General features: G+C 45.3%; 1 protein-coding gene across 1 annotated transcript; it reads right to left on the bottom strand.

Annotated features, from left to right (window-relative positions):
• Nucleotides 1–37,336: 37,336 nt before the first annotated feature.
• Nucleotides 37,337–143,801, bottom strand: FTSHI1 (FtsH extracellular protease family). The gene is made up of 17 exons (XM_086817697.1): nucleotides 143,545–143,801; nucleotides 113,444–113,532; nucleotides 112,576–113,359; nucleotides 112,385–112,469; nucleotides 109,310–109,768; nucleotides 109,175–109,228; nucleotides 109,008–109,073; nucleotides 83,799–83,894; nucleotides 83,577–83,705; nucleotides 76,424–76,476; nucleotides 76,144–76,336; nucleotides 75,788–75,902; nucleotides 75,254–75,528; nucleotides 75,029–75,112; nucleotides 74,814–74,926; nucleotides 74,365–74,614; nucleotides 37,337–37,779 (listed from the first exon to the last, which is right to left on the bottom strand). Exons 1-17 carry the CDS (start codon nucleotides 143,655–143,657, stop codon nucleotides 37,552–37,554), a joined length of 3,186 nt encoding a protein of 1,061 aa, XP_086673823.1. The 5' UTR covers nucleotides 143,658–143,801; the 3' UTR covers nucleotides 37,337–37,551.
• Nucleotides 143,802–144,179: the final 378 nt, after the last annotated feature.

Genomic DNA, 144,179 nt, shown 5'->3' with positions numbered 1-144,179 from the left:
TCCACTAGAGTAATGATCCACCAAACACTTCTTAGCCTGCTAAATAGGCTGAATGCTTAGAGAACATGTTGGATGATCGTAGATGGATCCTAGCACAAACTAGATTCTATTGGATTGCAGTTGGACAAATTTGACTTTGGCATGGAATGTCATTTTTGTCTTCTCTTGCCTACTATAATTCCATGCCTTTTATGAACCGTGATGAATGAAAAAGAAAACACCATGCCAGTGCTAGAGAAGACATCATGCTAGTGCTAAAGAAAAACTTTTTTCCTAGCTAGTGAGAAAAAAGACAAGTTGGAGTACAATCGGATTTCCCTATTCAAAATCTCATTATTATTCATTTTTTATAATTAAAAACCTATAAATTTTATCAGTTTTCATAAAGAGTAAATTCAATCATTTTTTTAAATTTTAACCGATGTAAAATACACTTAAGGACAATTGTTTTCTAGCACGGCACCATGGTCATAGGGTTCCACCACATGGGGAGGAGGTCTGCCTTATTGCCTGTCCACATCATGGTTGGAGTATAATTGAGCACTAGATTGAGATGTTTGGTATAGCAGCATGAGTAGACCATCAAAATCATCGGATTGTTAGTTCACACAGTAGCCATCCTACACATTATGCATATCAAAACCGTCATGCCTCTTTAATTTTCTATCTCCTCCATGAAAGCAATAAAAAATGAGAAATTAACGCTATAAAATTTAACTAAAGATTGGAAGTCTCAAGACTATGGCTGTAAAATATGTTGGCGCTTTTGGGGCCAACATAGAGTAGAGCACATAGGAATTTCAAAACAAGAGAGGAAGAGGCCAAGAAAAGATTGTTACTTTTTCTTGAGCAAAAAGATAATTACACATGCGTGAGATTTAAAGGGAAGATGAAAAGAGTGGGTGCATTCACATGGATGGCCAAAACCAAATGAATGGGTGCAAGCAGAAATCGACATTGGCACGTTCACATGGGTGCATTCACATGAATGGGTGCAAGCAAAAATTGACATTGGCACGTTCACATGGGTGGCCATACGTGCATGAATGGGTGTGAGAGTAGAAATGGGCATCAACACTTTAAATTGATTTTGTGTTGACAAAAGGTTGGATCGATGCCTTTCATGTCCGTGTAGCTCCATGTAAACACATCCTTGCAAGAAATTAGTAGATCATATAACTTCTACTTCAATTTTTGATTTAATACTATCCAAGGCATGTGCTGATCCCCTTCTAGGAAGTTGAGTCCTTATCATGCAACGATTAGATTGACAGGTTGATTTTCCCCTTTGGCACTATTGACACTCATAATTTTTTCTTGCCTCTATGGATCTTGCCATGCCCTAAGCCATGGCCTTCCCAAAATCATAGGGTGTGCCCCATCTACTTCCTGAAGGATTATGAAGACCAGTAGAAAGTAACAATCTTCCACACTTATGTGTTCCTCTCGTGAACAATTTTGGTTGGCCTAACTCTCCTTTGATCCGCCATCTTCACTAGGAAGGGTTTTGGTTGGATGTCTTTAATTCCCTAGTTATTCTTCCATTGGGCATGGCAGCTCCATTGGAGTAGCAATGGGCACTTCTCTGATCCATCCAAAGGTGGAGCAAGGGGGTACTGGTGGCTTTGTCCATCTCCACCACCAATAAGAGTGTGTGTGTGTGTGTGTGTGTGTGTGTGTGAGAGAGAGAGAGAGAGAGAGAGAGAGAGAGAGAGAGAGAGAGAAGATGGCAAGGGGAAGAAGCAAGAGAAAAACCAGAGGAGGAGGAGTAAAAAGCAAGAAGAGATGAGACAAAGAGGGGAGCAAGCAAAAGCAATGGAAAAGCAAGAAGAGATGAGACAAAGAGGGGAGCAAGCAAAAGCAATGGAAAAGCAACAAATAGAAGAAGTAGAGAAAAGAAGAGCCAAAGGTAAGAACACAACTAGAGAAGGGGAAGTAAAAGAAGGCAAGAAGAAGATGACCCAAAAGAAGAGTCAAAGTTAAGAAAGCAACTGGAGAAGGTGAAGTAAAAGAAGGTAAGGAGAAGACGATTTAAAAGAAGGAGGCACAAAATTACAAAAAGTAACCAAAGAAGAGGGGACCAAAAGAGAAGATATTGGTATGAAGCCAAATGCAACCAAAACAATAGAAGAAGGGATGCATAGAAACAAAAGAAGAAAAACAGATAGCAAGCCCACAGAGTCCAAATTTTGCTTAATGCTTATAGTTACAAGTGAGGAACCAAACCGAACCACGAATTGGCCTCCTGGCCTGCTGGGGTTTAAGAATAGCTTCCAAAGTCTCTTCATCCTCTTATGGAGGATGAATTGAATCCTCAGCATGCCATGGACCAAGGACTTGTCATAGACCACATTTCAACTCACAACACTAGATGGCATGAAACTGTAAAAACTCCGATGGACCAATCCATACTAAATCACACAATACATAGGATTTGACACATTTGAACTCACTACACATGATGGTGTGGATTTGCTGACCAAGACAACGAATAGATTTAGAATGAAGCCATAATTTGGAAGGCTTTTTAGGTTAAGGGTAGGGAGGAGTGGCTTTTAGGTTAAGGGTAGGGAGGAGTGGCTACAACCCTCAATCATTTGATTATCCAAACATAGTCGATGGTACGTGATCCATGCTCACATGCACTTTTTGCACTCTTATTGTTGGAGTGTAAATATTCTATCTGTGTGTGCACACGTCTACTAGAGTTTCTCCACATGCCAATCAAACATAATTATTTTGCATGCATTGTCTAATAGTCAATTTTCTTTCTTAGGTTGGGGGATAACTGCTTTTTTCACATTTTTTTCTATTGCACAAACATTAGATTACTGCATACATTTACTACACTATCATTCACAATATATCACAATCTCCAAGTGCACTACTACACACATTTACTGTGCTATCAAGACACCCTTTCAATTTTGTTGATATTGAGATCTTGAGATGTACATGATAAAGTACATGGTGAAGCTATGGCTATGGTGATGATGAAGCTTTCAATAAGTATTTGAGGATCCATTTGGGGTAACTTGTAACTTGGACTTCCTATGTCGATTCTTATGTTGAGGTCCTCCTTGCTTGGTCGGTTAAGGTGGTATGGATTGAGATATCTTGGGAACCCATTTCAAGGTAGATTTGGTTTGCCACTTTATAACTCGTCGTATCTGTTCATTCTTTTAATATGTAGGTATTTGCTGTGTGGACGTAGAAGAATTGAGGGTTTTTTGAATAGTGGACATTGAAGTGGAGGGGGTTTCCATAGATTTTGTGGATGTTGAATCTTCCTCCTCGTGTTGGCAACCCTCGATATAATAGTGAGAGGTGGCAAGGGTTTATGAGTAGATTGTTCAGTTGTGGTTTCACCCATAGAGACACACCCTGTCAACTAGTCAATCATAGATCTTGCAACTTTCATCCATGTGAAACCAAGCATTACCAATTCAGGTAATATTCTTGCAAGCATAACTAGAAAGTCTACCACTAGGTATTTGTTGTCATCATAGTATGTCTCTATTTGTAGTAGTCCAAGAACCTTGGTATTCCTACCATAGATACCTTTCACCTTTAAAGAGGTATCTACGTGTTGGGGTTTTCCCAACTGGTTCCATGCATTGAAGTAAATTAGATTGCGACTAGCCCTCGTAAAGTAATGCATTATAAATCACTTTACCATAAGGGCTAGGCAATTGATTGGATGTTTGTAGAGGTGCTATGTGATCCTCTGTGTCTCCTTCAACCTCTGCAACAAAGGCTTGTGCGGATCCCATAATAGCTTCTCGACGTTGTTAAAGTTTCACATCGTCTTTCCCTTGCCTCCTCTTAGGCTTGGGTCTTTTTTTAAGTGGCCCTTTACTTAGTGGCTTTCTTGTCATGAAAGCATGTAAGGATTCTTTGGTAAGAGGTTCATAGTATTTTTTAAACCTACTACCATTACGGAAACCAGCAGTTTCAACTCCGTCAAGAGTCTTAACATGTATAGTACTTTGTGGAGTAACTTCACAAACCCTAAACGATTCCTTTCCAGTATACTTAAGCCTTTTCTTTTCATTGTGGACCCCATACATAAGCACAAGATCTCTTACCTTGATCTCCTTGTCCTTGAGATTTTGGTCAAACCACTTCTTTCTTTAGTTCTTTTCGGTCAGCATGTTTTGCACTACAATTTGTCTTTCCTCTATAAGTTGTTCTAAAACAAATAACCGATCAGCCAATTCATTACCATCAAGCTTTTCACTTACAGCTATCCTTAAGAAGCTAGGGATCATGAACTCACAAGGCATTACTGCCTCAAGTCCATACACCATCTTAAATGGCATGCAACCAATTGTAGCTTTGTATGATGTGCGATAGGCCCATAAAGCTGCTATGAGCTTAGACTCCAGTTAGCGCATCGAGCCTCAATAGTATTTGTCAACATCTAAAAAAGAACCTTGTTAGTGCTCTTTTCTTGGCTATTTACCTGTGGATAATATGGCGTTGACTTACGGTAAGCAATCATGAACGTGTTGAGATTTTTTACTACATCATTGATTAAATGCTTACCTTGATCACTCACTAGCTCAAACGCACATCCAAAGCGGGTAATGATGTTCTCATAGAGAAAATTAGCAGTCACCATGGCATCTAATTTTTGTGAAGCTTTTGCTTCAGCCCATTTGTTTACATAATTTGTGGCAACAAAGATGAAGCGTTCTTGTGTGCCACGTGTAGCAGGACTAATAGGGCCAATGAAATCTAAGCCCAATTTTTCAAAAGGTTGGTTGACTCTGATAGGATGCAGTCATTATGTCTTTCTTCTATGGCTTTGCACAACATTGGCACTCTTCACATCTCTTGACAAATAGTGCACAATTTTTGAAGAGCATGGGCCACCAATACCCCAATTGAAGTATTTTTCTTGCTTTGTAACGTCACATGTGAAATGTCCACCAACTACCCCTTGGTGTGCTTGTTCGATGATGTATAAGTATTCATCCTCCTTGGGGCAACGTATCAATATGTCATCCTTACCTCACGTATAAAGAGTTCCAGCACCAATAAGTTGGTAAGGTGCACTCTCTTTTAGCAACCTTCTTGTTAAGTCTTTCCTTAGTTCCTTTCCTTCTAGAAAACCAATAGCTACAAAGTTAATGATTTTCTCACTCCATTCTAGAATAGCGTCAACCTTGAATAATTTAGCATCTGGTAACTCGTCATCAACCCCAATTGGTGCTTTACAATTAGGTATGCGCAGGATAGATGATCTACCATGACATGTTTCTTGCCAGGTCTCACAACCACTGTAAAATCGAAGTCATGTTTCTAGCTAGGTCTCACAACCACTGTAAAATTGAAATCAAGAAGAATTAACAAACCACCTTGTGATCCTTCCCGTGGAGCATGGTTTGTCCACCAAATACAACAAGGCTTGATGGTCAACATAGAAAACAAATTTGTTAGCAAGAAGGTAATGTCGAAATATCTTTATAGCATAAACCATTACTAACCCTTCATGCTCAGTGGTGGTGTAATTGATTTCGGCTTCATCTAGTTGCCAACTTGCAAAACTTATAGGATAGTCCAATTTGTGCTCCCTTGGCGCCGTTCTAGGACACATCCAATTGCAAAATTAGAGGCATTAATGTGTACATGAAAGATGAGATCCCAGTTAGGTGTTCGCGCAAGATTGGAGCACTAGCCAAGGCTTGCTCTTCAGAGCATCATAAGCTTGTTGACACACCTTGGTCCATATAAATACAATCAATATCTTGTACAAAGAACGAGCTATTTAAGCAATAAACTGACGGTAGTAGCCGACATGGTCCATGAATCTCTGGACTCCCTTATAGTTTGTTGGTGGGGGTAATTCCAAGATGACCTTGATTTTTCTCTCATTAGTGGAAATCCCATTTTTGGACACTATATGCCTAAGAATAACTATGTGTTACACCAAAATTGGCATTTGTACGGGTTTAAGGATATGCGATAAAATTGACACCTTTCAAATACCTTTTTTAAGCACACTAGGTGCTCATTCCAAGATGAATGAATGCAAAAATCATCCAAGAAAGCTTCGAGAAAATTTCTTAAGAAGTCCTTAAAAGAAATATTCATAATTCTTTGGAACGTGGCTGGTGCATTGGTTTGGCTGAATGGTATAACTCTATAAGCATGCTCAGTGACAAAGGCTGTTTTGCTTGGTCCTCAGGTGTGATCGAAATTTGATTATAGCATGAGTCTCCATCAAAAAAGCTATAAGCCTCCTTGCCCACAACTTGTTCGAGCACATGTTCTGAGTATGGCAAGGGGTAGTGATCCCTAAGCGAAGTAGCATTCACTTTCTTGAGATCAATACACACTCTAAGTTTTCCATTCTTCTTTGGCACAACCCTAATGGGTGAGACCCATTCTGAGTGTTCAATCTCATAGATGAATCCACACTCAATGAGTTTATAGATCTCTTCCTTAACAATGCTTGCATATTTGGTATTCATTAGATAGGGTCGTTGTTGCACTGGTTTAGCTTCGGAAACCATGGGGATGGTGTGTTGTACCACCTCTGTGGGAACTCCCTTCATATCATGGTATGTCCATGCAAAACAATCCCTATACTCCTTAAGGAGAGTTACAAGTTCAACCTCCTTGGCCTTATTTAAGTCCTTAGTGATGTAAACAGTCTTAGCATCTTCTCGTGGTTCAGCGAAGTCTACTTCCTTGACCTAGGCCCGTCATAGACTCCTCCACTCTCACTTTGTGGGGTTATATTTAGCATTATGAAACACTAACTTACATTTCCTTATGGTGTATGACTTATAATGCTCAGGTGCTGGGTGCAAATCAAGCTCATTTTCCTTTTCGTCGTCAATTGCTTTAGCTACAGCCTTAGCCTCTCATTCTTTCTGTGCGAGTTTACAATTTTGTTTCCTTCTAGCTGAGTGACTCAATTTTGGTTCATTAGAGACTTCCACCTTAGCTATATTGATTGGGGCTGTTCTACAATACTTGACCTTTTGTAACTCCTTTCCCCAATTGTCTATAAACTTTCGATGTAAGTCAATTGCACGCATGTATTGGAGCCATTGGGCAATATTTGTTCTTTCTTGCAATATTTTATGACGATTCATTGCATAATGTTTACGTCTCTACCATCTTCAAAGATTCTCCTTGGCACCTTGACAAACTTCATTCCTTTCCTCAGATTGGGAATCCATATCAAATTCAACGCTACTCCTTGCAGTTTCTTTGGATGTTGTGGGCTCTATTTTTCTTGTGTGGTGATTGAGGAGTTGGTGTCACTTTCAGCCTTTGTTTTAGACCCCTCACCACTATTGGTGCTTGAGCTTGAGTCATCCCATGCAATGTGTGAAGAAAACTCGGGTACAGTGTAATTGCACCTTCAAAATTAACATTTAATGGTATAAATAGCTTTAAATTTTGGGAGGTGATAGAACAAAAACCTTAAAGTTTTAAAAAATTCTTTATTAATAATTTTTGAGATTTGTGGGTGAAGGTTTTGTAAGTTTTGGGAAAATATTTTTTTTTGAGCACTAATCCCATGTGGACTCAAGTTCACTGTAACCAATCCCCTCAGGTACCAGAAGGTAGAGCATGAATCATTCATAGGGGCACGACCTTAGGGAGGTCCTCACCATCATGTGCAGCCCGTGTAGATCCTCTAGCTCCCCAGCTACTATCAATTTCCACCATCATATGTATCCAATTTAGATCATCTTCAAACTCAATAGCTCTTTTTAAAGCATCTTTGTAGGGTGGGTCCTTCCCTACATCGGTCTCTTCTTTGCAAGTATAGTAGTATTGCAAAGGGGGTGAATGGCTAGTAGTATCAGATCTCTAGATGAATAGTCTACCACTACCCATTGGATGTACGTGACCAGTCACAAGGTCTACTCTAAGGATTGAGCCATCAAATTGTAGGTAGACATGGTTTTTGGACCAATCATGGACCATTTTACCTAAGATCATTTTATAAGAATCGGGTTACTTGGAAAAGTCCATCACATTTTCCACTTGTTTTCCCTTTTTGAAAGCACTTATTTTGGGGACTCTTGGCCTACTGGCTATTGCTATTGTTGCTTCTGCTGTTGTTGTTGTTGTGGCTCCCTGTCTCTGCATCATCATCTTCTTCTAGGTCATGAATCTCCTGTTGTGGTTTACAAGACATCTACTCTTGAATTTCTATTAGGGCTTGCAGTGCTTGATCCTAGACCTTACTGAGTCTGGCCTTTGCTGTTTTTTTAATTGCTACTTTGGCATCTAGTGGAAGGCACATAACCTCTTCTTCTTCCTGGTTCTTCTTCCAAAGCTGTTGTGCTGTCTAGCACTTCATCCTTCAGTCCTTGGATGGCATTGGCCCCCAGACCTTTGCTGGATTTTTTGCTTCCGCTAATTCTACTCGGAGCCCGTCCTCCTAAACTTGGAGTAGGTGCTTTTCATTGATGAGGGCTCTGATCTTCCCTTCACTTAGCTCTTTTTGCTGCACTAGGGCCTTTTCCAATGTAGTGATCTTCTTCTGCATCTCCTCATTTTGTTGTGCCATCATCTATGATTTGTTCTCTAAAACTTTGGCTTTAGCTGTGGCATTCATTAGCATCCCATGTTTATGGTTTAGGGCACACATCTGATTGATGGTGCTATGGGCTTTCGTCTCTCATAATCCTCCATCGAAGAGAGAGCATGTGAGAGGATGTTCTGGGCCACATACATTAGCCCTCTGTTCATGTGCAACTGCTAGCTAGGGAGTTAAACCTCTAGCTCTATAGGTAGCTTGAAGCTGTGGCTTGGGCCTTCCTGCACCTTATGTGGTAGAGTCGCCACCCAAGGCCAAAGTTCTTCTGGTATGACAATTTTTGTTCTTGTAGGCAGCTTCCTCTTTTGAGCTGTTTCTTCCCTCTTTTTTTGCTGTTCTCCTTCTCTCCTCTTTTTCTCTTCTTCCTTCTTCCTTCTCTTTTCTTCTTCCTCCTTTTTCTTTTCGTCTTCTTTTAGCTGCTGCTTCTTTTTAGCTTTCGCAGAAGTGGCTTCTTGTTTCTGTCTCTCCTCCAACTCCCTTTTTCTTTCTTCCCCTGCTTTCTGTTTCTTGACCACTTCCAGGTCAGGCAACATCTCTTCATCTATTCTGTGTTTTCTCTTTTTGCTAGCTTTTTGGGCAATCTTTTGCCATTTCTCTTCATCATCCATATCATCTTCAAACGAACCGAAAGTCACTTTGGCAGCTTTTGAGGATCCTCTAGCTTCCATGTGTTGCTGTTTGGCATAAGCGTCTCTTGTTCGGAGATCCATCGACCTGGTAGCCTAAGCAATTGCCCTTAGATGTGCATGCATTACTGTTGGTTGTTTCTCCTTAGCCCATGTGGCTACCCTTTTTGCTAGATTTGTAGGGCCTTAGGGTCTTGTTGATCTTTGGCATGGCACTGTCTTCTGAGAGAGTGCTGCAGATGGGTGAGAAAGTTGTGAGCAAGAGGGTAGATTGTGAATGTGTGTGTTTAGACTCCTTGTGCCCTTTTTTGCGATGTTTTCTCCTTTTCGCTTCCTTTTTTGGGGTGGTGTCGTTTATGGCTTCTAATTTCGATATGATGTGACCCTTGATTCATATCATGCCCGCCGTCTTGGCTTAATGGCATTAAAGCATCCGTGCCGTCTTCCTATCTTACCGTTGCAAGTGGAGTTTTCATGATGTGACACTTGTCCTCCATGTGGTTGCTTATGTTGACATCGTGGCTTTTTGAGTTGTTAACTTGAATCGAGCTAGCATACACTTGGTTACTTGATTTTTTATTGACCTGGATTTGATTGGTTGCAGAGATTTGAGCTTTTGTAGAGACTGGCCACCCTTCTATGGCTTTGTTGTTTTTTGAATTTTCCGCATCCACCTCCACTAGTGAGATCATGCCATAGCATATGCTTTAGATCGGCTCTTGGTCCTCTGCTTCTCCTTCTTGTATTTTCTTATCCTGAAGCCATTTAGTGTCGTTGGAAAAGGTGTTTCATTTAAGTTTTCTAAGGTAAAGGCATTTTGGTTGATTGGGTCTTTTACTATGAATGGTCCTATCCACCAGATTTCAAACTTTCCGAGTGAAATCCTAGCTTGGAATTGCAGACCAATACAAGGTCTCCTTTCTTGAAAATCATGTGCTTGAGATGCATGCCAGTCTAAGCCTCTCTTCTCCCCTACACTATTTCCTCTTGTAGAGAGCTGATTTGCCTTCCTTCCTCTAAGGCTAGGAGTTCCTGTATTCTATGCTCCTGGGATTCTTCCATTGGTAGCTTCTCTTGGATGGTCACTTTCAGACTGGGCACCATAAATTCCATAGGCATTACTACTTCCAATCCATAAACCAGATTGAATGGTGTTTTCCTAGTTGAGACTTTGTAGGATGTGCGAAATTCCCATAGGGCAACATCTAGCTTCTGGTCCGTGTTGGCATTTATAATTTTCTTTTGAATTTTGGTCAAAACTTTATTGGTAGATTCCACCTAGCCGTTGCACTGTGGGTAATAGTGTGAGGACTTCTTGTGATTGATCAGGTATCTCTTCATCATCCCTTTCATTACATTGTTCATGAAATACATACCCTAGTCACTAACTATTTCCACTGGCAACCCATGCCTAGCAATGATGTCCTTGAAGAGGAACTTCACCACCTCTTCTGCGGAGTTTCTCTTTATAGCTTTAACTTCCGGCCACTTGGTGAAATAGTCCATAGCTACAATGATGTACTCACATCAGCTACCTTTTGTGGGTGGCTTGATTAGTCCAACAAAATCCAATCCCAACTTCATGAATGGAGATAGTAGAGCAGTATAGGTGATATAGGCTATCTGAATCTTCGGGTTGACCCATCCACCACTGAACAAACATCACATTGCTTTGAATCACTGTTGGCCACCATAGGCCTGCTTGCAAAATTTTTTGGGCTATTATTTCTCGCCCATGTGTCCTCCCGTGATACCACAGTGTGCTTCTCTTAACACTGCTTTTGTTGTTCATGATCCGGGACACATCTGTGTAGGATCTGGTCTATGCCTCTTTTGTAGAGCTGCCCAGTAATCATGGTGAAATTTTTGCTTCTTAGGAAAATTCTCTTCTTCCAGTCAGCAGCGTATCCTTTCGAAAAAGTCCCATCTTTCAGAAACTGCATCATATCGTAATACCAATTTTCATCTACTTTATCTACTGGTGCTGCTACTATGAATAAGTTGGTATCTGGGAGTTGATTGTCTACACCATCCCAAAAAGGTTCTTCGAAATCCAATCTAGACAAAAAGTCTACCACTGCATTTACTTTTCTGAGTGTGCTAGATGGTGAACTCAAATTCTTGAAGTAGAAGCATCCATCTTGCCATTTTTCCCACCAAAGAAGCCTTGTTCACTAGATAAATGAGGGCTTAATGGTCCACATGGAAGAGAAATTTGTTTCCCAAGAGATAGTGTCGAAACTTATTTATGGCATAGATCATTAAAAGGGTTTCATGCTCTGCTGAACTGTAGTTCCTTTCCGCCCTTGTGACTTTGCTAGCATAATGGATGGATTACGTATATCCTTTTTGCTTTTCCTACATCAGTGCACTGCCCACTGCTTTGTCTGACATATCTACATACACATGGAACATTAGATTCCATTTCGGATTGATCATCATTGGTGTAGATGACACCCTTTAGCCATTGAAATGCATTCTAACACTCCGGACTCCATTCATATTTTGCATCCTTCTTAGTGAGTGAATACAATGGATAAGCTACATGTGCTAGATATTTCAAAAATCTAGCATGCCACTTCACCTTACCAAGGAACCTTCCAGTTGCTTAATGTTATGAGGAGCAGACATTTTGGATATGGCCTCTGCTTTAGCTGGATCTATAGCCAATCCTTGGGCTGACACAATGTGTCTTAACAGTGTTCCTGATTTTACTACAAAAGCACACTTGGCCGGATTTAACTTCAGCCTTGTATGTCTGCATCTTTGTAGACATAGCCTCGAATGATGGATGTGTTTTGCCTTGTCTCTAGACACACTGAAATCATCCACAAAAAGCCTTCATGAAATTTGTCAGGTAGTCATAGAAAATCTCCTGCACAATTCTTTGGAAGGTAGCAGGTGCATTTTTTAAGCCAAACATCATGACGGTTGCCACACAAAGACACCCCATTCAGTGTGATGAAGACAGTCTTCTCCCTATCTTCTAGATCTATCTTACCCCCACTAAAACCATCCAAAAAGAGTACATCTCCTTTCTGGCTACCTCATCCAGAAAGGAGTCTGTGAATGGAAGTGGAAAGGTTTTTGAGTTAGTTGTTGTGACATTCAGCATGTGATAGTCCACAGAGATTCTGATTTTCATGTTCTTTTTGGGAACCACTTTACAATCGGGGATATCGAGGCAGTTTTTTCCACTGGCATGATGAAACCCACCCTCAGTAGTCTATCAATTTCCTCTTTGACTTGCTTTGCATAGTTTGGGTTCATTCTGTAGTACCTCTATTATCTGATAGGTAGTTGATGTTGTACTAGAAGAATTTAGGGTTGATGCTCTCCATGTCTTCATATGACCAAGAAAAGACATCTTATTCCTTTAGCAAGTACACCACCTCCTTTTTGAATTCTTCTTCTAGTTTCCAGATTGATCTTCACCTACTTTACTTCTTTTCCATCCCCTAGATTTACCTCGTATAGTTTGTCCGGGCTTACTTTTGTGGCATTGTTTTCTTGGTTCTCCTTTTGCTTTTGCACCCAATCTCGGATCTCCTAGATCTCTTTTTCTTGCTCCAGATTTTGGGCCCATTTAATTTATTTTGAGGCTTTCTTCTACAATGTTTTGCTCAGTTTTGAGCCCTCTATTTTTGCAAAATCTGCTTCTTTTTCTTCATTTGTTTGCCTGCTACTTTCGTGTCTTCACCCTTTGCTTCTACATAATTCCCTATTACTTCATCTACATGTAACATGTACGTGGACACTAGGTCTGGGTGTTTGTGGAGTATTCTATTCTCTTTATCATTATCAAAGCCTTCTGACATGTTGAATGTTTCAGTATGAACGGGCCTCTAAGCAGGTTTTACTGATCCCCTTACATTGAAAAGATCAACATGAACTTTTCGCTTTCCCTTTCTGATGGTGATTCTATTCCTGTCCCCCAGTCCTGCTTTACCTTGCCGTGTCTCAACCAGGGCCTTCCCAATATCACCACCTGGTAAGACCCAGTGTGGTTTTCATGGTAATAACCACTAAGTTGACCTTGAAGTCAACTTGTTTGATTTTCATTGAGATATTTTTTATGATTCCTTTAGGTACCACCATCCTGTTATCCGCCATTCTAATGTTGAACGGAATGGGCACCCACTTGAGACCCAATCCCAATGCAGTTTCCTCAGTGATGACATTCACTCCGAATCCTCCATCTAGCACTGCATCATGGATGAGTATGGTGTTCAGTTGAATTGTGACTTTGGCCACTTCATCATCTCTAGATGCTGCGAGTTCTTCAACTTGCATATTGCTGCATTCTGGGGTTTGTTCTTCAATTGAGTGCTTGAGTTCCTTGCTCAGCCCTTTAATGTGCCTGCCATCAGGATTTTGGCCTTGAATCTTGGACATAAGTGGACATAAGTCCAACACTTGTCTCAACCAAACCTGTCTATCTAGCAGCATTGACACTATATTGGTTTGCAACCAGTCAACATTCTTTTGACCTTCCTCCAAGCATTCCTCATTGAGGTGCTTTGCGTGCTTGCTTCCGCTTGTTTTTGGAAGATCTGCAATGATTTCACGTGAGCCATCCTCTTTTTGTTTACCTTGCATTTTTCCCAGTTCACAACTGCCTTCTTGTGGGCTTTGGGAGAGTCTTAATTATGTATCGGAGTTATTACTACACCAGATTCATTGGCTATAGCCCTTGTGACTGTGCCAAAGACAACCTCTATCTGTATGTCATCTGCCTGCATCATGTTGGCACTTGGTAAATTTTCTTTAAGTTGCATCAAATTTGCTTGCCTTTATTCATCATGCTTTTTCTTCATGGCACATTCCGCTTTAGTGTGTCCAGGCTGTTAACAATAGTAGCATATGAAGGTTGTAGAACCAATGGCTCGTCCTTGGCCTCTTCTTCCTGAATAATTTCCACGGCCTCTATTTCCATATCTTCCCATTCCTGGGGGTTTTCTTTCCCCACTCCTTCCATGCTGTTCACCATAGGAGCTCTATTTTTCATGTTGTACCTGCAGTTCCATGTCCTATGATTGTACCCATTACAAATGGCACAAGTTGGTGGCACAGTGCATTCCTCCTTGAGGTGACCTTTGCATTTGCATTGGGAACAGAACACCTTTTTACGAAAATCTGAGCCTTTACTCTTTTTTATTTCTTGCATATTTCTTCTAGAGGAACAAAGACCATTGAACGTCACTCAATATCAAAGTCATCTACAAGCTTGTCATTTTCCCCACACAAGGATCTTCCACACGGTTACGAGGATGCAATCAATATCAGGAAGGGGAGAATGTTAACCCACTCCTAGGGTTAACAAGAGCTACTACCATTATCTTACATCAAGGAGTCAAGGTAGATACACCAAAAGGTCATACATTCAAGATATAAAGCAATGGTGTCCAAATCTATAACTTAGATAGGCGCCCGTAATGGTGTAATGGAGTATTTATGGCGATTCCCGCTTCAAGAGCGTGTATTAGTAAGTTGGGATGAAGCCCAAGTAATGTACTTCATGGATATATTATGAGAGTAGTCATTGTAATAGCATTCGACCTATTATGAGCCTAAAGTTCCCAGTCGGCCACCACTAAGCGTAAACACTTATGGACATGTATATAAGTGAATATCTCTCATAATACAAGGATACTCTCCCATTGTGCAACAGAGTCTTTCTCTTGTTAATCTCCCTCCCTAATGCATGCTAGTGAGTGTGTGTGAGTGAAGTGAGATGAGAGGAGCGACGAGTACCCATAGTGCAATGCGACAGTGTGACAACGTCGCGGGAGGCACGGTGAAATTTCTTCTCTAAGGAGTTGTAGAGCTCGGAGACCTCAAGGGTTACGAGCTTGGCCATTGGAAAGATCCTCGACAATTGCCGTTTACCAAGTAATCTCTTGTTGGATGTGTTTAAGGGGGGTTAGGGTGACCCATAACAATGATTCCTCCTTCACTTCCTCTAGCAATGAGAAGGCAATGAGAGGATAAATTTCGTCTCCCATTGAGTCCTCCTTCACTACCTCTAGTAATAAGGAGGTAGTGAAGGAGGCAGTCACCTCAAGAAAATTGGTTCTGTAGGTAGAGACTACTTGTTTCATTCGCTATTTCTCCATGGTATTCTCCATGGGATACTCTTTGAAATATTTGTGTAATCAATGGGCTTCTTTGCTTTGGGATGTACTGGTTTGAGTGGGAGATCTCTCACTATCTTTATAAGTGAGATAGTGTTGGAACTCTCTTCCAAACCACTTTCCATTGTAATAACAACCTTGCGCTTCTTGATCCTATGCTACGTTTTCGTGTACTTGTTGAGGTCTTCTTCTTTTAGACTTCTAGTTCTAATTTCTAAGTTTTCATGTACTCGTTGAGGTCTTCTTCTTTTAGACTTCTAGTTCTTAGGGCTACAAGAACCTTCGGTTATTACACGTCGGGCTCTTTGAATGCTTGCTTTTTGAAGTTAAAGCTTGAGCTTTTTGCTTATTTGTAACCTTGGATATTCCTTGGCTACTACCACCCTCGTCTTAGCTTAGAGCCTTGTGATGGCGTTGAGGGGGACTAAATGTATAAGTCCTTACTACCTGTAATGCTGAATAAGGTAAGGCTCATTGATGTGGTTGTTGTTGATGCTTTTTCTAATGAGGTGACTTTGTTGGGACAATCCTTGTAATAATGATTGGATCTACACTTGTAGCATGTGCATCCATAAGAAATGGTGTTGGGATTTGGTGCAAGATTTGGAGCACTTAGATCACTTGGGGGATTCAGTCCAAGGTCCTCATAAGGACAATCCACAATATGGTGTGTGTCTTGCATTGAAAGTATTGCATCAATGGCCTACGTACCATATTGTTGAGGTCTCTTGCTCTTTTTTGTACCTTGGCTTCAAAGTGAGAGACATAGTCTATGGCTGGAGCCTATTCAAGATACCCATAAGGCTAAGGATACATTATGCGATTGTTCTTGTGTAACCCTTGGGTATGAGGTAGTCCCTATCATTGGCCCTATCCTTTACCGTGTCATTGGCCCTTTACCATTCTGTGTTTTTCCTATTCCTTATATCCAAACAGAGAGGAATTGAAACTTGGTTTCATGGTGAAGATGCTTGCATAATGGGCTCTTATGCATGGGATTAATGCTTGCACTGTGTGCAAGCATTAATGGGCTCTTATACATGGGATTAATGCTTGCAATGTGTTCTTGCTATTGGGTGTTTTATGGAATGTGCGCCGCTAATGGTACAGCAAAAGAGACATGTCGCGATTGCAATGATTGTGGTTGTTGGGCTACTTTCCCATGGCCGATTTAGGGGAAACCCAACTCAAGGTCGATGCTAAAATTTTGAAACATTATGGCCTCTGAACTCTTCTTGAGGAAGCAAACCTCGAGGTTCCTAGTCCTTGCTCTCACACCTTCACTAGAATTTCCCCCAAAGATAGGGCAATTTAATGCCCTCTTTACAAAGTTAATGATGTTGTTTACTGAGCAAGTTGGTGAATTTGGAGCTCGAAGGATCATGGCAGCTTCGATTTCCATGGGTTCCATTGTTCCTCTGCTCATGCCTGCATTTAATGGGCTTATTTCTTTCCAAAGCTCCTTGCTTGAGGTAGATTTAAAGCAGTCTTTCCTTCTTAATAGTGGAGCACTGTGTTGAAGGCTAGTCTTTTGTTGCTAGGACTAAAGGCTCAGTGGATTTTAAGGTGTGGTTAAATTATCATTTCCAACATTTAGTCCAGATCAAGTTCACATCTCCCTATGAATCGATCTTTAATTATTCCTAAGGTATGCTTGATTTGAATCAAACACTTTGTGCTCTCCTCAAGCTACCAAAAATAAATGTTTTTTTCTTTAAGGTTGAGTCTTAGTTATTTGAACCCCTCTTTTTTTTTACTAGGCTTATGTATGTAGGTTCATATTCATGTCTTTGGGTCACGTCTGTGGGCTCACACTTCTAGACTCATGTCTAGTGGAATCATTTTTGTGTATGAAATAGACTTATGCAAGTCTAGTGAGCTAGACTCAACACGTATGGTAGACTCACGACTTGTGGACCTCACACCAATTGGCTCACGTTGTAAGATTCCTCCCCAGCCTCTCCAGATGTCCAGTTTCTTCCCCTGTAATCAATCCCCTTTTCAGAATAATAAAAGATCTTCTTTCTACCTGTTTTGGCCTAGAGAGGGAAAATATTCTAGAGAGAGGTAACTCAGTTTTTAGATATCTTTGGATGAAAAAATATTTTTTCTTATTAAACTAAATTCTTCAAAAACAGAAGTTTCAAAAGAATTTCCTAAGATGCATTAGAAATAAATTATAATCTACTCAAAAGACCTTAACCTAAGGGTTTAGATTTTCTAAAAATTTTGGATTAAGGTTTTGAGAGACCAATAAGATTAATCCAAATGTAGGGAGGAGATAAATTAAAAAATTAAAGAAAAATCTCCCAAAAATGAGTAAATACTGACATAAGATGAAGAGTGGACTAAGGACCAAAGAAAATAGTTAAAAAACTATTTTTTGACACCTCTCAGAGTGGGGATTCCCTCTCATGAAGGAGGCACCTTTTTTCTCATCATTACTCTCCATTTTAAATCAATAAAATGAGATATTTCATCTCTCCTCTCTCCTATTTCAAGTCTAGTTCCAAAAAGTAAGCTGAACTGACCCAAAAATGGTCAAAAATTGACCAAAATGATCTGGAAAGTTCTAGAATCAGTTTGCTTGGTTTGAGACTCACTTTTTCCTATAAATAGAAGCCTCCCCCCTTGTAAAAGCTTAATAGTGTTTATGCACTATTACTCTACTCCTTCTTCCGAGAGCCAATTACATTGAATTCACTTGATAATTCAATTGTTTTTTACTAAATCCTCTTAAAAAGAATTGGTGGCCATTCTTGATTCAAACAAGAGTAGAACCCTCAATCCCTCGAGCCAAAGGAAAGCTCACAAAACTCCATGTAAGCTAAAAATTCTACTTTTTAATTTCTAATCTATGGTTTTCTGTTTTCTTTTTAGTTGATTAAAGTGAATCTTGATGTTATGCCTTCATGAAAAGGCTACCCCCTTCTCTTCCTTAAGAATTCAGTCCTTCTTTATCCTAAAATGAGTAACAAATAAATTGATTTAAACTTTTCTTATTGTTTAATCTCTAGAAAATGAAAATTGAGTAGATTAGAGTACTTTAATTCAAATTGAGATTAATTTTAAAGTGATATTAGAATGTAAAAATTGAGAAATGGTCAACCATACAAAGGAGGTTATGGCAAAATTTTCTTGAATTTTGTGAAAAATAAAGTTTATTTTTATGTTATGCTAAAAGAGTAATCCCCACCGTTTGTGCATTCTAAAGAAATATTTTTATTTACTCCATGTACATATTCACCTATGATTATGCATGGATATCATTGATATTAATTATTGAAATTAATTTCTATGCATAGAAAGATGCATATTGATTTTTTTTAAATAAAAGTGTTGTTTCCATTGAGTTTAAATTCTATGCATAGAAAGATGTATTTTAGTTTTTTTTATTATAAAAGTGTTGTTTCCATTAAATTTAAATTCTATGCATAGAAAGATGCATATTAGAATTTTTTTATTATAAAAGTGTTATTTCCATTGAATTTAAATTCAATGCATAGAAAGATACATATTGATTTTTTTAAATATAAAAGTATTATTTTCATTGAATTTAAATTTTATACATAAAAAGATGCATATTAGAATATTTTTTTAAAATTATAAAAGTTTTATTTTCATTGAATTTGATTTCTATGCATGGAAATATGCATAATATAAATTGTTTTATTATAAAAGTGTTATTTTCATTGAATTTAATTTCTATGCATGAAAAAATACATAATAATAAAAATTTTATTATAAAAGTGTTATTTTTATTGAATTTAATTTCTATGCATGGAAAGATGCATAATAGAAATTATTTTATTATAAAAGTGTTATTTTCATTGAATTTAATTTCTATGCATGGAAAGATACATAATAGAAATTTTTTATTATAAAAGTGTTATTTTCATTGAATTTAATTTCTATACATAAAAAGATGTATAAAGAAATTCTTTTTATTTTAAAAGTGTTATTCCTATTAAATTGATTTTATGCATAAAAGGATTTTATTTTATATAAAAGTGTTATTTCCATCGAAGTTGGATTTTATGCATAAATAGATGCATAAAGAAATTTTTATATCAAAATTAGATTCTCTTTAATTCTATGTTTAATTTCTATGAATATTTGATAAATGAATAAGTAAATACTCTCAGAGGAAAATTTCTATCGTTTCATATTCACTCGGATTGTAAAGAGAAAATTCAAAAAATCTATCGAAGTCAGAATTTCAGATAAACGATTAATTTATTCCTTATCAGAATTCGTAATTAATTTAGAAATCAGTTAAGTGAATATTCAATGAATGAAATTTAGTAAAATAGTAATTGAAATATCACCCCCTTTTCGAGAAAGATAGTTCAGGAAAAATCTTATCATATCAGACTCGAACCCTGAATCAGACTATGAGCAAGACCAAACTCTTCGCGTCAGTTTCGAGGAAAGAAGATGTGAAAATACACTCTAATCTCCCGCCAAACCTAAAACTAAGTTTGAGACACTTTGAATTGATCTGTGGATCAAGTTACAGAATTCAAGGAATTCTATTATTGGAATTCAGAATTATGATCAGAAGTTTTAGGGATACTGATTTAAGATATACTCATTGTATTCAAAATAAAATCAAACTAAAAACTTGCATAGAAACCCTGTTTTCTTAAAGGACTATCTTACACCAGAATGCTGGAGGGAGCATTTAGTATATGTATTTTTTTAAGAGAAGTTCGGTTACAAATCGGTTACAACAGCTGGCGGCGAGGGGAGTGTTCAAAGGACAGCTCACACAGCAAAGCCTGCCCATGTCTTGATGAGCCTCAGTACGGTTAAAATGGTGTGCTTCCGATACGATGGACGAGGGCCGACGAAGCGGTCTGAGTGAAGTGCCAAGACACCTAAGGAGAATCCTGGAGGGTTCTGACCAGGCGATACATGGGCTCGCGGTGCCTAGGACACCCATGCGTATGTCGTGGAAGATTTGTATGATGGACTAATGATTATTGTAATCTGTTACACTGGATCTTGTTGTTGACCAGCTGGTCTCAACGGAGAGTCCAGAGTGATAGTGTTTTTTTTAGAAACAAGGATTGGATGAAAATTTTGAGTTATGACATCTGTAAAACCAATAATTGTTTGTCAATGGATTGTTTTATAAATTAAATTTTAAAGGGAGTGTGCGCATATCTATATTCAAAAAAGAAAAAGTTAAGAAAGGCATTCAATTATGGGTGGGTGAGTAATTGTCTGGTTCTACCAATTCCAGTGGTTGGGCGATGGCTAACCCATGGGCCGGATGGGGTTAGGCTAGAATCAGTAGAGTTTTAATAATGAAATTGATTAATAGGAATACGCTTAGAACTCGAGTAGTTAAATAAAAGCCTAAAGACTTCTTAAATGAATAGATCAATGGCTGTTAGGAAAAAAGCGTTGATTTCTTCAAGTTAAGTCTGTAATAGTTTTCCTTCTATTTGGTTTAATCGGGTGAAGGTTAGTTTAGTCTCTTGACCCCGTTATAAAATTCGTTAAGGAAATAAAAAAGGTGGAAATGTTCTCGTTTTTCGAGCAAGGAAAATTTTTCCGGTTTCGGTTTCAGAATGACCACCAGATTAGTCTCGTGTCCGGACATTCGAGGGCGAGGCCCCAAGTGGGAAACCCTACCCCACGCAAGAGAAAGTTACTTCCGCTGCTATCAATTGGGAATCCGGTGCACGGAGGGGGCAGTGGGATCTCACAGCAGAGCTGGTATCAAAGCGCTATTGTAAACTTATGAAGCAGCAGAAATTGCCTAAAGTTTTAAAGTAAATGTGCGAAAAAAATGTTTTCACTTGCTAAGATTATGTTTGAGATGAAGTCATAAATTGAAAACTCATAAATTGAATTGGATTTTTAGATGGATACCCCAAATCTATCTAACATTCCTGGACTTTCCCAAAGTCAGGATATGATCGCCTTTGCCTTCAAACATCTCATCAACTCTGCTACAACCTAAGAAAGCAGAGTGAGGCTTGCTCGTCACTTTGAGGATCTATACTTCCCTGATCCAGTAGAGCGACATCAGCACATGTGGTTCTCTGGAGGGCGATGTATTAACGTCAATACCAATCAGCTTTAAGACTCAGGTAGAATATCTCTCTAGCCATGATCTCGATAAGGCTAGGAGTGGTTCATTATGTCCAACTCTTTAATCATTCGTCCCAGAATTTTAGAAATTCTTGCCGAATTTTTAGACTTCTGAGTTGCTTTATTCCTAAAAGTAGAATTTCAGCATCTTTATCAGTGATGGATCGTGTATATCATAGCATGTCTCCATCACACTATCGCCTTTTTATGCGTACGCGATTGAGGGAGTGACTTTTGGAGCGCCGAGACGCTCTATGTATATATCAAATACTTCTGATAATAAATGAGGTTTTGCAAAAGATTCCAAATTGTTTTCGTGGTTGTGAATATTGGTTAATAAAATTATTAGAGTGAATCTTCTTTTTAAGAATTATGACAGAATAATTATTATTTAAGAAATAAATCTCAAAAAAAAGTTATAAATCTGATGACGAAGTTAAGTTGACAAAAATCTCGTTTTATCAAAATCATGAGGCGCGCAGCCCATGCTAGGCAGCCGGATCCTCTTACCGATGATGAAGAGTTAGATCCGGACGTTCGTAAAGCCCTGCACCGATCCCAACGTGGTACATTCAAGGATGAAGGGGAACAGTTAGGAGAAACAGTGGAAAAATGGATTGAGGCAATGGAAGAGTACTTTGATGTAACTGGTTATAATGAGAGGAGCAAGAAGGCTCTCGCTAGATTAAAAATTGTGGAAACGGCCAGGGTCACATGGAGGAACCATTACGAGACAAACCATCTTGACCGAAATACCCAAACCTGGTCAGATCTTAAAGCTTACCTCAGAGAGAGGTTCTGTCCTTCGGGCTTCCTGGAAACCAAAATGAATGAGTTCTTGGAGTTGAAGCAAGACAGCCGGACAATTAAAGAATACCATCAGGCATTTGCCCTTCTCCTCAAATATTCTCCACTTTTTGATGAGAAGAGCAGCTCATGGGCAGATTCATTCGAGGAATGAATGAGCCATTGGACACTTTAGTGAAAAATGCCAAACCAGCGAAAGCTGTCAGAATGGCAAAGGACTTTGCCAACGCATTTGTTGTCAAGGTCCCGCCAAAGCCTGCACCCTCAAACTTTAAAAGATTCCAAACCCCGGGAAGTGCTTCAAACTTTCCTCCCCCAAAGAGGCAACAAGGCCCCAATCAGAATCAAGATGCTGGTAGATTCAGAAGTGAAGGAAGACCCTTCCCTCAGAACACTTTCTCAGGAGCCCCACCTTTTTTTAGGACTCAGAGAGGGATGAGCTTAGAAGTGAGAACATATGTTTTGGATGTCAGGGTTTCGGTCACCAGCTTAAAGACTGCCCGACTCTTGCCATGTCAAGAGGACAGGGAAGTCAAGGACCTAGAATACAGAGACCAGCCCCTTCCTATCAATCATATCAGGGTCCCGTCTCATCAAAATCAGAGCAATCAGCCGTCTGCCTCTGTACAGAGTAATCTCAGAACTCCCTCCCAAAACTAGGGTAACCAAAAAGAGAGAGTTCCGCCCCAGTCTGCAGAGCAGCTAGAGCAGCTATGATAGTAGAAGTAGTGGAAGTGGAAAGAGACCAGATTTATGTCGCAATTGAAAACCAAGGGCCAAATCGTCAATTCTCTGTCATCCATACTCCAACTGAGTATAAGGGTAAGTCATGCAAACTTTTGATTGATTCAGGCAGTACTCATTCATTTATTTCCCCTTGATGCTTACGTAAGCTAGTCTTAGAATAGAAATCAGGGAAACCTATACAAGTTGAATTGGCCAGATACTTTTCACTCACCATGAGACAGATCGTATTCAGTTTAATCTAGATGGGAACATAACTGACTGTCAGTTCAGAGTCCAACCTTTGGGAGTTTTCGACAGGATCCTTGGAATGGATTGGCTCCACAAAAATCAAGCCAGCATTCACTGTCATAATGGAACCATTTCCTTCCCTGACCTTCACGGAAACAAAGTTCAAGGAACCGAAATTTCAAGATCCCCAGAATTACTGAAAGGACTTAGAAAGAAGCAGCTCATTTATGTTGTCAAAATGAATCCAGTAGACACAAAGTTAAAGGCTAAAGAACTAGAATGGTTAAGTGAGTATGATGATTTATTCCCAGCAGAGCTAACAGAGATGCCTCCAATTCAAGAAGTACATCATGTGATAGAATTGACCCCCGGAGCTCTACCAGTAGCCCAGCGCACGTACAAAATGCCAATCCCTGAAGCCATTGAACTCAAGGAACAGCTTAGGCAGCAGCTATTAGAACAAGGGTTTGTAAGACCCAGTGTTTCACCTTGGGGAGCACCAGTTCTCTTTCAGAAAAAGAAAGATGGAACGCTAAGACTGTGTGTGGATTACAGAGGTCTCAATCAGCTAACAGTTAAGAATAAGTATCCTATTCCCAAAATTGATGAGCTTCTGGACAGGCTAAGTGGAGCCCAGATCTTCACAAAGATAGATCTCAAATTAGGCTATTATCAGATCGGGATTAATGAGCAAGATATCCCGAAGACAGCTATCAATACTCGATATGGGCACTATGAATTTACAATCATGCCGTTTGGATTGACAAATTCATGCAGGACGTTCTCAGAGAATACTTGGATGATTTTGTTCTTGTTTTCTTTGATGATATTCTGATTTACAATCATGCCGTTTGGATTGACAAATTCCCCAGCTACATTCAATCGCCTAATGCAGGACATTCTCAGAGAATACTTGGATGATTTTGTTCTTGTTTTCTTTGATGATATTCTGATTTACTCAAAGAATGCAGTTGACCATCATGAAGCTCATGTCTGAAAAGTTCTTGAGATTCTAAGGAAGTACCAACTCTTTGCAAAAAAGAGCAAATGCACCTTCTCTGTTGTCCATGTTGTGAATACTTGGGCTTTCTGGTATCCAAAGACAGAATTTCTCTAGATTTCGCAAAAGTCCAAGCAGTCATAGATTGGCCTGAACCAAAGACAGTGAAAGAAGTCAGGAGATTCTTGGGTTTAACTGGTTGGTATAAAATTTTTATACCTAAGTATGCTCTCATAACTTCCCCCCTAACTAGGGAAGTTACATCCATTAGACATCCTCCAGATGAAGTGGGAATGTATCAGTATGGATTTTATTACTGGACTACCTTCAGTGCAATCAGATTACAACTCCATCTTCGTGGTAGTTGATAGACTAACCAAAGTTGCCCATCTGATTCTAGTAAAAGAAACCTACATTGTAGTGGATGTGGCCAGAGTGTTCCTCAAGGGAAATCTTCAGATTGCATGGCCTACCCAGGAGAATAGTAAGTGATTGAGATCCCAAGTTCACGTCAAGATTCTGGACTACTGCATTTTTGGAAGCAGTAGGAACTTTCTTGGATCTTAGCATAGCTTACCACCCTGAGACCGATGGTCAAACAGAAAGGGTGAACCAAGTAATTGAAGATATACTTCGGTCATGCTGTGGCAGGAAACCCAAGAAGTGGCTAAGCTATCTGCACCTAGTCGAGTTTGCTTACAATGCCTCTTAACCGAAGCATCGGGATGAGCCCTTTCAAAGCTCTATATGGACAAGACTGCCTAACACCATTAACTTGGTCCGATCCATTGATTAGGGTCGAGATGTCCAGACAGATGCTTGACGACATGGAGCAGCAGATGCAGTCAATCTGCAAAGATTTAAGAGCTACCCATGATAGACAGAAGCAGTATGCAAATAAGAAGAGGCCAGACAGAAAATTCGAAGAAGCAGATATGGTCTTCATTTGAGTACGTCCCAAAAGAAGTTCTCTATCTCTCGTTGGGAAGTACAAGAAGTTATCCCCCAGATACTGTGGGCCATCTTTGATTACAAAGAAAGTAGGTGACTTAGCCTATGAACTTCTTCTGCCTCCTCAGCTCAAAGTACATATTGTATTTCATGTGAGCCTACTTAAGAAGTATGTACCGAGCCCGAATCATGTGCTTAATAATGAGCTCTTAACTTCTTCAACCCAAGGATTGATGGCACTCCAACTTAAAGAAATCCTTGATGTTCGAGAAAAAGTTCTCAAGAATAGAATTATGAGAGAATTATTAGTCAAATGAAAGTTCTATCCTTTTGAAGACGCCACTTGGGAGAAAGAAGCCGAATTGATGTGAGATTACCCCCAGTTTACGAGATAAGGACATCTCGCATTTTTCAAGTGGGAGAGAATGTAAGATTCATCTTTCCCAGTCCCTCAAGATGTCCAATTTGTTCCCCTGTAATCAATCCCTTTTTCAGAATAATAAGAGATCTTGTTTCTACCTGTTTTTGAATTGGTGGCCACTCTTGATCCAAACAAGAGTAGAACCCTCAATCCCTCTCAAGCCAAAGGAAAGCTCACAAAACTCCATGTAAGCTAAAAATTCTACTTTTTAATTTCTAACCTATGGTTTTCTGATTTCTTTATTTTTTTTAGTTGAATAAAGTGAATCTTGATGTTATGCCTTGATAAAAAGGCTATCCCCTTCTCTTCCTTAAGAATTCAGTCCTTCTTTATCCTAAAATGAGTAATAAATAAATTGATTTAAACTTTTCTTATTGTTTACTCTCTAGAAAGTGAAAATTGAGTAGATTAGAGTACTTTACTTCGAATTGAGATTAATTTTAAAGTGATATTAGAATATAAAAATTGAGAAATGGTCAACCATACAATCGTTTGTGCATTCTAAAAGAGTGTTGTTTCCATTGAATTTAAATTCTATGCATAAAAAGATGCATATTAGAATTTTTTTAATTATAAAAGTGTTATTTTCATTGAATTTAATTTCTATGCATGGAAAGATGCATAATAAAAAAAATTATTATAAAGTATTCTTTTCATTGAATTTAATTTCTATGCATGGAAAGATGCATAATAGAATTTTTTTATTATAAAAGTGTTATTTTCATTGAATTTAATTTCTATGCATGGAAAGATGCATAATAGAAAATTTTTTATTATAAAAGTGTTATTTTCATTGAATTCAATTTCTATACATAAAAAGATGCATAAAGAAATTCTTTTTATTTTAAAAGTGTTATTTTTATTAAATTGATTTTATGCACAAATAGATACATAAAAGGATTTTCTTTTATATAAAAGTGTTATTTCCATTAAAGTTAGATTTTATGCATAAAGAAATTTTTATATCAAAATTAGATTCTCTTTAATTCTATGTTTAATTTCCATGAATATTTGATAAATGAATAAGTAAATACTCTGAGAGGAAAATTTCTATCGTTTCATATTCACTCGGATTGTAAAGAGAAAAATCAAAAAATCTATCGAAGTTGAATTTTCAGATAAATGATTAATTTATTCCTCATCAAAATTCGTGATTAATTTAGAAATCAATTAAGTGAATATTCAATGAATAAAATTCAGTAAAATAGTAATTGAAATATCATCCCCTTTTCGAGAAAGATAGTTCAGGAAAAACCTTATCAGACTCAAACCCTGAATCAGACTATGACCAAGACCAAACTCTTCGTCGAGGAAAGAAGATGTCACCAGTTCAGAAAAATACACTCCAATCTCTCGCCAAACCTAAAACTAAGTTTGAGACCCTTTGAATTGATCTGTGGATCAAGTTATAGAATTCGAGGAATTCTGTTATATATTGAAATTTAGAATTATGATCAGAAGTTTTGGGGATACTGATTTAAGATATACTCATTGTATTCAAAAGAAAATCAAACTGAAAACTTACATAGAAACTCTCTTTTCTTAAAGGATTATCTTACGCCCAGAATGCTTAAGGGAGCATTTGGTATATGTGTTTTTCTAAGAGAAGTTCGGTTACAACAGCTTGCGGGGAGTGTTCAAAGGACAGCTCACGCGGCAAAGCCTGCTGAGGTCTTAACCAACCTCAGAACGGTTAAAATGGTGCGCTTCTGGTACGATGGACAAGGACCGACGAAGCGGTCCCTGAGTGAAGTGCCAGGACACCTAAGGAGGATCCTGGGGAGGGTTTTGATCAGGCGATGCATGGGCTCGCAGTGCCTAGGACACCCATACGTATGTCGTGGAAGATTTGTATGATGGACCAATGATTATTGTAATCTGTTACTGGATCTCGTTTGCTGACCAGTTGGTCTCAACGGAAAGTCCAAAAAGATACTATTTTTTTTAAGAAACAAGGATTGGATGGAAATTTTGAGTGGACCAAATCTTAGAAAAGAATTCTAAATATGAATCCTAACAAACCCTATTTTTTGTTCTTAAGATAAGGCTATTTTTCTCTCCCTGCATCCGTAAATCCTACTCTCTTTAGGCATGGGAGAAACCCTAAATAAATTAATTTTAACTCTTCTAAATTAACCTTTCTTTTCAATAATATAGACTTAGCTTAACCCCACTATTTTAAAGCATTTAAACCAATTTCTCTCTCTCAAAATTTTCTTTGACCTAAGGTTTCTCCCATAATTTATATCAACTTTCTCTCTTTAAAAAATTGCTTTGACCTAATATTTATCCCATAATTTAATTAAATGATAAATTCTCCTATGTTTAAGAATAAACTATCATAATATCTAATTTCTAAGGTTCAAGACAACAAAAGGGTTTCTTGATTTACTAAGATTCTACCAAGACCTCGACATTAATTTAAAAGCAAATGGGTAAAGGCTAGACCTTAGAGGTCTCTAGTCTTGAAAAATATGTAAAGATTATTAAATTATTTTACTAATTTAATAATGTGTACTAAATCTTTATACTCACTTGGTTTATACTCTTGACTCAGAGGTGGGCAAATATGTAAGGGATGTGCAATCTTCCCTAGTAGATGGTGCTTCTAAACGGGACGATATGAAGTCATCATCAATCACCTCAGAGAAAATGTTATAGTGACTATGATGAACCATGGAAGGCTAACTTTCGCCTCCCACTGAGAGTACTCCTTCAGTGATTCCACCTTCACTTCCTCTAGTAATGAGGAGGCAATGAGAGGCTAACTTTCGTCTCCCATTGAGTCCTCCTTCATTACCTCTAGTAATGAGGAGGTAGTGAAGGCGGCAGTGCCTTTGAAGGGAATGATATGAAGTCATCGCCAACAATCACCTCAAACAAAATGATGTGGACTATGATGATTCACGGAAGGCCAAATTTTACCTCCCATTGAGTCCTCCTTCATTGCCTCTAGCAATGCAAGGTCAGGTGAATTGGTTCTGAAGGTAGAGACTCCAAAACTATTTCTTTTTGTGGCCTTTTGAGAGTGGTCATAGGTTTGTTCAAGGTCTTTTCTCCAATCATAGAACTTGTGAGACTCTCCCAAGGTTCTATGATTGTCTCTAGAATAGGGTCTGAGGTACCCTTAAGCGGGCTCTAATTCAACTTGCACCTTACTTATAACCTCTTGTACTTGTTTCATTCACTATTTCTCCATGGGATGTTCTTTGAAATATTTGTGTAATCAATGGGCTTCTTTGAATTGGGATGTATTGGTTTGAGTGGGAGATCGCTGAATATAAGAATCAAGATGTCATTATGGAAACTAAGGTCAAATTGAAACCAAGGTCATTAATTTGTCTTTGTTAATGAGACAAAAGTAGGATGGAAAGGGAGCTTGCAAGGATGGGCTTCTCCAACATCCCCTGGCAAAACCAATCTAGCGCGTAGTGAAGGCTAGCATGTTGGGGTCATTTTAAATTGAGCACGAGCACCACGTTGGGTGCCATTCTTATGCAAAAAGATGAAAGAGGGTATATGAGACAAATCTACTACATTATCCATGTTCTACTTCCCATAGAAAGAAGTAAATTGAGATGGAGAAATTGGGATAAGTTCTAATCTTTGTGGTTGAAAAAACTTTGATCGTATCTTCTTCCTAAGCATTCCACATTCAAGACTATCCTATGAATTATGAAGCATATTAAGAAAAGGCTTATATTTTTTGATAAGTTTAATGAAACTTCAACAAGCTCATTTCTCTATTGTAGGAGACAAGGGGTACTATTGTAGATATTCGGCTTTCAAGGAGAATGAGAGTGAGAAGGAACATTTCCTTCATAGAGATTCCAAAGAACAATATTATGAGTGTGAGGGGATATACTTTCTTGCTCCACTACTACCAATTACATGATAAAATGGGTGTTACCATCAGAGAAGAGTGGAGAAGACCGTTGGGATTTTTTGTGGTTAACTCTCCAAGCTTGTGCAAGATGACCCTGGAGGTGAGGTTCGTCGTGAGTTTGCTACAAGAAGCGCTTGATTTCTCCTCTATGACATCTACAGAGCTTGTGTAGATAAGTTCGAAGCCAAGCATACTCAGTACGAAACGAATCATTGCAAACCATAAAAGAACAAAGGCAAAATGCAAGCTGTGGATTTGGCTATCATGTTACTAAAGCTTGTGTCACCCGCCGTCGACAAGCTTTAGTGCATGCCCATTGACACCAAAAGAAACTTGGTGTGATGGTCAAGGCTTCGCTTTGAGGAGCTCTAGGTCATGGGCGCTTTGATTGAAGGCTTTTTGAGGGCCATAAGCTCTCGTGTTCACTCATTAACTTTCATTTACGACATACATTTGTGCTTTAGGAAGTGAAGTAACTTTCAAAAGTTCCTCAGGTAAGCAAGCATGAACACACAATTATCTATTAAAACATTGGGCCTATTAGATCATAGGGATGGTTGCAAATAAGCTATATAGGGAAATTTGGATTGCATTGGCACTTTGTGGTCACACCCTCAAAACTTTAGTGCTGGCTATGCTTTTCTGATATCAACTTTCGAAGATTCTATTTTAAATGTGATGACTTGCTTCATCCAATCACATGGGGAACCATGGGGCAAGGTGGTGTTACAAAACTAGCACATAGCTCCTCTATCAAGGCATCCAAATAGATAAGTTATCACCTTTCCACTAGACCCTTGATGCCCCGACTTCAACCTTAGCAAACAGAATCATCCTCGTGGACATCATGCCTTTGACACATGGATTATGCCATCTCATCTTCCCAAAAACATGAAATTACCATAATATGCCTATTTCATTCAAATACCACCTTATTTGTGCGGCATGACATTAACGTTGGCATTGCTCAATCAACGCCTACTCACATAATTTGAGGGGCAAGTGAAGGCTAAGCATAAAAAGCTCTAGGTCATGCTGATGCCATAAAATTTCCATTATTACACCTCACTCATGTGCCCATCACATCACACTAGCCTTGTAAACCTTTGAATGTAGAGCACTAACATCAAGCTAGTTTGCCATCAAAATAGCTCAGCTTGCAATTCAAATTAGTACGCCTAGCCCTATGCTACATCATTGTATTGCGAGAATCGTTTCCAAAGCATCATAGCCTTGACCATGGTAAAAGCACTACGCCATTCCTTAACGACAATACCTCTTAACTATGTTTCTACGGAATTCTTCATTGTGTGCATGACATTGTGATGTTTGTCGAGTGCTCACCATATCTTCTAGACATATAATAGCTTTGGCTCTTCTCGAAGTGAATGGCTTCGCCCATTTATGGACCATAAATTTTTTTTAATGGAAACAAGATTCTTCTATAAGTTAACAGAAAACAACCTCAAAAGGCTAAATACAAACTCGCCTCCATGTACAGTGCCAGGATCAAAGAAAGAAGAAAGCGGCAAGCGACCGTTCTTGTATGAGACTACTATTTCATACAAGGGGTGGGGGAGGGAATAACCACACAAGCGGTCTGTAGTGCCAAGTGGGCTCACCACCACTATTTGTGAGAAAAGGACCACGTCGCCAGAGCCTCAAGAAGGCTTCCCGACGCTTCCACATATGGTCAAAACCATACTAAAGCTTTTTCCACTTGGCACAGAGGGTCTAAATGATGTCGAGCTTGATGCTACTAATGGACTCCACAAGCGGGTGTGTGTGCCTTCAATGGCTTCGTTGCATCTAGCTCTCTAGATGTGCCACGCGGCAATGCTACTACAAATCTCCCATCTTTGTCTCGAACCAAGAATCCAGTGACCAATAGATGGGGCTCAGACTAGCACAATCGTCGACATGCGAAGGTGAGAGACCTGAAGGGCTAAACCCCCACCACCCTCCTCATCAGAAGCCATGACAACCTCGACCTCAATGCCCCAACCGACAATGCCCATGTAATAGTACAAGAAGAGATCCTCTCCATAGTGAAGGTACGGAGAATCGGATGCCAAACCTGCTGAGCCTTCGAGCAATCCCAAAAGACAATGTCACTAAGACTCCTAGGGATGACCACATCTTGGACATGCTGTTGATCTACCTACAATGACCAACCACGTGCCAACTGCCAAACTCTTATGTGCCAGCAGCCACAAAAAGAGAGTGATCTTCCGAGGTCAAAAGCTATCTCAGAGCCTCTTCCAAAAATCTGAGAGCGCGAGCGATGAGAGGCCCTAGACTACCAGTATCTTGCTATCGAAGTGCCCTCCACCTCGGGTACCTGGATCCTACGGCCAAGCCGTGCGGTGTATGCAAAAAATGGGGTACCCGAACTCCCCTCCCTATCTGCAAGATCACACCAAGTCCGCTCCCCCGGGTCCCGCTGGAGACACATGATGGATCAGCTCTCCCAAATCCATAAACACCAGAGTCTCCCTGGCCTCCCTCTCGCCAGTGCCCATCATGTGCACGGAATCCAATCACCCTCACCCTCTGTAGCGTGCATCCCCTGAAGTCCTCCAAGGGGGCTTTGATCTCACTAATCTGCCACCATGAGATCTAATCGCATAAGTGAGCAAGACGGATATCCTAGCCATGAGGAAATCCTTCCATGGCTCGCCTCCTGGAAGAAGTCCTCTGTAACAATAAGCCTGCCCAGAAGGGCATAGCTCTGAATGGTGGGGTCAATGATGCCCAAGCCCCCTCTATGACGCAGCAGTATGATCTCTCTCCAAGCCACCTTTGCTCGAGCAAGCCTCACGTCGTTGCCAGCCCACAAAAAGTTGCAAATCAACTAATGAACCTAACCAATGCAAGCCCATGAGAAGGCCTAGCAAGAAGTATATACCACATATTGGCAAGAAGAACGTTATTCACGACCACCTTTAAGCCGACTAAGGAAAGTCTTGCTGAACTATTATAGCAGCTTTTTCCGGACACTCAGAAGACGAGGGACTACTTCCTACTCTAGGGAGATATCGATGCCTACCTGGCATCCAAGATAGCAGACTGGAGTGCCCCTCCGGATCCACCGGAAAGCCTCAACTTGACACCAAGTGGAGGTGGGCGGAGAGCTAATCCAAAATCCTTACTTGTGCCAGTTGATCTGCTCTCCTAATGCACGACAAAAAATCCCTATCACCTCTACAAATCTCTCAAGATGCCCCACATCTCCATAAGTATGTTGGTGTGTCATCTGCGAACTCTTAAGTCTAAGCGCTCCTATGCACGAATGGGGAGACGCAATCCCTCAAGCCCAATCTCCTGAGCTGAGAGAAAATTGCTCATGGCCTCGACAACAAATTGAAGAGATAAGGTGCTAGAGGGCAACCGAACGAGAAAGGAAAAATATGTCACCTCTAGCTCCCTGAATGAGAACCTCACTATGAGAGGCCGAGTAAACTCCGAAAACACCACGAATCCACTCCAAAAATCCCATCCTGCTCATTGTTCCCTCTACAAATCCCCAATCAACTCTATCACTCATCGGCTTTCTTAAAATCCAAAAGAAGCACAATGAGGTCCTGCTAGCACATCCTGGCCGAAGCTGTCACCTCCCAAAAAGTGAACATGTTGTCCAGAATGCTCCAATAATATGCGCTCCCCAGTGTGGCAAGGAAGAGATATGGCATGCGGTACTGCCTCCGACGAGGCTATGCATGTACAAAGAGATGGAATCCCGGTCGTTCAAGGAAGAACTGAAGCGGCAGTGGAGAAGGATTCCATCACTCTCCCTATGGCACCTCCTATCACCGGGAGAATAGGAACGGTCCCTGCTAGCGAGTCAAACTCAACTTGGTAGTAGCAAAATCCCAAAGGATGAATACCAATAATCTTGCCAAGTGCACCAAGGAGGCTAGCCTGTAAAACAGATCCCTAAGCTATCCGCGTTTCGAGCAACTACCAACAATCTTGCAGACCAAAGTGGAGACCTCAAAGGATGCGGTTGTCGAGGCGACCAGCTGGAGGTCTGCTTCTGAAAAGGAGAGGCAAGGGACATTGGCCTCAATCGAGGATGACAGAGCGGCTGCCATGGAGTCCTCGGCGTTCAAGACCAAAAGAGGCCGAAACTTGCCAGAATCAAGAGCTGCCCGATAACTAATAACCTACCCTGAGAAGCACTGAAGGGGGGGGAAGCGACGAAGAAGGAAAAAGAAAAAACAGTAAGTGACATTGGACGGGAGGAAAGAAGGCTGACAGGAGGGAAGGAAGGGGGAGGGGGGGGGGAAGGGGGGTGCTCGATGGCCAAGGACAGGAGGCGGGGGGGGCACAGGTAAGAGGAAAGAGAGGCTGAAGGGGCAAGGTGCAGACATAGGGGAGAAGGGAGAGGGGGGGCAGCAATAGCTCCATAGTCACCAAAAACGAGAAACGGAAACAGAAACGACACCCCCTCGAAAACAGAAACGACAACCGATGGGAAACAAAAACGGCACATATACTTGATAAATTAAATTATAGAACCAAAAACTATTACAAATTCAACAGCAAGATTTTCTCAAGTTTGCACAAAGGACACCTCAAGATCAAGTCAATTTCTTGTTGAATTTAGAATAGAAAGTACAATGCAAATACATCAGCCAAGTTTGGAACTCATGAGTAGACTCAAACTTGCGAGAGATGCACATCATCTGAGCCCAGATCATCATAATCTAGGAAGTCGTTGGAGCCGCAATCCCTTGCTTTGCCCAAACTAGCTATCGGGGTAGGCGGTAAGCTGGTCTGCTCCTCTGCCTCTAAAACTTTCTCATCCTCCTCTGACCAACGCTTCCAAGATTGGGGGTTCTCATTTCGCTCAAGAGGACGCAAATTGGCACTCACAAAAATTAGATCATTGGTCTTTTGAGTGCCAAGTCCGTTTCGCTTCTTTGAAGCGATATGGCTAAATGAGCTCCATAGTTGCTCCAAACAAGAGAACTGACCGCCTGGCTCAAAATCTTGATGGCCAATTGTTGCAACTCTGAAGTGTCTACCCCATAGTCCTCCCACCAAACATATGGATTAGTGGTGAAGCGATTCGCCAAAGCATTAGCTCTTCCAAACCTCCTCTTGCAAGCCCAGTAATTTGCCAATTGATCCTTGATAGTTCTCTCCTTTCTCTCCAAAATCATGTCCCATTCATCTGCCACCACTGAATATGTGTATTCATTGCATGTTTGAAATTGGGGATCGACCATACAACCTGCTGCATGCATAGGTGAATGGTACATATCCCATCTATCCTAGCATAGCTTTCTTAAAACCTAGTATTTATGTTCACTTGCTCGATGTGCTCCAACTTTTCCACCATCTTGTCCATCCCCTTGTAAATCCTTTCAATGCATGGCTGAAGTGAATCTGTCATCCTCAAGAAGTGGATGATTGGCTTTCCTAAAGCTACACCTGCTCCTACCAAAGAGGGTTCCCAATATTTGACGCACATGCCTTCCCTACAATAGTTCTAGACAATGCATGCCTCTCATACGCATCACTCACCATTAACTGCTTTACGGCACTAGAACACTTGTTAAGGGACTCCAATATGAGAAAAATAAATTCTTTATTCATACAGTAATAGTAGCAGTTTTGGCAATACAAGTTACAACATGCGACTTTCTACATGGGTTTATTGTCTTGATCCGTAAGACCAACAAGTGCCTCAACATCAACTAGGGCCACAGTAGGTGCTTCTACAAGCTCCAAGTTTCGCCATATGGGTGCTCGTCTTTGAGTGTGTCTTGGGACCACTTGCCATAGCAAGCAATCTTCATCATCCCAAAACCACATGGGAGGGCAGCGACATGCAAACTAAATAAAGAAAAAATAACATTAGTCAACCTAATCCTAGCCCTAATAGAAAGCATATACAAAGCCCTAATCTTAATAAAAATCTTAATGAAAGATTTTGCATAGTATCGAAAACTTATTGAATCTTTTTTTCCCTTCTCATCGAAGCTAAACCCTAACCCTAGATTCTACATAGAAAGCCTAATAAAGAGCTTTGATGGAAAGCTCGCGGAGTGTCATCAACAAGGCAAAGCACCCTTCTCTTGAAGTTATGGGACCATTTTGCTGAAAAATTTAATTTGAACAAAGCTAGCCCTAATCCGCTTTCAGTTCGATGCCAACTAAATGGCAGCCAAGCCTAATAGTCTTTATTTATCCCAAAGCACTTGAGTCCGAACGCTATTATTCATGTATCTGTTGAGCGAATAGGGATTTCAAGTCCTGAGCTCGAGCACCGCCTAAAGCTACTCTTCGGGGTCGAATCGATCGAATAATGCTTATTCCAGGTTCAACTTTTTTTGTGAGTCCCGAAGGGCAGATGAGTCCCTCCCCCAGGCTAATTACTTGGATCCTAACCAATGCACATTTAACTTGGCCATAAGGCCTGTTGTCGAGCCCTCTTAGAGATTGCCTCCTGCAATGTCAGGCTCTCTCGAAGAGGCAAAGGGCATCAATAATGAGCTCTCTCGATGTATTGTCGCTCAACCACGCACGAATGACAACCACAACGTCGCTCATAGAACGCCATTGGTGTGAACTATTCAATGCAACACAATAAGAAGAAGAGAGGGATTAATTGAAAAACAAGGTCCATATATTCTAAAAGAACTTGTTATATTTTTTAAAAAAGTGCAATTTAATTAAGATGCTTCCCATCGATTTTATATGGACTTGCTTCATTGGACATTTGAAAAATGTCAATGGTCATTTAAAAAAACAAGGTTCATTTACAAATTTTTAAAAAAGCACTTACTGTCTTGAGTGTGGAGGATGGAGCTGAGAAGTGAATGTGATTGCCTTGCTTGACTTCAACCTTGCTCCGCACGAGACGAGATAGAGAGGAGAGAGAGAGAGGGGGAGGGAGAGAGAGAGAGAGAGAGAGAAAGAGGCTTCTCCTTGAGCTTTGGGATTTGACTACCTGCTCTTGGAAGTTGTGTGCACACTGCAGTACAAAACAAACAAGTACAATAGGAACTTGCGTGCAAGTTCAGAAGAAACAAGAAAACATGCTGATGGAACGTACAACATGTTTTCTACCAATGTTACATTTCTGCAACGTTCTGAAATCAGGACGTTGGAACTTGGGGAAATAGTTTTTTGTTTCCAGCCGTTTCAATATTTTGTTTCTTTTTTTTTTTTGTCATTTAAAAAACGTTTTCTTTTCCAACGTAAACACAACTGCACGGGCAATCTCCCGTTTTATGCTGGGCACAGACAGGCTGGGCAGTGGCTGTTTTTTTTATCACACGACGTTTTTTTTTTTTTGGGTTATTTTGCCACATGGCAACACTTCACCCAAAAACGGCGTGCTTGGTGCCCGTTTCCTCCGTTTCTTGTGAGGCGCCCACGTGCGATGCATTCCCAGACCGTTTCCAACACTGTTGGCTGGAAAACGGCGTTACCCCGTTTCAGGGGGCCGTTTCCCCGTTTACTGTGACTATGAACAGCTCTCGCTTGCTCAAATTAATATGATTTATGTATGTTTATGGACCATAATTAAGAACACGTTTCCTAAATTTCGTTGTACATCAAACAATAAGGTTGTTGGCTATCATATGAAGGATAATAACTGAACAATCTGTCCTCTCACTAAGCTTCATGTGAAAGCATGGAACCAAACCCTTCAGCTTAACTATATTGATAGCTTGTATTTGTTGAGCTTTGAAGAAGAAGCCACACGTGCATGCCTTGATTCCAAAGAGTATGGCAGAGAATTTTCCTGTTTTTCGGGAGCTATTCTATCTGACACGGGGCATGATTGCATGGCTCATGGATGCTCGGCCACACCCCTTTTTATAGGGTGCGTACAAATAAGATGCAGACAAAATTTTCGCCGCTTAAAATTGCTCAACTATTTCGGCATACACCTCGCATTTACATGTCTTCTTGTTGAGAGTACTCCACTAACAGAAAAAATTCCCCTTTGCAGGGTTGAAACCCCACCTATACATAGTTTAATCTGAACTCTATACATGAGCCACCGCTTCCATACCAATGCCAAAGATGGACAGAGGCCAGAAAAATTCGACAACTAGCCATTTCGTTCTACCTTGAAAGTCTCCACGTTACTTTGAGGATCAATCTGTACACCCACCAAAAGCGTGCTCGGTGCTTCCAGCTCATTTGTAGCTTCCGAATAGCTTGGCAAAGCTGCTGGATCTACTTCCTCTTCGACCAGCTGGACAGAACTGCCCGCTGGATAGTTATCAAGTATAAGATCAAGCTCATAGCCATACAGTTCTTCTTTGTCCAAAATGACCTACAAATTGAAAAACAAAACTCGTCATATAGGTCGCTCAAAAGCAGCTTGAAATTTAAATTCAATGAAAAAACATAGATTGAAAAACTAGGTAAACTTTTCCGAGGAATTTGATCCACACTCTTGACAAAGCAGTGTCCTCAGCCCAAAGTTATGGACCCATTGTGAGAAGACTCTGAAAAGCCCCCAACAAACCTACCCTCCTAGACAACTAAAAAGAGGGCCCTGGCAAGGATAGACTTCAGGCATAGACAAGATGAACTAGGCTTTCCATCCACGGAAGAGATGGACCATAAATTGAAAGAAAATAGATATTTAAGCTTCAAGAGTGCCATGAGGTTGGCCATTCTGAGAAAAACTGTCTTCTGCTTCAAAAAGGCCAGAGACTTCCCTAGCTTCCAACAGCACCAGTGTGGTTATAGACGAGAGAGAGGAAGAAAAGTATGAGCGAAGCACCAAATACACAATGGTGCATGTCCGTCTCTGTATCTACCACCTCTGCAAAATTGGAGTCTTACCTCTGCTGAAATCTCCACCTCCAGAAGAACTCAATAGACTATAGGCATTCGTAGGAATTATCTGAAATGTTGTTCGTTTCATCACTGCCAGTGTAGGGTTGAAAGAACACCATATTTTGACCTTCCACCATCCACAGCACTTAAGCACCTCCTCCAGACAACCATTAGCGAGAGAAGATGTGATACTACCCAATCAATCGTCTGACAACTAAGATCCTTGGATCCCACCAGGCAGGTAGGGGGGAGAGAGATGATGACAGCAGAGGGAAAGAACATGGAATTAGCTTTACAAGGGTGGATTGACAAACGGGCATTGATTGTTGCACCATCAGTCAGAACACTGGACTTTGAGAAGGCATGCAACCTTGTTTATTGGGGTACCTTGGAGGGCACCTTGCTGCAGATAGTACCCTTCTGGATCTCGGCCCTTTACTCCTTGGCACATAGCCAGGTCCTCTCAATCAACAACAAGCACCCCCGAAGACATTTCCTATATCCCATTCAGTGAGCCAAGCCAGCCCCCCTGGCTTCTTTTCTCTTCCTCTTTATTACAGAGGTGATGCGTACCTTCTTGCACACGCATGACACAAGTCTTCAGGGCCTCAGCCTCCCCATCCACACTTTGGAGGAGCCTACCTTTCCCACACTGAAGGGATTCTACAGCGGTTTGCAGACACCATATAAGTGTTCTGCCTTGCTTCCGGCACTCGGATCAATTGGCACAAGTTGTGTGGTTTTTGGGTAAGGCCCTCCCCATCAATTGGGGAGCCATTTGATGCTTTTCAATGAATACCCAAAGGCGTGCCACCTTAGATGTCAGCTGGGCAGAGGCTTATCCATAATGTCTTATGGTCAGCCAGCAATGGCCACATAGTCAGGGCCAAGGTAGCCTGGCCAGTTATTGTCCCCACCCCTCCACAGACGGGGGGTTGGGCATCCTTGATCTCACAGTTTAACCATGGAAGGATTCCTCCTCGCCCACATCCTGGCCCACACCCCTCCCATGGTGGTTGTAGCCTCTTGGCACCATTGGCACCAGCTAGATCTTCTCAACAGCCCCAACCTGCGAACTTGACACCTCTTTTGAGGATAAGTTTACCACCAGCCTCTTCCATGCCTGGGGGACACTCCACTTGGCACCTCTTGCCAGAACAAGGAGCTGTGGACGGCTCTCCTAGAGCCAAAGTCCCCACGCCCGATCATCTGCCACCTCCAAAGTGGAGGGGTCGATGCTCCACCCGCGGTCATGGACACTCACTATCCTCACCCGCTAGAGGCAGGAGCAATAATCCTCGTTTGTGAGGTATGGGCTAGGTATTAGTTGGCTTTGGTCCTCAACCACTAAGGCCAAAGGGCGGGGGGGGGGGGGGGGGGGGGGGGGGGGGGTGTTGTCCTCTTGGATGCTGCTGAAAATCACTAGTGGGATGTCTCGTCTGGAGAAAGAACCCACCCACAAAAAATCAGGAGGCTAGGTCATGGGAATGTGTCACTGTTAGGTATTGGGGTTTAATCACAATGTTAAACAAGAGTGATTAGCAAGAGGGGGCAACTCAAAGATTAGGCACACTTCTCATTATGATAATGGTCCTTCTATAGGAGATCCCCCTTTACAAGGTGCATACACATGCTGCCGCCACATATGCCACATGTCAAACTCTGATGCCAAGTGTCCCTAATAGGTGTCACTTTGGCACCCATCATTGCTTACATAAGATCCAAGGCTGTTCCCACACAAAGAACTTACACACACTAGCGGTTGTTCACACACATTGGAACTACTTAATTTAAAGCCTAAACTTACATGCACTAGAGTGCTAGTTTACACAACCACATAGCACTTGTTTATTTCCACATTCGTCGCTATTAATATTTAACATTCCCCCCTCATAGTGATAATGTGGCTCGAAGCCCACTCATCATGGACTATGTTTGCTTTTTCATCTGGCTGTTGCTACTTGTCGTCAAAGATAGAACAGCAAAGTTTGCAGAGACTTAATCACCTTTCAGCTTTGCAAGTCTCTTTCGACACTCTTCGATGCACTGCCCTCGCTTGTGGCAGTAATGACACTTCTTCTTGGTGTCAACCTGTGACGAGCCCACCTTGCCTTTGGTGCTGGCAAGGCCAACGGTTGCCTGGGGTTTGCTCACAAAGGCTTGAGGCAAGGCTCGGGCTTGAGCAGCTCTTTGTGTCCCTAGAGAAGAACGCTTGGTCTCCTCTGCTTGCATCACCCCTGGATCTGTTCTTCCTTGTCTACTCCTCATGGAGAAGTAATTTGACCAACTCCTCAACGGATATAGGATTGCCTCCTCGAGAGATTTAGAGAAGTGTGCAAACTCTAATAGGACTCAAGGAAATAAGAATGGTGGTGACCAATTTCACTACCTCATCTATATTTAGACGTTCTTTTAGGTCTATTACCTTGGTAAGGTGTTCGGTGGTGGAATCACCCTGATTCATGGTTACATTATGAAGCTCCCGCATTAGGTACATGACTTCTACTTCATTACAAGACTAGAACATGGTCTCCAGGACCACCCAAGCAACCCTTGCACAGCTACACAATTGCAAGTGAGGAACATAGTAACAGGAAACGCCATTCCAACTCGTCTAGAACAAGGGAACGGTGTTTCCTATGCATAAGGAACGCCAGAACGACCTGCAACGAGTTGCGGTTTAGTCAGAGCAACTGTTGCCGTTTCGGGAACGACGCTACCGTTTCTAGAATGGCCGTTCCGTGTGACGGCTAGGAATGCAACGGCCGCCGGGTATTGTTTAAAGGTGCCTAATATACTACGCAAGGTACTAAAGTATCTTCAAATGGCACTTGGACAAAGATAACCCAAAAAAAAAGGCTACTTTGTGTGTATGCGCTCGCCACTGGCCGCCCCTCCCTAGGATTGAACAGAGCGTGTTGTAACTTGTCACTCGACCTCCCTCAAACTTGAAAGATCATAGGACCCAAGCTTGGAAGTTTACACTGTGCTCCTCTCGTACTTCCATCTTCTTCTCCTTCAACAATCATTCAATAGCACCTAGAGCTTCAGGCAGCAAGCAATCCAACAAGCAATCTACTTGGTCATGGTGGGAAGAGGTGGACAGTGATGACACATATGCAAGTGGACGTGCCAGGGAAGTGCACGTGTTGCAAGTATTGCAAGCAAGCAAAAACAGGAGGTGCCAATCGTGTGGAGCTCATTTGATGCATGAACCTAGCCATGATGTGGCTTTTTGCCAATCAGTTCCAGTAGAGAAAGAGTTACAAGAAAGGCTCAATGCACGAGTGTTTCGAGCTCCACCTCCAAGGACTGTGGCTGTAAATCCCTCTTTTTTTGCCTCTAGTGCATCTAGTGGTAGTTATGCAACACAGGCTGGGAGTACTAGCTCAACTCCGCGTAATCCTCTTGGGCCTTTTGTTCCCACGGCACCACCATCATGAGGTAGCCAAAGAACTATTCCTGGTTCATGGGATCCTCGAAAGTCTAGGTTTTTCTTTCATGATCACATTGCATTCAATGTGGCAAGATCACCAATTTCCAAGAGATGGTCTGTGCAATTGCTGGATTTGGACCCACATATTCTTCTCCATCATCAAAGACTTTGAGGACCACTTTGCTGAAAAAGGAGAAAGAGGCCATTGATGCAGCATCAGAGAATATTCATGTTGGGTGGAAGAGGAATGGGGTGTCTCTTATCACTGATGGCTGGAGTGATTCTCGCTCTCACACCATCCCTGCTATTGTGGCTTATTCATGAGGTGGTGTGCATTTCTTATCCTCACATGATGCATCTAAAACAAGGAAGAGCTCCGATGTGCTTGTGGAGGAGTGGGCAAATGATGTTGACATCATCGGTCCAAAAGATGTGATTCAAGTCATAAGAGATGGAGAAGCATCAAATTTGCTGGTGTGATCATCCCACCGCTTCGAAGCCATTGCTTGGAGACGTATAGTGACCACTGACAAGTGCTGCTTGAGCCTTGGACTCTGGAGACGGAGACTCTCAGCACTTAGCGAGCAATCAACAGCAAAGAGCTGATAAACAGTCACAGTCGGCAGGCTGCACTGTATCGGTTCCACATCGCAGGTACTAGAAAACAGTCATAGTCGGTCTAGGCTGGCCGTTGGCAGGCTCACAAGGTACGTCAGGCTTCAGCTGGTATGGTAGGCCCAGGCTGGCAGGTTCATCTCGTTGCCAGGCTCCAACAGGTGTGATGACGGGTCATAGGCCCACAGCAGTGCCTAGGTTGTTGCAGCCTGCAGGCGCTATAGCCAATTAGCCAAGAGCTTATGTAGTAGGGCTAAACGCCATCAACTCTTGCCCTCTCATTCCAAACGCAAAGAAGGCTGCTCTGACCGCATTCGCAGTTTCATTGGATGCACCCAAACCGGCGAGGCCACTAGCACCTATTACACGAGTTGTTTCTTCATCGGGCTTAGGAGGAGGTGGAGCCCCCTCTTCCACTCCTTCCAGGGCTTCTCATGTAGGGCCACAGTAGTTAGGGGGTTGTTTAAAACGGGTTTCCTAAAAGTTTCAAACGGGTTTCGTAAAATCAGCCCAAAGTTTCCTACAAGTTTCCTACCTACAGGTGTTTGCATGTCAAAATTTCAAATATATACTGAATAAAATATGTAAAAATAACACTAGATGCATAGAATACATGGAAACATCAATTTGAAGCCTACAGTCTTTGAATCACAAATAACAAAAACCATATAATCATCCATCATCAATGTCAAATGATCATGATTCATAGACCATGGTCCACTGTCCATGATCCATGATCCAATCATCCATCATTCCATGCCACAAAAAAAAAAAAACATAAATGACACTACATAAAAAACTTTATCAAAAGAGTCACACATACTTCGATGTTAGATTTGGGGCCAAAAAAATGTCAAAAAAGTTTCTTGAAAAAACGCGTTTCCTACAATAAAACGTTTCGTAAACGTGTCTAAGTTTCTTTCCTTGTAGAAAACGCGTTTCCTAACTACTATGTGTAGGGCCCTCTGCAGTTCCTTCTCATGCTCCCGTTCCATCAAAAAGGTAGGCCAACCTTGCAGGTACATGGCATCCAAGCATGAAGGCACAGGTAGATGCAGATGTTGCTCGTTTCTTTTACAATTGTGGCATATCTTTCAATGCCGCAAGATCTCCTTATTACAAGGAGATGGTTTAGGAGATTGCAAGGTTTGGTCCCACTTAGGAGCCACCAAGCTTTGAGGCTTTTTGGACCAAGCTTTTGAGGATGCGAAGGCATCCATTGAGCTAGCATTGGAGACTATCCAAGAGAGGTAGCAGAAGCATGGGGTCACTCTCATTGGAGATGGTTGGAGCGACACAAGATCTCGCTCCATCCAGGGTATCATTGCATACTCACGGAGTAAGTCATACTTTGTGAGTTCCATTGACAGCTCAAGAGGAGGGAAGACCGCAGAGAGACTTGTTGATATTTGGAGTGAGGCCATTGAGTATGTTGGGGCCTCAAATGCCTAGCAGTTTATTGAAGATGGGGAAAATGCTAATAGGGCAGCGGGAGTAATCATTGAGATGCGCTATCCCCACATGTTTTAGTCCATGCATTGCCCATTGTCTTAACAATCTCTTGAAGGACATTGGAAAATTGCCTTAATACTTGCCTATCATTGAGATGGGGAGAGAGGTGGTGACCTTCATCACATGCCTATCGCAAGAGTGGCTCCAAGGATCTATTGAAGTACTCCAACACACGCTTTGCCTATAACTTCTTGATGATGGAGCGGCTAGATGAGTGCAAGAATGCACTGAGGCAACTTGTGGTGAGTGATGAGTGCGTGCATTAGCAACAGTCCCACTCTACTGCAGGTACATGTTACTCTCAGACTATACTTGATGATAGCTTTTGGGAAGAAGTTCATCATGTGCTTGCTATTGTCTCACCTATCATTCACATGATAACACTTGTAAATGGTGATGACCCTTGCATTGGCAAGGTATATGAGGGACAGGATAAGATGGTGGAGCACATTAGGGAGATTGAGCCATATGCTGCCAGGTTTGAGGACCTAGCTATGTCAATCACAATGGGATACAAGAGATGCCTTTTATGATGTTTCTCTTATGTGATGTCTACAGGAGATGCCTTTTATGCTGCTTTTCTTGCAGCGGGATTGTTTCTACAGTGTTGACATTGTCACTTTCTCGCATGTGACGTTTACTGGGAGTGCCTTCTACACACTTGGTCGGTGTTGGATTGCCCTCATGGTTTTGACATGTCACATGTATATTATTCATTGTGGGATTATGCTATGCATCTTCACACTTGCCATACATGCCACTGATCATGGCATCGCTGAGAGTTTACCCATCCTCTCATAGCATTGGCTGATGCCCGCCCTGAGCCCCCACTTTTTCTCCTGATTTTCAACTTTCCCCCATTGCTGAATTTTTATTTTTATCGGCTCTACCATTGCTGATTTTTTCCTCATCGGACCCTTCATTGATGAGTTTACCTCTTGCAGCTTACATTGCATGTCTCACAGGTATGACTTCTGGATCTTGTTGCCTTTACGCATGCATATATCTCCTACATCTTCTTATGCTTATCATCTTCTTATCCTTATCACTGGTGCTTTGCTCTCTTGTTGTCATTGATGTGGATTACATGCAGTTCAATTTGGCATTTGGATGCTTACCTTGAGGGGGTATTATATTTACTTTCTTTACTGGAGGATTTTATAACACACCTACTCCTAATGCAACTTATACGATGCCTCTTGATTTGATGCAGTTGATGTCCACGTGACCTTTGACATGCATTTATGTACTCCTGTGCTCTAGCTTTAGCACTATGACATTGGGGTTTCTCATCTTCCACGTCATATAGTGCTTGCTTTTCCCATTGGCACTGCAGTTCATCTTTGCCATCGTGATCTCTCTTGATCACTCTTACTGTGGAGGATAGTGCAGGGCAGCATTCAAAACTTTATCACCTTGCTACCCGTTCACACCGTTCACTTGAGGGGGGTTTGTTGGTCATGTCCACCTGGCCACTCCCAGCTAGTTTAGGTGTGAACCAAGCTTACTCACGGGCACTTTTTTCCTGTGGCTGGACACAGGTTTTTTCCTCGTGTGAACACACTCTTGTGTGTTGGGCACTTAGCTCTAGGCTTTTTAGTACTCTCATATTGTCCTTTCATTTTCATCATCAGAGTACATCTTTTCCGTCTCTCACATTTCTCTGTGCTTGTGCTTGTGTGTGTACACGTGTGTGTGTGTGTGTGTGTGTGTGTGTGTGTGTGTGTGTGTGTGTGCGGGTTGTTAGAGGCGTCAGAGGCGTTTGGTATGAGGCGGGTATGGTACGCGCCTTGAAAGACTCGTATCTTTTAGAGACGTTAGAGGCGTGTTAGAGGCGTCTATATATATATATATATATATATATATATATATATATATATATATATATATATATATATATAATTAATTAATTAATGATAGATAGAGGGGGTATCACCTGGGTGTGTGTGAGAGGGGGAGAGAGTAAGTGTGAGAGAGAGTGAGAGAGTGTGTGTGAGAGGGGATGCCTTGAGCAAGGTTTATGTCATGGCCCTGTGAAAATGGAACAGCACAAGTGTGGGCATGGTGGTTGCTGAGTCAGAATATTGAATGATTCACATGGGGGGTGCCCGGACAGAGTTAATGATGTGTGGACATCCCTAGGTGTGAAGGGGGGAACTAGAACATTAGTATTTTAATGTTTTACTAAAGTTGCCCCTAGGCCTTAGTGGCCCCTAGGGAACTCTAATAATAATTAAAGTGGGGGGCCCTAGAATTATTATGGAGAGGGAGCAACTCCACTTTTGGAGTGTGTGCTTCTCTCTCCTCTCTCTCTCTCTCTCTCTCTAGCTTTTGGAGAAACGTGGAGCATACATGCTAGTTCTCATGCGTGGAAAAGCAAGCGGAGGAGGAGTCGACTGAAAGAAGGTGTGCTGCTGCTGTTTTCTCTATGCAAACCAGCCGTACAGTTCAGTACGGACAGGCTGCTGCAGGTACACGCTCTGTTGCTGGCTGCGCACAGGAGTTGCTGCGAGTATCTCCGCTGGAACAGGCTGCGCACAGGTTCTGGACAGGCTGCTGCAGATTCTGTTACAGGTACACCCGTACGGACAGGACAGAAACAGGCGGCGCTGGACAGTACTGCTGCTGGCGGCGCTGGACAGATCTGGTACAGGCTAGCTGCGCAGGTACAGTCGTGTCCAGATACTGGCTGCAGGCGGCGTATGCAAGGACAGCTTCTGGCACGTATTCCGAGGCAGTACAGACTGGTACAGTGCTGTTTTTCAGGACTGAACAGACAGGTACAGCACTGAGGTGGATACGAGGAGGAGGGTACAGACAAGTACATACACGTGTGAAGCAGGGTTGTGGAAACAAGTGCCTGCAAGTACAGATTGGTTTCGTTACTTCCTCCAGTGCAGATACACGGGCTGATTTTGGTAAGCTCCGCATCTGTTCATCTATCTCTCTTTCTACTGCTTTATGTCTGTTGCAGATTTGAGCTATGTGGCCCCTTGTGAGAGGAGGGGTATGGCAGATTGACAAGGGTGGAGACACAGGTTGAACAGTACATGTATGTAGGAGCTGAGATGTTGAATCATGTGCTTGAGTTATGCTAGATGTATGCTCATGGCTGCCCTGCTTAGTGGTCTTGGCTGATCAGAGGGAGGCACAGTGTGTTGCTTTGAGACACAGATCTGTGTGCGTGTTTCCTCTGTGCTAAGAGGTATTGTGGGCCGTCAGATTGGACATACAGGTGTAATCTCTTGGCTGATTTTGGTTGTACTCAACCTTTCATACTTTTTGGAATTGAATAAAGAAATACCGCAAGGCGCGCCAAGCTTTGGGGCCAACAGGTGTCGCTTTGTTTTCAGATTTGGGCACTCTAGCCCCAATCTTTTCTGTTTTCATATCTAGACTACAAGTGGACGGGTGACTGCTAGTCTACCGCACTCTGGTTTCTATCAGAGGCCGGTTTCAAGGTTCCGTTGCCGGGACCAATCATCAAGTTTCTGAAGGGAATCTTCCACAGGGTCATAGTGGTGCCATCCCACAGGAACCATCTTTTAGCCAGTTTCCGAACATGCAGCATGCTTATGGTGCAAACTCTCAGAGTTCCTTCTATGGACAGCCACCTATTCCTCAGCAGAATATGCATCTAGGTTATTTTGGTGGTGGCTCGGTGTTCCAATCTATGACTGGGGGTTATCCTCAGGGAGGCATGGGTATGCCAGGGCCTTTTGGAGCTAATTTTCAGCCTGGAATGCAGGGGAATATGTATGGTGGTATGCAGTCCGGTATGCAAGGAAATATGTTTGGGGGCATGCAACCTGGAATGCAAGGCAATATGTTTGGTGGTATGCAGCCAGGTATGCATAATGGAATGTTTGGAAACATGGCTGGAATGTATGGTATGCCTGGTATGGGAATGGGAAATGTTGACCCAATGATGGGTATGAATGTTGGGGGCAGCAATCTTGCGAAACCACTTCCATATGATAATCTAACGCCTATGGGAAAGGCGAAGGATTACAAGGAAGGAGGAGCTGCAGTGAAGTTTGATACATTCAGTGGGGCCAAAGATAAATTGAAAGCACTTACCTTTTTACAGCAGTTTGATGCTGCTTTTTCTGGAGGGAATTACACAGAGTCCTCTAAGGTGAGGAAAGCTGCCACTTTTCTCAAGGGCAATGCTTTGCAGTGGTGGTCTACTCTTCTTTTGCAGGGCATAGCACCCACTACATGGGTCCAATTTAAACAAGTTTTCTCTTCCGTATGGCTCACATCTACATTTGAGGTTGATGTTATGACCGCATGGCACAAATTGGATGCTTCAAAGTGTGATAATTTGGAGGATTATAACAAGAAGTTTTGGGAAGCTTTACTTCTAGTGACTTCTTATCGTGCAGTGCCTTTGTCTGAGCAGGTAGAGAAGTATTGTTGTGGGCTGCCCAAAGAGGTGCAAGATAATTGTATCAAGACAAGAGTAACGAATATGTCACAGATGATTGAAAATGCTATGACAGCGAATGCGTTACTCACTGGAAGATCATCTGGGTTTAAAGGCAGTAAGAACTTGAGCAAGAAAGCTGAAAAATCTGGGCATGCTTCTCGTGATGCAAAAGGGTCTTCAGAGACGAAGTATAAGAAGTTGCCAATGCCCAAGAGGACTTCTGAGGAAAGACGGGCTTTGAGAGATGCTCATAAGTGTTTTTACTGTACTAAAGAGGGGCATATGTCATTCAATTGTCCCAAAAGAAAGTCCCAAAAGGACTCTGACAATAAAGGAGAGCCCAAGTCAAAGAAACCAAAACCTTCTCTAGGCTTAGTTCCTGATCTTGTGGGGGAACAGCCAGGTGGTGAAGCAACAGAGTTGTGCAGGGCATGGGGCAAAGTGAGAGATCAGAATGCCTTGATCTTCTTTGACACAGGTGCTAGAGCCAACTTCATTTCACCTGATTTGGCTGGCCGATTGGGGATTCGCGCAGAGGAGATGGGGCCGTTACATGAGGCTAATATGGCTTGTCCAGGGTATGCAGAACCCGTTACTCCTATCATTGGGAAGCTTCGGCTTCATTTGCAGGGTTATGTGAACAGCGAAGAGTTCTTTATCATGCCACTTGATGGCTGTGATGTTTTGTTGGGGATGCCATGGTGCCACAGGGTACATGCGGTGGTGTATACTTACAATAGGAAAATCACTCTGACTCATAGAGGGAAAGAACATGTATTGGATGTAAAACTCAAAGGGGAATCTGTTCCTATTGTATCCTCTTCGGCGATTTCATCAGTAATGAAAAAGCATCTTTCCGCGTACTTGATTTATGTAAAGGATGCACAGGATGATGAGTCTAAGTCTAATTTGTCAATGTTAGATAAGGACAGGACTGATTTCTTATGTGGGTTTCAAGACTGTTTTTCCGAGTCATTGCCAGGAGAACTTCCTCCTGAGAGGCCAAAAGATCATGCCATAGATCTAATTCCTGGTAGTACTCCACCGAATAGACCGCCGTACTGTGTTAGTGCAGCCCAACAGGAAGAGATTATGAGTCATGTGCAGAGCTTCTAAATAAAGGGTTGATACAGCCTAGCTCATCACCCTTTTGCTCACATGTGCTCTTAGTGCAGAAGAAGGATGGTTCTTGGTGCATGTGTCTTGATTACAGGGCGCTGAACAAGAATACCATCAAGAATCGATTCCCCATGCCGAGGATCGATGACATTTTGGATCGCTTACAGGGCTCCACAATCTTTAGTCGTATTGACTTGAAAAGCGGGTATCATCAGATACGCATTAGACCCGAGGATGTGCATAAGACAGCATTCCGAACCACGTTTGGGTTATATGAGTTTTTGGTTATGCCCTTTGGTTTGACAAATGCGCCTGCCACATTTAACAGAATGATGGACAGGATTTTCAGGCCTCATAGAGAGTTTTTAAGCACATTCTTTGATGATATGATTGTGCATTCACAAACTGAGGAAGAGCATAGAAGGCATTTGGCCATTGTGTTTTCAGAACTCAGGAACCATAGGCTGGTTGTTAATGGCAAGAAGAGTGAGTTCTTTTTGCAGGAGATACATTTCTTGGGACATATTGTGTCTAAGCATGGAGTCCGTATGGATCCAGCAAAGGTGGAAGCAATTCTTAATTGGCCAGCTTTGAGGACCGTGCATGATGTACACAGCTTTCTAGGATTGTGTTCCTATTACAGGCGTTACATACGGTACTTTGCTGAAATTACTTCGCCTCTTCATGCCTTGACAAAGAAGGCAACCCCGTTTAGATGGGCTGATCGGGAAATTACAGCATTCAAAAAGCTCAAAGAAAAGCTTACTTCGGACCCAGTATTGGTGTTACCGGACCTCCGAAAGGCTTTTGTTGTCCAGTGTGATGCATGCGGAAGTAGCATTGGTGCAGTTCTCATGCAAGAGGGACATGTCATAGCCTATGAGAGTAGAATATTGCAGATGCCGAGAAGCATTTACAGGTTTATGAGAAAGAGATGTTGGCTGTAATTCACGCTCTGTCTACATGGAAACACTACTTGCTTGGGGCTGATTTTACTGTACAGACAGATCATCAAACCTTGCGTTATTTCCTCACGCAAACTAAGCTTTCAAAGGGCAAACTTTTTGTCGATGTTTCACTTCCAGATTGTGCATGTGGAAGGCAAAAAGAATGTAGTGGCAGATGCTTTGTCACGCAAGCCACAGGTCTCTGCAGTTTCACTTGCTTATCATCATGAGCTTGATGAAATGAAAGAGCAGTATGTCCATGATGAGGATTTTGAAAAGTTGTATGATCAGATGTCTGAGGGTGAGCGGCATGAGCATTACACTCTCAGAGATGGGTTTTTATTGATGCATGGCAGACTGTGTGTTACCAGGCCATTGCGACTCAAGGTTATGATTGAAAGTCATGCTCCACTGTATGCAGGTCATAGGGGTATTGACCATAGTCACAAGGGAACGGGAACGTTTTGGGGAACGGATGACTGTTTGGAACGGGAACGAAAAGCTTGAATAAAAGGGAACGGAATCGGGAACGCCACATCATTGCATAAATGTGTTTATAAATTTACTTTATATATCTGTAAATGCTTTGGAAAGAGGCATAGTAAAGAAAGAACCTCAAACCATCTCAGTAGTGGCCATGATAATGCATAGATGTGTTCTACATGATACATAGTTCACTTATATTTCTTACATGGTCTGCGGTGCCATTTTGGAACGGGAACGGGAACGGCTATCTCTATGGAACGCGTTCCCCCGTTCCAAGAGCTTGGAACGCCGTTCCCTTGTGACTATGGTATTGACACCACGGTAAAAGCAGTGGAGACTTTCTTTTATTGGCCAACCTTGAGAAGAGATGTTAATGCCTTTGTGAGGCAATGCATCGTATGTCAGAAGGTAAAGTTTGACCGTCAAAAGACACCAGGGTTATTACAGCCTTTACCTATTCTAGATAGACCTTGGGAGCATTGCCATGGATTTTATATTTGATCTTCCACGGACACAAACGGGAAATGATGGCATCTGGACTATCATATGCAGGTTCAGTAAGCAGGCTCATTTCATTCCCGTGCGTAAGACGATCAAAGTGGATCACATGGTGAAGTTGTTCATGGCGAACATCTTCAAGTATCATGGCTTGCCTACGTCTATCATTAGTGACCGTGATCCACGGATGACGAGTTTGTTGTGGAGAGGGTTGTTTGACAACATGGGTACAACTCTCAAGTTTTCATCGTCATTTCATCCACAAACAGATGGTCAATCAGAAGAGGCTAACTCTACAGTGTTGGATCTTCTCAAGTGTTATGTGTCAGAGCACAAGCAACAATGGGAAAAGTATCTTCCTTTGGTGGAGTTTGCATATAACAACACTGTACATACCTCGACAAGCAAGACGCCTTTTGAGATTGTGGAAGGAGGAAAGAAGGTACCACCCATTTTGCATACAAAGGATAAGATCTTTGAGGTTGATCAGTATGTGGAAAGTTTGGATGAAGCTTATCGGAGAGTTAAGTTGGCACTCCAGAAAACTCAACAGAAGCAAAAGAAAGCCGCAGACCGTCACAGACGTAATTTACAGTTTGCATTGGGTGATTGGGTTCTTTTGCGCTTTGAAAAGGCTAGACTCAAGAAGATGAAGGGTAAAGAGCGCTAATTCCCTAAATTGAGCATGCGTTATTATGGGCCTTTTCAGGTATTGGAAAAGATTGGTGAGGTAACCTATCATTTGAAGTTACCAGATCACTGGAGGATTCACAATGCTTTTTACATGAGTCTCCTTAGACCTTTCCGTGGGGATGTGCCTGAGGATGTATCAAATGAGGCTCAGCCGGAAGTTGAGCAACTTGATGAGGTTCTGATTCCAGAGCAGATACTGGCACATAAAGAAAGGAAGGTACGAGGTAAAGTTTCCCGTCGCTATCTTGTGAAGTTCAAGAACTATTCACCGATGGATGCGAAGTGGATGGAGGAAGGTGACTTAACAGATTCACCTCAGGTTTTGCAGCTTTATCTCGATGCCTTTGAGTTAGAGCCGACTCTTGTTGTGGCTCATTCAGGTTCAGCAGAGCATGGGTCTGGAGCATTACCTGATGCTCAAGAGGAGGGTAGCACCTCCACTCCCTTGATACAGACAAGCTCAGATGACATCTAGAGGTCGCTTGGTGCAGTTTTTATCTCACCCGAAGGTACTCAGGCTGACAGTACATCTGTTTATGGGACTTCTATGATATATGTGTACTAGTCACATGAGATTTTGTGGATATGTATGGTTCACAGTGGTATACAACTTGGACTATTACTACGCCATTGGTTTGCAGTGAATGTTGATACATGTGCATGGCTTAGAGAGATTGGGACGCTGATCTTGCCATATTGTATATTTCACTTTGGATATTTTGTTGTATCACCAGAATGCAATCGAGGACGCTTGCCATTTTTCAAGAGGGGGGTTATGTCATGGCCCTGTGAAAATGGAACAGCACAAGTGTGGGCATGGTGGTTGCTGAGTCAGAATATTGAATGATTCACATGGGGGGTGCCCAGACAGAGTTAATGATGTGTGGACATCCCTAGGTGTGAAGGGGGGAACTAGAACATTAGTATTTTAATGTTTTGTTAAAGTTGCCCCTAGGCCTTAGTGGCCCCTAGGGAACTTCAATAATAATTAAAGTGGGGGACCCTAGGATTATTATGGAGAGGGAGCAACTCCACTTTTGGAGTGTGTGCTTCTCTCTCCTCTCTCTCTCTCTAGCTTTTGGAGAAACGTGGAGCTTACATGCTAGTTCTCATGCGTGGAAAAGCAAGAGGAGAAGGAGTCGACTGAAAGAAGGTGTGCTGCTGCTGTTTTCTCTGTGCAAACCAGCCATACAGTTCAGTACGGACAGGCTGCTGCAGGTACACGCTCTGTTGTTGGCTGCGCACAGGAGTTGCTGCGAGTATCTCTGCTGGAACAGGCTACGCACAGGTTCTGGACAGGCTGCTGCAGATTCTGTTACAGGTACAGCTGTACGGACAGGACAGAAACAGGCGGCGCTGGACAGTACTGCTGCTGGCGGCGCTGGACAGATCTGGTACAGGCTGGCTGCGCAGGTACAGTCGTGTCCAGATACTGGCTGCAGGCGGCGTATGCAAGGACAGCTTCTGGCACGTATTCCGAGGTAGTACAGACTGGTACAGTGCTGTTTTTCAGGACTGAACAGACAGGTACAGCACTGAGGTGGATACAAGGAGGAGGGTGCAGACAAGTACATACACACGTGTGAAGCAGGGTTGTGGAAACAAGTGCCTGCAAGTACAGATTGGTACCGTTACTTCCTCCAGTGCAGATACACGAGCTGATTTTGGTAAGCTCCGCATCCGTTCATCTATCTCTCTTTCTATTGCTTTATGTCTGTTGCAGATTTGAGCTATCTGGCCCCTTGTGAGAGGAGGGGTATGGCAGATTGACAAGGGTGGAGACAAAGGTTGAATAGTACATGTATGTATGAGCTGAGATGTTGAATCATGTGCTTGAGTTATGCCAGATGTATGCTCATGGCTGCCCTGCTTAGTGGTCTTGGCTGATCAGAGGGAGGCACAGTGTGTTGCTTTGAGACACAGATCTGTGTGTCTGTTTCCTCTGTGCTAAGAGGTATTGTGGGCCGTCAGATTGGACATACAGGTGTAATCTCTTGGCTGATTTTGGTTGTAGTCAGCCTTTCATACTTTTTGGAATTGAATAAAGAAATACCGCAAGGGGCGCCGAGCTTTGGGGCCAACAGGTGTCGCTTTGTTTTCAGACTTGGGCACTCTAGCCCCAATCTTTTCTGTTTTCATATCTAGACTACAAGTGGACAGGTGACTGCTAGTTTACCGCACTCGGGTTTCTATCAGAGGCCGGTTTCAGTTTAAGCCTTAAGGAAGGGAGAGAGAGTGTGTATGAGAGAGGGAGCGAAGAGAGAGAGAGAGAGAAAGAAAGAAAGAAAGATTTTATTAACGTCTTCCAAAAGACCGAACTCGGCCTATGAGACAAATCGGTGTACCTGTATGGGGTATCCTCTGTCATCCCAACAAAATGAAAAAGTACTGAACTAAAAAGCTGAATCTGGGTGTGCAATAAGTACAATGAGTGGGGGAGGGGATGGAGCTCTACTACTAGGAGAATGCAAAGTTATATGCATGGAGTATACAATCATGATATGCAACCTAGCTAGCTCCATCCTGTACCATATTGGGGGTGAGTCTTGAGAGCTTAGAGGGGCCCTTATAGCCCCCGTCTAGAGACTCAAACGGACTCAAACGAGTAGAAACCGGCAAAACCAGAAATGGTCCAAAAAAGAAATCAACTATGCCAAGACGTCTCGAACGCCTCGGAAGACTTGTACGCCTAACGGTTAGAGGCGCGCCTCGTAATAACAACTATGGGGTGTGTGTGTGTGTGTGTGTGTGTGTGTGTGCAGGCTAGCTACCCTCCTACCTAACATGTAGAAGGCCAGAGGTCACCCTATTGGGGTAGACCAAGGGCCTTGAATATATAAAGTATTGCAATCACCTTTTTGTACCATGTAAATAAAAGAAAACCTAACACCAACTATCTCTCTCCTCTGTCTTAATCATGTTCATTCAGCATCTTGTTCTTAATCAGCCTTAAGGCTACGGATAAGTACACCAACACTTCCATGCATGCAACATGATCGCTTGATGGAGATGGGCACAACTTTACTCTATGACGAGAATGGCACACGCCTCGCCTTGCAGCTCACACACTCTCAGAACTCATCTATTCCCACTTCCTCAATCTCATTCATCATCGAGCGGATCTCGGAGGCCGCAGCGATCCAGAGAAGGGAGCTTATCAACAACATTGCCCCATTGCATATCTGGTCAAGTAGATGCAAAGGGACCATTGATTGCTCTACCACTCCACCCACGAAGATGATCCACTCATGGACATCATCCACACCCTCCAGGGACGATGGAAGCACCCGATAGGCAACTTCGAGCGGATGCAACAATGTCGCCTTCTAGCACACATGGAGCCTGGGCCCCTTCCTCACTAGAGGGGGCGATGGACTAATCCAGCATTACAAGCCTCCAGTGTGGCTCTTTCCAACCCCCTCCACCATTGTAGCCTCACTTCGAGAGCGGCCACCAGCTGGAGAGGGAGGCCCTTCTCCTTTTTTGGAATCCCTCCAATGTGGCTCTTTCCACACCCTCCCACCATTGTAGCCTAACTCTTAGAGCAGCCACCACCAACAAGAGAGGAAGGCCCTTTTCCTTCTTTTTTTAATCTATTCTCAAGCGTGCCCGATGCCCCCAACCACCCATCGGCCACGATCTCCTCATCAGCTCTAGATCCAAGACATGCTCCAAAACCTTCAAGCTACCTTTCCACATGACATAGCTTAGGGAGACCTCTTGGCCATACCTGTTAGCCCCATGCTTGGTATTTTGGCGAGTGGTATACCATCTACTAGGGGCCGATGTTTCTATGTTCCTAGTATTCAATGATGAGTTTCCATGGACAATTTTGTATCACCCCAATGAGAAAGCTATGTCTATGTTTTGTTTCTGTTTTATTTTCCATTCTATGATGAGATATGCCATGCACATTATTGTATCACTTTGGTTTCATAGGCCCATTGGATCTTTAGTAGACGCTTAATATATCTTTCTTTCTTTCTCATGAGGGGTTTTTGAACAACTTCAACCTATGTGCAGGGTTGTAGTCTGCTTCATGCACATGTTTTCTTTTGACTAATAGAAGGATCTTTTCTTGAAGATTTAAAAAAAGATCATCTGCCTAGGAGCAGTTTACACCCTCCAACACATAAAAGTGCACACAGGCAGGGGCTTTGGGGAGGTGGGGTTTCTCCACTCTTGAAAGGAGACTAAATCCTTTTTTCTTTTTTCTTTTTCTTTTTTTTTTGGGGGGGGGGGGGGGGGGGGGGGGGGGGGAGTTGTTGTTGTTTGGGGTTGTGTGGGGAGAGCCTTATTAGAGGCTTGTAGTGCCTAAGGTGGGGCTAAAAGGTCCTAGGCTCCAAGTAGGCAGGACTAAACCATGTTTCTTAATCTTTTAAGGCATTCCCAGTAACACCGGAGGGTGTGGATGATTTATGTCTAAATGAAGCAGATGGTCTACACCACCACAGGATGACCATGCTCTCTATAATGCACGCGCTATGCCAAGCTGCTATGCTACTGACACCACTAATCAATGTCGATCGCTGAGGTCCATGGGGCTGCTAGAATCTCAGCGGTGGTGATGGTGGTGATATGAAGATGTGAGTTTGAGTGCTTCCCACGTCCCACCTGCAAACGACCCGGTGTAGGGTGGGAGAACTACCCCTTTGCATTGCTTCAGTAAGACCTAAGGGCGTGGTGCTGCCATTACCCCACCGTGGCTTCTAGCGTCCCTTTCTTTTAGCATTCAGCCAAGCTGGGCAACCAGATCTGGTTAAAAGGGATAAATGGCACCCCAATTGCCATTGCCAATTAGCATGCCTAGGGTCAGTTTTCCTCTCAAACTTTTGCATTGGCTCAAGGACAGGTTTTGACATCAAAAGATTACCCTCTTCCTTACGTTGCTCGCCCACTGCAGCCTTGTGGTCGCGAAATGGTTAGCCATTACACGCCATTCAGCTTCATACAATCAATGTAGCGCCCTTCAAGAGTCCCAGCGACATTATCTTTTGGATTGACCAAAGGCACATCACGTCTGATGAAGGATTTGCAGCTTCTTCACTTCCAAACCTAGCTCTCTCACTTCATAAAGTGGGGCATGATTGCTTGGGCCACGGATACGAGAGAGGGATGGCACAATCTCTGCCTTCAGCTAACACACTTTTGGGTCTTGGCCACCCCTGTAGAGTGGATTCATTAAGCCCCGAGAATGGCATGATGAGCCCAAGTCACGGTACCTCATCAGAAGCATTACTGCCTTGCGCATTTAGCGTGCCCAATGCAACGACCATTGATGGATTTGTCATCTGGTCACTTGGCCAACAGAGGCTTCATTTGGACAAACACGCAAGCCCCTCACAAGCGACTCGGATTGCTATCCTCTTGATGAGGACTGACAGCTTCACGACCAGAATGCCACTAGTCTTGACTTGGAGAAAAGTTTCTTCACCAAAAAGAAGGACAAAAACAAAGGGAGAACTTTCAATTGCACCTTCTGCAAAAAAAATTTGGGTACAAAGGATAGATGCTTCATGTATCTGGCTAAAAGAGCAAGAAAAGAAACCATGGCAACCTTATTGTTGTTGAATAAGAAGATAAAGAGTTTAAAGATGCTCCATAGGCGCCAGAAGCCTCTACTTCAGCACTTCACAAAGCCTACACAACAATGACTAATCTAACATTTCATTTCATTTCCTTTCTCTCAGATAGATACAGATTGGGCTTTTTGAATTCATGTGTAAGCCAATAAGGTTTCTCTGTCCAAGTTGTCTCCCGAAATTTGATTGTACTTGTGTGTTTGTACCACCTTATGTTATAAAAGGCTTCACTATTCCAACTTATACCTGTTTTGAGTAAGGGGAGAGTAGTCTAGAATGGCTTAGGAATTCTATGAGAGGTTAATCCCCATATCAAGCCTATCATGAGAATACAGGTGTTGGCATTGTATCACGTGTTGGCCCAAATCACCATAAATATGAAGGCCACTTCATAAGCCACCAGCTTTACTCCGAAGGGGGTTTTGTTGGGTATATCAAAGTCTAAGTGTGTGTGTCTGTGTGTGAACAACCCCCTAAAAAGGCTATTGTTCTTCTATGTGCATGTGAACACTCACTCACCATGTAAAAGTGTGTGAACTAAACCCACTCTTAGAGTGGAATAGTATCTAGATATTATATACCTCTTTGACATAATCTATGATGTCACTCAGAGGAGCCTCTAAGGCTATAAAAGAATTGTACTTGGTGAAGCTATTATAATCGAGTCGTGCAACAGATCTCTCTCCTGAGTATTGTCTCTTTCTCTATCTATCACAAGCATGGCTCTCTATCAACCACCCTAGCTCGCCTGTCTAACCCTAAACCATTAGGAATCTCCCTTGCCAACCAGTGGCTCTTGAAGAGAGGCTACATCAAGGGAGGAGGAAAGAGCCACCCAAAAAGCCAATACTGCCAAACAAGACCATCGCCCCTCCTACTCACCCTCTCCCCCCCCCCAACTTCGAGTGAAAAACGGGCTCGGGCTCCAAGTGGGCAAGATAGTTGTGCGACACTGATGCATGCCACCATGCTGTCATATGTTAGCTCACAAGACACTCGAAGTGTAGACAACACTTCCTTGAACCTATCTATCTCTTCCGGACAAGAGAAGAGAACTACCTTTTGATCATCCTCATCAAATTTTGCATTCAATGTTGTGGGTTGTTGCACAAGTGATCCTATTATGCTGAGATGCTCTTCAACAGTGTGATGTTCTTTCATTTTTAAAGTATAGGACTTTTGCTTGAGAAACACCTTAGAGATATTTATCTTGTTTCCAAACAAATTCTCAAGCTTATCCCATACCTCTTTTGCAAATTTGCCAAAGTCGAGGTGGTGTATGAGATTGTTAGCGAGACCAAGACCAATATGTATATACCTAGATGAATCTAGGAACATGCCCAATTCACCTTTTAGGAACGTGCATGTTATATACTCATGATAGTCAACCCACAAGACTATATAACTATCAACTCCATTATGCATAGTATGGACTAGATACTACGACATCCCCACTAACATCATCAATGCCCAATAGTGGGTGTAGAACTCTGTATCAAGATATGCTCTCACACACGCACTCCACACACACACACACACACACACACACACACACACACAAGAGCATATATTCACACAACGGCCTTCGTACTAAGTTTCTGTCAAACCTCCAGAGATGCAGGGCAAACTCACTAATAATGAAGCCTAGCACTAAGGGAAGTAGCAAATAGAAAGAATTAGTACAGCAAATAAGTAGTTGATAGGGCAAATGCACCGCTAGAGATAGAAAGAATAAGCACAATATCAACTGGCCGCAACTCGGACGAAAACTTCACAATGTGAAATCTGCATGTCCGCTAATATGACTGAATTATATATCTAGATGAATCCAGGAACATGCCCAATTCACCTTTTAGGAACGTGCATGTTATATACTCATGGTAGTCAACCCACAAGACTACATAACTATCAATTCCATTATGCATAGTATGGACTAGATATTACGACATCCCCACTAACGTCATCAGTGCCCAATAGTGGGTGTGGAACTTTGTATCAAGATATGCTCTCGCACACGCACTCCACACACACACACACACACATACACACACACACATAAGAGCATATATTCACACAAATCCCTTCATACTGAGTTTCTGTCAAACCTCCGGAGATGCAAGGCAGACTCAGCCATAATGAAGCCAAGCAGTAAGGGAAGTAGCAAATAGAAAAAATTAGTACAGCTAATAAGTAGTTGATAGGGCAAATGCACCGCTAAAGATAGAAAGAATAAGCACAAAATCAATTGGCCGCAACTCGGACAAAAACTTCACAATGTGAAATCTGCATGTCCGCTAATACATCTGAATTATATACCTAGATGAATCCAGGAACAGGCCCAATTCACCTTTTAGGGACGTGCATGTATATACTCATGCTAGTCCACCAACAAGACTATATAACTATCAACTCCATCACTAATACATCTGAATTATATACCTAGATGAATCCAGGAACAGGCCCAATTCACCTTTTAGGGACGTGCATGTATATACTCATGCTAGTCCACCAACAAGACTATATAACTATCAACTCCATTATGCATAGTATAGACTAGATACTACGACATCCCCACTAACGTCATAAGTGTCCAATAGTGGATGTAGAACTCTGTATCAAGATATGCTCTCACACGCTTCCACACACACAAACACACACACACACACACACACACACACACACATAAGAGCATATATTCACACAAATCCCTTCGTACTGAGTATCACACAAGACTAATATGTGTCAAAGCTCTATCATTTCCATGGTTCCATGCTTTCACTTTGGGAGATGTCGCTACTCCCTCTGGTTTTTCTTCACTACCTTTAACAATGCTCCTAATCCCATATCTCATCAGGAGTAACCTGATCTTAGTGTGCCAAGCTGGAAAGTTTTTCCCACTAAATCTTTCTAGGGCTAGGTTTCCTCTGTTTGACTGCATTATGCTTTATTTTATTTTTTTTTAAAACCCAATTTTTGAAAAAAAAGGTGTGCAAGGACTTCAATGGTGGTGAAGCTGAGCCAAGGACCACGAGCAGGTGAAGTGAAAACGAACGAGGCAACCGGTGCACGCACGGGCGACCATCATGCAGAGGGCAGCAAGAGGCATAGGTCAGCACTGGGCAGTTCGAAAGCGCTAGCACTAGGCAACAGCAACAAGTAGAATGGGGGACGCCTACCTCAACAACTCGCAGCAACACTGTCAATGTCATAGCCTGGTGGGCGAAGCACTCCAGCTATGTGTCGTCGTTGACAGCACCACACAGACAATTGGTGGCGAGCACCATCAGTCATTAGTGACAGAAGTGATTGCAGCTCAGAGATACATGCAAAATTTGCAACAGCTATCACAACACGAATCGTCCTGTATCATGGCGATAGCGATAGATGAGTTGGTAGCAGCAGTTGTCATGTATCATGGCAACAACACAAAAGGCGAGAGTGAGTAGTCTGCCTTGATACCATTTAATGGTTTAGGGTTAGACAAGTGATAGAGAGAGAAAGAGACAATACTTAGAAGAGAGATGTGTTGCACGACTCAATGAGATTGACTGATGTATTATCATAGCTTCACCAAGTACAATGCTTTTATAGCCTTCGAGGCTTCTTTGAGTGACATCATAGATTATGTCAAGCACGTATATAATATCTAGATATTATTCCACTCTTAAGAGTGGGTTCACACACTCTTACTCATCCACATAAGTGAGTGTTCACACATACATGGAAGAACAATAGCCTTTTTAGGGGTTATTCACACACAAACACACACACGGAGACTCCAATATACCCAACACTCCCCCCTTGCTGCATAAAAGGTCTGGCCATGCTTCTATATCTCTAGTTTAGGAATGCCTACACATGTGAGACCTGGTCTTAGCCCAATGTTAACACCAAGATAACAGAACTTCTCAGGTGTCTTGAGCATTGCAGCTAACAGGATGAGGTAATTTCATGGGGATCATGGTCACGGTAGGATAATTCCCTAAGCGAACTAGTGCTTAATAACGAAGATAATGTAATTTCTTGAGCGAGTATTGGATTCATTACATAGCCTCTCTCATGGTGGCCGATTGATGTTTGAACTTGTACCCAATACACATACACAGTGGCAACCTCAATATGACACAAAAGAGAAGATAAGATTGACAGCTTATAGGCCTAGAACCATGAGTCTAAGACCATGTGATTGTGCCCATGATTACAACAATGCTCAACTGACTTTGTGATGCATTAGTATGAAGGCCAGTAGGTGTGAACAAGGTCCCATAGAGAAATTTAAACCCTTGATTTTGGTAAATCAAAAGGAATTCTACCTATTTCCTATGGGTTGCAGACCATGGACAAGAAATGAGGTATAAACTTCGCAGTGGAGTGGGGAAGTGAGCTTCATGATTGTTGGTGAGAAGCAAAGGGCAATGGAGAGCTTGAAGACAAGGAAAGAAAGCAAACAATTGACCTGCATAGAGAAAGTTGGCGGTGGAAGAAGCTCACACCTAATTGTATGAGAAAGAAAGAAATAAAGTTACATTAAACGTCTTCAAAAGACCTAGTGGGTCTGATTACCACTAAAGTAAAATGTGCTAAAAGGTGCCATGTGTCACCATAAAGTATATAAGTGACACTAAGGTATTAAAAAACTCCAAATCAGCTACGTGCCTAGTGCCTAATAAACTCCCAACTCCTACATACATGTCCAATACAAAATGTGTATACCTCCTACAAATCCCCCCCTTAGTGGAAATGTATATGTACAAAGTACATCAATCCCCAAATGGAGTCAAGCCCAAAGCTTTGCAGAAAGCTTAGAACTTTTCTGTAGAAAGTGCCTTGGTGAAGAGATCTCCCACGTTGTCTTGTGATGAACAATACATAAGACTGATATCCCCCACATGAAGCCTCTCCTGTATATAATGGCAATGAGCCTCTATGTTCTTGGTCCATGCATGGAAAACTGGATTCCTTGCCCCAGCCATGGCACTCTAACTATCTATCAGTATAGGAGTAGCACCCTCCTAGCTAGCACACAAGTCGATAATCAATCTCCTCGACCATATGCATTCAACCCTTGCTTTGAAGACTCCTCTGTACTCAACTTCACATGTAGAAGTAGCCACAGTAGATTGCTTTTCACTAAGCCAAGGTATGGAAGAATTGCCTAGCAAGAAACAAAATCCACAGGTGCACTGTCTAGTAGCAAAGTCTCCAGGCCAGTCTACATCACTATATCCATAAAGCTGAAAATCAACCCCCCTAGCACAAAAAACCCATAAGACCCAAGTGCCTTGGAGGTATCTAAACACTCGCTTCACAACTTGCCAATGCTTTATCCCTGGGCTATGCATAAACTTACTCATCAAGGATACACCATAAGCAATATATGGTCGTGTGTTGCATAAGTATACGAAACATCCAACCGCTTGGCTGTAAATAATAGCATCAAAAGGTTCACCTACATCAAAGCTACCAAGAATCATACCTATCTCAACTAGAGCAAAGATAGGTGCAGAGATTGGTTTGCAATCTTCCATGCCACACCTCTTCAAAAACCCTCTTACATACTTAGACTAACACATAATAATGCCACTATTTGTCTGCAAAAACTGAATACCTAAGTAAAAGTGGAACTGGGAAGATCTGATACTTCAAAAGCCCTGAATAATTCAGCTTTGAAATCTGAAATTTTCTGCTGATTACTCCCTATCAAGATTATGACATTAACATAGAGCATGATGATCACTTTGTCTGCACCATCAATGTGCATATGTAGAGTACTTTCAGTTGGACTATTATAGAGCCCATGGCTGGTCAAATGTGCATGAATCTTTGCATACCATGCTCTTGGTGCTTGCTTAAGTCCGTAAAGTGCCTTCTTCAAAAGACATACTTTGTGTTCATGACCTGCAACCACAAAGCCACGAGGCTAACGCACATAGACCTCTTCCATAAGATCACCATGCAAGAACACCGTCTTGATATCCAATTGATGCATACTCCATCCATGGTGTGCTGCGAATGCAATGACTCTCCTAATCTTTGACATAGGGGCAAAAGTCTCTTAATAGCCTATTCCCTTCTCTTGAGAATATCCCTTACAAGCCCTGCTTTGAATCTATCAATAGATCCATCCAGCTTTCGTTTGACATCGTACACCTATTTTGTACCAATAACATTTTTACCAGGAGGCAAGTCAACAGTACCATTTTTTATAATGGAACTATATTCATCCTACATGGCCTTTTCCCAATACTCATTGCCTTGAACCGATTCATAAGAAGTTGGCTCCCCTGAATCATACAAACTACCCATACAAACAAAGTCGCCCTCATGCCTACTTGGTTCACCTCTTTTGCCTGCCCTTGCCCCGCTTTCCAAAGGAGCTGAAAGTTTGTTATCTTCAAGGGTACGAATCAGCCATCTAGGGACTGATTTAGCCATTTGTACGGCTGTCCTCTCTTCTTGTAGAGCTTCTTCAACACCTATAGGTATCTTGGGCTGCTCAATGGGCCGATTTTGCACATCATTCTGAGGCATATGCTGTTCTATATCCTGCAGTCCAGAAATTTCAGCATGTGGATTAGTGACATGATGCTGATATATATCCTCTAGGCTTCCAACACTTTGTTTATATGTAGTAGAGAGTTGCTGACCTGAATTTTCAGCAAAGATAACATCTCTACTAGTAAGCACCTTGTGAGTAGCAAGGTCATATAACACATATCCCTTACTCTCACTACACAAAGTATTGGGTCCCGAATACCCTCCGTAGGGCCCCCACCATGGATGGTGTATTATCTTTATTAGAATGATGAACAATAACACATATAGATCTGATGATCTGATACTTGACCTTCAACCCTCACCCTGGCTGTAGCTTTCCCCTTGGCTGTCCTGGCCCTTGGAAGACTGCAATCCTTTGTAAATTATGAGATGACAAATGAATAAACAGCATATGCTATTTAAAGTGCTTCTATGCTGGTCAGGTCGCTCTTACAGGAGTTGGCCTGCTGAAAAAGTCTCCCACAACCTGCTCTAAATGCCCTTTTCAGGCGCCTTTTCACACTTGTGATCTCGCCGCCTTTCTGTCAATTTACTGGCCACCTTTGCTATGATGCCAAGCCAGCGCATGGCTGCCCATGCGCCAACCAGCTGTCTAGCCAAGCCATAAGGCTGGCCAACTGGGCTGCCCATGCTACGGGGCTGGCCGATTGGGCCGGCCATGCCTCAAGGGCTGGCTGCCTTGCTGTCCAAGCTTCCCCAAGGCTGGCCGGACAGCATCCTAGCCTCTCCTTGGGCTGTTGGCTAATGGCCATGGGCCTCTTGGCGCCTTAGGGTGGCGTAAGACCTACTCCGTGCCTACTCTAGGGATACAACCCCTTCTCGGGGTGGCTGCCCCCTTCTCCTGCAACTACATGCTTCTTAAGGCCTACGTGCTTGGTATCTAGCTACAAGGCGAACACCCGGAACACCTCACATCATTCCACAAGGTGCCTCACAATATGGACTGGCATTGCTTCATGTGCAGGACAATGCACACCTAACCTGTAAGCGAAACGGGGCGTGCCCTGATAGACCTGATCGATCGTGATTTGTGATATCTTACATATATTTTTTTTGTTTATTGAAATGAATTCAGTGTGGTCTCTTATAAGCTTTGTCATAGGGCTAAATACATATTTTTTTGCATATTCCAAATTAAAAATATACATATTTTTTATATTTTGTTGAAACCTTTTTGGACCCATTTCTTACCTTTTAGGAAACGTTTCAAAACATACAAAACCCGTTTCATACCTACCATTTCGGAAACGCCTCGCACACCCTTACCAAGATCAATACAATCAATGAATACAAAAGCAAACAAATAAACCGATGTAGAATCCCTAAGTTGAAGTCGGTCTCGAAGCACGAGATCTCTGATGCCGAGCACACCACAGGGATGACCCACAAGAATCTCTCATCGGACTAGTACCAGATCCAAATCCAAGTCCAAGTCCAAATCCAAATCCAAATCCAAATTCAAGTCCAAGTCCAAGTCCAAGTCCAAATCCAAGTCCAAATCCAATGAATCCAAGTCCAAATCCAAATCCAAGTTTAAGTCCACGTTCTAGTTCCAATCCAAGTGCTAGTTCCAATCCAATGATCAAGTCTAAGCCTAGATCCAAGCCCAAGTTCAAGTCCAAGAATCACTCGCTCATCCGATGAGTAGTCTCCACAACTCCTACGGCCTTGTCAATCAATAAAACCATGGAAAACCTCTTTCTAGCAAAAAAATTGATATAAAACTAGTTTTTAGGGTTTGTGGAGCAATTTTAGGGTTTTTGAAATTTTCAGTCTGCACAGTTTTGTACGGTTCTACAAATCCGTACAGTCGTACGGAGAGACGATGACGTGGCACTACAGCCGATAAAGGCGCTCTAAATCAACACAGGCAATGATGAAAAACTCCATTGTTTGCTTCATGATCAAGAAGATGATTTCCAAGCTTGAATGGAGATGGCAACACCTTAAAGATGAAGAGGTTGTTCTCCAACTCGATGCTCAAAAGAGGCTCGTGCTTCTTTTATACTTGAAGAGGGCCCTGCTTTTGCAAAAAGCCTATCCATGCTTTGCTGCCTTTTTACTCTTTGCTTTTTCCTTTTTGCTTTTCAATAATAAAATATTACTTTTGCCAACGTTATTTAGCTTTTGCTTTTATAACTTCAGGGCCTTGCTTTTTGGCCCTGGAGCTGCTTCTTGAAAGAGGGGCTTTTAGTTTTTTGGTTCGGCTCAGTCTCCTCTTGCCAGTGGTGCCTTCGCGGTCCACGTAGTTTGACTTTTTGCTTTTCTTGCTTTTTAACCAACTGGTGCTTTTTCTTAGAGTCGGACACAGTATTGAGTCCCAAATACCCTCTATAGGGCCCCCACCACGTATGGTGTATTTGCTATATTGGAAGGATGAACAATAACGCAAATCTGTAGATCTAATGATCTGATTCTTGACCTTCGACCTTCACCCTGGCTGTAGCTTTCCCCTTGGCTGTCCTGGCCCTTGGAAGACTGCAACCCTTTGTAAATTACTATGAGAAGACAAATGAATAAACAGCCTATGCTATTTACAGTGCTTCTATGCTGGTCGGTTTGCTATTCCAAGAGTCGGCCTGCTGACAAGTCTCCCACGACCTGCTCTAAATGCCCTTTTCAAGCGCCTTTTCACACCTGTGATCTCACTGCCTTTCTATCTGTTGACTGGCCGCCTCCGCTATGGTACCCAGCCAGCACATGGCTGCCCTTGGGCCAGCCAGCAATCGGGCCAAGCCATAAGGCTGGCCGACTGGGCTTCCGAGGCTATGGGGCTGGCCGACAGGCTGGCCAAGCCTCATGGGCTGGCTGCCTTGCTGCCCAGGCCTCCCCAGGGAGGGCCGACAGCATCCTAGCCTCTCCTTGGGCTGCTGGCTAACGGCCATGGGCCTCTTGGCCCTTTAGGGTGGCCTAAGGCCTACCCCGTGCCTACTCAAGGGATACAACCCCTTCTTTGGGTAGCCCAGAGGCCTGCCCCCTTCTCCTACATGCACCTACATGCTTACTAAGACCCGTCATCCAAGTACCTGGCACCTAGCTACAAGCCGAACACCCGGAACACCTGACATCATTACAGAGGGTGACTCACATTACAGACGGGCACCGCGTCAAGTGCACAACAATGCACACCCGACCAAGACCATGTACGGGACTTGTACACCTAACCTTAGAGAATTAGAGTGGAACCCTTGCTGACTCATCCCGGACTGGGACTCACATGGGAGTTGTTTCCACTCCAGGTCATGCACCTACCTGCAAAGCACATGTGATGCACATAAGATTGAATCAAGCCAAAATTTGTGTGGCAATTCTTTTTTTTTCCGAGAAAAAGATCCTTCAATTAGTTAAAGAAAAAACAGCCACAAAGGCCTAGATACAACCATGAAGGGCTACATACAAACTCGTCTCATTTAAGGGCGGGAATATAATGATCATAAGGAAGAGTTGCTTCTCCTCCGACGGACTGGCCGCTCTGTGAGGAGAAGGCTCTCATACATGGGGAGGGGGGGAAGAAACAACCACACTGGTGGTCTGTAATGCCAAATGGGGTCACCACCTCTATCTATGAGGAAGGGGCCATGCCTCCAAAGTCTCAAGAAAGCTTCCCGCCATTTCTGCATGCGGTCAGAGCCTCCCTGTAGCTTCCCCCACTAACCACGGAGGGTCTAAATGATATCAAGCCATATGCTCCTGATGGTCTCACCCGGCGGAGTGTGGGTACCCTCGATGGCCTCGCTGGATCTAGCACGCCAAATGTGCCAAGCTGCTATGCTATTGCAAATCTCCCATCTCTGGCATGAGCCTGGCTGCCAATCACCTGTAGGTGGGGCTGTGACTTGTTCTGGCTACAATATGATGGTGAGAGACCTGAAGGGCTAGTCCTCCCCCATCCTCCTCATAAGCCCTCACAGTCCACCCTCGATGGCCCAAGCGACAGTGCCCCAAGTGATGATCCGGGTCGATGCCATGTCCATACCAAAGATATGGAGAATCCACTGCCAAATCTGTTGAGCCTTCGGGCAATCCCAAAGGCAATGTCGTTGAGACTCCCGAGGGTGGCCGCACCGCGGGCAAACTACTGACAAGCGCCAACTGCCAGCCAAGTACCGCCCGCCAAACTCTTCTGTGCCATTAGCCAAAGAGAGAGTGATCTTCCTAGGCTCAAAGCTGTTCCAAAGCCTCTTCCAGAAATCTAAAAGGAAGCGCTGTGATAGGCCCTGAGACTACCAGTGTGCTGCTGATACTATGACCAAGCCGTGCTCTATATGAAAAGAAGGGGGCATCTAGAGTCCCCTCCCTATCCTCCGGATCATGCCACGTCCACTCTCTCGGGTCCCACTGCAGCCGCGTGAGAGATCGACACTCCCAAATCCATAGCCACCATAGTCTCTCCTTGGCCACCTTGGCTGGTGCTGGATCTATGTGCCATTCATGTGCCCGAAAACCAATCACCCTCACCTTGTGCAAGGTGCAGCCTCTGAAATCCTCCAAGGGAAGCTCTGATCTCTCTAGTCTACCATGGGATCCAATAGAAAAAGTGAGCAGACTACTATCCTCATCTGCTCCATGGACCGCCACGAGGATATCGTATCTGGTAAACACGCCTAGCCACACCGGGGGGGGGAACGGGTCTAGAATAGGAGTCAGCCACTCCTGAGGAATAGCTGAGTCAAAGTCGATGCTGAGCCTATCTCTACCCCGGATCCCTGTCAGGCCTCTCTCCTGCTCCTCTTGAGGTAATTACATGTGTGCAATCCAATCTCCAAGAGACCTTGCTAGTCCCATGCTCAAGGCGCCCCAAGATACATGCGGTGGGGCCCCTAGCATGTGGCCACTGGGTAAACAGGGGGATTCCAAACCAAAGGCTGCCAAAGCTGCTCCTCTGAGGCAACTGGAACAATCTGTCTCAGGGATGGCTTGAGATGATCCCAAGCACGAAGTAAACTGGCTACAAATCTATCCTCAAACGTTGGGCTAAAACCACGCGCTCGCATCTCTGTGAAGATCCATCTAGTACTCTGCCCCCAAGGCTCGGAGGGCGGGCTGAAATCCAAGCCAATAGGAAATCCTTCCAAGGCTCACCACCGGGGAGGAGTCCTCTGATAATCAGCTTGCCCAACAGGGCACGACTCTAGATAGCAAGATCGATGAGGCCAAGCTCCCCTCTGCTACGTGGTTGAATGATCACTCTCCATGCCACCTTGGCCCTAGCTAGCCTCCCGTCACTTCCGGCCCACAAGAAGTTCTGGATCAAGCGTTATACCTAGCCAATACATGCCCAAGAAAAGGCCTAGCACTAAGTGACGTACCACATGGTGGCTACTAGCAGTACCTAGTTCGCCACCACCCTCGCCAAGCTCCAATATAAAAGCTTCTTACAAATACTCAGAAGAAGCAGAGCGAGCTACTGCTCGAGAGAGATATCAATGCCAACCTGGCAACCGAGACAACGGATTAGAGTGCCCCTCGCGATCCACTAGAAAGCCTCGATTGGTCGCCAAGTCGGGATGGGTGCTGACCCCACCAAAAAACCACACAACTTCTGCTAGTTGATCTGCGCTCTTGATGCGCGGCAAAAAATCTCAATCACCTCTGCGAATCTCTGGAGATTCCCAACATCTCTTGCAAGGAAAGTTATTGCGTCGTATGCAAACTCTGAGTCCAGTAGCTCCTCCTATGTGCGGAGGGAAAGACACAATCCCCGAAGCCCAGTCTCTTGGGCGGAGACAAAACTACTCATTGCCTTGATGACGTATAGGAAGAGGTATGGTGCCAAAAGACAGCCCTGTCTAACCGAGTGGGAAAGGGGAAATCTGTCGTCTCGAGCTCCCTGAATGAGAACATGGCTATGTGATGTTGAGTAACGTCTTGAGACTCCACGAATCCACTCCATGGGGAATCCCATCCGGCCCATTGTGCCCTCCAGAAAGCTCCAATCCACCCTGTCATAAGCTTTCTCAAAGTCTAGGAGTAGCATAATGAGGTCTTGTTGCCGCATCATGGCCAAAGCTGTCACCTCCCAAAAGGTAAAGATGTTGTCCAGAATGCTCCGATCCTGAACATAGCCAGTCTGAGTGTCGTGGAGGAAGTCTGGGAGAAAAGGCTGAAGTCTCCTGCTGATGGCCTTGACCAAGATCTTATAGGTTGTCCCTAGGAGAGTGATGGGTCACCACTGTCGGATCTCCAATCTCTATCCACCCTCCTTGGGAATCAAGCCTATCAAGCCCTCTGAGAGCCCCTCTGGCATGGCGCCTATGAGCATAATCCCATTGAAGGCAACGTGAAGGCCACCTTCCATGAGGTCCCAATGGCGAAGAAAGAAAGAGACAAGAAGCTCATCCGCCCCCGGGCATTTGCCCTTGGGTAGTGCCATCACCGCCTCGGCCAACTCCTCTGAAGTGAAAGGGGTCAATAAGAAAGACCGAAGGGAGGGGGGAACAACCTCTCTCGTGTGCCGGCATACCCTCTTGCGCATGTCCATCACCTGGGGGGATAATGGGGCACCAGTGAGAAGAGATCGGAAGAAATCTGTGGCGATGGCTCTCACATGGGGGGGATCAGAAACAATAGCTCCATCTTGGCCACACAACCTGTGAATATTGTCTCTCCTTCTGTGGCGGCCAGCTATCTCAAAGAAATCTCATGCAACTCTGTCACCGGCCTGGGTCCAAAATGAAGCCTTAGCATGGTATCTGTACTCCACCTTCCTCTCCTCAATGTATCAAATCTCCGTGCAGGCGGTAGCAAGCTGACTCTCTATCCACGGGCTATCTGGGTTACTCTCTTGAAGACGTTGTAAAGAGGCTAGGCCCCTCCTCAAACTCCTCTCCAATCTACTCTGGGCTGCCTCCAGTAAGAAAACACTGATCTCCCCTACGCCACCATGATGCAGAGCCAGAGGAAAAGTCTAGTCCCACCCATATCTGCTCAATCCGGCTGCAGATCTCGGGGTCCTAAATGAAGCTGGTTGGAATCCTGGAGCTCGCATGCCTATCATGCCTCCATGGGTCCTCTAGGGAAAAAATAACTGGGGCATGATCTGAAAAAGTAGTGCCTGCCAAGATACCAACCATGCCCCCACGATTGCAAGCCCACTCATCGATGTAAAACCTATCCAGCCGAGAGCGGTTGGGGCCAATGCTCCTCCTATCCAATCGAGAGAAAGCTAAGACTCCCAAGGCTACGCCCAAACTCTGGAAGATGCCAAGGGTCCTGCCCCTAAGAATCAGTATCATCTCCTCCCAAGCAGAGTACTCCACTTCTGAGACTGTGGCCATGGCACCTCCAAGTCTATCCTCTACTGCCTCTATCATATTAAAGTCACCGCCCATGCACCAAAATTAAGCCTGGACAGGGCCTGTCGGACAGTGCTCCAAAAGAGAGCTCTACCTGCAACAGCATTTAGGGCATAAATGTTGAGGAAGCCAACGCTATCCTCACCAATCAAAATGGTAACCCACTGTGCACACCCTGGAACTATGACTCCTGATCCTGTCACCGACGAGCTGCTGACTGACAGAAAGACACACTCCTCCCTGCGTCCCTGAAGGGCCGAATGATGGAGACCAAAAAGTATGACTCCTACCTAGTAAAATATTCCCGCAACGGCGGGTGCGCCCCTCAGCAAGGTGATTCTCTTGGAGGAAAAAAATGTTGATAGGTCCCCCCACCATAGCCCCATGAAGCTCTCCTCTAAGGACGCCTCGTCTCTGAATGCACTGAGGCCCCCTTGAACCCCGAATGTTCCAAGAGATAATCCTCATATCAATCTCTATGTCAGGCAGAACTATTGGAACTACCCTCCACTCGAAGAGTCTTGGGCATGGGTTCAGACGGTGAATAGTCACAATCCGTCCTGGTATGAAGTCTTGCAAAGTGGGCACGGATCCTGCCCTCCATGTGCTGCCAATCTGTCCAAGCGCGAGAGTATGCATACTCCGTGCTACATCAATCACAAAGAAGATACCTGTAAGAAGGGGGGAGAGATACTGCGATAGAGGTATGCATGAACACAAAAAGCAGCACCTCCAGGCTCGAGGTCACCATCTCCCCGTCCTAGTCTCTCTGGGCTGATCCACCAAGCTCCATCCTGGCCAGTGGTCATAGATGAGTTGATGCGGAGATCATGAAGATGTTGCGATAGCTCAACTGCCTGGCCCTAAATGGCAACGGCCACCAACTCTGGGCCCCACTCTGTCCTCGGGGCTGCACTCACGGGGGAAGGGAAGACCATCACGCCATTATCTGGCATAGAGGGTCTCGAGTAGTGGAAGACCACAGAGATCCGAATAGGAGCTATAGTCTCCTCAAACATGTCTATCCCTTCCGTCGAAAGACAATGGAAGAAACTATAATCCATAGGCTGCCCAAAATCTTGGGGGGGGGGGGGGGGGGAGGATGGTGGACTCGGATGAAGAGGAAAGGGTAGACGGAGCGGCTGTGGGTAGAGTCGGTGGTGAGGGTGGGGGAGGGGACGGGGGAGACAGGGGAGGCGGCAAAGGGGAGCGGGAAGGCGGAGAGGCTGGACAGGGACGTTGTTGAGAGGCATCCATCGGAGAGCAAGGCTGCTGGGAGAGGCTCGTCGGAGAGAGAGTGGGGTCCACCGGCTCCCCTGGGCACTGAGGGCCAGAAGAGGAGTCGCGACGATGAATCGGATACCAAATCGGGTGGGGAGGGGGGGGGAGGGACCCTCTCCATGACTGGAGAGGCCCCACCATCTATGGGCGGGGTGCTGTGATAAGTGCTCGTAACGGTTCTATGACAGAACCAAATCCTTCTACACACTGCCAGCCTAGCGCACACAGCGGCGGCGCTTAGCTCTGGTGCTTGGCGGGCGGCCCAAGCAGGGACCAACCGTCTACCACTCTCCGGCAGGTGGATCATCCATGGTCGGGACCTGGTGCTCCGCTACCTGGGAACCTGCTCCTCCCTCAACCCCCTGGTGCAGATCTGAGCGAAAGGGGGGGGGGGGGGGGAGGGCAAGGGGGGACACCGGGGGCGGTCACCTAGACTAACGCCGAGGACAAGCTCTGGCCAGATGTCCCATCTGTCTGCAAATGAAGCATTGGCCTGGAAGGCTAGAGTACTCCACTCGCTACATAATGGGGTCGCCCCAAAGGCTAGGAATAGATATCATGTGAGGCACAGTATCTGGCGAGGCAACACAGATGTAAAGAGATGGAATCACTGCCGCTCATGCAAGGGCCAAGGCAACGGTGGGGAGGGGGGGGGATTCCATCAATCTTCGATGGCACCACCAATAACCGGGAGAAGAGGGAGGTATTCCTTCTTGAGGCCTGGAAGGCACACTCTCACGAGAAAGCCTGAAACTCCAGCGAGAGGGTTGGATGCCGGGTTGAAGTCGTGCTGCCACCGTGCAAAGAAGGCCTAGGCCGTACCCAATGCAACGGGGCTCAGCTGCATGACAAGATCAGACGCCATTGGCAAGTTGAACTCAACCTAATAGTAGCCACGCCCCAAGGATGAATGTCTGCGATCTTTGCAAGCACAACTAGGAGGCTAGCTTGAAGAAGATCTCTCAGTTGACCACGAGCGGGGCGGCTACCGACAATCTTGCATACCAGAGTAGAGGCCTCTAGGGATGCGACAATCGTAGAGAGAAGCTGCAGGTCCACTTCAGAAAAAGAAAGGCAAGTAACGGCGGCCTCAGTCGGGAGAGACGGAATGGCTGCCATGGAGTCCTCCTGGGGGCGAAGACCAGAAGAGGCCGATACTTGCCAAAAATAAAGGATTGCCCACAAGCTGAGGGCCCTGCCAGAGGTGTGGCAATTCCTTAGAGAGACTCGTGTTATCAAATTCTTAAATCAATACGGCAATATTTTGTGAGGTGAGAAAAAAAGCCCACCATTCGACGTCATATGAATTTCTACGATATATAGGACAATAAAGGTGGTTGTAGATTAATAAATATGGGACTTTGTATTTGCATTGACAATTTTCAGTTGGATGAAGTTTGAACAAAGGAATATATAGGAAAAGACTTCACTTCCTGCACACTGACACACTGGAGACTTGAGAGGGGGTTATTAGTTGTGACAGGTTATAATTTAGTAGGAGACACATAAGCAAAATGAGTATGAGTCAAGGATTATGAAAAGATAGCATTGCATACTGTAAAGAAACAGCTTTTGATGCAAAAGGATTAATTCCAGCTTATAAACAATAATAAACTCACATAGATAGCCTTTGCTAAAGCAGCTTGGTGTTGTTGCAACATCGTCAAGGTCTTCATATACATTTTCTTAACCAAGGCTTCACTATGTTTTGCTATATCATTGTCCATTTGATAATTTAAAGTAGGCTCTGTGAACTCATAGTCATCATAAAGCCATCCTTCAAAATCTAGAGGCGGCCCTGAAAAGCGAGGGGAATGGTTCCAAGCAGGGTGCTCCCCTCGGACAGTCATTGGTCCCTCCAAGTTCCATCTGCAATGAAACAAAATAGGATATTGAGCAATTAGAATAAAAGCCTGTTGAAAATATCATTAGACTAGTGTTAAATGATAGGAGAGCACAAGGAACCCCGCTATTTAGACTATACCAAACTAGATGGCTGGAAATCAAAATTTGTTGTACAGTGCAGAAAACTGTTCAAATGATTTAAAAGGATCAAGAAGATGCCTACATGGTTATCAATTTTCGAGCCATCCATGAGGCATCACGCAAAGATGCCACAGACCAGTTGGATGTATCCCTGCCATACATTACTTCTTCTGCTGCTCTTCCTCCTAAGAAAATCTGCTTCACGTGAAACTCCAAATTACCATGTGATTGTTCAAGAAAGAGGATCCTCATTTTATTGCAGTGTACTGTGTGTGCATGCATATTATTGAAAATGACCTGCATTCTGTGCAGAAGCTGTGGTCGCCTCTCAAAAAAATACGCCTCATCATCAAGCCGCTCGAAAATTGTGCGAGAGAGTGTCTACAGGGTTGGCATGGAAAAGAAATAGATAAGAAAGATTTCACTTGATTTCATGAAAACTGCCTGGTCAAAATAAGGCCTTCCACTGCACAAAGCTCTTAGAACCAAAGAAAGCAGCATGGAGGAAGAAACAGGAGGAACCTCGCCACGAGGGATGATTGATATGCGCTCACAGTATTCCAGCTTAGCACCTTCCAGGCGACGAAGAAGGTGAGAGGTCATAGCCAAACCAACTTCAAGTGTTGCCATCCTTCGGTGCACAGCGAGCCCACGCCCAACTCCCAAACGTCTCGGACCAACAGTGATACGATCAACTGCTAGATCCAAGTCTCTTTGGAGAATTTCATGATGTCCATTCCTTACAGCCATCATGGCACCTTCCTGTAATAGCTGAGCTAGCTCAGCTCCTGACCAACCTGCCTTCACGAATAGTGATCAGGACAATAATCCATAAGAGGGAACCATGCTATAAAATAGCCTTAAAAAACTTTGTGAATCATTTGTGGAGGGTATCCCTTAGTGGAGACCAAGAGGAGTCCCAAGGGTCTTGTCAAGAAGACACGAGAACATCAGGGCCAGAGTACAGAACTATTGAAATAGGAAGAAAAGAAGCCATTACATACTTATTCTCACACCTTTCCCGTTGAAGAAAAATAGAATGCAAGGCAAAAGAACCTGGCAAATTTTTGGCAACGGCCCATAAATTGACCTCTGGAGCCAGCTTCACGTTCTTTGAATGAACTTTTAAGATATCTAGCCTGCCTTTTGCACGTGGAGGCTTGACTGTTATCTGCAACAAGCAGCATCTTTGTCTTATGAGGCAAAAATGATGGATGGAAGTTAGAGAATGGTGAGTGAGTCTTACTCACAAGCAAACTACTACTAGATTACTACATGGAGGAGACATGAGGAGTACGAAGTTGGAGGTGGAAGGAGTGACAGATGGAGGTTAGAGGATGATAAGTATCTGAATAAGTCTTACTCAGATGCAAAACAGAAGGGCATTGACCAACAAAGCAGCCTTACTTTACCTTTCGATCAAACCTTCCTGGACGAAGAAGAGCCGGATCAAGCATATCCATGCGATTGGTAGCACCAAGAAAGACAACTCCCTTGCCAGTGTCAAATCCATCAAGCTCTATCAGAAGCTGGTTAAGAGTGGTTTCTCTTTCCTGTGAGCCTGCATTATATTCTTCTAGTTCCTCCCCATCTCCTCCCTGCCGCCTGTATGAGACACAGCGCGACAGGATACATGAACAGAAAGACCAATTGAAAACAGAAGAGATCTTAGTCCCTGAGTTGGTCACTTACATTGCCCCGAGCGCATCAATCTCATCAATGAATACAACCGATGGGCGATTAACCTGCATAGTATAGTATTGAGAAAACAACATAAAGAGAAGGCGAAATAATCAGAACGCTCGCTGAAGCTTCCGCGCTCCCCCACCCCCCCCCCCCCCCCCGCTCGCGCTCCTGTCTGCACACCCCTCACCCTGCCCGCCTTCGTGCTTTCCCCCCTCCGCCTGCCCTCAGGTTTGCGCCGCCCCCCCCCCCCCCCCCCCCCCCCCCAGCCTGGTTTGCCTGCGCTGAAGCGCCCCCCTCCCCTGCACTTCGCCTTCGCGCCCCCCCCCCTCCCGTAGCTCTTCGCCCTCGCGCCCCACCCCCTCCTCTTCAGCGCCTCGCCCCCCCCCCCCTTTTCACAGCTCTCGCTTCCCCCTCTCCCGCTTTTTTTTTCGTGCTATTTCCGCGCCCCCCCCCTAGGGTTCCGTCTTCGCCGCCCCCCCCCCCCCCCCCCCCCCCTCCTCTTCTTTCTGTTTTTCTCCGCCCCCAAGGGATTTTTTTTACCTTTCACCTCCCCCTCATGTGCAGCTCGGTTCTTGCAGGTTCTCCGTCTCCGCTCCGCCTTCGACACAGCTTCAGACTCTGATGGAGGTTCCTCCCGCCCCACCTCAGAGGGACTCATCCGCAGCCCCCTTGCCCGCCCCTGAGGACACCCCCATCAGGCTTTCTCTTTCGCCGGAAGAGGAAGCGAGCCTCGCCGCAGAGGTGGAACGCCTTCAGGCACATTCCACCATCTGCCGTATACTCGGCACTCGCCCCAGCAGAGGGGAGATCCGGGATCTTCTTCAGGCCCGCCTTCTTGCTGATGTGGGCAAGATCCTAGACGTTCAGCTACTGGGCCATCGACATTACCAAATCGAGTTCGAGATAGCCCAGAGCGTGGCCAAGGTCCTAGCCATGAGTCCCCTTGACATCAGGGGTGCTCGGGCTTTCTTCAGACCTTGGCAGCATGGCTTTGACCCAGCAGCGGCCGAGCAGGGAGAGCGCCTTTTCCATGTTACAGTTTGCTTCCCTGGACTCCGCCGGGAGTACCTTCCGCTCCTTCCTAGGCTAGGAGCATTGGTGGTTTCGGTGCTAGAGACTGGCCCCACAGCAGCTTCAGTGGTGGCCAGAGCAGCTGGGCTAGCTTCAGTCAGAGTTTTGGTGTCTGACATCTCCTCCCTTCCGAAGGTCATTCAGCTACCTAGGATAGGAGGGGGATGGATTGATCAGAGAGTGGAGTTCTCGGGGCTCCCGAACCAGTGCTTTATTTGTAGGGAGGTCGGTCATCTGCCAAGGCTTGCCCTCGCAGGAGACCCCGACCTTCACCGCAGCAGCAAGCCCCTGATGGCCCGCCCACCACAGATGCAGCTCGGCAGGCAGCCTCCGGGACACCTGCTCAGGCCACAGAGACCTCAGAGTGGCAGCCTAGACAGGGGCGCCGTCGAGGGAGACAGCCGCTGCAGCACGCGCAGAGACCGTTGCAGCAGCAGCCACAGTCTCAGCATCACTGGGTTCCCGTGAGGAACAGCTTTTCTCCCCTCCAGGAGGAGACCCCTGCGACAACTGAGGACCAGGAGATGCCAGCACCCCCTCCTTCACCCCCCCCCCACCCCCATGCCCCCATACCGCCTCGCTTCCACCTTCGCCGCCTCCCGTCCCCGCTCCGGTTTCGGCAGCGGCTCCTTCTCCACCTCCCTCGCCCCATCCTCCTCCCCCCCCGCCCGCCTCAACTCCCCAGGAGGCCCTCGCAGTCCCCTGGCGTTCACCTGCAGGTCAGGAGGGCTCTGAGCACCGATCTTGATCGAGCACCGCAGAGGAGACTTACCATGCCGATTCGGGCTTCACGGATATCATCTATCCGCAGATATCATCTATCCGCAGTCGGCTGAGTCGCCTCGGCACTAGACAGCGCTCGGAGGCTTTTGATTACTCCTTCACACGGCTTTTTGGAGCAGAGGACCCCCATGAGCCAGCACCCATCCGAGTTCATGTAGTGATACCTCCGGCCCACGGGGAGGAGGCACTTGATTCAGCGGTGGCCTTCTCGTTCCATCTCTGTGGCCCATGTGACCGGGAGTGGACTCTGGAGCTCGCTCTTAGCACCTTGAAGACTCAGGCAGTTGAGTTTTCTCACCATGTGAGCGATCTGGAGGTGACAGATGTGATAGGCCGACTATGGGAGTTGGCTCACTTTTTCTTGGATCCCGGGAGTGTGGACGCCTCAGGGATTCGTCATTTGGTCGTTCGCAGTGGCAGACTTAGCACACGACCATGGATATGTATGTATACACGAGGTTGCTTTGTCAGAGCGGAAGGCAGTCGCCATGGGCCACAGCCACTGGCGCCTAATCCGTGATTCTTGCACTACACCGGGTGGGCAGATTCGCAGCCGCTCGGATGGGGACTACTCTCCATCCAAGCCGCTTGCGAAGGTCCGCCGTACGGCTGAGACAGCATCCACCTCAGCAGGTCATCCATGAGGATCATCTCATGGGATGTACAGGGCCTTGGCGGAGCACATTTTATACGCTATCGTGGTTGCTTGAGGCAGGAGCTTCAGAGATGCCTGGTTGGTGACAGCATTGATATTTTGATGATGCAGGAGCACCACTTAGGTGAGAGCAGGATCCGGAGATATGGTTCGGTGATGCCTGGTAGATGGGACACCTTTTGGTCTGCACGGTTTGGTCCTTTGGGTGGACAGGGAAGAGTATGCATGGTCATTGCAGATGTATGGCGGCAGGCCATTGTGGATCGAGGGATCATTGTGCCTGGTAGAGCATAGTATGTCATTATGAGGATGCATGATGAGCTATTGGGCGTGCTCAACGTCTATTCGCCCAACCATGCTAGTGCCAGAGTAGAGTTCTGGACCCAGGTTACGGATGCATTGCCAGAGGCCGCACATTGGTGTGTTGGGGGAGACTTCAACATGCTTGAGGACCCGGCCGATAGGGTGGGAGGCAGTCATGTTACAGTGCACGGCACGGAGCTTGCAGCTTGGGACCGGTTTTGCATGTCACTGAGGATCACTGATGCATGGCAGCATGGGGCCTTCTCCCGCTCTCAGGACAGTCTTAGTTTCTCTCGGTCGGATCGCCGGCAGGGAGGGACTAATCTATCACGGATTGATCGCTTTTATGTGGGCGACTGGTTAGGGGAGCAAGAGGGCTCCGTTGGCATTCTGGCTGGCACCTCATTTTCAGATCATGCGCCAGTTATCTTGACATTGGAGGAGAGGACACGGGAGCCCAGCTTGCACTTCAGGATCCCAGAGAGGGTACTTACAGATCCTAGTCTCGCTGAGGACATTGAGAGGATCTGGCATGATAGTCAGTACTCTGACCAGGATGCAGCAGGCCAGTGTGCCCAGGGACTCATCGAGCTTAGCTCTTTTCTGCACGCTGTGCAGCTTTGACACGGCTGGGAGAGATTCGCGCGTGGGAGCATCGGCTGAGACGCAGCCTTGCTTCGCTTCAGCGCCTTCAGGAGCAGCAGCCTGCATGTGAGTGGGTGGCGTCCCAGCTTAGCCAGGCACGCCAGGAGGTTAGAGAGGCAGAGGAGCAGAGACATGAGTTTTACTATCGTCATCAGGCCTCCCAGTGGACGCAGCTTGGTGATAGAGTGACTGGGGAGTTCTTTGAGATTACTGGACCCCGCCATGCTCGAGCAGGAGTCCGTCAGCTTGGGAGGCCGGATGGATCGGTAGCTACTGAGCCTGGAGAGATCGGAGCCATTGCCACTGGATTCTATAGAGACCTGCTTTCAGCGGAGCCAGCCACTGAGGATCGGGATACTTGCAGACAGACTGTGTGGGCCCATGTGCAGAGGAGGGTCACAGATCGTATGCGTACAGTTCTTGGTGCGCCTCTTTCAGAGATTGAGCTTGCTGAGGCCTTGAGGGTCCTGCCGCGACATAGTTGCCCAGGGGAGGACGGACTGACACCTGCCTTTTTTATGCGCTATTGGGACCTTTTGGGGCCAGGCCTCCGCAGGGGCTTTCAGTATGTTTTGGACACTGGGGTGATGCCACAGAGATTTTCAGAGGGCTTGATCTTTCTTATCCCCAAGGGGGAGGAAGTATCAAATGATATTCGGCATTGGAGACCTATTACGATCCTCAATACTATCTACAAGGTCTTAGCAAAGGCTTGAGTTTGAGGATCCAGCCCTTCCTGGGGGAGTTGATTCATGCTACCCAGACAGGATTTGTCAAGGAGCGCAGTATCCTTGACAACATCTTCACCTTCTGGGAGGCGACAGCCCGAGCTAGATTTCTTGGTGAGGACTTGGTCGTGATGCTTCTCCATTTTGAGAAGGCATACGATAGAGTCGATTGGGGTTTCTTAGAGGGCACTATGCTTCGCCTCGGCTTTGAGCCAGGTTGGATTAGAGGGGTGGCGGCTCTGTATTCCACAGCTCGTAGCCACGTGTTGATTGCAGGAAGACGGGGGCCGAGTTTTGAGCTGACTAGATCAGTCCGTCTCAGGGGTGTCCCCTCGCCCCTTTTCTTTTTCTCTTCTTTGCGGAGGCTATGAGCATGTATTTGACGACAGAGGAGGTTGGTTTGAGAGGACTCCAGCTCCCAGTCCCGGGGGGAGGACCTGCTCGATGCTAAGTTTGCTGACGACACGGGGTTATTTTTGCATGGCCAAGAGGCCAATCTTCTTCGGGCAGAGCAGTCACTCCAGGTTTTTAGTGCAGCTTCGGGAGCATTGATCAATTGGCGCAAGACAGTGGCCTTTTGGATCAGCAGCGCTCCCACTCCGGCATGGAGCCCGGACCCCGGTTTTAGATGGATTCCTCCTGGCACAGCAGTGCGGTATTTGGGATGCCAGATTGGACTAGATTTGTCACCTGAGCAGCAGATTGCCCCGCTTCTTCTGAGCATTCGGAAGAAGCTTTTGTATTGGAGTACAGCTCGACTATCCTTGGCTGGGAGGGTGGTGGTGGCAAATCAGGTGCTGTTAGCGACCATGTGGTACAATACGTCTTGCTGGATTTTCTCGAGCTCTTGTATCAGCCAGGTACAGAGGCTGATCAGGAACTTTCTGCGGTCTAGGCGGGACGGTCAGCCAGCCCGGGCAAAGGTTGCATGGGCAGTTATTACACTTCCGCTTGCTCAGGGAGGCTTGGGCATTATAGATCCAGTTGATCAGAGTAGAGCCTTATTGGTGAAGCTCATTGTTCGGGGGCTTCTTCCAAGCGCTGAGCCTTGGAAAGAGCTTCTCTTGCAGCGGCTGCAGGCTCAGGCTCTCCCCCAGCAGGGGCACTTGGGCACCAAAGATTCGATGGATCTTCATAGAGATGAGGAGGACAGGCCTCAGTAAGTAGAGGATGGGAGGACAGATTTGCTTTGAGCATCCTGAGAGCTTGGGAGCTGCTGAGACCGGGGCTCTCTTAGCGACCTCCTTCTTGTGTTGAGGAGCGGGCCAGACAGCCGCTCATCTAGAGCCCAGCGGTTCGCACAGAGCAAGGTCATGTGCTGGGTTCTCGGCCTCCTCTAGCCTGGGGACCTTTGGCGGCAGGCCCAGCACGCAGTTTTGGAGACTGGCAAGCCTTCTGCAGTCTCCCAGAGGAGATCTAGGTGGAGAGGCTGAGTCACTTCAGAGGGGGGTTGATTATGAGGGATGATATTCAGGAGGCACTCACTGAGGAATGGTTCACGCCTATCGAGTCAGTGGCCCCCGGTGGATGGGAGCCTTTATACAGTTGGAGATCCTGATTGCTGTCAGAGCTTGCACTGAGGATGGCACTATGAGATTCAGGATGAGGACAGACTTCAGAGAGTGGAGGTGGAGTCGCCGTTGGTTGCAGAGTGCACCTTTCAGAGGATACGGGTAGTGGCCGCCGCTTCTCGAAAGTGGCATATTGACCCATACCTTGCAGATGTGCTCCCGGATTGGCCCGTATGGGCATATGCACCGCGCCCCTTGGCCCGGCTACAGTGGGACCTTGGGGAGTACAAGTGGCATGATCCTTATGCATCCCTTGAGGCCACAGAGATCACCTTTTTCCAGTATACTGTTCGGCTGGGGCGGCATATTTTGCCGGCGAGGAGGATGGTCTCTCCAGCGGCAGCGGGGCACTCGCGACTACAGGGACTCTCACACGAGTTCCTGGAGGATTTTTGGGCCCGGCTCTGGGCTAGTCGACAGGCCCGCAGGATCTCAACTTTCCAGTGGCTGGTCGCCCACAGGGGCTCAGCAGTTGGCACCTGGCTTGTTTTCAGCGGTCTTCCGGCGACCTGCATCCGATGCGGCCACCCTACGGAGACACAGAGACATTGCCTATGGGATTGCCCTCAGGCGCAGCAAATTTGGCTATGGATGCTGCGTATTCTGGCCCCCCTCTCTCCAGAGGGTATGTTTACGTGGGGTGCCGCTGCCTGGTCGACTTCGTCAGGACCTGCTATGGGCTATGAGATGGAGCAGGACAGTCAGGCCATCAGATTCATTAGGGGCCAGCCTCGCCTTGTTCCGTCACCAGATTTCTCGTCCGCCAGCTAGACACAGGAGAACCATCTGGTTCACCTGGAGGGCCCGGTATTTCAAGGCCTTTGAGGGGAGACTGGAGCCTCCAGCAGAGACTGTACGGGGGATTTGGCAGGAGTTGATCCACACCCTACAAGGACAGTATGACCGCATCCGAGGCGACTCGGATGAGGCGATCTTGCGGCGCCAGGCCTTTCACACCACCTGGCGCAGCGGCCCTTTCTATACCCTTCACGCGGGATCCCCCCGTTGGCATTATAGGCCACCTATTTGGCTTTTCTCCCCTCCTATTGTATGATTTAGCCCCTCAGTTCTTTGTACTGATGCTTGTATTTTGCAGCACCTAGGGAGAGTCTCCCAGGCTGCCTTGCTTTGTTCACTTCTCTGTTTTTCTTATGAGCAAGAGAGGATCTTTTGTAGCCCTATGGGCGTTTTTATATAACTAATGAAAGGATCTTTTCTCCAAAAAAAAAAAACATAAAGAGAAGGCATGTTTTTCAGTGCAGTTGTTTTTGAGAGAGATTAGATCTATACGTCCACAGGCGGAGGGTGTTACCACTCACATAAAGCCCGCCAGTATTTTCTCAATGCAGCCAATGTTGGATACCTACATAAGAAGAACATCTCCAAGCTCACATCAAAAATACCTTTGCTCGTTTGAACAGATCTCGTACTCGAGCAGCTCCAACACCAACAAGCACCTCCACAAACTCAGACCCAGCCATTTGGTAGAACGGAACGCCAGCCTCTCCAGCTATAGCTTTTGCCAGCAACGTCTACAAAGGCAGAAAACAAAAGACCACACAGGCTCATGTAAACACACTCATGAACATATACAACAACCTGACATGGTTAGCAGAAATTTGTACCTTTCCACACCCAGGAGGCCCCTCTAGAAGAACGCCATGAGGAGGCTTTGTTCCCATCTGATTGAACCGTTCGGGATTCTTCAGGTAGGTCACCAACTGCAAGATTGACGATGAAAAATGCCATAAATTTGTAGCAATCAAAGACTGTCAACCAAGGGTCCAGATCAGGGAGACCAAATCCTCACAAGGATATGTTTATTCTTCTCATTGATTAAGTAATAGAGGTTATAACTAACGTGGCCCTGAAACACATTTTGATGGGTTCTGAAGCATTTTGGCTGAAATGACTGGCATGGCCTTCTTTCGAAAACGGCCATATTTGAGCTAAGCAATGTTGAAGATGCTTCCCAGCATAAAGTGACAGCCCACTAAGGCCTATATTTGTAGTGGAAACCAATAGAAACATAGTATGTCAGAGCATAGAGATTGCATGAGGTGATTCCACAGCTCAGTAAGAGAAAATTAATTAGGTATTTGACAAGAGAAACTCTTTCTTGATATATCCTATGAGCTTAATTTATTAAAGGAACATGAGGTAAAGCAGGCTAGAGTTTTCACTCCACTCTTTTAACACAATGATGCATGATGTTTAGTCTTTGACTCTTCTATCGCACAAGCTGTCTCTTCCAGGCTAGCAAACTGCAGTATACAGGCCTATGTATGTGTATCCACATAAAATGTGCATTTTCATCTTTCCATACCAGTGAGCTCATAGTGCTCAAGCGTGATCTATATAGCATGGCTACTCCTAACCCTCGTACTCCTATCATTATATACCTTCATAAGGTCAGAAAAATCTGAACTTAGGAATTGAGAGATTTGAGAAAGAAATAATAGTGAAGAAGGACAAAGACAAAAACAAAGCATTTGAAAGATCAAAAAATTTTAAAATTTTAAAAAAATAAAAAATAAACTAACAAACCTAGCTACTAAGGAGAGGAAATCAAAAGATAATATCAAACGAAGACTTTGAATTAAGACATCAACCAAAAAAAAACAAAACCAAAAAACCCAAAAAAAAAACAAATAGAAACAAAAAACAAAAAACAAAAACAAACAAACAAACAAAACAAAAGAAAACAAACAAAAAAACCCCCCAAAAAAAACCAAAAACAAAACAAAACAAAAAAACCAAAAAAAAAAACCCTCAAAAAAATAAACTAACAAACCTAGCTAGTAAGGATAGGAAATCAAAAGATAGTATCAAATGAAGACTTTTAATTAAGATATTAACAAAAAAAAAACCAAAAACCAAAAACAAAAAACAAAAAACAAAAAAAACAAAACAAAAACAAACAAACAAAACAAAACAAAAAAAAACCCCCAAAAAAAACAAAAAAACAAAAACAAAAAAAAAGAAACAAGAAAACAAGAAAACAAAACAAAACAATTACATGAATGAAAGAAACTTTAAAAAATAAAGAATAAAAAACACACACACAAAAGCATACACACACTTCGTCTTAATAAGAACTTAAACCTTTTGAGCTGAGATACTAAACAACAACACAAAATAGTAAAATAGAGAACTGTAAACTCTAGACCTAAAGCACTTAAGAGCCAGAACCAAACATTAAGCTAAACTCGTACTCCTATCATTGGGTATCTCCTCTCATAAGACTATCTCCCAAGTGCAACCATGCACGTCTAGCACCTGTCTTTCTCAACTTTGGTGAGTGTGTGTAAAAGGCAATCTCAGAGGATGACTCATAGGTGTGAGCAAGGCTGAAGCAAGACATGTATGGACATGTATAAGGTATAAGCTATATGAAGGAGAAAGGAAAAATGTCAACTTTTTAAATTAAAAAAGCGACAAATTGTTCCATACTGTATGACAGGTATTGTATTGAATGAATGCAACTATGCATTGAAGAAGAATGAATTTCCTTATAAAGCAAAAGGATTAAAGCTACTTATTGATTGTGTGATTAAGAAGCCTAGCAGCAGTCACTGAAGACAAAAAGAAAGCCATTGGCCTGTTGAGCTTGAGCTGGAGACCCCTCTCAGCCTGCGTTCGTGTGCCCCTCCCCATTCAGCCTGCAGCCCCCTCCTCCACTCGCCATCCATCCCCCACTGCTGCCTGGCCCTCGCCTCCGCCTCCTTTAGCGCCTGCACTTCTCTCCCCCCTGCCCCCCGCGTTTCTGTCAGCCCCTCGGTCTTTGACTCCTCCCCCTCCCCTTCTTCGCTTCAGCATGTGTCCCCCCTTCTTCTCGCACCATCCCTCCCCCTTGAGGCCTCCACATTGGCATGGAAGCTAGTTGGAAGCCACTCAGCGCGTGGACAACTCAGGGATATTTTGCAGGCTAGCCTCATCAGCGAGCCTGGAAAAATCATTCTCTGGAGCGTGGATACTACCAAGTCAAGTTTGATTCGCATGCGGCATCAAACGGAGTCATGCAGCTAAGCCCTTTTAGCGAGGTGGCAGCATGGCAGCACGGCTTCGACCCCTTACTGGCTCCTCAGGCTTTCCCATTACAGTTTGCTGTCTTCGCCTCACGAAGGAATATCTTCCCCTTGTCCCTGTCACCCGTGATAGGTCGAGTTATCGGGAGTGATGGAATCCCCCCCCCCAAACCACTACTTCGGTTCTAGCTCAGACCACAGTTGCATAGAAACGCGTTTCGTACAGGTACAAAACGTTTCGTCCTGTACGAAACACGTTTTTTCATCATGCATATTTTAAAAACCTAAAAAACAAATCGTTTCGTGAATTGTATGGCGCACCTCGTTCACGTTTCCCTGTGGCGGCCGCCTGTGACTTCGCCGATTTGTGTGCCAGCCTTCGATCGCTCGTGTCAGCCCGCCTGCTCCTTGGTGTCCTTGGGCCTTGTGGAGGTCTTCCAAAGCGGTAATGTCATTTATGTTGGTTTTCTCTGCACAACTCACAAAGCAGCACACTTTTTTCTCTTCCATCAATATTTATGGCATATCTTCCACGGTCCACCCTTGCTCTATTGAGGCCTAACTTCTAAGGCTATCTACCTTCTCTTCCCCTTGCTCTATTGTTGGCCAAGATGACAGTTAAAATCATGAATCATATAATGAGATTAGTTTATGTTCTGTGTCGCACTTGCAGGGCCAGCAATCTGCATTTATCCCCGCCTTGTAGGATGCCTCGAACAGGTGTTTCTCTTTGGAACAATGTCACCTTTGAGTCTAGATATGGTGGCTCGGGCTCCGGAAAGTGGAAATGCAACTTTTGTGCTGATAAGCACCATGGCAATGTCACCAGGCTGAATGCACATTTGTCACAAACAAAGGGTTTTGGCATTGGGCCATGTAAGCATGTGCCACAAGAAATCTATGATAGCCTCAAGGCTTGGAAGGCCATGCAACTAGGTATCCCCCTTGAGGATATCCCCAATCTGGGGGAGCCTGAAGCACGTCAAAGTGTCTCCAAGAGGACTCGCAGTATCAGAGAGGAAGATACCAGTGGTGAGGTTGCAGGTGGTTCTAGCTCAGCACCTCGAGCCAAAAGAACTAGTCTTCCAGTGTTCAAGAAAGGACATGTTCAGGCAGGGATGCAAAAGGCTGCATGAAAGAGGCAACGAGGGAGTTAATGAAGTTGTTTATTCAATGTGGATTATCCTTCCACATTGTCAGGACTCCTCGATGGAAGAAGACAATGAGAGCTATCTCCCCCATTGGGTGTGAGTGGGATGGCCCCTCCTACGAGACATTGCGCACTACTGAGCTTCGCAAGGAGCAACTGGCTATGGAGATGGAGATGGAGCCTCTCAAGGCCACTTGGGCAAAGTATGGTTGTACTTTGCTTTGTGATGGATGGACAGATGTGCGGAAGAGAAATGTGTACAACATTCTTGTGTCCTCACGGACAATGGGTCCAATTGTGTATCCATGGGCAGGATGTTACAGGAGGAGTTCCCCAAGATTGGGTGGACACCTTGTGCAGCACACAGCCTTGACTTGATGATTGAGGATGTGGGGAACCTTGATTGGGTGAGCCATGTATTTTCAGCTGAATCTACCATGGTGAACTTTGTCACAAAGAGACCAAAGGTTTTGAGCATGTACAGGGCCAATAGTGATCTTGAGCTTCTAAAGCCCTCCAAAACTCGGTTTGCATATATGTTTATTGTGGTGGAGAGACTAGTGAGAGTGCGACATGACTTATTACGCACTATTGTGTGTCGTGAATGGACAGCATGGGAGGACAAGGATGAGCCCAAGTCTATAGCATTCTCTTGTATGGTGATGAGAGATACTTGGTGGCAGGATGCAGAGGGACTTGTGAAGGCACTTCAGCCCATGTATAGTGTCCTTCAGCTCACAGACATGGAGGGGAGTACCATTGGGCTGCTTTATGAGTTCATGGACAGAATTGGTGAAGCTTTCAATGATTTCACTACCTTGTCGCGTGACAGGTGCTCACCCTTGGGCTTTAACTTTAGACTTCGAGTCTTTCTCTTGAGTCTTCCTATATAAGTTATTTTATAAATCTTGATCTCTTATGTATGTCACATGTAGAGTTCAAGATATTCAAGAGATCTGGAATCGACGTTGGGATTGGTTTCATAGACCAATCCCCTTTGGAGGAATGAGGACCAATACCTCAATGAGGAGCTAAGAGTCAGGATGGATCGAGTACATTACCATGTTGGTGGGAATGGGAGGTGATATACAGCTTATGAGAAAGCTCCAGGATGAGGAGCTCACTAACCGCAACGGTAGCCATATGTTTGGGCGAGCTACTGCATTGCTCAGGGAGACTGAAACCGATCCCGTCAAGTGGGAAAGACTCCGTTGGACACCCACACGCTTAATAGCACAACTTTAAAACCACAAATTTGAAATGGACAACTTAATACAACTTGAAATTGAAATGAAATGAAATGGAAAAATGGACACCAGCACTGGGGCCGGAACAGGCCCACCCCCCCCCCAATATATGATATATTTATTGGGAGTATTTAATGAATACAATGCTCCATGGGTTCCAAGAACCAGATAATGTCCATGTACATATGAAAACAGTACCAAACAAATAGGCTCGAAGTCGAATTTCGATGTAGAAGCTCGAAGCAGAACGACCACTAGTGTGGTCCAATCTCTACGGTCCTGTGCTTTCACTGGACTCTGCGGAGAGCGCCTCACTGGTGTTCCGAGACCACGCACAAACAGGCGCTCTCGTACTAACGCCTGGCTCTCCCGATCTCAGCACCTTTGGACCAAGGTTCTCCAATAAAGCTTGGACAACCCGGCACCGAACGGGTGTGGCCGTAGAGGGAGTCGGGAATCCCTTATCAGATTTAAACACACAATATTTTACTTAAATCTGAAATTCACTTACTTGTGGATGGCTGATAGAAAACCAATACTCGTGGTATGATGAAGCCACCCAGGAGATGCGAAGTCCCCTTGTAGAACGCCAGTGGAGAAGATGTACCACCTCTTTCAAAGCAGAAAACAGAGAGGTAGCCTTAGAAGATATAACACCTTGTTGAAGACACAGTCACCTCGTGGAGAACCATCAAGACAAGCACCACCACAAAGGACACAGCCGCCTGCTGTGAGAGAAGAAGCATCCACTTGCAAGGGAGGAGATGCCTGGCTGCAGTGTGGAGGAGCTCAAGCAGAGTCGCTTGAGGGCACTGTTCTACTGGCTGGAACACAAGCGCACAGCCACAGCCGCCTGTAGGGGCATGCGTAGCTTGGAGAGGTGCCGCCTGTAGGGGCATGCGTAGCTTGGAGAGGTGCAGCCGGTAGAGGATGGGCAGCCTGCAGGTACTGTCGCCTGGGGGAGTAGCCGCCTGTAGGAAGGGAGATGAAAGGAGAGAACACACGCAGCTGCCTGCAAGAGAAGATAGCGCAGCCTGCAAGGAGTAGCAGCCAGCCGCTTGGGAAAAACAAGCGCAGCCTGCTATGAAGAAAAAGAGCACACACACACGCCTGTATGGGAGGTGAAGCAGTCGCCTGCAGGAGAGGAGGCAGCGCAGCAGTGCAGCCTTGTGGAGGTGACGTCCGCCTGCAGGAGAGCTCACGCAAGAGATGGTCGCCGTCTTTGTTTTTACGAAAAAGGCTGAAAGCAGTTCATGCCCACGCTTGAAAGGGAAGGGTCTTTTTTATTAAACTTAAGGTGTAGTTTACTCTACGCTTGCATGTGGGTGGGGAGTATGGGTAGGTGACCATGCCCACCCCCACACTCACTTAAGTGGGGCTCCCCACCTTGGCCCCTAAGTGGGTGCCCAAAGGGGGTGCCCACGTTTAAGTGAATGTGAACACTTAACCTTATAAAACTAAAGGTTAGAAATAAAATAATAAAAACAACATGTGCAATATACTTACCACCTGTTCACATGCACCAAAACTCGTCAGAATACAGAGCAGACTTCACGACTCACTGGCAGCGTCCCCGCTCAGTAAGTAACACGTCAAGCAGGCAAACACAAAAATACATGTCATGCGAAAACAGTTTCAAACATGCAAAATATGTGCGCATGTGCAAATAGTAACATGGACATATCTCCCGTTCATGGAACAAGTACAAAATATCTGTCGGCACAAAACTGGCACGACATAAAAACATAAAAACCAGGTCTTCCTATGGAGTGACAGTCCCATAGGTAAGACACAGTTCCACGCAGGAGTCTCCATATGGTGTGACAGTCCCATAGGCAAAACACGGCACGAATACTGGCTTTTCCATGGTGTGACAATCCCATGGGTCGAACACAGTCCAGGTCATACACGGGTGGCACCAGTCTGGCTCCCATCCATACGACACCATCCTGCTAACACACGGGTGGCACCAGTCTGGCTCCCGTCCATGTTAGGCTCCCGGCCATGTCAGCCAAATACTGGCCTCTTCACATGAGACACCGGCCTGGCATCAAGTGAACGAGACGCAAAAACTGGAGATGGACCAAATGGTCGGCCAATTAGTGACATCCCCCCAGGCTTCTAAAGAGTTGACCTCAACTGAAAAGCCTCAAGATATGCCTGCAACAACTGTGGGTAATCAACAAAATAGTCCTCATTTATCCACTTAGCATCAATAGGCAAATAATTCTTAAACTTCACAAGGTATCTCCTGGAAAGCTTTCGTGCAGGTAGCTTTCTCTCCTTGTGAAAAACAATCTATTCTGGCTAGAGGATCTCCTCAAGCTCTTCAATTTCTGGCGGATCTTCTGTGACAGGCTCATCAGGATCTGGCCCCACATATTTCCGAAATAGGCTCACATGAAAAGCATTGTGAATCTTCCAATGACTAGGTAGGTAAAGCAAGCCTGTATGACACCTCATTGATCTTGTGAATCACCTTGAAGGGTCCATAATAGCAAGGAGAAAGCTTAGGATATGATCCTTCTCGTCCTGGCCTCTTCCGAAGCCTAGCCTTCTCAAATTTCAGCAATACCCAATCACCTTCTTTGACTTCCATGTCCCTTCTATGCTTGTCAGCAGCCATTTTATGCTTATCCTGAGATCTTGCAATGGCTGTCCGCACCTGACCAAAGGCAACATCCAAGTCACGAACATATTCATCAGCTGCAAAAATCTCATCCTTTGTGCGAAGGATGGGTGGCAAGACCACTCTGCCATAAATAATCTCAAACGGAGCCTTTCCTGTGGAAGCATGGATCGTATTGTTGTAGGCAAACTCAACAAGTGGAAGATACTTCTCCCATGCAGTCTTTTGATCTGCCACATAACATTTCAATAAATCCAACACGGCTGAATTTGCAGCTTCACTTTGGCCATCCCTTTGGGGATAATAAGCTGATGAAAACTCAAGCTTAGTACCCATATTATCAAATAAGGCCCTCCAAAATAGGCTGGTAGTCCTGGGATCTCTATCCCCAACAATGGATTTAGGCATACCATGATGCTTGAAAATATTAGCAAGAAAAAGCTTTACCATATGATCAGCTTTGATGGTTTTCTTGACAGGCAAGAAGTGAGCTTGCTTGCTAAACCTATCCACAATAGTCCAAATAGCATCATTCCCATGCTGGGATCTAGGCAAGTCCATAATAAAATCCATAGTGATACTTTCCCAAGGTTGCGAGGGAATAGGCAATGGCTGAAGAAAACCTGGAGGCTTTTGCCTGTCAAATTTCACCTTTTGGCAAGTAATACATGCATGCACATAAGCCTCCGCATGCTCGGCCAAAAGAAATACCTGTGAATCATACGAGTAGTAGGCATAATACCTCTATGACCAGCATAAGGTGGAGCGTGACATTCGTCCATAACCTTTGGACGCAAATCCTTTACCACACATAGGCAATTATCCTTCATGAGATAACCCTCGTTGATAACATAAGAGGCATGTGAATGACCAGCCATCAAATCAGTCCATATATGGCAAAAATCAGCATCCAAATGATACAAATCTCTCATAACAGATAAATCTCCATGAGAGGCCACTGAGACTACAACAACATAAGGCCTCCTAGATAGTGCATTGGCCACCACATTTTTCTTTCCTGGAGTATGCACAATCTGACAATGAAACATGGAAAGAAAGTTTGCCATTCTCATCTGCTTCTCTGAAAGCTTTGTTTGAGATAGAAAGTATCTCAAGCTTTGATGATCTGTCTTGACTACAAATTCAGCCCCAAGAAGGTAATGTTTCCATATCTTTAAGGCATGAATTACAGCCAAGAGCTCTTTCTCATAGATATCCATATGAAGCTCAGCATCATGCAAACGACGGCTCTCGTATGCAACTGCATGCCCTTCTTGATTTAGGACAGCTCTTATGCAATCACCACAAGCATCACATTCAACTATGAATGACTTGTGCATGTCAGGAACAATCAAAACGGGTCCACATATGATAGCATGCTTGAGCTGCAAGAAAGCATCCTGTTCCTTTGAAGTCCATTTGAAAGCAGTTTTCTTCTGCATGAGATCGTGTAGAGGAGTGGTAATCATAGCAAAATGTCTTATGATCCCAGAAAACTACGTACTTGATGTACGTTTTGCAATTCGGGCCAATTACGAATGGTCTCTATCTTTGCAGGATCCATTGTAACTCCATGCTTGGATACAATGTGTCCCAAATAATGAATCTCTCAAAGGAAAAACTCACTTTTCTTGGCATTGATGAAAAGTTTATGCTTCCGCAACTCTTCGAACACTGTGACCAAATGAGTTGTGTGTTCCTGCTCATTCTTGGAGAAAAACAAGATATCATCAAAGAAGACTCCTGTGAACTTGCGATGGGATCGGAATATCCTATCCATCATTCGATTAAAAGTAGCAAGAGCATTGGTGAGACCAAAAGGCATTACCAAGAATTCATATAATCCAAAAGCTGTCCTGAATGCAGTCTTATGGACATCTTGTGGCACCACACGTATCTGGTGATAGCCACTCTTCAAATCAAGTCTGCTAAAGCAAGCTGAGCCATCAAGCTTATCCAAGATATCATCAATTCGCGGAATTGGGAATCTGTTCTTGATGGTAAGCTTGTTCAGAGCTCTATAGTCCACACACATACGGAATGATCCGTTCTTCTTTTGAACAAGAAGCACAGGAGAGCAATAAGGTGAAGAACTGGGCTGAACCAAACCCTTCTCTAAAAGCTCGTTTACCTGCTTCATGATTTCTTCTTGTTCTGCAGCACTCACTCGGTATGCGGGTTTGTTAGGTGGAGAACTACCTGGCACAAGATCTATGCGGTGATCTTCGGGCCTTTGGGGAAGTAATTCACCTGGCAACGAGTCAGCAAAACAGTCTTTGAATGCATTAAGAAAATTCAGCCTATCATTAGACATAGCATCCACATTTTGATGATTTGGCACAAGACTATCACGCACAAAAACCAAGTACGCTGAAAGACTCTTTTTCATTGCTTTATTAATTTGGATGTGTGATACAAGTGGGATGGAATCCCCTTCTTTGCCAGCATCAATAAAATGCATGCGGCCTTTATGCATAAAAGAAATCATATTGGACTTGTAATCTTTGCAGGGCTCAAGCCTATGGTGCCACGGCTTGCCCAATAATACATCACATCCATTCAGTGGAGCAACTAAGAAATGCTCATTATCAAGGTAGCCCTGGATATGGATGCACAACTTCCCTATCAAAGGGGTAACCTGCACCTCTTTACCAATAAATGCAGCTTCGGCTTCAATCTGAGGTCCCATGTTTTCAACCTCAATACCCAATGCAGCTACCATTTGCATAGAGATGAAATTGTCAGTTGCACAGTCATCAAAAATGAAGAGTGCGGGCTGATCCTTGATTTGCCCCCAAGCCTTGCAAACCATTCGCTCTTTTGCATCATGACCTATATTTCCTTGCACATCAGGAACTGCATGTACATTAGCTTTGGTGTGCTTGTCCTCGTGCTTTGATTTGCGATCTCGGCATTGTCGAAACATGTGGTCTTTGCTACCACAAGAAAAGCATTTTCCATCCTTGGCATATTGCTCTCTTTGCTCCGGGGTTAAGCCGAATTTGTTCTTCCTTAGGCCCTGTTCTTTAGAAGTGTTATTTTCAGCTATACCACCCTTGTAAGGCTCCCAGAAGTTCTTTTTAGGTGGCTGTCCACCCTTTTGCTGATTTGGGGCAGCCTTGTCCTTCCCCTTGGAACCTCCTTGATCTTGTTTAATCTTGAGCACCAATTGCTCCGTAGCAAGAGCAGAAGCTGTGAGTTGTTGCAACGTATGTTTCGGGTGCAATTCAATGCCCGATCGAAATGCTGGTTGCAGTCCAGAATGAAACTTCCTCTTTCTTTCATCCTCAGTAATTTGCATAAAGGGAGTCACTTCCAGCAACACTTTCCAGAATTTGTTAACATACTGTTGCACACTTTCATTATCTCTTTGTTCCAGCCTGTCCCACTTTTGAGTGAGAGTTTGCTCTGCATTTGGTGGCAAGAACTGAGCATAAAATCTATCCTTGAAATCCTTCCAAGTAGAAATGGGATCCTTGGTGATCTATTCAGTGATCCACCAATGAGCAGCAGTCCCTTTCAAAAACATGCTACCATGGCGCACCTTTGACTTTTCTGTGAAATCCTCATCGCTAAAAGCAATGTCGAACTGTGCCACAAATGCTAACACCTTAGAAGCATCATGTTCACCATGAAAAGCATCAAATTTAACAGATTTGTCACCTGCTTTGAATTCCTTGAGCTTCCTGGCATGAGGCTCATGGTCTTCTCTTTTTCTTTTCCCCTTATCCAACGGGGCAGCCCTATCTGCATGGGCTCCATGGGCCGTCATAGAAATTTCATGGGGCACGGTGGCATGTGCTCCACAAACTCGAAATTCAGATGCATGTGACTTACCTGCATATGGCATTGTCTCTCCATGAGACAACTCAGAAGGCAAAATTTTTCTAGAAGTAGACCTGTCACCATGAGATACATGTCTTGCATGCATGTGACTTTCATGCCCTCCATGAGCACTAGCATACATATATCTGTCAGGCTTAGTGCCTTGTGGAGAAGATGGATGTCGAGAGGTGACTGTCACCTCTTCCTTTTGCATAAAAGATTTCAGCCTTTGAGACGCGGAATCTCCATGCTTCAAACGAGGTGGATTTCTGAATTTCAGCTCTCCGTCATCCCCCTCTTTGATATCACCTTTGCGAAGGAGATAGGCAAGTGCCAACTCCCTTGGTTTCTTGCCCACTTCACGAGCCATTGATTCAAAAGTTACATCTACCATAGCATCAGCCTTCCTGGCTTCAATGGCACTTTGCAGATGGGGATCTTCATGCAAAAACTTTAACTCTTGCTCTTGAGCCTGCAAAAGTTTTCTCATATGTTCCATTTCAGCCCTCATAGCATCAGGCTCTTGTTCAAGCATAACTGTCTTTCCTGGAGACAGTTGACCCTTTGATTCACTATCAATAACCTTTTCAAGGGGCTTGTATCTACCTCGAAGGGCATCAGACCCACGAGAGACACTAGATGGACCCCTCGAATTTGGCACTTCCAAAGGGTTGCCTTGGCTGTCCATTGTGTTTTAAGTTTGCTAAAAGCGGGATCTCCAGTACACAGGTTCGTTTCCCTACTAGGAAGAGGGAAACAACCGTGCTCTGATACCAATGAAACCGATCCCGTCAAGTGGGAAAGACTCCGTTGGACACCCACACGCTTAATAGCACAACTTTAAAACCACAAATTTGAAATGGACAACTTAATACAACTTGAAATTGAAATGAAATGAAATGGAAAAATGGACACCAGCACTGGGGCCGGAACAGGCCCACCCCCCCCTCAATATATGATATATTTATTGGGAGTATTTAATGAATACAATGCTCCATGGGTTCCAAGAACCAGATAATGTCCATGTACATATGAAAACAATACCAAACAAATAGGCTCGAAGTCGAATTTCGATGTAGAAGCTCGAAGCAGAACGACAACTAGTGTGGTCCAATCTCTACGGTCTTGTGCTTTCACTGGACTCCGCGGAGAGCGCCTCACTGGTGTTCCGAGACCACGCACAAACAGGCGCTCTCGTACTAACGCCTGGCTCTCCCGATCTCAGCACCTTTGGACCGAGGTTCTCCAATAAAGCTTGGACAACCCGGCACCGAACGGGTGTGGCCGTAGAGGGAGTCGGGAATCCCTTATCAGATTTAAACACAAAATATTTTACTTAAATCTGAAATTCACTTACTTGTGGATGGCTGATAGAAAACCAATACTCGTGGTATGATGAAGCCACTTAGGAGATGCGACGTCCCCTTGTAGAACGCCAGTGGAGAAGATGTACCACCTCTTTCAAAGCAGAAAACAGAGAGGTAGCCTTAGAAGATATAACACCTTGTTGAAGACACAGTCACCTCGTGGAGAACCATCAAGACAAGCACCACCACAAAGGGCACAGCCGCCTGCTGTGAGAGAAGAAGCATCCACTTGCAAGGGAGGAGATGCCTGGCTGCAGTGTGGAGGAGCTCAAGCAGAGTCGCCTGAGGGCAGTGTTCTACTGGCTGGAACACAAGCGCACAGCCACAGCCGCCTGTAGGGGCATGCGTAGCTTGGAGAGGTGCAGCCGGTAGAGGATGGGCAGCCTGCAGGTACTGTCGCCTGGGGGAGTAGCCGCCTGTAGGAAGGGAGATGAAAGGAGAGAACACACGCAGCTGCCTGCAAGAGAAGGCAGCGCAGCCTGCAAGGAGTAGCAGCCAGCCGCCTGGGAAAAACAAGCGCAGCCTGCTATGAAGAAAAAGAGCACACACACACGCCTGTATGGGAGGTGAAGCAGTCGCCTGCTGCAGGAGAGGAGGCGGCGCAGCAGTGCAGCCTTGTGGAGGTGACAGCCGCCTGCAAGAGAGCTCACGCAAGAGATGGTCGCCATCTTTGTTTTTACGAAAAAGGCTGAAAGTGGTTCATGCCCACGCTTGAAAGGGAAGTGTTTTTTTTATAAAAATTAAGGTGTAGTTTACTCTACGCTTGCATGTGGGTGGGGAGTATGGGTAGGTGACCGTGCCCACCCCCACACTCACTTAAGTGGGGCTCCCCACCTTGGCTCCTAAGTGGGTGCCCAAAGGGGGTGCCCACATTTAAGTGAATGTGAACACTTAACCTTATAAAACTAAAGGTTAGAAATAAAATAATAAAAACAACATGTGCGACATACTTACCACCTGTTCACATGCACCAAAACTCATCAGAACACAGAGCAGACTTCACGACTCACTGGCAGGCGTCCCCGCTCAGTAAGTAACACGTCAAGCAGGCAAACACAAAAATACATGTCATGCGAAAACAGTTTCAAACATGCAAAATATGTGTGCATGTGCAAATAGTAACATGGACATATCTCCCGTTCATGGAACAAGTACAAAATATCTGTCGGCACAAAACTGGCACGACATAAAAACATAAAAACCTGGTCTTCCTATGGAGTGACAGTCCCATAGGTAAGACACAGTTCCACGCACGAGTCTCCCTATGGTGTGAGAGTCCCATAGGCAAAACACGGTACGAATACTGGCTCTTCCATGGCGTGACAATCCCATGGGTCGAACACAGTCCAGGTCATACACGGGTGGCACCAGTCTGGCTCCCATCCATACGACACCATCCTGCTAACACGCGAGTGGAACCAGTCTGGCTCCCGTCCATGTCAGCAAAATACTGGCCTCTTCACATGAGACACCGGCCTAGCCTCAAGTGAACGAGACGCAAAAACTGGAGATGGACCAAATGGTCGGCCAATTGGTGACAGAGACACAGTTGGAGCCAGTGTCTTGGTGGGAGAAATACGGTTTTGGGACACCCAACTTGGTAAGGTTTCTTGATTCTTGAATCTTGTATCTTTGTCTCCCGAGTCCTATTCTTTCAAAATCTACATTCAAATGCTACTCTCTTAATATTCTTTTTTGTACAATGTAGAGACGGATTGCATTGAGAGTTCTCTCCTAGGATTGCAGTTCAGGGCCTTGAGAGGATTTGGAGTACATGGACTCTTTTTCACACGAAAAAGAGAAATAAACTCTCCTCAGCACAGCTTGTCTTTTGTCATTGCAATCTCCGATTGCTAGAACAAAAGGGTCATCCCATTGAGCCTTGCCAAGTGAATCCAAATAAGATTGATATCATGAAGTGCAAGGAGATTCCCGACATTCCTCAAGAGGAGAGAGACATCTATTCTATCCTCTATGAGGCGATCATGGCTCCGGCTCGCACTACACGATCTTCTCGAGAGGCTAGTACTAGTGGTGCACCTGCACCTCTAGAGGATGAGGCATTTGAGGACTCGGCTACCAGCAGTGACCTTGAGAGTGAGGCTGCAGAGGCAGAAGATGCAGATGAGGATGAGCATGAGGATGCAGATAGTAGCTAGCAGCTGCCAGTATCTTTTTATTTGAACATGTTATGTAGTTTGAACTTTGGACATGTTATTTATTTTGATCTTGGATTTTGAGTCGTGACTCATCACCCACGTGGTGATCCTTTTGATTTCTGTTTAGTCATCGATGATCACCCACATGATTTGTGATATCATCATATCTTACATGTATTTTGTTTTTATTGAAATGAATTCAATGTGGTCTCTTATCAGTTATGTCAACAGTTTTTTCTTTTGTATATTTCAAGTTAAAAATATACATGTTTTTTCTATTTTGTATGAAACCTTTTTGTATCCGTTTCTTACCTTTTATGAAACGTTTCAAAACGTACGAAACCCATTTCATACCTGCCGTTTCAGAAACGCCTGGCAACACTGGCTCAGACGGCCGACAAGGATTCCTTCTCTTTGCATTTGCATAGCCTCTCCCAAGACAGTTCCTCATGTCATATCACGTCCATGCCTCCGTGGAGCTCCTATTTTGCAAAGTTGAGTACTTTAGCCTCCCCCTAATTGAGCAGTTGTGCTAGGAACTTCACGGGGTGGGGGGTGGGGAGGAACACTGGTGGCGCTCTCCTAAACTGATGGTGGGGACAAGCTCTAGCAAGGTGTCCCATCTAATGGAAAATGAAGTACTGTCCGGGGAGCCCCGTCACACAACATACGCCAAAAGCCTTCTTTGCAAGGTGGCGGCATGGCTTCCGACCCCCTAGCTGGCATCTCAAGCTTTCCTAGCCTCAGGAAGGAATATCTTCCCCTTTCTCCCAGTGATAGGTGGAGGTGGGAGAGTAATGGAACCCCCCCCCTCCAACCACTATGGTACTGGTTGGAGCTAGACAGATCTGCTTTGCATTCTTGTATACCCTACGCATATAGGTTGCATATTGAGCCTCTAGCAGTAGTGCTCCATCCATCACACCCCCCCCCACTAGCTCAGCACCTTCATACTTTATTTCATGTTCATTTTGTCCTTTTTTTTCTAGGCATCCAGAAGATATTGACAGTTGTACACTCACTTGTCTCATAGGCCGAGTTCGGTCTTTTGGAAGATGTTAAAAAAATCTCTCTCTCTCTCTCTCTCTCTCTCTCTCTCTCTCTCTCTCTCTCTCTCTCTCTCTCTCTCTCTCTCTCTCATAGGTCATTATGGCCTTTTGAAGACGTTAATATAACATTTCATTTCATTTCATTTCTCTCTCTCTCAACATAGCTCCTCATAAAGAGAAGGGTGAGGGGGATCTTGGCCCCCCCAAGATTTAGAGCACCAAGCTTCAGCCCCCGAGGACCCCAATGCAGAAGAGTGCGAGGCCGCTGCCAATTTGAGGCGAAACCAGCGTGCCGGCCTTCTAGGGTAGAGCGGCACCATCATGCTCACCAACCTGGTGTGCCCCAAGAGGATTCGGTTATGTCAAAGAATCGCTATAAGAACTTATCACAGCAACCCCTCCTAGATGAATCCAAGGCAGCTTCAAAGCTGCCTTCAATGAGATTATAACCACGGGCTCCATGCCAGAGAAGCTGTCAGAGGGATTGATTTATTTGATTCCCAAGGAGACTGGTGACAGATTGGAGATTCAGCGATGGAGACCCATCACCCTCCTAGGGACCACATAGGAAATCTTAGACAAATCCATCAGCCGGCTACTGCAACCTTTCCTCCCCGATTTGATTCATGGCACACAGACAAGTTTTGTTCAAGATCGGAGTATTCTAGACAACACCTTCACTTTTTGGGAGGCAGTCGTTTAGGCCACGTTGAGGCAACAGGATTTGGTAGTTCTCATTCTTGAATTTGAGAAAGCCTGTGAGACAGGGTGGACTGGGGCTTTCTGGAGGGGACAATGTGCCGGATGGGATTGCCAAAGGAGTGGGTTTGAGGTATTTCTGGGCTCTAATCGGCTTTGCACAGCCAAGTTCTCATTCAGGGGGCCAGAGGTGACAGATTCCCGCTTTCTCGCACGGTCTGCCAAGGCTGCCCATTGGCACCTTTTCTCTTCTTGTTTGTCGCCGAGGCCATGAGCAGTTTTCTGTCCGCATATAGGAGACAAGGCTATAGGGGCTATGTCTCTCCCTCTCTCTATCATTGACTTCCAGGACCAACGTTGCCTAGGCCTCTTCTTGCTTGAGCTCCGCAGACACAAGGACACTTTCTTGAGAGAGCTTCGGCCCCAACCACCCGCCCCCTCCCTCCCAACCAACAATCACCAGTTTCTTCCAGACCCAGGAGGTGGAGGACACCAATATAGTGGATCTTGTGGACCCTTCTCGAGCTGCTCTGGGCCTACCTCGCTTGAGAGGAGTCACCTCGGACCGGGCCTCCACAATCCAATGTGCTCGACGCCCCCGGCCCCCCGACCATTGGCCACGATCCCCTCATTAGCTCTAGATCCAAGATATGCTCCACCGCCATCAAGCTACCTTTCCACATGACATAGCTGAGGGAGACCTCTTGGTCATACTCATTAGCCCCATGCTTGATATTTTGGAGAGTGGTATACCATTTGCTGGGAGCTGATGCTGCTCTCATGTTTCTATGTTCTTAGTATTCCATGATGAGTTTTCATGGACAGTTTTGTATCACCCCAATGAGATAGATATGATTATGTTTTGTTTCTCTTTTATTTTCCATTCCATGATGAGATATGCCATGGACATTATTGTATCACTTTGGTCTCATATGCCCATTGGGCCTTTAGTAGACGCTCAATATATCTTTCTTTCTCGCACGCACAGAGACTATTACATACATACGTACGCAAGAACATACGTATATACATAAATACATATATACATATTTTTATATTTATATTTATATGTATGTATGTATGAATGCATGTTTTTGTGTGTGTGTGTGTGTGTGTGTGTGTGTGTGTGTGTGTGTGTATTGGACCTTAAGTAGACGCTTAATATATCTTTCTTTCTTTCTTTCTCGCACGCACAAAGACTATTGCATACATACGTACGCAAGAACATACGTATATACATAAATACATATATATATATATATATATATATACATATATATATATATATACATATATATATATATATACATATATATATATATATACATATATATATATATATACATATATATATATATATACATATATATATATATATACATATATATATATATATACATATATATATATATATATATATATAAAATATTTATATGTATGTATGTATGAATGCATGTTTTTGTGTGTGTGTGTGTGTGTGTGTGTGTGTGTGGGGACAAATTTATGAATTTGCAGCAGTTTATGCACCACAAAGCTCGGCTGACAGGGCAAATATATGGTCGCAAATGTTGGCTTATCCCTGGCTCCATAATGCATTCCTTTGTGGAGATTTTAATAATGCTCCATCTCCTGAATTTAATTCCACTAGAAGAACTCATATGCTTGGAGCTGAATGCAGAACATGGAATGATTTGCTCTCTTCCTGCAATATTTTGGACCTATGGCAGCATGCACAGTTATCTTGTGCATGCTGATTTCAAGGAAATGGTTTTGCAAGCCATTGAGCCTTTGCCCCTTCAAATGCATGAGGATATTGACATTGCTTGGTTTCAATTTGTTCAACGCATGCAGGCTGTGATCTGTGATTATGGTTGTTATTACATGGCCGACTTGCGGGATCGGATCTTGCAGGCTAAAGAAACATGTCAATCTATGGCTGATCTTGCTCAGTTTCGGGTTTTAAATACTAATGAACAAGAATCTTTAATGCAGGCTAAGCATTTCCTCATGCTAAATGAGGAGAGAAAATTGCAAAAATGGTTGACATGTTCGCGACATCGAGCTATCATAGATAAGGGTTACTCTTTCAAAGATTTTTTCAAAAATCTACATGCTTCAAGACAAAAGGAATGCATCAGAAGGGTGAAAAAATATGATGGTCAATGGACTCATTCTTTGTCGGAGCTCTCATATATTGCTAGTCAGCATTTTGCAGCTCTTTTTGCTAAACCGCCAACTACTTCACCTGACATACTTAATGCTCGTTATGCTTTATTGCATCATGTTCGGCCCATTATTTCTCCGCAGGATGCTTTGGAATTAGAATCTCCGTTCACTGATATTGAACTTAAAGATGCTTTACGTTCAATGGGTCAATGGAAATCTCCCGGATGGGATGGATTGACAGTGGAATTCTTCCATGCTTTTTGGCCTCAGCTGGAACAATCATTGTTGTATATGATCAATGAAGCTTGGGCAAATGATGTACTACCATCTTCTTGGAAAGAAGAATTGATTAAGCTTTTCCCTAAACGGGATCTTTGTGAAGCTTTTTCTGATTGGAGGCCCATTACTCTTATGCCTATCATCTATAAGCTTCTGACTAAGATGTTGGCAAATCGTATTAAAGGATTTTTACATGATGGTTTGCATCCTGCGCAATATGGTTTTGTGCCTCGGAGGCAAATCAATGATAATTTGGCTAATGCTTATATTGCCATTGAATATGCCAAATACACTAAGCAGGATGTACTCATTTTGCAGGTTGATATCGAGAAAGCTTTTGATTCTGTGCATTGGGACTATATAGCTATGACTGAGTTATCTTGGTTTCGGTGCGAAGTGGCAAAATATTGTGTATTGGCTCTATAATGACAGTGATGCTTCTTTGATTTTGAGCTCTTCTCTATCGGATTCTTGGAAATTGGGACGTTCAGTTCGCCAGGGTTGTCCGCTAAGTTCCTTGTTGTTTGCTATTGCCACACATCCTTTTCTTTGCTACTTGGATTTTTTGCAAGCTACTGATGAATTGCATAACTTACAGCTTCCTGCTGGGCATACTTTCCTGGCTGAAGATTATGCTGATGATTCTTTTTTTATGCCCAAGAATACGCAACAAGATCTTCAGAGATTAATGGAGGCTTTGGAACTTTTTGGTCTGGCTGCTGGTTTGAAAGTGAATTTCCGTAAGTCTACCTTGCTTGCGCTTAACGTACAGCAATGGCATCATGTATTGTGGCCCGGTGGAATACCTCCTGGTGGACATATCGTTCGTCATTTGGGTTACCCTTTGGGTTAGCAGCTGTCATCTTCACAAATGATTCAATGGGTTATGCTAAAATTGAATCGCAAAATTGATTATTGGCAGCTTTCCACTTGGCCTCTTCATGTACGTCTCAGGATAGTGCAGGCTATTGTAATGGCTTACATACAATTCTTTCTTCCATTGATTATGTGGAGGAAAGCTGATATAGATCGGTTTATGTCTCTGGCAATGGCAATTGTGTGGAAAACTCAACATCGTAAAAAGGGTCTTCGTCTTTTGTCAATGCCAAAGATGTGTTCTCCAAAGATACATGGTGGCTTGAACATATTGAATATTCATTTTCATGTGCTTGCTCGTAAATCCACTTTGCTGTTGGAATTTGTACAACAGCGCCAGCCATGGGCTATTATGTTGGGTCATATGTGTATGTCTATGTCTTCACCTGCTTTTGGAAAGTGGACTGTTACGTATTGGGATGCAATTTTCAACCATTTCGATGGAAAAATTGTCAGCTGCCCTCTTTCATCTAAGTTAATTTTTTCCTGGAAACAGGTTACGCAATATCTTTTTTGGAATCCGAGGCTTAATGCGCAATCTTCTTCGCTTCGCCTTGAGAGTATTCATTGGTCAAAGGCTTTTGATATACCCTTGGCTCTACGTGAGCCTAGGAAGGCATATTTCCTTTCAAAGAAAGGAGTTTATCTTATTGATGATGTTTTGGATGCTGGTGGCCATGTGCTTTCTTTTGTGGTTGCCGCCAGAAAATTTGGTCTAGGGATGCATTATAGATCAATCTGGCAGCTTATTCGAGAGCTTCTTGCTCCTTTTGAACCAATTACAGATTTGGATCGTTCTGATCGTTTGGTTGATTGGAGCCTTAGAAGAGAACAACCTGCACGAGGCCCTTTATCAATGGCTAAACTTTCGGTTCATTCGATATATCATCTCTTGTTGCCTGCCTCTTAGGTTCAAGAACATGCGAATCAGATTTGGCATCTTCATAAAAGTCAGGCTTGGTGGAAACAGCGGCTTCATTCTCTTTGGAAATGCAGTCTTCCTTTGAAAAGTAGACTTTTTTTATGGAGATGCTTGATTGGAGTCTTGCCAGTCGGCCTTTTCTTGGCTAGGCGACTTTTGGCACCTTCAACTTGTCATAGTTGTGGTGCTTCTCAAGAGACAGTCTTTCATCTTTTGTGGAGTTGTCCTCTGACTAGGACTTTATTGGATCCGATTGCTGCATGTTTGAGAGCCCACTTCCGACAGGCACCCTTTGGGAAATACTTTTGGATCTTTGGTCTTCTCCCTTCACCCCTTAGATCCTATAAAGTCTTCTTTGATTGGGTTCGCTACTGGGCTTTATGGACTACCTGGCAGTCTCGCAACAGGATAGTTTTTGCTGGGCCTCGTTTGGATGCTTACTCATTCTTCCGTTCCTCTCTTCAGCAATCTTTATATGACTGTCTCTCTCTTCATGAGATTGACTCATCTCTGTATGCTCTTTTTACAGATTGTTTTTAGATGTTTAACTATGTTCACACTGAACATAGTGAACACTCTAGTAGTCTCCCTTGTATATGGTCTTTTTGGTCGGTTTTCCTCGTTTTGAGGTTTCCCACCTGTAATTAATGACATGAAGCTTTACCAAAAAAAAAAAAAAAAGTGTGTGTGTGTGTGTGTGTGTGTGTGTGTGTGTGTGTGTGTGTGTGTGTTTATATGTGTATGTATATATTTATGTGTGTATATGTGTATGTTGGGTGTGTGTGTGTGTGTATAGTTGTTTTAGTTGAGCGTTTCAATAAAGCACTTGTCGAGGGGTGACCGTTTCAGCGTTTCCTGCCCCATTTCGAGGTGAAATGTTTTGCAGAGACGCTGGAGCTACTTGACTCTGAGTTAGCCAAAGACACAGTAGCATACTTATCCGGAGATAAAGGGAATCTCCAGAGATTCATTGATGTGATTGAGATCTTCTTATGTGCATCGGGCACTCAGATCAACCGGACAAGTCGAGTGGATTCTAGGTTGGCTCATTGCCCGCCCCGGCTTGGAGGCCAATTGAGGCTTTTCAGTGGATCCCGAGCAGCACTCTAGTTCGCTATAGGTCAGTATCGATATTTCCCCGGAAGAACAGTTAGCCCCTCTTCTTCTGAGCATTCAAAAGAAGTTACTATACTGAAGTTCAACCAAGCTCTCCTTAGTTGGCTGGGTCATGATGGCAAACCAAGTTCTTCAGACCACATCTTTGTGAAAATCCATCTCGTACTCTGGGGCAAAGGACCACCCAAAACGGGCACAGATCCGGGCTATGGGAAAGTCCTTCCAGGGCTCACCACCCAGAAGGAGTCCACAAATTATCAACTTGCCCAAGAGGGCAGGGCTTTGAATAGAGGGATCTATGATGACCAAGCACCCCTCTATCGAGCCCTTCAGCAATCCACTCCAGTTTCATCAGAGGAGCGCCTTTGTCAGCCCTTGATCTGGAACCCCCTGGTCCATTTTCCCAATGGTCATATGTTGGGGGCCTGCCAAACATATCATGGAGAGCTTTGAGTAAGGGCCCAGTGCAGTCACTCAAAGAGTGGCTTCTTTTAGGACAGCTTCCCTCAAAGACCCGAGAGAGGAGCCTCAGTGGGATACGAGGCAAGGACATCGACTCTTCCATCCCCCCTGGAGTGACTTTCCCCCCCTCTCCGGAGAGTGGTTGGGTTTGTTCACCAAATGTGATATACCCTCGGCTGTCCATGGCGATGATGAGAGGTATGCCTTCCTCACCTTCTCTATCGGACCACATAGTAGACTCAACAAAGGAAACCCTCCTTGGCAGAGGGTGAGGGTGATAGGTTTCCATGAGCATAATAGGCACATTGACCTTCCACCAGCCAAGGTGGCCAGAGAGGGATTCTAGCGGTTCTGGCTATGGGAGGATCACCCTCTCACACGACTTCAGTGGGATCAAGGGGAGTGGACATGGCACAATCCCTTTGATAGAGAGAGGCTCCCAACACCTCTTTCTTTGCTTACACCGCACGGCTGGGCCAAAGGATTTAAATGCCCGCGATCGAGGGCACTCTAGCAACAGCGGAGCGCTAGCAATCTCAGGGCATCCCTCCTCATTCTCTCTCAGATTTTTAGAAGAGGCTGTGGGGCAGTATTCGGCCCCGCAAAAGATCATTCTCTTTCTGTGGCAGTTAGCACACCGGAGCCTAGCAATTGGCACATGGTTGGCAGGGCCAGTAGTTTGCTCGAGGTGTGGCCAACTTCAAGAGTCCCAGCGACAATGCCTTTGGGATTCCCCAATGGCTCAGCATGTCTGGCAGAGGATTCTCCGCATTTTCATTAAACAAACCCCCCCCCCCCCCCCCCCCCCCCAGCACAGTTACTTGGGACACAGTTGCTTGGGCCACTAAGGCTAACGCCGCCACGGCATATGAGGATGGGGTGGACCTTACCTTTGAGGTCTCTCATCGCTGTATCTCCATAGTTCTAGTTCCATCTCCCACTTCTGATCATTGGACTCCCAGAGATGGGAGATTTGCAATAGTATTGTTGTGTGGCTTATTTGTACAGCTCGTTGTATAACGAGGCTATCGAGGGCACCCTCACCCCACCAGCGGAGTCCATCTGAAGCATCTAGCTCAATATCTTTCATACCCTCCGTGGACATTGAGGGAAGCTTCACAGTGGCTCTAATCGCATGCGGAAGTGCCACCGCGATTCCTACAGATTCCATGTCACGGTCCTTTTCTCACTGACAGTGGTGGTAAGACCACTTTGGCATTATAGACCTCTGGTGTGGTTGTTCCCCTACCCCTACCCCACCCCCCCCCCCCCCCCCACACCCCCATTGTATGAGGTAGCCTTCTCGTTCCAAAGCAGCCAGCTGGGGGAGAAGGGCACCCTTCCCCTTTTTTCAGTTTTCTTGATTATCGCTCTCCTCCATGGAGATGAGTTTGTACTTAGCCAACATGGCTGTTTTGCTTAATAACTAATGGAAGGATCTCTTTCCTGGAAAAAAAAAAGGCCTAGCAACGTATATATTACCTCCCTCCTCCCCAAGAAATCTGCTTGTTCGCATCAATTAGCTAGACTAGATCCTCGATTACCACACCATGCACTTTACGTGGCTATTGAGGAGTTCTCCAGCAAGGGAAAGGTGCTATTGCTTGGAGTTTTTAATGCTCATAAATCTGACAAACAATTATCAATGCTGGGTTTTCAGGAGGATACAATCTAACTTCCATAGATGGACTTCCAAGACATTTATGTCGGTCACAGCTTAAGACTCTCGCAATGGTACAGCTCCTCGCCTCCTCATTTACAATGGAATGCCCAAATGGCCTTCATCATCAGGCCCTAAATGCTATCTAAATGGAGGTCATAACAGTGTGTATGACTGTATCATGGGGTCACCTGCCTTTATTTCACACATCAGAGACTCACACATGCCTATTTTCCTACCTTTGTTCCCACAGCCCATCTCTCGTCCACTCAAGTCTTACAATAAGTGCCACTGTTCAGGAGACCTTAATCCCTGTACAAGCAAAATCCGTCTGCCCTCCCCGTAGTCACATGAAGTACCTCCTACCAGAGCCTAAATCAGGCTATCTCAGTCTTGAGAGGTCCCTGAACCCTACTCCGCATGCTTTCTTCAAATTTGTAAAGTCTATGTTCCATTTTTTGTGCATCATAATATTTTTAAAATTTAATGTACGTACAGTATCTCGTCTTGATGCATAATTTCCAAACTGGAACCATAAGCCTTCTGTACATGCAACAAAAGTTTTTAACCATCTTGCTTCAATGTGTTTCCTCACATTCTCAGGCATTTTGAAAGCTTTTGATAAATGAACCCTACTACTCTACCTGAATTTAGCTGTCTAGACAGCCCATCGCAGGGAATCATTAGCAGCAAGTTGTGATGACTTCAACCTTATGAGTTTCTAATGTTTCCAAACATCCCTTTCCAACCAAACTATAGTTTTATTATCTAATAGAGCATGGGTGAAGTCGGTACTAGAAAGCTGCTGGTTTTATATGTTACAAAACTTCATAATCCTTATAGCAGTAAGGCATTTCTGCAAAATGGTCATGCACGAGGTGCCCTTGACCTACATTATGAAAAGCCAATTAATCATAATAGTTTCAAGGCGTGCCTCATATCCCTTAGAACCAATCGACATGTTTGGACCTCCAAGAACACCTCTGATTGTTCAAGGTGTCTCCCAAACATAAACCTGTTTTTCAGCATGTCGTTGTATGTTTTACAAATTTGTCATATTTTATAATTTGTTCCAAGTCCAAAGGTACCATACCTCTCTAAGACTGATGAAGGCTACAGAACTGTACACGTATATACCTTAAACCTCAACCCTGATCAGATGCAAAGAAAAAGAAAATCTTAACACTTTTGGCACAATACCTCTTGCAGCTCCTCCACCACGTCATCGATTCCGGCAATGTCCGAAAAAAGTACACCAGTTGAGCCCTGAAAAGAAAGAGGGTTGTCACAGCAGCCATATACTCCTCAATTCAGTGTAAAAGAAAGAGACTCAAGAACCAAAAATAAAAGTGACAGGAGAAAGTAACCTCTACACGAGCTTGTGGTTTTGATTGACCAAATTCAATGGCTTGCCATAAATCCTGATTTCAAAAACTCAAATAAGTCATAATTATACATCATAGAAGAGCAAATCACAAAAGAGGTATCGGGAAATAACAAACCCATTTTGTGAAGTCTTTCGGTCTCCTAGTGAGGGTGAACTTAGCAAGCATTGCCATAGATCCGCCAACAAAAAGCATTACTGCCAAAAGACGGACATTCAAGTATAGAGCACCTGACGTGAGAAATTTATAGATGCTCGAGATGAGACCCGGCAAACCTCTCCTCCCTATGGTACCACTTGTAAAACCACCAAAAAGAAGGATCCCTAAGCTTTCAAGGAGCTTCACAAAGATTATCTGGACAGGCCAAAGCACTGGGATAACTAATGGGAGCACAATGTAGGCCAGAGAAACAGTCACAATGCTGATACCCATAAATGCCACTGCTGTGACAAAACCTCCAATTGTATATGCCATTGCAGCTATAAGCCCACTTGCAACAGCCAATTCCAGCACCACTTTGCCAGATATAGATGATGCCACCGGATTCGGATCCAATGGTGGTGGCACAACATACGGCTGCATTTCCAATTTAAAGGACAGTAAATATGCAAGTTAAGTAGCAGCTTATACCAAGTAATTTCTATATTAGAGTTTGTTGTTCCAATAACTTCTTTGTAATTTATTGTTTAACACTATTATTTCAAGAAATGAGGATTTTGGACTTGTTTAAAGCATAATACCTCCTCAGAGTACATTAAAACATGAAAAAAAGTAAAGAATCAAAGAAATCGACATAGATAAAGTCCACATCCTAAGGTGTCCGTCCCTTAGCATTGCTGCAATAAAGTAACCTGCTTGAACTGCTAAATTAGCTCCCATCTTCTGTTGTGCCTGAGGTTGAGCTCAAATCCATCCCTATATACTTTAAGGGGCTGAAAAGAAGTAAGGCAGGATCATGGGTAGTGGCAGAAAGTCTTTAACATCAGTGTAGTTATCCTTCATAGTCAGTGTACACATCTGTTAAGGCTGTTTCCCAAGGTGTGATCTTAACTTGATAAGGGTCTATTCACAGAGCTTCGGACCATCAACTCCATCATACAGATTGCAATATTATGTGTATATAGACATGTCCAAATTCGTATTCAATAGTTCATATATAAAAAAACTGCTAAGTTTCTATCATTTCCAGACATTAAAAACTGCTAAGTTTCTATCATTTCCAGACATTAAAAACTGCTAAGTTTCTATCATACGTGAAGATCACACCCAGCCATGATGAAGGCTGGCACTTCCAGACAGAGAACCAAACCTAATAATTTACAGCAAGAACATAATATTATCCATTCAGCCTGTTTCAAACACACATATGCATGCATGTGTAAAAGGGCAAATACATCCATCTAGATAAAAGGAATTGGCTTCAACCAACCAATTGCTCGCAAATTGGACAGCTCAATGGAATAGGTAGAAAGGTACAGCCGCTTGATTGCGCCTGTTACTTAGAGTAGGCAAGGGTTTCACAAAAAACATTTGCCACTTAATTCCACAAAACTGTGAAAGAGAGATGTGCACATCTTACACCACATAGAGGCCAGGAGCGCCAGCCCCCCCCCCCCCCCCCCCTTCCCAAGAATAGGAGAAAAATATCAGGTACAAGCTTTGAGGGTGTTACTCTCCCCATGGAAGTGTTAAGAGATCATCATCCCCTGCTGCTCTCTTCTTCGGTGTCCTGCTTGAGCCCCTAGGGCTGACCATGTTAGCATGAGGGGCTGGTCACCCCTCACACCTTTTTTCCCCCATTTTATGGAGTCATGTAGCTGGTCGGCAACCCCTATTTGGGCATATATATTGACTGGCCTGCCCCCTCTCATACAAACATTGAATTTGCCTCTTGCATGCCTCTTTGGCCTCTCCGCTTCTGCTTTGTGTAGTCCCTCACTTATGAGGTGTATCTTCCCCACCTGCTCGGGACTTCCGCCATCTTCATCATCTTTTCGATTGGTATTGAGAGCAGGTATACTCCTGCGTTTTTCTCCATCTCTCCCCCTCTCTCTCTCTCTCTCTCCTGCGTTTCCACTTTCCCATCTTCCGTTGTGCATTCTTTCATGGTATGAGAGCTCCCAATTCTGTTGCCGTGGTAGAGCCTCTTCCTTCAGCGTTTCCAGCCTACATCACCCGAGGGTGTTGTCCCCTTGTGTGCGATCAGCGTTTTGGAGATTCACGACTCTGATGGCCTCAAGTTTGTGGTACGGAGGATTTTCCATCACCATTTTCACCTTGGGAGCAGTTGCGGGCTTTGCTCGTTTTGGATAGTGTGTTGCTGATTTTGGAACATCTACACCTAGTGGCCAGCATTTTGCTGATTTTGGAGCACCGGTGACTTGCAGCATTCGTTGCTCCCTCTTCTTCAGCGTTTTTTTTGCAGCCCACATAACATTCAGTGCAATCTACATCTACACCTACGTTTTTGGTCTTGGACAGTGTGTTGCTGATTTTGGAACATCTACACCTACGTTTTTGGTCCTGGACTTCAAGTAGTGGCCAGCGTTTTGCTGATTTTGGAGCACCGGTGACTGGCAGCATTAGTTGCTCCCTCTTCTTGAGCATTTTTTTTTCAGCCCACATCACATTCAGTGCAATCTGGTGATATGTGTACGACTTCTAGTGGCTTCGACTTGCCGTTGGAGCATGTCATCATTTGGTCCCTTCACCAGTCTTAATCAATGTTTTGGGGCAAGCCCACACGCTCAGAACAGAACCAAGGTGACAACGAGGATTTTCCACATAAGAAAATTGACGCATTCCCTGGCAAAGATTGGCCTAAAAGATGGCTACACAGCATTGCATCTTTCTTCCTCGCTTGTTCTTTGGTCCTCGCCCCGTACATGGAGGGGAGTTTGTATCTAGCCCTCCAAGGCTATATTTAGCCCTTCGAGGCTGTCTTGTGTTAACTAATAGAAGGATCTTGTTTCCCAAAAAAAAAAAAAAAAAAAAAGACGTACACAGAACCTTGGTGCTGTCCATCCACCCACATCAATGAAAATATGCTAGTCCATTCATTGGCATCAAAATCAAGCTATAAATCAACCACCCCATACTCAGAAGCAAGTCAAAAAATCAATTGATGCAAAATATCATAACAGCCATCATGACCTTTTCTGAGAAAAAGAAGATAAATGTCAGAGTACCAACCGTGTATTGGGTCTCAATCTCCACTTGTGGTCCTATGTATTGTTTTAGTGCAATCTGTGCTTGATCTTCTGTCAAATGCATAGCCCTGAGCAGCATCAGAAGTAACAAAAACACTTACAAATAAGTTCTGATGCTAAGCAAGTATGTCACAAAAGATAGATATCAGATCAGAGAAGCATCATAAATCTTACCATTTTGTTCTGTGTAAACTCTCTTCTCCAGGGATATCTCTAAGGATTACAATAAAATCGTGATAAACATACTTCCGTGAACCCAAAATACCTCTGGAAGTCAACAAAGTGACCTGGTTTGCTTTCACAGCCTTCAAGAAATCCTCAAACGTCATTATCGGCAGCGTGAGTATACTTCTCTGAAAAGCATCCAAATCAGAAGTAGGTTCTCTGAAAGCCTCCTCAGGTACATATAATTCACCTTTGTACTCTCGAAGGAGATCGGACAAATATACAGATTTGTTTGAATTCAAGGACTGAGCTTGCTTGTGTCCCGGCTGGTCAGATATTTCATGAGATTGCTCATGTGACGTTTCTTTCCAATTCTTTACAAGACCAGTTGGATTTTGCAGCTTCAAAGCAGATGCAATCTTTTTCCAGAAAGAAACTTTCAGCAACTCTTTCTCCCTCAAGGTGTACATCTTACCACCGACAAGGTATTTGGGTTCTACTTGACTTGGTAGGCTTTTCAATACCTCAGTTGTGAAATCTACACCGTTTTTCCCTTCCTCCAAAAACATCCTGAGAGACTCATCTCCCGACAAGCTAACTTTCCTGCTTGAAACCTCATTTTCTGAGACTGAAGCACCAGAAGTATATTGTGCCTGCACTAGTGAGAAGAATGGTGACTGCTTGTGCCCATTGTTAGAAGACCTATGTGCATAGAAATGATTGAAATGTCTCAAGCAGTTGAAACTCGATCCGACCGCTGAACTCAAAAAAGTAAAATATGGGTTGTTTTCCCCTGCATCATAACCATTATGATCAGACCATACAAAACTCTCATAGTAGAAATAAAGCCACCAACCAGATCAGACTTGATAAATACCTTTTAGAAAATTTCTGTGGATGTTGCTTGTGTTGTTGCTTTGTGAACAAATTAATGGTCCACTTTGCCCATGTCTAAGCAAAGACAGCCTGCATATAAATTGAAACGAGTTATGTACCACAATCCTTTTGCTTGACAATCAGAGGGACAGTGTTATGGCTTCAAAGGTCATAACACTGCCGGCATATTATTTGAGGGTGGCCCTGAATGGGGATGCAGCATGTAATACATGACTCATGGGGGATAAAATAGAAGGGCTGATTTATTAATGATGTGCCTTCCTACTTCATTTATCGCCCAAGCCCTATATAAGTGAACTATTAGCTCATACGTGCACATCCCTCATAGGAAGGATTTCCTAGGGATGAAGACCCAAGCAAGGCCTTGGTCATGGCTCTAGCCACACCGGACAAAGATATATTTGGGTGGTGAACCGCTGGCACTATATATATGAAGTTTGTGTTCGTCTGTTTGTCTTGCAGAAGCTGCTTGGGAAATAGAGGGCTATTCAGCTAATACCAGAGCCACTCAAGTGCTTCAAGCCTGCAATCTTCATCCTCAGGTAAGCATTGCTTTTCATCGCAAGCTGACCATTTGATTCAAGCATGGGGATTGGCACTCTTTGGTCTTGTGCAATCACTTTTTGCTGTGAGGGGGAACGATGTGAATGGCTGTTTTTTTATGTGCGCGCAAATAAGATCACTCATCTGGAGCGTGGGCCTACGGGCTGTGGTTTGCTTGCTGTATTGTAAGAAAATCCAGGTCCCAAGATGTATAGCCAAGACTCTATGGTGAAGTACAGTTGGCGCTTAGGCTTTGTGGGAGGTATGCAGTCCATCTTCTTCCCCGATTGTATAGTTAGGGTATGTGCTGCCAGAGAAAAGAGACTAGGGTGGACACTCAGCCTCCCTCGACGCCAACAGGGCTGGTCCTATTGTGAATTCAGCCTGCCACCCATTATAAAAAAGCAAAAACTCCTGCTGCCTGCCTGAATGTAGACATACGTAGGGAAAAACACAACAGCACGATATGGGGAAAAAAAGTAATAACTTAATTAAAACAACAAAGGTGATTAATTTAAGCTCGATTAAGGGGGAAAGCATTAAAGCTTCCTGCCACCCCTCATTAAGTGTACAAAGAGCATTTTTCAGACTTTCTGAGGATGGGTTCATTGAGGGCCAAGGGTACTTACAAATACACATGTTGCATGCCATGCAGATAGTGAATGGCCAACTGAGGGCATCTTCTCATCACTTTAAGGTCTGGAAGAGCCAAGGGCAACCCAAGAGATACACGTATATGCAAACAATGCACCACTGGTGAGGTGGAGGACAAGGAGCACTAATTGTTCAGATGCCCACCATATTCTGAGATCTCAGGGAGATCTAATTCTCTTCCGGGACGGAATCTCAGCCCCCTCTCATGGGTCATGCAATATGAGGACCAAAATTGTTTCAGCATGTATCCACTGGAGCTTCACCATCACAGAGAAATCTGCAGATAGTGCTGAGCGCATCTTCTCGTCACCTCTAGGTTGAATCTGGAAGAGCCAAGGGCATCCCACAAGATGCACATATATGTAGAGTATGCAGTCTGCACCACTGGTGAGGTGTAGGACGAGGAGCACTAATTGTTCAGATACCCACCCTATTCTGAGATCGGAGGGTGATTTTTGGAGAGCATTGTTCGATAACTTTGGGACCAAGTTGCATATGTCCAGTGCATTCCATCCGGAAACACACGGCAAGACAGAAATATACAATCAACTTGCTTTTGATGTTCTCAAATTGTATTGCCGTGACAGGCAGTCGAAGTGGGAGCATTACCTTTCTTTGGTTTAGGCCATCCTGAACGACACTCATTCATTTATAGCATTGGTCGAACTCCATACAAGGCAGCGTTTGGTCGCTGTTTCTCATCACTTTTGACAAGAATGGTATCACCTTCCTTGGAGGCCAACAAGACCACAGAAACATTTTCAAAGATTATTTGAGTCTGTCAAAGAGCACCTTGCCAAAGCACAGGAACCATATACCAAGCAAGCCAACAAATCAAGAAGAGATGCCAACTTTAAAGAAGGGGACTGGGTATATCTTCAGATTATGAAGCAAAGATTGAAGCAAGTGGGCAAGCATTATATACCTAGATGAATCCAGGAACATGCCCAAATTCACCTTTGAAGAACGTGCATGTTATATGCTCATGGTAGTCAACCCACAAGACTATACAACTATCAACTCCAAACATTGTCCAAAATTATCCTTTCGCAGCTTCGTACCCTTTCCTATCATTACAAAGATCAATGATGTCTCTATGAAGCTTAAGCTTCCCGATAGTTGGACTATGCATAATGTTTTCCATGTTACTTAGTTGAAGCCCTACATTGGTCCAACTTTGCTAGATAATACAAATGAGCAACAATCGGACGTGGTAGACGAAGTAAAAGTAATTGAGCCTAAACAGATTCTCCTCCACAAGTGGAAGCATGGATCCGATCGAAGACAAAAACAATTCTACACGAAGTTTCGAGACCGAGGTACCCATAAAACAATATGGCTCGACGAAGAGTTCTTCCCCGAGTACCCCTAGCTCCTGGCAGACTACTTGGAAGCGATGAACTGCCGCCAAGCTAAGCAGGAGGGAATGTCACATGCACCCTGCAATGGAGTGCTATGTGAGACACTGGCACTACTTCAGTGCATCATTCATCAATAGGATTTTACCTTTTTAGGAATATTTTGTCGTATGTAGTGGCCCCATTGTGAGCCCCAGTCCAGGACATGTTAGGCACGAGCTACGTAGGTCCGTCTCCATAGCCATAGAGAGTCTGCATGTGTCAATCCTTTTAACCCACTTGGAGAATTGATTAGATAGTCCATGTAGTGTCAGCCTTAGTATTAGGTATGCATGAGTAAACCATCTCATTGCCTGGGCTAGCCAATGGGCCAGCCCATGGCCGCAAGAGCCTGTCCAAGGGTTGTTCATTGCCCTCAACAACATAGAAGGCCAGTCGGCATTAGGGGGCACTATGCTCCAGTCAGCCAGCCTTGAAAGGCCCAATACTACTTTGTTGCGGATTATAACGATCAACCTCTTGCATGCTACATTGGTATCAAAGCTGCAAGTTGTAACCCTACATTGCGCCGGGACCCAATACTATGTCGACTCTTATCTGCTTTCTCTCTCTCTTCTACTCTCTCTCTAAGTGGAATTGCACAGACTCACGAATATAAAGAAGGCTTTGTTGTGCATTATAACGATCAACCTCTTGCATGCTACATTCGTATCAAAGCTGCAAGTTGTAACCCAACTTGGCTACCCTAAAGTCAGAGCATTCTGTGGATCATAAAACTGCAGTCGAGAAAAACCACCCAAGCCTCCACAATGTAAGGAGAGACATCATCACCAAGTTACAAGGAAGATATTGAAGAAGAGTTCTACAGGGAAGACACACCTCCTACAGAAACACTTCCACCAAGCACTGAAGTTTTCATCAGATTGATCTTGGAGCCAAACACGTTGCTAAGGCAGTAAATTGAAGCCAAAGAAGAAGAAGCGGCACAACAAAAAAATAGCTAAAGAAGAGGCTGAAAAAGCCAAAGCAACAACTAAAAAAACTAAAGAAGAAGCAGAAAAGCCCAAAGAGCTCTCAGAATTGGAAAATTTATTTCTTCTCATGGGAATGGCTAGCCAAAGAAGCTCGCCGTGAGAATGAACGAAGGGCCGAGGAAGCTAAACGCAAGGATGAAGAAGACCAAAAGCAAGCAGAGCAAACTGCCCGAGAAAAGGCTTAATCATGAGGCTATGCAACTCCAAAATCAGCAGTTGATAGCCGCTATGTAAGCGAATGTTTTTTTTTCTCCTCTCCCTATATTGGCGAACCAAGGATCAATTTCCTCCATCACCCCAACCACCACCGTCATAGAAGCTCAACCAAATTTCAGAAAGTATAATGGTAAGTGTGATCATGCTGCAGTTTTACAATTCATTCATCAATTTGTCACATATTTTCCTTTGGCTAAGCTTTCAAATCCACAACATCGAATCCACTTGGCAACCCCTCACCTTTCACGCAAACTAATCACTTGGTGTGGCAGCATTGGTCGAGTCTACATGTAGACCTGTACACAAGGATTCAAGTCATATTTCTGACTATACAATGCGGAGGAACACCATGGAAGGGTAGGTATAGACCTTGGTGTGTGTTCCACGCATGGTTTAGTACATGTGGAAGGACTCCATGGAAGGATTGAGATCCTCGTGTGAGCTCCTGGCATGATTGGTTACATGTGGAAGGGCTCCATGGAAGGATTGATATCCTGGTGTGAGTTCTTGGCATGACTCAGTACATGTGGAAGGGCTTCATGGAAGAGTGGATACCCTGGTGAGAGTTCCTGGCATGCAGATGATGTCTCATGGAAGGGTGGACACCCTGGTGAGCATTCTTTATACCTATATGGGCGGTGCCCGAGAAGGGTTTGGTACAAGATGAATAAGTTGGGAGATGGAATCCAGAATATTATGCATAAAGCATTCGTATGTGTTTTGACATGCATGAATGACTTGTCGTGATTGCCTGGACAATGCCTGGTATTTCTGCTTGTGATTGTCCATGGGCTCTAGGGACGCCTGGAAACCCTGTGGACGCGTGTGTGCACACCTATTTGGGACTAAGCCGGTGGTCTTATGTGTTTTGCACATGGTAAGTGATCCCAAACTCAATTTACAGCTTATATTTTATTATACTAAAGTTTATGAGTGCAAGTGTTCACATACCCTTAAATTTGGGCAAACAAATTATAAAGTGTTCACATACACTTAAGTTTGGGAGGACAATCCCAAACTCAATTTACAGCTTATATTTTATTATACTAAAGTTTATGAGTGCAAGTGTTCACATACCCTTAAATTTGGGCAAACAAATTATAAAGTGTTCACATACACTTAAGTTTGGGAGGACAATTCACATCAAAAGGACCAATTTTTAATAAAACTTACTCAAGGTGGGCAGCCCATCAAGCCAAAAAAGCTCCATTAGTTGCTATTTTGGGAGGGGAGGGCCAAAATCAGCTAGGCGCCCCCCTTTCCAGCTGTTTTTGGCAGTGGAACATCTTAGGCTTGAGACAGGTGTCAGTTGGGCATGCAAAACAGCTTGGGAGAGCTGGTCGACTATGGACAGGGCTGATATATAGCTGGTCGCTTGCCTCCGCAGCTTCTACAGGCAAAGACGATTCTTCTCTCTCTCTCTCTCTCTCTCTCTCTCTCTCTCTCTCTCTCTCTCTCTACTCTTCTCTCTTCGCTTTTCACTCTGCGCCCGTTTCTCTCTGTGCGCCTTCTCTCTCTCTCGCCTGCCTGCCGGCCACTAGCCCCTCCGCTCGCACTGTGCGCCCGCTGCCCATCACCCCCTGTTTCGCCTCGCTGCTTGTGCCGCACACCCTGCCATCTCTCTCTCTTTCCGTCTCTCTGTTCGCCGCCCGCTGTTCGCTACTACCGCCCACTAGCCCCTCCGCCTCGCTGCCCTACTAACGCTATGCTGGCCCGTCTGCCTGTCCGGTAGCCCCTGTGCCTCCCTTTTCACACCCACCCTTCCTCAAGACCCCAAGGGAGCAACATAACTCTCTCTCTCTCTCTCTCCTCCCTACCTGTGGGAAGGGCTGCAGAGTAATCTTGAGGAATGGCCCCGAGTCTCCAAGAGAAACTCGAGGCCCTCGAGCCGGCAATGAAGGCACTAATCAAGGAGAACAAGAAGACATCTGATTCCAACCTCAATGAGGTGGAGAACAAACTACACCCGCACATCATGGCCCCCGAAGCACGGGTCACGGACCTTGAACAAGAGAACATAGCACTCAAGGAGGAGGTGAGTGCATTGAAAGTGGAACTCGTAGCCGTCAAGAACACCAAGAAGGAAGAAGGGAAAATCAATGACAACACTCTCACGGCCATCAAAGAAGAGATCTCCAAGGAGATCACAAAGGACATGGAGGGAAAACTCGAAGCCAAGCAGTCAGGATGGGTTGAGGTGGTGAAGAAGAACATCCGTAAAGAAGTGAGGGAGGAGACTCAAAGGGAAGAACATGAAATCATTCACACCACCATTGAGGAGGAGAAGATGAGGCATGCACGCCGCCTCAACATTCGAGTCAAAGGTATAGCCGAGACACCCCACTCCACTCCCGAGAAAGATGGACAGCTTCTATGCATGAAGCTAGGCTACAGGGAAGAGGACACCAAAGCATGGAGAGCCGGGAAAGACTCAACACGCAAGCGAGCCCTCATCCTACAGTTTGCAGGAGAGACGGAGAGGGTCACCTTCATGAGGAAGAGGGTCATACAACGAGGCTTAGAGGGAGCTCCTATTTTCTTGGATGATGATCTCACGAGGATGCAGCTAGAGCATAGGAGCGCTTGCATGCCACGAGTCTTACACGCGAGGAGAGAAGCCAAGAAGGCCTTCTATCGAGATGGTCGGGTCATCATTGATGGTCGGCCCATGGATTAGCGGTTTGGGGGCTATGGGACACAGACAAGGCCACTGACAGAGATACACATGGCAGTATGGAACTGTAATGGTTCACTATGGGTGCAGCCTGGACGACTGGAGCATATTATGGTGAGGAGAGGCATCAAACTTTTGACAGAGACACATCAGAGCCCAGAGAGAGGGCTACCTCGAGTAGAGGGATTCCAATGGGAGTCAGCATACAAGAGAACCACATGCCAGGGTACCTTTAGAGAGTCGGGGGGAGTAGCAGTTCTATTCTCATAGTGAGAGGAACAAAGTATTGAGACACGACCTATGGCAGCTCTATACACGAGAGACATGGATATCGCCTACACAACCTCTTCCACCGAAGATGCTATACTACAGAGAACACTTCATGAGTATCACTGATGATGGATTTATACAGAGGCCTAGATACATGGAGGGCTTTTTACCACACGGCTCCCGAGTAGCTATTGATCAGCTCTTTTTTTTTTTTCCGAGAAAAGATCCTTTCGTTAGTTATATAAAAACGCCCGTAGGGCTACAAAAGATCCTCTCCTGCTCACAAGAAAAACAGAGCAGTGAACAAAGCAAGGCAGCCCGGGAGACTCTCCCTAGGTGCTGAAAAGTACAAGCATCAGTACAAAGAACTGAGGGGCTAAATCATACAATAGGAGGGGGGAAAGCCAAACAGGTGGCTTGTAATGCCAACGGGGGGACCCCGCGTGTAGGGTATAGAAGGGGCCGCTGCGCCAGGTGGTGTGAAAGGCCTGGCGCCGCAAGATCGCCTCATCCGAGTCGCCCCGGATGCGGTCATACTGTCCTCGCAGGGTGTGGATCAACTCCTGCCAAATCCCCCGTCCAGTCTCTGCTGGTGGCTCCAGTCTCCCCTCAAAGGCCCTGAAACACCAGGCCCTCCAGGTGAACCAGATGGTGAGGCTGCTGAGGAGCTCCCATCGTAGATCCCTCTCCTGTGTCCAGCTGGCGGACGAGAAATCCGGTGAAGGAACAAGGCGAGGCTGGCCCCTAATGAATCTGATGGCTTGACTGTCCTGCTCCGTCTCATAGCCCATAGCAGGCCTTGACGAAGTCGAGCAAGCAGCGGCACCCCACGTAAACATACCCTATGGAGAGAGGGGGGCCAGAATACACAGCATCCGCAGCCAAATCTGCTGGGCCTGAGGGCAATCCCATAGGCAATGTCTCTGTGTCTCCATAGGGTGGCCGCATCGGACGCAGGCAACCGGAAGACCGCTGTAGACAAGCCAGGTGCCAACTGCTGAGCCCCTGTGGGCGACCAGCCACCACTGGAAAGTCGAGATCCTGCGGGCCTGTCGACTAGCCCAGAGCCGGGCCCAAAAATCCTCCAAGAACTCCTGTGAGAGTCCCTGTAGCCGCCAGTGCCCCGCTGCAGCTGGAGAGACCATCCTCCTCGCCGTCAAAATATGCCGCCCCAGCCGAACAGTATACTGGAAAAAGGTGATCTCTGTGGCCTCAAGGGATGCATAGGGATCATGCCACTCGTACTCCCCAGGGTCCCACTGTAGCCGGGTACCCGTATCCTCTGAAAGGTGAACTCTGCAACCAAAGGCGACTCCACCTCCACTCTCTGAAGTCTGCCCTCATCCTGAATCTCATAGTAGAGGCATCTGCCATCCTCAGTGCAAGCTCTAACAGCAATCAGGATCTCCAACTGTGTAAAGGCTCCCATCCACCGTGGGGCCACTAGCTCGAGAGGCGTGAACCACTCCTCTGTGAGTGCCTCCTGAATGTCATCCCTCATAATCAACCCCCCTCTGAAGTGACTCAGCCTCTCCACCTGGATCTCCTCTGGAAGACTGCAAAAGGCCTGCCAGTCTCCAAAGCTACGTGCTGGGCCTGCCGCCAAAGGTCCCAAGGCTAGACGAGGCCGAGAACCCAGCATATGACCCTGCTCTGTGCGAACCGCTGGGCTCCAAATGAGCGGCTGTCTGGCCCGCTCCTCAACACAAGAAGGTCTCTGAGAGAGACCCGATCTCAGCAGCTCCCAAGCTCTCAGGATGCTCAAAGCAAATCTGTCCTCCCATCCTCTACTGAAGCATGTCCTCCTCATCTCTATGAAGATCCATCGAATCTCTGGTGCCCAAGTGCCCCCTGCTAGGGGAGCCCGAGCCTGCACCCCCGCTGCAAAAGAAGCTCTTTCCAAGGCTCAGCGCCTGGAAGCAGCCCCCGAACAATAAGCTTCCCCAATAAGGCTCTACTCTGATCGACTGGATCTATAATGCCCAAGCCTCCCTGGGCCAACGGAAGTGTAATAACTGCCCAAGCAACCTTTGCCCGAGCTGACTGACCGTCCCACCCAGACCAAAGAAAGTTCCTGATCAGCCTCTGTACCTGGCTGATGCAAGAGCTCGAGAAGATCCAGCAAGACGTAATGTACCACATGGTCGCTAAAAGCACCTGATTTGCCACCACCACCCTCCCAGCCAAGGATAGCCGAGCTGTACTCCAATACAAAAGCTTCTTCCGAATGCTCAAAAGGAGCGGGGCAATCTGCTGCTCAGGTGACAAATCCAGTCCAATCTGGCATCCCAAATATCGCATTGCTGTGCCCGGAGGAATCCATCTAAAACCGGGGTCTGGGCTCCATGCCGGAGTGGGAGCGCTACTGATCCAAAAGGCCACTGTCTTGCGCCAATTGATCAATGCTCCCGAAGCTGCACTAAAAACTTGGAGCGACTGCTCTGTACGAAAAAGATTAGCCTCCTGGCCATGCAAAAATAAGCCCGTGTCATCAGCAAACTCAGCATCGAGCAGGTCCTCTCCTCGGACTGGGAGCTGGAGTCCTCTCAAACCAACCTCCTCTGCCGTCAAATACATGCTCATAGCCTCAGCAAAGAAGAGAAATAGAAACGGGGCGAGAGGACACCCCCGTCGGACTGATCTGGTCAGCTCAAAACTCGACCCCCGTCCTCCTGCAATCAACACCTGGCTACGAGCTGTGGAATACAGAGCCGCCACCCCTCTAATCCAACCTGGCTCAAAGCCCAGGCGAAGCATAGTGCCCTCTAAGAAACCCCAATCGACTCTATCGTATGCCTTCTCAAAATTGAGAAGCATCACGACCAAGTCCTCACCAAGAAATCTAGCTCGGGCCGTCGCCTCCTTGAAGGTGAAAATGTTGTCAAGGATACTACGCTCCTTGACGAATCCTGTCTAGGTAGCATGAATCAACTCCCCCAGGAAAGGCTGGATCCTCAAACTCAAGGCCTTTGCTAAGACCTTGTAGACAGTATTGAGGATCGTAATAGGCCTCCAATGCCGAATATCATCTGATACTCCCTCCCCCTTGGGGATAAGAAAGATCAAGCCCTCTGAAAAGCTCTTTGGCATCATCCCAGTATCCAAAACATACTGAAAGCCCCTGCGGAGGCCTGGCCCCAAAAGGTCCCAATAGCGCATAAAAAAGGCAGGCGTCAATCCGTCCTCCCCTGGGCAACTATGGCGCAGCAGGACCCTCAAGGCCTCAGCAAGCTCAACCTCTGAAAGAGGCTCACCTAGAACTGTACGCATACGATCTGTGACCCTCCTCTGCACATGGGCCCACACAGTCTGTCTGCAAGCATCCCGAACCTCACTGGCTGGCTCCGCTGAAAGCAGGCCTCTATAGAACCCAGTGGCAATGGCTCTGATCTCCCCGGGCTCAGTACTCCCCAGTCACTCTATCACCAAGCTGTGTCCACTGAGAGGCCTGGCGACGATAGTAAAACTCATGTCTCTGCTCCTCTGCCTCTCTAACCTCCTGGCATGCCTGGCTCAGCTGGGACGCCACCCACTCACATGCGGACTGCTGCTCCTGAAGGCGCTGAAGCGAAGCAAGGCTGCGTCTCAGCCGATGCTCCCGCTCGCGAGTCTCTCTCAGCCGTGTCAAAGCTGCAGCGTGCAGAAAAGAGCTAAGCTCGATGAGTCCCTGGGCACACTGGCCTGCTGCATCCTGGTCAGAGCACTGACTATCATGCCAAATCCTCTCAATGTCCTCAGCAACACTAGGATCTGTAAGTACCCTCTCTGGGATCCTCAACTGCACGCTGGGCCCCCGTGTCCTCTCCTCAAGTGTCAAAATAACTGGCGCATGGTCTGAAAATGAGGTGCCAGCGAGAATGCCAACGGAGCCCCTCGCTCCCCTAACCAGTCGCCCACATAAAAGCGATCAATCCGTGATAGATTAGTCCCTCCCTGCCGGTGATCCGACCGAGAGAAACTAAGACTTGTCCTGAGAACGGGAGAAGACCCCATGCTGCAATGCATCCGTGATCCTCAGTGACCTGCAAAATCGCTCCCAAGCTGCAAGCTCCGTGCCGTGCACTGTAACATGACTGTCTCCCACCCTATCGATCGGGTCCTCAAGCATGTTGAAGTCTCCCCCGACACACCAATGTGCGGCCTCTGGCAATGCATCCGTAACCTGGGTCCGGAACTTTGCTTTGGCACTAGCATGGTTGGGCGCATAGACGTCGAGCATGCCCAAGAGCTCATCATGCATCCTCAGAATGACATACTGTGCTCTACCAGGCACAATGATCCCTCGATCCACAATGGCCTGCTGCCATACATCTGCAAATAACCATGCATACTCCTCCTTGTCCACTCAAAGGGCCAAACCCTGCAGACCAAAAGGTGTCCCATCTACCAGGCATCACCGAACCATATCTCCGGATCCTGTTCTCACCCAAGTGGTGCTCCTACATCATCAAAATATCAATACTGCCACCAACCAAGCATCTCTGCAGCTCCTGCCTCAAGCAACCACGATAGCGTATATAATGTGCTCCGCCAAGGCCCTGTACTTTCCATGAGATGATCCTCATGGATGACCTACTGAGGTGGATGCTGTCTCAGCCGTACGGCGGGCCTTCGCAAGCGGCTTGGATGGAGAATAGTCCCCAACCGAGCGGCTACGAATCTGCCCACCCGGTGTGCTACAAGAATCACGGATCGGGCGCCAGTGGCTGGGTCCCATGGCGACTGCCCCCCGCTCAGACAGAGCAACCTCGTGTATGCATACATGTCCGGGGTCGCGTGCTAAGTCTGCCACTATGCAAACGACCAAATGACGAATCCCTGAGGCATCCACACTCCCGGGATCCAAGAAAAAATGAGCCAACTCCCATAGTCGGCCTATCGCATCTGTCACCTCCAGATCGCTCACATGGTGGGAAAACTCAACTGCCTGAGTCTTCAAAGTGCTAAGAGCGAGCTCCAGAGTCCACTCCCGGTCACATGGGCCACAGAGAGGGAACTAGAAGGCCACCGCTGAATCAAGGGCCTCCTCCTCGTGGGCCGGAGGTATCACTGCATGAACTCGGATGGGTGCTGGCTCATGGGGGCCCTCTGCTCCAAAAAGCCGTGTGAAGGAGTAATCAAAAGCCTCCGAGCGCTGTCTAGTGCCGAGGCGACTCAGCCGACTACGGATCGAATCGGCATGGTAAGTCTCCTCTGCGGTGCTCGATCAAGATCGGTGCTCAGAGCCCTCCGGACTGCAGGTGAACACTAGGGGACTGCCAGGGCCTCCCGGGGAGCTGAGGCGGGCGGGGGGGGGAGGGGGGGGGGCGAGGGGGGTGGAGAAGGAGCCGCTGCCGAAACCGGAGCGGGGACGGGAGGCGACGAAGGTGGAAGCGAGGCGGTAGGGGGGGATGGGGGTGGGGGTGGGGGGGGTGAAGGAGGGGGTGCTGGCATCTCTTGGTCCTCAGTCGTCGCAAGGGTCTCCTCCTATAGGGGAGCAAAGCTGTTCCTCACGGGAACCCAGTGATGCTGAGACTATGGCTGCTGCTGCATCGGTCTCGGGGAGTGCTGTTGTGGCTGTCTCCCTCGATGGCGCCCCTGTCCAGGCTGCCACTCCGAGGTCTCTGTGGCCTGAGCAGGTGTCCCGGAGGCTGCCTGCCGAGCCGCATCTGTGGGCGGGCCATCAGGGGCCTGTTGCTGCGGTGAGGATCGGGGTCTCCTGCGAGGACAGGCCTTGGCCAGATGGCCGACCTGCCTGCAAATAAAGCACTGGTTCGGGAGCCCCGAGAACTCCACTCTCTAATACCATCCCCCCCCTATCCTAGGTAGCTGAATGACCTTCGGAAGGGAGAAGATGTCAGGAACCAAAACTTTGGTAGCCCAGCTGCTCTGGCCACCACTGAAGCTGCTGTGGGGCCAGTCTCTAGCACCGAACCCACCAATGCTCCTAGCCTAGAAAGGAGCGGCAGGTACTCACGGCGGAGTCCAAGGAAGCAAACTGTAAAATGGAAAAGGCGCTCTCCCTGCTCGGCCGCTGCTGGGTCAAAGCCATGCTGCCAAGGTCTGAAGAATGCCCGAGCACCCCTGATGTCTAGGGGACTCATGGCTAGGACCTTGGCCGCGCTCTGGGCAGTCTCGAACTCGATCTGGTAGTGACCACGGCCCAGTAGCTGAACGTCCAGGATCTTGCCCACATCTGCAAGAAGGCGGGCCTGGAGAAGATCCCGGATCTCCCCTCTGCTGGGGCGAGTGCCGACTATACGGCAGATGGTGGAGTGTGCCTGGAGGCGTTCCACCTCTGCGGCGAGGCGAAAGAGAAAGCCTAATGGGGGTATCCTCAGGGGCGGGCGAGGGGGCTGCGGGAGAGTCCCTCCGAGGTGGGGCGAGAGGAGCCTCCATCAGTATCTGAAGCTAAGTCGAAGGCGGAGCGAAAGCGGAGTCCTGCAAGAGCCGAGCTGCACACAAAGGACGGAGGGGGAAGGCGGAAGGCAAAAAGAAAAAAAAGGAAGACCCCAGGGGACGGAAAAATCAGAAAAAAGGGCGAGGGGGGGGGGGGGGGGGTAAAGGCGGCGAAGACAACAAAACCCTAGGGAGGAGGCAGAAACAGCGCGAAACAAGGGACGGGAGGGAAGATAAGGCGACAGCGGCGAAAGGGGGGCCGGGCGCTGAAGAAAAACGGGAGGGCGCGAAGGAGAGGAGAAGGAGCAGGGGGCGGCGCGCGCTACAGCGCTGGGGCACGCAGGACAGCCAGGCGCGGGAGGGGGGGGCAAACGCGAGTGCAGGCGGGGGGGAGGGAGGGGGGGTGAGCAGACGCAATGGCGGGAGAGGGGGAAAGGCGTGCAGTCAGCGCGAGCGGGGGGGGGGGGGGGGGAGCGAAGCTTCAGTGAGCGCTAGTCTTTGGCCAACTATTGGTCAGCTTAGAGTCTCATCACATCGATTGGAGATCGAGACTTGCAGAGCAGCACGCATCCCCCGAGAGGAGAGGGTATGCAGATTGTGCAGAGAGGAGGTGGAGAGTGAGGAGCATTATGTATGCAGATGCAGAGCATATACAGCCATCAGAGAGAGATATTCAATTTTATTCAGAGAGCCACATTCCCTACGCCAGATCTTTGAGGCAGTAGACCAGCGCATATTGGGGAGATTCATTCTAGACATACAGCGTCACAGACAGACATCATTACAAGCTCACATAGCTCCAGAGAGGGGACGACAGACACAAATTACTACATTTTTTCAGAGATCCACCCCACTCCTAGCCCCTACACAGCAGGAAATTACTCTCCAGAGAGCAGAGACACTCAGAGCCCACAGGAGACAGAGGACACCTGGCTTTCAGACACCACGCCTATACCAAAGAGAGATGACACAAATCAGAGCTCAGTTTCACACAGAGAGGGTGCGGAGCGACTGGCTCGCTTCAGAGCAGAGCCAGGCATGTTCTTCACGGAGCTGTGGACACCCCCTTCATTGATGTATACCATTTTATACCCCCAATATGGTACAGGATGGAGCTACCTAGGTTGCATATCATGATTGTATACTCCATGCATATAGCTTTGCATTCTCCTAGTAGCAGAGCTCCATCCCCTCCCCCACTCATTGTACTTATTGCACACCCAGATTCAGCTTTTTAGTTCAATACTTTTTCATTTTGTTGGGATGACAGAGGATACCCCACACAGGTACACTGATTTGTCTCATAGGCCGAGTTCGGTCTTTTGGAAGACGTTAATAAAAAATCACATTGGCCTTGCAAGGAATAAGCATAACAAATTTGCTAAATCTATCAACAATAGTTAAGCACTGCGTATTACGCTTACTCGGACTGGGAGGCAAATTCGTGACAAAGTTCATTGAAATATCTTGGAAAGGACCCTCAGGAATTGGCAAGGGCTGTAACAACCCTATCTTCTTTCCACAAGGAGCTTTCACCTTTTGACAAATATCACAGCGTTGTACATATGTAAACACATCTCGCCTCATCTTTGGCCAATAATATTGCCGTTCCAATTTCTCCAGAGTCGAATTCATGTCCCTATGACCACCAGTAATGGCGTCATGGACATCATGGAGAAGAGCTGCCCTGAACGACTTCATGACACACAGTCGGCCTTTGTAGAAAAGCCAACCATCGTGTATCAGAAAGTGGCATGGTCCTGTGGCATCCAATGCCTGTTTCCACTGTATACCGATGCTTCCAATCCAGATTCAAGACTACAAAGATACTTTGGAATGCTATGTAATGCATCTAGAAAATGTAGACTTGTTATTAGGGATTGAGTAGTTTAAGACTCTTGAAGTCCAGATAGATTGGTCTAGTCATATTTTTTCTTTTCAGCATAGGGACACCAAGTATAGTATTTTAGGTGATTGTATTCATCCCTCTCAGGGACCTCTTGTAAATACAATTGATTTTGGAAATATAATGGATTCTTCTTTGTATACCGCTTTCCATTGTGTACTGATTCCACTTTCTTCTTTTCTCATCCCTTCCATGGATGTGAATGAATTAAGTGTGTTTGAAAGCAAAGAATTACAAAAGATACTTGATTCGTTTCAAGACGTATTTCCTAAGGAACTGCCATCGGGTTTACCACCTGAACGAGCAGTAGATCATCGTATTGACTTGATCCCTGGTGCTCATCCTGTCAGTATTCCACCTTACAGGATGAGCCAAGATGAGGAAGATGAGTTGGCTAAACAACTCGAAGATTATTTAAGGATGCGCCAGATCCGTCCAAGTAAATCACCTTGGGGTGCACCTGTGTTGCTTAGGAGAAAGAAGGACAATACCTGGAGAATGTGTATAGATTACAAGAGATTGAACAAGCTGACCATTAAGAACCGTTATCCTCTCCCTAGATCAGATGACCTGATTGACCGGTTAGCAGGAGCGAAATACTTCACGAAGATAGATTTACGTACTCGCTATCACCAGATACGTATTCATGAAAGGCATGTCGAAAGAACCGCCTTTCGGACTAGGTATGGCCATTACGAGTTTCTCGTATTACCTTTTGGGTTAACCAATGCTCCAGCCACTTTCCAGCAAATGATGCAGCAAATGATGAACGATCTTTTTCGTGAACATTTGGGAAAATTTATGGTGGTGTTCCTAGATGAGGATCATGTCAGACACCTCACGATTGTCTTCTTTATTTTAAGACAGAGTCGACTATATGCTAAGTTAAGTAAATGTGAGTTCTTTATGACTGACATCATTTACTTGGGACACAAGATCACTAGAGATAGATTGAACATTGACTATGACCGAGTTCAGAAGGTTCTGGACCGGCCTATACCGCGAACAGTGAAACAACTTCGTTCTTTTCTCGGTTTTGTTGTTTTTCTTCGGAAATCTGTACGGGAGTACTCTCAGCTCACACTACCGATGACCGACTTATTGAAAGGTCGTGGACGTAAGTCAAATCAGCCTATCACTTGGAATAACGATTCGGATGTGGCCTTCAGACTTTTGAAAGATAAAGTCAAGGAAGCACCTATCTTGGCATTACCCAATCCTAGTCGGCCTTATGTTCTTGAAACTGATGCCAGTGACACTGCTATCGGGGCTACTTTATTTCAAGATCGTAGACCGATTGCTTTTGAAAGTAAAAAGCTAGACGACACTCAATCTCGTTGGCCGACCCTTGAGAAGGAGCTTTATGCTGTGATTCATGCTCTCAAGGTTTGGAGACATTATTATATGGCTCCAAGTTTGTGGTATTGACTGATCATCAGTCAATCAAGTATGTGTGTGATGCGGATGATTTGAGAGACAGGAAAGCTCGTTGGGCAAACTTAATGCAAGATTTTGATTTTGAGATCCGTTATCGAAAAGGGTCCATGAATAGTATTGCAAATACGCTTAGTCGGATTAGAGAGGTGAATACTTAGGTCCAAGATTCTTAAGGAGTGTCACGACGCCCCTTCTACTAGACACCTTGGGGTACACAAGACACTATCATTAGTGAAACACAATTTTTATTGGCCAAAGATGAAAGGGTATGTAGAAGATTATGTTCTCAAGTGTCAAATTTGTCAGGCAAATAAAGCTGAACGCTTTAGACAGGCTGGGTTGTTGCATCCTTTGCAAATCCCAAGTAATAAATGGGAAAGTATTCCATGGATTTTATTACCGGATTGCCAAGAACACATCAAGGCCACAATTCTATTTGGGTTGTGGTAGATCGCTTGACAAAAATGGCTAGATTTTTACCGACACGGAAGACTATTATAGCTACGCAATTAGCACGGCAGTTTATCGAGCAATTGTTTAGATTGTACGGGTTACCGCAGGACATAGTCAGTGATAGGGACTCTAAGTTTACGAGTGATTTTTGGAAACTTGTTTTTGAGAAGTTGTAAACAACTTTGAATTTGAGTTCCTCAGATCATCCTCAATCTGATGACCAGACTGAAAGAGTGAATCAGATTTTGGAGGATATGCTTCAAGCATATGTATCCAAAAGACAGAGTTCATGGGAGGATTATCTTCCTATGTTAGAATTTGCATATAACAGTACTAAGCATACGAGTACAGGGTTTAGTCCTTTCATGCTTATGTATGGTTTTCAACCTAGATCACCTGTTACAATAGGATTCTCAAGACTTCAGCATGATGCAACACGTAATTTTTTGCAAGATATGCAGGAAATGTTACAAATTGCGAAGGAATCTATTAGAAGTGCTCAAGACCGAGACAAGTTTTATTCTAATAGACATCGTTCACCCAAAGAGTTCTCTGAAGGAACGATGGTGTATTTGCGAGTTCCGAAAGATTCCGAGACTTTACGGACAAGTCGATCTCCGAAATTATCCCCTAGATACTGTGGACCATGTCGTGTTGCACGACGGATTGATTCAGTTGCATATGAATTAGATTTGCCTTCTCATGTGAAAGTTCATCCTGTATTTCATGTCAGTAGACTTAAGGAAGTACTGGGTGGTGTAGATAAGTGAGTTACTCCTCAAGAAATTATAGATGTCGTGGACATGACATTTGTTCCGCACGAACCTAAAAAGATTCTTGGATTTCGTGAGAGAAAATTCTGTAATACGCTTATCATGGAATACAAGATCAAGTGGAAAGATCGTGTTGAGGAGGACGCTACATGGGAGACATTGACTACTCTTCAGAGAGATTACCCTGGCTTTTTAGTGAGCTCAGGAGTGAGCTCTTAGAGGAAGGGGAGTATGTCATGTGCACAGTGTGTATCTACCGTGTGCTACACACATGCAAGACTAGTGTCGAGGCTTGGGGAAGCTTGGAACTAGGCAGGCTGATTGACGAGCTAAGTTAGGGAAATACTAACGGGCGGGCACCCAAGTATGGACAGGCAGGCGCCCAAGTGTGGACGCCCGATGACCGGCCACAAGTCTATAAAAGGGTGGCCAAGGTTAGTTATTGGGATATAGAGAGTCTCGCAAGTTTGTGAGAGCTCTATGGTCTTGGAGCCTGGATCTAGTGCAGACGTGCACCTGCTTTACGCAGCCGAGGCCGACAGCCGTCTCGAGGCCCACGAGGGTAGCTTCGTGGCGGTATGGGACGTCGCGAGGAGGAGATTGATCGGTACGTCATCCTAGTTAGCTCAGCTCGTGGCTCGGTGGGAACAGCCAAGACTGTGGGCTTGCCCACGGCTGTCATGGTTGGGAGGTAAGTCAGGCCTGCACCCCCTTGTTGTTTGTTTGTTCGTTTGTTTGCAGGTTTCGCGTTTTGAACCAAGATCGATCACGAGGGGATCCATGGGGATTTGACAGAAGCTTACCGCAATCAACTATCATACTTGGTCTTTCTATACTCAATTGTTGCTGGAAGGAGCCAGTGTGTGGATGGCTATCTCCACACCTCACTTGGTGGACCCTGCTTTGAGAAGCATATTGGATGCTCGGGCTCATCTTATCATCATCCATTGCATGACTCCATCCATACAGGCACAGTTTGTCTCCTCCTGGAGTAATGCTCATCATATGTGGACAAAGATCCAAAGGAGGTATGGGAGAGTTTCGACAGTGAAGATTGCCAAATTGGAGTCAGATTTGGAGAAGCTTACCATCACTGAGTCAGATAACCTGATTGAGAAGATTGGAGAGTTTTCCCGTATCAAGCTTCAACTTGAGGAGTATGGGAGCACCATCAACAATCCCATCCATAAACTTCTTGGTAAGTTACCTGCTTCCTTTGATTCTTTCAGAGATAATATTTATTTCCGTGATCCTCTCCCCCCTTTTTAAGGGAGTCGTGAGTTATCTCCACGACAAGTGTATGCTTCGCGGAAAAGGCAAGTCGGAGTCTGCTTTTGTTGCCTCTGACAAGGGCAAAGGCAAAGGCGGAAAAGGAAACTCCAACAACAACAACAACAACAAAAACAAAGGCAAAGGCAAGGGTAAACAAGATTCTAAGGAATCCAAGGACAAAAGCAATGAATGTGATTATTGTAGCAAGGCCAAGTTATCCAAGAAGGATGATACACCTTGGTGGATTCCACAGAGTACCGGCAGATTGTTGGCTCATTGCTTTACCTTGCCAACACCCGTCTAGACATTTCCTATGCTATGATTGTCCTCAGTCAATTCTCATCAACCGCTCAAAGGTCTCATTGAAAGGCAGCTTTGAGAGTTCTTCGTTAGGTACTTCAAATTATGGCATCACCTACTCTTGTGGTGATGATTTGGTTGGCTTCACAGATTCTGATTAGGCAGGCTGTATTGATACTCGGAAGGTCCACATCTGGATATTGCTTCATGCTTGGTTCTGGATTGGTTTCTTGGAAGTCTCAAAAGCAAAGGATTGTTTCTACTTCTTCCACCGAGGCTGAGTATAAATCCTACCTTCTCTCCTCTATTGGGGCACTTTGGATTCATCACATTATGGAGCATTTGTGCTATGCCGACACTTCCCCAGTTACTATTTTCTCGGATTCTTAGAGTGCTATTGCTCTAGCACATAATCCTGTGATACGGAGACGATCCAAGCATATTGAAGTGCATTATCATTTTGTACGCAACTGGATCGAGTTGGGCCTTCTTCGACTGGCCTACTGTTCTACCAAGGACAATGTGGTTGATCTCTTCACCAAACCACTTCCGAGAGCTACTATGGAGGTGTTACTTCAACGTGCTGGTATTGGACAATCCCTCTGAGAGGAGGTGTTGGATTATATCATCTCCAGAGGGTCTACAGACTACATCACCTTTTTTCATGCTTGTATTGGCCATTTATGAGACCCTGCATTGGCATATCTTGGCAAAGATAATTCAGCATTTTTCTTTCATTTTTTGGTATTTTTTGTAGCATTTTATGCAAATAAAATTGCCATGCTGTCGGCCTGCTACAACAGGCCGACCAGCATCCTGGGGAAATATACAAGGGCTGGCTCCTCTTGGTATTTGCTCAATTCCATACGTAATGACGCGAACAGAATTTCCATCGAAGTCGGGCCAAAGATATTAACTCCTAAATTTTAGAAGTGTGATCCTTTGTATTCCAAGATAATCTCCCATTCCCAAAGCTTGTACTTTCCAAATATTTAGACGTCTTGGAGTCCATCAAATCCCTTTCATACTGTGAAATGTCGAAGCTGGTGACAGTTCCTGTGTATCAGAAACGCGGGGAGCAACCCAGGAGCACCACCAGCAATGCGGAAGGGGATAGACGAAAGGCCTAGCCTAGCCGAATGGTCTCCCCACCCCTAAATCCCAATTTTCCACTATAAGTGGGGAACGAGGGAGACCTCAGGGCGAAATGCCTTTTTATAAAAGGGCTGTGAAGACCAAGCCCCACAATGTGGGATAATGGCTGCCACATGGTAGCGTAGGAGAGGAAGGCGACGAATTCCAAGGCCAACACCCCCTCAGAATGAGATGCCCGAACGAAACCAAGCAACAGCGCCCGCACAATGCCGACCAAAAGCCCAAGAGCCAAACAGGCTCTGATACCATATCAAAAACGCGCAAACCGAGAATCCAAGAGTACAAAGCAATGGGGTCGAGTTTACCATTATACTTACTGAAGTTCACTTTCTCGTGAAGATGAGTTGAGGGAGCCACCGCCGGTACCGCCCTTGCATCCAAAGCTGTAAGCAACCACTCGTTTTCGACGCTTCACGGTCTGCCTGCATCCAAAGCTCTAGTTCCCATATTTGCAACTCAAGTGAGGAACAAGCCTGTTGCGTTAACCCCTCAATGAAATTAGTAGAGGTAGAGATTGGGGTAGGGATTTGGGTGAGAACTAGCGAGAGAGGGAAAGGAGAAATAGGGAAAGAAGAGGCTGGAAGAGGTAATTGCTTCTCCAAGGCTTGGATCATAGCTTTCTACTCAAGCAATCGATCTGGCTGTTGCTTCATAAGATTCATAAAATTCTGGTACATCAATGTCATTTGGTCCTAGTGCGAACAATGCTCCCTAATGTCGTTGCTATAGAAGTGACAATCTGGATTTGTGGTTCTCTCTCATCGTCGGAGATTGCCATAGTGGGAATGGTCAGGGTTCTTCCTAACCGCAAACAAACCATTCACTATGTATGTGGAAGACGTTTCCAGTGGCATTCCAGAGGCTAAAAACCAACCGTCCTTCCAGGGTCAGGAGTCACACTAGAATGGGGAGTGCTTCTGGCATCTAAAAAACAACTAAACAAGCAAAAAAAGACATTTTTGTTCTTTTTGCTTGGCTGAATTTCTTCGCCAAAAGGTAAAGATCTGATACAACTGTAACATGCGGAAGCTTACAGACGAGGATTAGACTTTGATAAAGTACTTTCAGCCCTTTTATTCTTGACAATGTATAGCACAATGTAATGAGAATAAGAGTGCAAAACGAGAAAAGAGACAATACACAGTGTTGAGTCCCAAATACCCTTTGAAGGGCCCCCACCACATATGTGTGTATTTGCTTTATTGAATGAGTAGAATGACAAACTGCTGGCTGTAAATAACCAGGACTGAACTGACTTGGAGACCGAAGATAACCCATCATCTTCACTCTCCATCTTGCCCTTATCTCTTCTTGGTTGTCTAGACCCTTGAACCCTGGCTCTTGAAGAATATACGAGATGATTGATGCAAAAGACTTGAAGTTCCCTAATGTAGGCACTCCCATGTGCTGGTTGGTTTGATCAATTGCTATCGGTCTACTCATGACTAGAAAAAATAGGCATTAAATGCCATCACTTTCAGACGTATGCTACTAGAGCTGATCTTGATGCTTAGGGCTGGCCCATGGCTACCCCCATACTCATGGACTCTTGGTGGCTCTTGGGCTGGCCCTTTGGTGGGCCATCAGCTGCCATGAGACGGGAAGCCCAAGCAAAGCCTAGTCCACGTCTACATCATTCCAGGGAGTTAGGGGTTATACAAACGTGCGGGATATGCACACCTGACCACGACCGTCTACAGTGGATCCATGGCTAACTCGTCCCGGACAATGGCTCACAAAGGACCAGTTACCACTCTAAGTCTTGCGCCTGCTGTACAGATATGTCCATGTGGCATCCAAGTGTGGGATGCACGTGACAGAAAAAAAGGAAAAGATGCCAATCTTCGTGGAGGTGTGGATAGACAAGTGGGAGACCCACTTCCGTTTCTCAAAATGCCTGCCTAATCAAAGAGCTCTCACACTATTTTGTGACTACATTTCATAGCTATGCCTTCATCCACTTCTAATGCATCCTAAATGATGGTGCTATCCGGCCCATCCAAAAGTTGCATGTACCACTTAGGAAATGCCTTACTTTATGTGGCACGTCATGCTCTTATTCTTCATCTTCGAAAGAACCATCAAGGCTCGTTTACATCTGCTGCCACAATTGGAATACATCCTTCCATCACTAAAGTGGACATCATGCTAGGATATTTTAGTAATATTTTTGAAAGTGAAAGGAAGACTGATCCAATCATTTTCGACCAAGACGTTGTCCTTAGTGCCTGAAGCTAAGAGATTGATAGAGTCTTACCAAGAGATTTTGCAATCTGTGAAGGACAAGTTGGCTAAAGCACAAGAGGCCTATACTCACCATGCCAACAAGGACAAAAGGGATGTGATCTTCTTGGAAGGAGATTAAGTATATCTTAGGATTATGAAGTAAACAAAACACCCTCGTGACCCTTCACACAGGCACCCACACAACTTGCACCTCTTGGGTGCCAATGTGGTGCCCACACTAAGGCATTAAGGTGTGTGTCCATACATCTGTGTAAAGTTTGCCCGGCTCGTCCGTTGACCACGCACACCGCTCAACTCAAGCACTCTCAAGACCATGGCCATCACGAGAACTGCAATCAACTGTCTAGTGTAATCCCGAAAGGTCCAGTATGGCTCCCTATAATCCAGGTGCTAGCCAGTGGAGAATCCTTGGGCACCCGCAAGGTTGTATCTGAAGCAAACTCATTTTTTATAATCTAACCATAAAGGGGAGGGTCAGCCCATCTTTTGGCCCCTAGTGTAGTGTACTGTGCACAGTTGTCTTCTTCTCTATCTTCTTTGGCATGTTCATGTGTTTGATCAGTATTCATGATTGATAAGTTTTACGTGTTACAACTGCCCTTCCATTACAATGTTTCCCATTGCTTGTAGAAAAAGGAAAAAGCACCGCGTGTAAAGATCGTTATCCCTCATAGGAGAGAGATATAACCTTCACTCTGATAGCACTGAAACATGTCTTCGTAAGGACTGTGGTATAGATACTTAGCTTACCTTCAAGAAAACAACAATTTCACACAGAGAAAATCTAAAAATAAACAAAAGAGAGAGTGTAGAGAGAGAAGACTGTTAGAAGTCATCTCCTGTCTATTTGTATACACCAGGGCCTCTGTTGTGGGTGTGCCCGCCCGTATATCATTTTTCCACACTCCCCGTATTTTTTCCCTATTTTTCCCATTTTTTCCTAGTGGCTGGAGGGCTGCCAGGTGATGCCAGGACCACTCTGAGGCTGGCCGACTGCATCTGTAGCAGTCGTGGGCTATCTGAGTGCTGGCCGACTTGTTCTGTGCAGATGTGGGGCACCAGATGCTGGCCGACTGCTGTTTTTCAGCAGTCGTGGACATTTTGTCAGTCGTGGGCCTCTTCCAGAGCTGGCCGACTGCCCTCATGGGCTTGTATATATTCCCCCCCATCCTCCTCCACTTTCTCATTCAGTTATCTCCGGGATCTTGTGTATAGAGAAGAGTTTACACACATCTCTCAGTGTTTCTTGTGCTGATTATTTTCTGCAGTCTACTTGCTCTTGTCTACCCAAGTTTGGATATCATTTCCGCTGCATATTCTGACATGGTATCAGAGCCCTAGGCTCTAGCAGATCTTGGGCGTTTTTCTGAGCAAGAGGGGGAGCAACAGGTTGCTGATCGGTGGACTGTTTCGGGCTGAACGGGAAGTGAAGGTGCAAGAGGAAGGCGGGCAGAGGGGCTGGACAGCCACTTGCATATTTTCTGATTTTCTGATTTTTCCCACCCACCCACCCTTTCAGGTTACTCTCCGAGATGGCGGATTTACTCGAGATGGCAGAGAAGCACGTGAAGATTCCGACTCTCCCCACGTTCCCAGTGGATCGTCAATTGGACGGGTCCAATTATGGCATCTGGAAGGTCATGATGGAGTCAGTTCTGGAGTCATATGATCTTGCTGATTTTATTATCAAAGGGGTGCCAAGGCCGGAAGCTGAGGAAGGGGAGGTTTTATCAGCGAGGAAGGACCGAGAGGCACAGGCACAAATGTGGGACCGTGTCAACGCCAGGGTCCGGTCGTTTATATTCCTCAATTGCACACCACAGGTGATCAACCATGTGAAGCACATGACGCTGGCGAGAGGCATATGGGAGCACTTGGCTTCTTTGTACAACAGGGTGTCACCCATGAAGCGGATATCCTTGGAAGTGCAGATGCGGGTTATGAACCCTGCAAAGTCTTCGACGATGCGGGAACACATTAACAAGCTGCAGGCCCTTCAGCAGGAAGTCCTTCAAGCTGGGAAAGAGATATCATCCGAAGATATGGCCATCACGTTACTTTCCCACTTGCCTGGTCAGTATTCCGCTTTCTATTCCTCGTTGATCACGAGTGGCAGGCTCAGCACCATTACATGGGAGGAGCTTGTGCCAATGGTCTTGGACCAGGAGGAACGTTTCACGAACCCTCCTCACGGCGGAGGTTCGGAGGCCTTAACTGGCCAACGGTCGAAAGGCCGTAATACCAACAAGGGCAAAGGGAAGGCTTCACCAGATAAGTCTTCCGAGAAGAAGCCTGATCCAGAACGAGAGAAGCTGAAGGCCGAAAGATCTTGTAATGATTGTGGCGAGAAAGGCCACTATTGGAGGAAGTGCCCTAAGCGGACAGGGAAGAGTGCTGAGTCCTCAGCCTCAGCTGCGAAGACTCCGGCATTTGTTCACTTGGAGATGGTGGACTCCGATGATTCATCGTCTTCGAGCGAGGAGGCAGTTGGCTTCACCGCAAAGGATACTCGGGAATGGATTCTCGACAGTGGTGCTTCCAGGCACATGACTCCATCCCGTGACTTCTTCCTGGATCTGAAGCGGCAGTCAGGTCGTATCTTTATTGGTGATAACTCCACTATTCCGATTCATAGTGAGGGCCGGATGGAGATCATTCCCGACGGCAAGGGGGGCAAGCATGCTTCCCGTGTTCTTTATGTCCCTACTCTGGGCTTTCATCTTTTGTCAGTGCATGAGGTATGCAAGACTGGCTTTCGGGTGGAATTTGAGGAGCATTCAGTTGCTCTAAGGGACCGTGAGACAGGCAAAGTTGTTTGGGAAGGCGGTGTGGAGAACGGTATCTACAAACTCTCTGCACTCTCCTCACTGACAGGCTCTCACGTTGGAGACTTGTGGCACTTTCGTTTTGGCCACTTAAATGTGGATGCTTTGCGGCGCGCCTTCCGGGACCAGATGGTGGTTGGCTTGCCAGATGTTGGTAGTAGGCAAGGACGCTGCAGTTCTTGCATACGTGGTAAGCAGCACAGGGAATCCTTTCCGAAGCAGGCTTCCAGGCGGGCTTCGAAACCTTTGGAGTTGATTCACACTGACTTGTGTGGACCACAGCAGATACCATCCTTGGGAGGATCTCTCTACTTCATGCTGCTTGTTGATGATTGTACCAGATTCACGTGGGTCTACTTTCTTTCACAGAAGGACCAGGCTTTTGCTCGGTTCAAGGATTGGCACGTGATGGTGGAGAAAGAGTCTGGATTTCAGGTCAAGACTCTCAGGGCTGACAAAGGAGGGGAATTCTCCTCGACTGTATTCTTTCGGTTTTGTGCAGATCATGGCATCAAGAGGGAATTGGCCAATACTGGATCGCCTTCGGAGAATGGAGTTGTTGAACGTAAGAACAGGACTGTGGTGGAGATGGCGAGGACCATGCTGGAGCATCGAGATCTTCCTCGTCCACTGTGGGGTGAGGCTGTGGCGACAGCTGTCCATACCATTAACCGCTCTCCGACGACTTCTGTACCCCATATGACTCCATTTGAGGCATATTTTGGAAGGAAACCCGATGTCTCGCACTTCCGTGTCTTTGGGAGTGACGCGTATGTACATATTCCGAAGAAGCAGAGGGGGAAGCTTGACTCCAAGTCCCGCAAGCTGGTATTTGTGGGGTATAACTCTCTTTCCAAGGGATACAGGTTGTATGATCCAGAGAGGAACGAGATTGTTGTCAGCCGGGATGTGGTCTTTGACGAGCATGTTCCAGCATCCACTGTCGAGGAGCCGCCACTTCTTGGAGATCCAGAGTCTGATGATGATTCCCAGTCTACCACTCCAGTTGATCCACCTCAGTCATCACAGGAGGTCGAGCCCGCAGCTGGAGTTGAGCCCCCGCGACCACAGGAGGCTCCACGATCTGTTCGAGTACCTAGGTGGTTGATGGACACCCTTCGGGAGTCGGGTGTCACGGAGCTACCCTCCGAATGGACCACAGAGGACGGCCCTCGAAGATCACATCGAGTTCGAGATAAAAGCAACACGCGGAGCTTCTTTAGGTGAACTATGCTCTTATGTCTCGTATCATGCGGGATAAAGAGCCCACTTCCGTAAAGGAAGCCCTTTCACAGGATACTTGGAGGGAAGCCATGCAAGTGGAACTTGACGCCATCGAGAAGAACAACACTTGGGAGTTGGTACCGAGGCCGTCGAAGCGGTCAGTCATTGGTGTCAAATGGGTCTTTAAGACCAAGTACGCGGCTGATGGGTCGGTGGACAAACACAAAGCCAGGCTCGTGGCTAAGGGTTATGCTCAGCGGCCAGGCATTGACTACGAGGATACCTTTGCACCGACAGCGCGGATGACCACGATTCGGACCGTTCTTGCCCTTGCTTCTTCTCAGAGGTGGCCCGTGTACCAGATGGATGTAAAATCAGCGTTCCTTAATGGTGACCTGCAGGAGGAGGTGTACGTTGAGCAGCCTCCAGGCTTCATTGTTCCAGGATCGGAAGGGATGGTTTACAGGTTACGTAAGGCCTTGTATGGTCTTAAGCATGCTCCGCGGGCTTGGAATCAGAAGATTGATTCCTTCTTTATTCGGACTGGATTCCAGAGATCGGTTGCAGATCCGAACCTGTATCTCTTTCGGGAACGCGGCATGGTCACACTCATCATCCTTTATGTGGATGATCTCATTCTCACCGGCGGTCATGTGGAGCACATTGGAGTGACGAAGGCTGCCTTGTCAAAGGAGTTTGAGATGACCGACTTAGGCTTACTCCACTTCTTCTTGGGATTGGAGATCTGGCAGACCCAGAGGGGGTTTTTCGTCTCTCAGCAGCGGTATGTTCATGAGTTGCTTGAGGCCTTTGGGATGGAGAACTGCAAGCCTATTACTTCGCCGATGGACCCGAACACAAAGTTAACCGTTACAGATCCTTGTGAGCCAGTTGATGCCTCGCAGTACCGGAAGTTGGTTGGTTCATTGATCTGGTTGCTGAACACCAGATTGGACTTGAGCTTCTCCGTGGGACTGTTGAGCTCTTTTATGCAGACGCCATTGAAGACTCATTGGGACGCAGGATTGCGGATCTTGCGGTATCTGCAGAGTACGAAGGATCTGGGACTCTTTTACACAGGAGGGAATGGAGTCAAGCTCCAAGGATGGAGTGACTCAGATTGGGGAGGAGATCCAGACACGAGGAGATCTACTTCAGGATACACTTTTACCCTCGGCTCAGGAGCGGTTTCTTGGAGCAGCAAGAAGCAGCCGACTATTGCTCTTTCTTCGACAGAGGCAGAGTATCGGGCTGCTTGTGGTGCTGCTTGTGAGGTTGTATGGCTGCGGAGGCTGCTTGGCGAGATGGGGTTTCCACAGAGGGAGCCCACAGTCATCCAGTGTGATAACCAGAGTTGTATAGCTATTGCTCGGAACCCGGTTTTCCATGCCCGGACCAAGCATATAGAGATACAGTATCACTTTGTTCGTGAGAAGATCTTGGCGGGTGACATCTTGCTACTTTATTGTTCGACGGAGGACAATGCGGCGGACCTCTTCACGAAGTCTCTACCTCAGGCTACGCTCAGGCGGCACTCCAGCTCCCTGGGGTTGGTTTCACAGCCAGGAGCTGAGAGGGGGTGTTAGAAGTCATCTCCTGTCTATTTGTATACACCAAGGCCTCTGTTGTGGGTGTGCCCGCCCGTATATCATTTTTCCACACTCCCCGTATTTTTTTCCTATTTTTCCCATTTTTTCCTAGTGGCTGGAGGGCTGCCAGGTGATGCCAGGACCACTCTGAGGCTGGCCGACTGCATCTGTAGCAGTCGTGGGCTATCTGAGTGCTGGCCGACTTGTTCTGTGCAGATGTGGGGCACCAGATGCTGGCCGACTGCTGTTTTTCAGCAGTCGTGGACATTTTGTCAGTCGTGGGCCTCTTCCAGAGCTGGCCGACTGCCCTCATGGGCTTGTATATATTCCCCCCCATCCTCCTCCACTTTCTCATTCAGTTATCTCCGGGATCTTGTGTATAGAGAAGAGTTTACACACATCTCTCAGTGTTTCTTGTGCTGATTATTTTCTGCAGTCTACTTGCTCTTGTCTACCCAAGTTTGGATATCATTTCCGCTGCATATTCTGACAAAGACACCACACTAGGGGTCGAAATAGCCTTGGGCCAATCCCCTTCTCCAAGTTATATTAGATAAACTCCTTGGTGAAGTCTTGAGTACAACTTACTAGAGGCTCTCTTATCTTTTGACATGTCTCAACAATGAGAGAATAGTTGAATTTATAATTCTTGCCCAAAAGCACTTGAGAAAAGCGCTTTAAAACTCGCATATAGTCCAAGAAGCATCTTTTTAATAATAAAAGCTCTTCTCTTTTTAGTACTTCAAAAGCTTTTAATCTTTTGCTTTCCAAAAGCTAGTCACATCATTCCAAGCCTATAAGGTAACCTTGTGCTGCTATCCTGCCACATGTCAGTGCCACATCACCATCACCACATCATCAGCGCCACACCACCTTTTTTTCCAAAACTTGCAACCTGTATTTTGATGCTTCAGTGACAAGCGCTACCTTTTCAAATGATGTGTCTAATAAAAAATCCGTGTTAGATTCCACTTGTTGCCATTAGACTTATAGATACCAAAGATTTTAGGCCCCACACCAGACCACCTCAAACCAACTCACGCACACACAAATAAGCATTTTGGCATGCTCCACAACTTGCTCATGACTACCCAAAGACTCTTATTGCAGAGGTTGAGGATCTTCTTTCTCAAAGCCATATGCATGACATAGATGTTACACTCATCCTCTCCTTTGATTTCTCGATGTGAAACTTATCTCAGTACACTTGGCATGGCTCAGTAGGGATACCTTCAGCTTCCATAGTCACTCAGACTTCAGTGGGGGGGCCTCGCCCAAATAATATGCAAAAAAATGGGGGACTCTTTTTAAACTTTATGGATAAATGAGGGAATGGAGAAGGACATGACCAGAAATTATCCGCTCCTTTTTAAGTTCGATGGACGGTCAAACACCCCTTGACTTCTTGAATAAACGCATGAGTCTATGGGACAAACAGATCTACATTGGAGACGACCTTACTGCACTCAAAGTTATACACAAGAAAACCGATATATTCCAGATATGGGAAGCCATGGCACCTCAGTATACAGAGACAGACGGGTCATTGTCACAGACCCACGCCTCGCATAGCGACACGCGGTCTATAAGACCATGGATGATGCATTGCAAATAGCCACCTGGCATTGCAATGGTTTCCTTAAGCATATACAGGCAGGGACGTAGTTTTCTACACACACACACACACACACACACACACACACACACACAGACATATATATATATATATATATATATATAGAGAGAGAGAGAGAGAGAGAGAGAGAGAGCAACCTTAGCGTCGGTCTGCGCTGCCCGCCAAGCAATGAAGAAGCGATGTTACCAGGCCGGTACTGCTGTGGAGGCGAGCCTGATTTTGCCAGAGGACAGGGGCAGGCGCACGCCATATCTGCGCGAGGACGCCAGTTTTGGGAAGCTCTACGTGAAGAAAGCTCTTACGGAGAGATGAACAGGAGGAGCAGTCATAGCGTGGCTGAACTAAAATGCAGAGCGCTCTTGCGGGAACATCTAATTTCACGGCTTTACCATTAAGAGCGTATTTTAAGGATAAAGAGCGTTAAATCTTTTATTTTTATTTGCCTCAAAATTTAATATTGACTTTAGTGTAGAATCATCTCAGGTGATGGGGGAGAGAGATTTGTAGCAAAATTTTGCTTTTATTTTTATTTGCCTCAAAATTTAATATTGACTATAGTGTAGAATCATCTAAGGTGATGGGGGAGAGATTTGTAGCAAAATTTTGCTTTATTTGACCACTTTTGAGACAGGTGTTTGTGTAAAAATTGGATGATACAAAAGGCGTGCATGTGTGAGCAGATTTTTAAGTGGGGTATGTGAGTTAAGCAAAAAAAATTCAACTACAAGTATGTGAGTTCACACCAGGTCCATTGGTTGGGTGGAAAGCCAAA

The sequence above is a fragment of the Cibotium barometz genome, chromosome 23 (genome assembly GCF_041138505.1).
Source record: "Cibotium barometz isolate CiBa-2024 chromosome 23, ASM4113850v1, whole genome shotgun sequence".
Taxonomy (NCBI): Eukaryota; Viridiplantae; Streptophyta; class Polypodiopsida; order Cyatheales; family Cibotiaceae; genus Cibotium; species Cibotium barometz.
The sequence above is the reverse complement of the archived record's forward strand: the minus strand, read 5'-3'. Positions and strand labels throughout refer to the sequence as shown.

What these genes read in the sequence shown, in the direction of transcription:
- FTSHI1 (XM_086817697.1), bottom strand. Translation starts at nt 143,657, where the DNA reads ATGGCGTGCGCCTGCCCCTGTCCTCTGGCAAAATCAGGCTCGCCTCCA. An exon ending in CCACAGAAATTTTCTAAAAG is followed by an intron (nt 113,360 to 113,443) that starts GTATTTATCAAG and finishes GTTATGATGCAG; the next exon opens with GGGAAAACAACCCATATTTT. An exon ending in TGGTGGAGGAGCTGCAAGAG is followed by an intron (nt 83,895 to 109,007) that starts GTATTGTGCCAA and finishes TCAATCTTGCAG; the next exon opens with TTGGTGACCTACCTGAAGAA.